General features: G+C 41.6%; 10 protein-coding genes across 15 annotated transcripts; 5 read left to right on the forward strand and 5 right to left on the reverse strand.

The window, feature by feature from the left end:
* Positions 1 to 1,890: 1,890 nt before the first annotated feature.
* Positions 1,891 to 25,005, reverse strand: cemip2 (cell migration inducing hyaluronidase 2). Of its 2 annotated transcripts, none has more exons than XM_047592127.1 (24): positions 24,764 to 25,005; positions 20,985 to 21,324; positions 20,755 to 20,895; positions 20,053 to 20,620; positions 17,186 to 17,355; positions 16,638 to 16,829; positions 14,958 to 15,127; positions 13,461 to 13,673; positions 12,012 to 12,217; positions 11,252 to 11,321; positions 10,595 to 10,723; positions 9,770 to 9,858; positions 8,442 to 8,573; positions 7,947 to 7,982; positions 7,635 to 7,790; positions 6,728 to 6,905; positions 5,801 to 6,016; positions 5,501 to 5,712; positions 5,133 to 5,315; positions 4,763 to 4,982; positions 4,577 to 4,678; positions 4,342 to 4,487; positions 3,761 to 3,867; positions 1,891 to 3,662 (listed from the first exon to the last, which is right to left on the reverse strand). In XM_047592127.1, the coding sequence occupies exons 2-24, from the start codon at positions 21,304 to 21,306 to the stop codon at positions 3,463 to 3,465; spliced, it is 4,158 nt and encodes a 1,385-aa protein (XP_047448083.1). In that variant the 5' UTR covers positions 21,307 to 21,324; positions 24,764 to 25,005; the 3' UTR covers positions 1,891 to 3,462. The 2 variants fall into 2 exon arrangements, with proteins under 2 accessions (XP_047448083.1, XP_047448084.1); XM_047592128.1 differs by having other exon boundaries at positions 24,760 to 25,005.
* Positions 25,006 to 26,982: 1,977 nt separating this feature from the next.
* abhd17b (abhydrolase domain containing 17B, depalmitoylase) lies at positions 26,983 to 43,651 on the reverse strand. The gene is made up of 4 exons (XM_047592340.1): positions 43,150 to 43,651; positions 38,671 to 39,147; positions 29,772 to 29,951; positions 26,983 to 29,472 (listed from the first exon to the last, which is right to left on the reverse strand). Exons 2-4 carry the CDS (start codon positions 39,135 to 39,137, stop codon positions 29,253 to 29,255), a joined length of 867 nt encoding a protein of 288 aa, XP_047448296.1. The 5' UTR covers positions 39,138 to 39,147; positions 43,150 to 43,651; the 3' UTR covers positions 26,983 to 29,252.
* Positions 43,652 to 44,052: 401 nt separating this feature from the next.
* On the forward strand, positions 44,053 to 47,685 carry c8h9orf85 (chromosome 8 C9orf85 homolog). Its single transcript, XM_047592341.1, has 4 exons — positions 44,053 to 44,256; positions 44,487 to 44,593; positions 44,800 to 44,913; positions 47,304 to 47,685. The coding sequence occupies exons 1-4, from the start codon at positions 44,155 to 44,157 to the stop codon at positions 47,551 to 47,553; spliced, it is 573 nt and encodes a 190-aa protein (XP_047448297.1). The 5' UTR covers positions 44,053 to 44,154; the 3' UTR covers positions 47,554 to 47,685.
* A 6,062-nt stretch (positions 47,686 to 53,747) lies between these two features.
* On the forward strand, positions 53,748 to 60,474 carry gda (guanine deaminase). The gene is made up of 14 exons (XM_047592583.1): positions 53,748 to 53,914; positions 54,493 to 54,581; positions 54,775 to 54,946; positions 55,146 to 55,233; positions 57,150 to 57,255; positions 57,827 to 57,854; positions 57,978 to 58,085; positions 58,298 to 58,405; positions 58,524 to 58,621; positions 58,907 to 58,974; positions 59,232 to 59,378; positions 59,617 to 59,735; positions 59,822 to 59,849; positions 59,942 to 60,474. The coding sequence occupies exons 1-14, from the start codon at positions 53,786 to 53,788 to the stop codon at positions 60,010 to 60,012; spliced, it is 1,359 nt and encodes a 452-aa protein (XP_047448539.1). The 5' UTR covers positions 53,748 to 53,785; the 3' UTR covers positions 60,013 to 60,474.
* Positions 60,475 to 61,960: 1,486 nt separating this feature from the next.
* si:ch211-214j8.12 (uncharacterized protein LOC100000539 homolog) lies at positions 61,961 to 71,089 on the forward strand. Of its 3 annotated transcripts, none has more exons than XM_047592581.1 (5): positions 61,961 to 62,356; positions 66,084 to 66,362; positions 67,638 to 67,804; positions 67,988 to 69,210; positions 69,839 to 71,089. In XM_047592581.1, exons 2-5 carry the CDS (start codon positions 66,113 to 66,115, stop codon positions 70,224 to 70,226), a joined length of 2,028 nt encoding a protein of 675 aa, XP_047448537.1. In that variant the 5' UTR covers positions 61,961 to 62,356; positions 66,084 to 66,112; the 3' UTR covers positions 70,227 to 71,089. The 3 variants fall into 3 exon arrangements, with proteins under 3 accessions (XP_047448537.1, XP_047448536.1, XP_047448538.1); XM_047592580.1 differs by lacking the exon at positions 61,961 to 62,356 and adding an exon at positions 65,380 to 65,669; XM_047592582.1 differs by lacking the exon at positions 61,961 to 62,356 and adding an exon at positions 65,534 to 65,598.
* Positions 71,090 to 71,536: 447 nt separating this feature from the next.
* On the forward strand, positions 71,537 to 77,992 carry entpd4 (ectonucleoside triphosphate diphosphohydrolase 4). 2 transcript variants are annotated; one of them, XM_047592755.1, is made up of 13 exons: positions 71,537 to 71,665; positions 72,060 to 72,160; positions 72,253 to 72,450; positions 72,537 to 72,742; positions 72,962 to 73,112; positions 73,264 to 73,367; positions 73,929 to 73,988; positions 74,110 to 74,273; positions 74,861 to 75,027; positions 75,106 to 75,430; positions 75,842 to 75,927; positions 76,046 to 76,207; positions 76,794 to 77,992. In XM_047592755.1, exons 2-13 carry the CDS (start codon positions 72,153 to 72,155, stop codon positions 77,026 to 77,028), a joined length of 1,866 nt encoding a protein of 621 aa, XP_047448711.1. In that variant the 5' UTR covers positions 71,537 to 71,665; positions 72,060 to 72,152; the 3' UTR covers positions 77,029 to 77,992. The 2 variants fall into 2 exon arrangements, with proteins under 2 accessions (XP_047448711.1, XP_047448712.1); XM_047592756.1 differs by having other exon boundaries at positions 74,110 to 74,249.
* A 2,329-nt stretch (positions 77,993 to 80,321) lies between these two features.
* On the forward strand, positions 80,322 to 87,748 carry slc25a37 (solute carrier family 25 member 37). Its single transcript, XM_047592506.1, has 4 exons — positions 80,322 to 80,633; positions 83,746 to 83,974; positions 84,262 to 84,318; positions 84,932 to 87,748. Exons 1-4 carry the CDS (start codon positions 80,436 to 80,438, stop codon positions 85,459 to 85,461), a joined length of 1,014 nt encoding a protein of 337 aa, XP_047448462.1. The 5' UTR covers positions 80,322 to 80,435; the 3' UTR covers positions 85,462 to 87,748.
* A 6,539-nt stretch (positions 87,749 to 94,287) lies between these two features.
* On the reverse strand, positions 94,288 to 95,484 carry nkx3-1 (NK3 homeobox 1). Its single transcript, XM_047592374.1, has 2 exons — positions 95,153 to 95,484; positions 94,288 to 94,916 (listed from the first exon to the last, which is right to left on the reverse strand). Exons 1-2 carry the CDS (start codon positions 95,343 to 95,345, stop codon positions 94,516 to 94,518), a joined length of 594 nt encoding a protein of 197 aa, XP_047448330.1. The 5' UTR covers positions 95,346 to 95,484; the 3' UTR covers positions 94,288 to 94,515.
* A 4,312-nt stretch (positions 95,485 to 99,796) lies between these two features.
* On the reverse strand, positions 99,797 to 101,521 carry nkx2.7 (NK2 transcription factor related 7). Its single transcript, XM_047592548.1, has 2 exons — positions 101,120 to 101,521; positions 99,797 to 100,513 (listed from the first exon to the last, which is right to left on the reverse strand). Exons 1-2 carry the CDS (start codon positions 101,364 to 101,366, stop codon positions 99,957 to 99,959), a joined length of 804 nt encoding a protein of 267 aa, XP_047448504.1. The 5' UTR covers positions 101,367 to 101,521; the 3' UTR covers positions 99,797 to 99,956.
* A 10,013-nt stretch (positions 101,522 to 111,534) lies between these two features.
* On the reverse strand, positions 111,535 to 119,229 carry stc1 (stanniocalcin 1). 2 transcript variants are annotated; one of them, XM_047590892.1, is made up of 4 exons: positions 118,757 to 119,229; positions 116,895 to 117,034; positions 116,558 to 116,769; positions 111,535 to 116,032 (listed from the first exon to the last, which is right to left on the reverse strand). In XM_047590892.1, exons 1-4 carry the CDS (start codon positions 118,935 to 118,937, stop codon positions 115,732 to 115,734), a joined length of 834 nt encoding a protein of 277 aa, XP_047446848.1. In that variant the 5' UTR covers positions 118,938 to 119,229; the 3' UTR covers positions 111,535 to 115,731. The 2 variants fall into 2 exon arrangements, with proteins under 2 accessions (XP_047446848.1, XP_047446847.1); XM_047590891.1 differs by having other exon boundaries at positions 116,895 to 117,037.
* Positions 119,230 to 121,450: the final 2,221 nt, after the last annotated feature.

The following is a 121,450-nucleotide window of genomic DNA, read 5'->3' on the forward strand; positions in this document are numbered from 1 at the left end:
AGTTACAGCACCGTGCAAGCCTCGAGAAGAGACTGACGGTCATATCCAGTCTGCTCGAGAACACGGTAAACAAGACACCCTTTTAAGGGAACACGATCAATATGCCATCCATCCATTATCCATCACTAAAGCGTTTACACTGCAAATCAGTCGCTCTGCAAATTGATTTTATAGTGATTATTAACAAGTGGTTGACAAGCTGAAAGGCAAAGATCCACTCACATTTTGAGTTTTATCCCCCTTCTCCGTGCATTTTGTTCTAAATTACACAATCTAAAGGCAGACACAGTTAACCCTGTCAACCTAAAAACTATTTTTATTTCCCTCTTCATCGGCACATGCGTTCTGCCTTACAGGGCACACTTGTCTCTGCTTCTGTTTTGTTCACAATTTCATGTTATTGGAATTTTTCTATCATTCTTTTTTTCTTTATTCAGACTAGAAACAAATCCAACAATAAGAGACGTGTTGAAACTACAATACAAACACAGATAACAATAACTGATGTGTCACAGTGTAGAAGAGCACGTGTTGCCGTTGCCATACTCTTCCCTTGAAAACAAAATACAGTGCAACACTAAAGGCAGGCGCCCACACTTCAGCAGACACGAGCCTCTAGTGTCATATTTTTAGCCGTGGCATTTCTCTAAATGTATTTGCACAGTTCAAAAGACTGAGTATTGCATAATTAAAACTCAGAATGCTCAGTTCGTCCACACGACACGGGAACATAGTCATCAAAGGACTGAAAAAATAAAAGACACAAATGTCACCCCATGCAAAGCTTTTGAAATGCGTTTCGGCGATGTTGGATCTGACGGAAACATCCTCTCTGTCTGCACCGATGCCAGCGCCTCAGTGTAAAAGTTCAAATTAGTCTAAATCAACCTAAAAGGGAATAGGGTTGTGCAGTGAGGAAAGAAGACTAAGAGCAAACCCACCACTGTGTGTGTGTGTGTGTGTATATGTTTTTAATTTAATGGCAGATGCCTGGGTGTCAGAGCGAGCTGTCGTCCTCATGTGCATCGTTTTGCCTGCAAACTGTGTCACTCCAATCTGTCCTTTCTAATTTCTGGTATGGTGGGAAGTGTGTGTGGGAGCAGTCAGTCTTCTTATGGACGAGTCTATTCGCTGTCTGAGCCGTATGGTGGACCAGGTGCTCTGTCAGGACTGCACTGCATTTCTTTAGGCTGTGAGTTTTCATATCCCTTTTCCTGCCAACAATGCAAATAAGCACATGCAGAAGCAACCGCTGTAATCTCAATACTGGACTGCTGAATTCATAAACTTTTATTTGCCCAGTGAACTTGAATATCATGTTTTGCCTTAAGCACAACCTGCTGACTTTAGTCTCCTCTTGTGGATTAAGGATGCAAAAGTTTCCTACCCAACTCATCCATAATGCATTATACACAATAAAAGCAGCTACATGGTTTTATGTTTTTTTGTTTTTTTTTTTATAACCAAACACCTAATATATAAGATGGAGCTCTGATCTCCAGAGGTTCATTAAAACTCAATTAGGCAATTTCAAGTCAAAGCTACTGATGGTAGTGTATTAAAAGCTACCAGAGCTGAGAAAGAGATCCTCTCAATATTACCGAAACACACACACACACACACACACACACACACACACAATTTACTGCGCTGGCTTAATTTAAGCATGTCAGATACAAAAAATATATTTCTGCTAAAATTAATTTGAGAGACGGTATCAAGAATTGCTCAAAAACACTAGGCTACCCCCAAGTGGTGAAGTCGTCGCATTGATGCAGATGACAAACACGGAATAAGAGGAGCCATTTGGATTTTTTTTTAAGCTCGTAACAAACAGGAGAAGACGTCCTCAAGCTGCTGCTGCTGCTGCAAGCAAACGACGAAATGGGATTTTACCACAAAGCATAGATGTTTATTTAATTGGCAATTTCATAACAAACGCTGCATCCGAATGTTGGAAAGGATTATTTTTTTCTAATGATTTATCAGTTAAGAAAACACAGCAAATACATACATTATTGACAACCTGTTTTCCACTGCATGTACAGTTTTTAAGTTCTTATTTACACTTCTAACAAAAAAAACAAACACGTGAGGAACTCTGTGCATTCAAATTATCTCTTGAACAAAAGGCAAAGGGATTGCTATGTGTTTCTCTTTCTTCTGCTCTTTTTAACAGTAGAGTGGTTAAAAGGCAACAAGGTCATTTTATCCCTCCATCTCATACGTTCGGTCATCAGCTCACACAGTCACAAATAGGTAGGCATACTGCTCAGTGGGGGAGCCCTGCTCACATCCATACACCCAGTCAAAGATTATATAGTTTCAGCATAAAGCTGGGCACACCTTACAGCTGGTGTACGATCTGTATGCACTTGAGGCTCACTAATATACAGTCCGGATACAAATTCTAAAAAGGCATCCTGTAATTTATACCAGCATACTATTTTGGCAATAATGCACCTAGAATAAAAAAAAAAAAAAAAAAGTCAGGAATCAGTCAGGAAGTCAGGAATGAGGCAGACGAAAGGTAAAACATTCAACTCTGTTTGAGAAAATAAACAAAAAAAGAAGTAATATATATATATATATATATATTTGTGCTGCACATGTGGCCAGCAGTGGAGAGATCATCACGCTGAAAAGATAAATAAAGATCCAGTAAGTCCATAAAGGAATCCATAAAAAGGTGCTTAAAGTCTTTTTAAGTTGAACAGCTGCACGATGATCAGAGGAGGTTTTCCAGTCAAAGATTTTAGTAAAGAATACGATGCAGTAACTTCTCTATTTAATGGCATCTTGTATGTTAGAATGTAAATACTAAAATGAATATGGCTTGTTATGATTAGGCTTAAGATAAAGATATTCTGTAACACCTAATGTACTGGTTTTGATTTACTGGAGTAGATTTTCATTTTTGGCTTAAGTTCATTTTCAGATGAAATGGAATTTGCTTTGATAATTTCCTTTTGTTTCGGAGCACATCTAATCCATTCCAAACGTGGTCTAATTTCAGGAACAATGTAATTTATTTCAGTAATTCCATTGAGGCCTTTGTATAGCTTAGGCTCTGTTTTCATTTAATTTACTCCACACTAAACAATGAGCTTGGTAGGTTGATGTTTTGGATTTGGATTTTTTCTGTTGGTCAAAGAACTTGTCTTGTTGCTCGTCTGTAAAGCTCCATTTGTTGACTTTGGCAGATAAGGCAAGTTGTGTCTCTAAAAGGAAAGTGCATTGACTTTGCGGCCCTAAGGCAAACTGACACATACACACGCGCACACACAAACAAAATCACAAAAATATTCACCCCGTTCATAATAAAATACCATCGGTAAACATCCTTGTCATTGGTAATAAATTAAAGGTTCAGCAGTTCACATTCATCAGCTGACTGTGTGTTTGTGTATCTGTGTGCAAGAGAGTTCTGGGTAGATACGTTAGAAGAGTTCACATTAGTCGCTATTGTCGTCCTGTGGCTTTTTTGAGGAGCTCCAGGTCTTTGCGCGTTTGAGTTGCAGGTGGCAAACAGCCGTACTCCTCCAAAGCCAGGGGCACGTAACGCTCCTGCAGCCCCAGGAAGTCGTCCCCGTGCCCGACTTGTAGTGAAACCCATGAAGGAGGTGAAGAACCACCCTGGAACCCCCAAAGTGCCAGACTCTCTGTGGTGAGACGCAGCAACGAGAGTGCGTGAGGAAAAAAAAAGAGACTTAACATAGAGTTACCAGACAAAGAAAGAAAAGGGAAACAGGTCACTAACCTTTATTGGTCAGATCAGCAGCTTTGGCTACACCTAAGGAGACCAGGTATGGTGCCAGACCAACCAGGCCTTCTGACTGACCCCGTGTCGCCAAGAGCACGATTGACCTGGAGGAACAAACAGGTCTGTAGATTAAGCAAGAATTATGCTGTACTATACAGTAGGGTTGTTATAAAAATAATTCAATAACTAAATAATGAACTAAAATGAAATAAAACAGGGACATATCTATGTCCATGTGAGGGTGGACTCCTGGTGTCTCATATAATGTGCATGCTAGTGGTGCATGAGGTTTAATCCAAGAAATTGATGTTTTTTGCTAAATATGTCGTGCTTGCAAATGCTTCACAATAAAAGCACTGTAATGAAATGCATGGTCTCAGATTATCAAAATTCATTTATTTAAAATGGTTACAGTCACAGCAGCAAATCAAAGCAAGGTATTGTACTACAGATAACTATTATTATTATTATGATAAAGAGACAATTAGAAATAAACACAAGCCTGCTTCAAATAAAGACCTGTTACTCACTGTGGTTGAGTTCAAATTAAAGCTCTGGGCTCAGTTTGTTTATCTCACCTCTTTGGTATTCCTGTTTTGAGGTACTGTTCCATCTTGGCATCCACTTTGGCAAATGAGGTTTTCTTGGAGACTTTTCCAGAACAGGCGTCCACAGAGACAATTAAAAACCCAGGTTGCGATAAGGACATGGTCACCCCATTCACCTGGTGGATGACAGGAAAAAAAAAAAGGTTGAAGTTTTAATTATACATCCAAATGTTTGTATTTCTTTCCTGCAGCCTCATACACTCACAGTGATAAAGGATGCGGCGTCTTTTCTCTGCTCCTCTTTGACACTGAGAGACTTGACTTGGGTCTGAAGATAGGAGGTCCACGGCTCACTGGAAAAAACAAGCTGAGACAGAACACGCTGATCAACAATGGCAGCTTGTGATTAAAGTGGCTAACCTGAGGTCACTTAAAACGTAGCGAGACGAACCTGTTGAGCACCACAGTCTTTGCAGGGCTGTTTGTTCAAAGCCGGCATAGGCACCACTGCAGAAGGAGTCTTGGCGTATTTGGGGTAGGCTTTGGCTGTACAGTTACAGGTCTGTTTGGAGGATGTAGTGGCCGTGACCTTCACTCTTTCGCAGCCTTTTACTGAACAGTAGCTATGACCATCACGGCCATGACGGGCCCGAAGGTAAAGCCACAGTAAGCTGAGAGAAATACACTGTCAGACACTTGGGAGTAATTAAATCCTCAAATCATGTTTCAGGTTAAGATGGTACATTCAAGTCCAGGAGTGTTTATCAGAGGGTCAGAAGAGAAACAACTGGAAAGTGAATATTGGACTTTTGATCGCTCACCCAGAAGTTTTATCAAAGAAGTACTTCCTGTCCATTGGTTTATTCTCCAGCTGCACGAGAGACGACACGGTGCCGTAGTCTGTGATGTCATCGAAGGTGTTGCTTTGCCTGTTGTTGATGTCAGCGATGATCTGAAATGTGGTATCCGATGGGTAGCAGAGTCCCACCAACACCCAGTCGTCTCTGAATGAGAGAAAGTGAAGGAAATTAAACTACTTCATTTGGGACTACAAAATAAAAACTTTTCTACATCCTGGTTTCTTAAAATGATCAGTATATGATAATATAATACATGAAAAGCGCTTAAATGGACACAATTTCATTAAACTTATCCCATGACGCGCATACTGCTGATTCTTGTTACTCACTTGTCAAAGTTAATGAGAGAGAGGACGACTTCTCTGGGCGCCGGTCCACTCCAGTGCAGAGTGTAGCTCTTGCTCATCATCAGGATGGGCTGGTACTGCTGAGACTGCGCCCCCTGGCTGTTAATCCCTCTCAGCACCAGAGGAGCGGCAGGGTATTCGTCTCTGCTGATGGATAAACTGAGGCTAGAAGCTCCCTGAGTTTGCACGTAAACCTGAATGGAAACAGGACGTCGTGGCGGGTCAGGGAGAGTGTACAGAAGCACAGCGCGACAATGAGGTGCTGACCCTGATGTGCGGTACCTGAGAGTAGCGGCCGCTGCAGGTCACCCCATTCCACTCGGCCATTTTCACACAGCTGGGATGCTGGATCAGGTAATTGTCTGCTCGGCCAACGTAGGTGTCTCTGTAACCCGTCACTGACCCGTCCACATCGTGAAAGATGGAATTTTTGTCACCGTCCAGGTCGTTCTCTTCAAACCACTGTCCAGGACGACCAAAGAATGCTCGCAGACCCATCTGAGGACATAGCGTTTATAACATGTAAATGACAACATATATGCATCTATGCAATGTTATCATGATCTATAAATTACAGGACATGCTTCAGTTGAACCTCCAATTTCACCTGCAGATGCTCAGTAATTACTTTTGATCGGTGTAATGTAGCTATTTGCTCTGGCCCATTTCTAGCATGATAATCTCAGTCATCATTGAAATGGAAATATAAAATAGAGCCTGGCATGTCACACACAGAAGCCTTTTTCATCTCTGATGGTTGCCGTCTTTCCTTTTATGAATGTTTGGTCTATAATTGTGACATTACTCAAGCGATTAAAGCTGAATAGTGCCGTATTTAGACGGTGCGCTGTTCTATACCACCACCAGGGGGCAGTAGTGATTTACAATATATCTCCAGAGGACTCCCTGACAAGGGGTTCCTGTCCCTTTTCTTTTCCTGTCTTTCTCAAACAACTCCCAGTTCTAATTTAGGATGAACTCTGATCTGATCTAATCAGTATGGTCACTGGCAGACCAAAGGAATGGTACACTGGGTCAAAGTAGAGATGGAAAAATAAAAGCACATGGAGACCCACCGCCTGGGTATCAACAGGCTGCATATTGCATTGCATCTTAATTCACTTCCGAAAACATTACACAATGCACATATATTTACAAAGCGTTCAACTGTCAAATGCGCTAATGGTCTGTCAAATGAAGTTGACTCACAGTGGAGTGGAAGCTGAGCTGGGACAGGTTGTTTCGTGGGGTGAGCTGCCAGGTGTTCTTCAAGTTGAATCCCACGGCGCTGGTGTAACGCTCTGGGGTAGGGATGAATCCACGGAACGTACTCTGTGTGAGCCGCACAGGACCATCATAGATCTGGAAACCTCGGATTGGGAACGTCCTACGGTGGATTTAGAGAAGCATAGTATAAGTGATGATTAAGTGAAAACTGAGTGAAAGCACCATCGTTTTCCTTGGCAAGAGACAACACATGTCAGCGGCTTTGGCGGTAACCACAATGACGACAGAGAAGCAGGCCATGCCAGATGTCACCGTGCGGTCAGAAAGCCCGTAAAATTGTTGTAAAGTTGTAACGCGGTGGCCACGAACTAAAAAAAGGCAGCATTGTGCCAGTATGCTCTTGTATAACAAATCTAAACTGACTCAGCCTCAGGATTTCCGACAGAGTCTCACTTGGTTTTAAATCACGGGAGTACTTGAAAACATCCTTGCAATGTAAAAAAAAGTCAAATTTAAGACTGGTCATCAAACATCTGTCTAGTGTTAAAGGGCACACCAAGTAGAGAAAGTGATGAAACAGCAGGGAGCTCCATCCGAACGGAACCAAATTCTGCTTTCTTGCTCTTCCAGTATTTTGTAAATCGCCTAAAATATCACTAGAGGGAAGTCAGTCAAAACAGAACTTCCTTTCAGACTTACAGACGTTGTCCTACAGCTAAAAGTGGCTGTAGCTGCCTCATCTATCCATCTGTTCAACTGTGTTCCTTGTTTGTTTTGCCAGCATATTTCCTTTTTGGCACCTTCTCCAACTCATTCCACTACGAGTCCTGAGAAAACTCAATCGGATTTAGACTTTTCCCCTCAACGCCTCACACGTGATCCCTCTCACCTGTTTCTAGGCAGTGTCCTCGTCTTTCCATCCACCCCTCCGACGCCCCAGTATTTATTCTGTCCTCCATTAGTTCCTCTGTTTCGGCTCTCACCCACAAACAGGGACTGTGTCACCTCCTGGCTGGATCCTTCATCTTTAGGGTAGCTGCCATCACTGGAGAATAAAAAGTGCATTATATCATGTACAGATTGCAGACACGTGTATGATAATTTCAGCCTTTTTAGGGGTGATGCAGCAGCAGCAGCAGTATCAAGTATTCACAAATGGTTTCTGGCAAATCTCTTGCAAGAGGAGAAAATATGCGCATACCTGGCAAAGGACAATCCCACTCCATTATCAGCAAATCTGTTGAGAGAAAAATGAATGTCTGTTAACGAACAGTTCTGTACAGACAATCCTATACAAATGAAATACGCAGAGTGGATTCTGTGACTGAGCCAGGATTCAGAAAATAAATAGAAAAGATAAGAAATGACCTAAATACCTATTTAATAGACCATGTGATAGTGATATATTACATCAGATAAGTCAAAAAACTTTAAACTGCAAATCCGACGTTGTTGTTGAATAGAAAATCGAGAGGGAGAAAAATAAGGATTCATTACGAACAGCAGATGCTGTCACCACAAAGATTTGCGCTGGGAGTTAAATTATATTTTCAGCACAAACGATCATCCTAGTTTATGCTACGATGACACCATTCTTTGACTTTAATCAGAAACCTCTGGCCCTCTGCTCTCTTAAAGACTACGAGTTGGCTGCCAGGATGACGCAAACTGAATCACAGTCTGCGATCCGTCTCACCCAGAGTTCTGGATGACTATGTCTCCCCCTCGGATCCAAGCGCCCAAGTCGTTGTTCTTGAAGGAGATCAGGGTGTCGATAACTGCCGCCACCCGAGGGCGACTCGGGTCAGCATCCTGGTGTGGTCGGAATCTGAAAGCGCACACACACACATACGTGAATTCACACACATTTCTACTGCTGCTGTACGTGCGACTTTCCATTTATGGCTTATGGAAGTTTTCATTCTTGCACCGCTGCAACCTATTTTCCCTCCTAATATCTCAGCTCATGTGTTCCTTGAGTTGGTCACATGCACAAAGTAACACGAGCGTACTGATTAGGTTGCAAATATTAAATCACTATGCTATAAATCGGTAAATCTCCATCGTCAGACTCCGCGCTCGCTGCCTCCCACACTGCCTCCTGAGAGTAGCATTATTGGAAAAGATATAACACTATTACTGAAAATACAAAAGGTTTTATGCCGCTTGGGAACATGAGTGTTCTACGAAATGCTTTTAGCCAACCCCCCTTTATATTATGAAATGTGACTTGCCCAACATTGATACCGCAGCTTGAAAGCAACCAAATTTCCTTTTAGCGTATAGGCGGCAACTATTGCTATTAGTTGTGAAAATACCTTGTTAGGGACCAACGTGCTTCACAAGTGTGAAGAGTTAGACAAAACTTCTGTGAATCACTTCATAACTGTCTAATATCTAACTCTACTACAGTTTCTTGCCATGACACAACACAATTCTCCTTCTCTCATGCACTTTCACACATTTTGCCGTTTAAAACCCTTCCTCTCATACCTCTGCACACACGCATACACCCACAGACATACACAGAGAGCAGCCAGCAGTCTCAGTGGACGCACAGGATTTTTTCCATCTAGCTGAGGGCTCTATTTGGGTTGGGAGCTGCAGACTGGAAACTCTATCTGCGAAGCCTTGTTTTCTCTGTCAACACAAACTTGACAGACCCTCCACAAAAACGCAGCAACACGCTCTTAAGCCATCTATCTATCCCTATCAATGGCCACATCCTAGTGGCTACACGACACGGAGCTATAAATAACTTCATTCATACCCAGTTATTGGCAGTGGCATTAAACAAATACATTAGTAAACCACAAATACCTTCATATTTACACATGTAGCGCGACGCATATGATAAACCCACCATAGGCCCTTTAACTGTTCACAGTTTTACACTTTACAGGTTTATACGTTTGGTTCATTATTAATTAATAAACAGTCACGGCTAACAAATAAAGATTGGAACAATATTTATTAATGACTGTGTACTACTAAAAATGTAAAATGAGCTGCACACATACGCACCTGGCACTGTTGTCTAGACAAAGGTATTCCCGAGGGTCAGCGGCGCTGGCATTGGTTGTCTTCACACCTTTATCAATGAACAGCCCCGCCTAGGAAAATGAATGTAAAACCAAAATAAATTCAGACTACAGTAAAAGATGAATGCAGGGGCATAAGTCTACTTCTGCTGGACTTGTATAAACAGGTCTACTTGTATATTTTATAGTGTGGTGCCTGAGGCAGTCATAAATGCGCTGAATATAAATTTATGAACTCAGGGCTGTTCGGGCTAATGTGGGAAGACGAATCAGAATGTGAATAATTCATGGAGACGGTGTATATACATGACACCTTCCTATACATTATATTATTTAGTTTATACATTTAAAATCCGAACTGTAAAACAAATAAAAGGAAAATGTTATATGTCAAGCTATGTGTGTTTGTTTATGTGTCTTATGTGTATGGAAAACCTGTGCTCTGAGTTGGTCTTGTGGTATAAGCGAGGTATAGTCTTAAACCTCGGGGCTCCGTCCACCATGAGACAAAGACCTTACAGTTCACCTGCCCGACTTCTGTCATTACATAACAGAGCACCATTGTAGGACCAGCTCACACGCCAGGGTGAGAGTGTCTGCATGTGCCTCTATTTAAGCCTTTTTTGGAGGGAACCAAGTGAGGAAGCAGAGAATTAAACGTATTTATTTACAAATTATACTTGTTTCCCACGTTTCTGTAAAAAACACAGAGGCTGAAGGAGACGGCACAGAGTGATCCGGTTCCACGTGCTATATCATAACGTACACTGAAAAGAGAGCACGTGCTGCCAAGCAATACTGATGATACCTTAAAGTTGGAGTGAACACGGTTGTTGTAAAAAATCCCCAGAGGAGTGAGCTCCGCTTTGGTCTCTGGTACCAGCCCGTGAGAGTCTCCAGTGGAAGAGCTGTGGAACACAAACCATATGCCAGCATCCTGAAAGAAGAGCAGAGAAATAAACAAGACAAATAGTATGAACAAACAACAAACAGCATATCATCTACGCTTTTATGGGGCCAGTGTGGAGGTGGTGGTTGTAGGCCATGATGTCGTACTGTTGTCATGCTGGTCTTGGAGCAAAAACAAACCAGATGCTGGAGTTTATTTGAGATTGTTGGCTTATTAAAGATTGCACCAGATACAATCAGACAACAGGGATCATGCAGATATCCGGAACACTACATAACCTTCCTCTGGGGACCTCCGCGTTGTTTGTGCCGAACTAAAACGCAAGGCGTCTCGCTGTGTTATTGCATCCCTCTATCAAAAACTAAAGCCGGTAAAATCACATTTTATTGATGGATCACTTCATTATGAGCCTGGAAATCTTTCTTTATTATGTAACGTTCAGACAACAGTGAAGCCGCTAAAGCTCCTCATACACAAGAGTTAATATATCAATAAGGGGCTCTTGTTTGTGGCGACTCTCATTTGTGTTTTCTTATAAAATTCCAGTGTTATTACCTGAGAACCAGCAGCTGCATTGCTGATGAAGTTGTTGTTGGGATTGGCAATCCAGAAGGTCGAGACTGCCCTGGAAAACAAACCCACCACGCACGCACACACACACACACAAACAAAAAGATACACAGAAAAATATGTTAAAAAGGCAGTGCAGACTGTCACATCAGGAACTTTGATTAACAGGGAAGAGAGCAAAGAATATTGGGATCCCCCTAAATTCCTACAATAATCCACCATCCTAACATAAACACAGTTGTGCCAACACACACACACACACACACACACACACACACACACACACACACACACACACACACACACACACACACACACACACACACACTCCTGGAAACAGTCCTTGCTGCTTCGCTTACAGAGGCACTTTTCTCTCTCATGGTATGACATAAAAACATCCCATAGAAAGAGGAGAGGTTGTTATTTCACGGATAAAGCCAGTCTGACAATATCTCTCTCACACACAGACACAGACCATCTGTTTTCTCTTAAACGATGTCTACGTTATCTCAAGCGGTTTCTCACGCTGACTCCAGTGTCAGCGACGTACCCTGACATGGACACATTTACAAGTGGAAATCACCATTTCCCTTCTTAAATGTCAGGATTAAAGCCACACGCTTGATAGCCGTTAACTAGAACTCAGGGTTTCAGCACTACATGTGTAATGACCTCCTTGTGTGTATCACTTTACCAACCATAAATCTAAAGGTAAACATACAAAGACATGACACTCCTCTCTTACTTGCACTCTGTACTGGGTGAGGGGGTGTAGCCCTTGTGAACTTTGTCCTTGAGGCTGGTGCACATGGTCTCGTTGCGATCGGTGGGCAGCAGAGTCCCAGGTCGGGTCAGCAGGCCGAGGTTGTGGTAGAAAGTGTTGCGCTGCTCGATGCCATCCTCGAGGAAAAAACAGTGGCCCAGTGTGTCATATCCTACAGTGTCCTTCACCTGGGTCAAAGGAAGTACAAAATAATCAGAGCCTCACAGATGTGTACCCACTCTGCCGGCCTGTCCAGTGACACATCGCACGTATCTGTCTAGACTGATGTCAAATTTACCCTTTTGAACTATGACGCCATGGTAAAGTTGGCCCTTTGGATACAAAATGCAAATAGGCATTTTGTGTGAAATGTTGTTATGATAAACATGAATTCTTGAGTTTTGTGAGATAGCCGTGACATTTGACCACCGATTTATAATGAGTCCATCTTAGTGTCCAAGAGGAACAATAAAAAATATATCTGGAGGAAATTCCTTTAAGGTATTGCTGAGATTTGTCCTTCACAAAAATGGGATGTGCGTACGTACAGACAGACAACCAGAAACATAATGACGCTGTTAAGAGCACAAAGGGACTGCAGCTTGGCATGAGAAAGAAAAATAAAATTAGTACTGTATCCTATTTACAGCCCTTCCCTTTTATGGAAAATGCAGTTTTCACCCAAGTATGCAAAAGAATCCCAGTAAACAAAAGGGCTAGAGCATTTTTTTCTTGGCAGCATAAATTCCCCACAGGAATACACAGTACGTTCCAACAGATAGATGTGCCTGCCCTCTAAAGTGCTTAAAATTCCTGAATGAATCCCCTTCTAAGAACATTTTTTATCATGAGAAAAAGACGGTCTAAAGAGAGCTACTGAAGAAGATAAACCCAAAAAATTCACACGGGGTCATAGAGCCGGTAGGAAAAAGGAAAAACCTATCCTATCAGGAAATTTGAACTAAATTTCCTCTGCGCAGTTAGGAAGAATGCTTTGGTCCTAAGGAAACAGGAACAAACATATCACAATTTTACGTCAATAAAGGGCATCAACCACACAGAATCCCAATGACACAAAGTCAACCACGCCCCACACAGACAGGGTTTTACCAAACACACTTGAGATGAACTAATCGTGTTTTGTTTTGTTTTTTTACTTGACCAATAAATACAGAGAAGACAAATAACACTTGGAAAAATTATGTAAAGGAGAAAGACAGGACAGGAAACATTGCCAAACGTGATTTAAGGACAAATGGGAGGAAGAAACAGAAAGAAGGAAACAAGCAATTACAGTAATCTGGTGATAGGAGCTGCAAATGACGAGTGTTCAGACAAACAGCCAGTATCACATGGTCCTCATTAGTGTCCACATCTGCCGTTCCTACTTCCTCACATACATAGACATAGACACACACACACTTTACTAACCAGCAGACCGTTGGTGGCATGAACAGTGAGACAGCGGGAGAAGGAGTGGTGTATGGAGAGTCCGTCCACATAGGCGGGCTCCTGGTAGCCTCCCTTCTGATCAACGTCCCCGCACATGTGAAAGTGGACGGGGTAGCTGCCTAGCACTCCCTGCTGACCCATGTTCTTCAGCTCCACGTGGGACAGATGCACAGACGTGAAGTTGCTCAAGATCTGAAAACGACGGAAGACGCGAATTCAAGATTAACTGCAAAAAACACCAACGTCAGGTAGAGAAGCACACGTTTCAAATTATAACATTACAAACATGAATGGCCACAAATAACCTGCAATGTTATGTTTCTGCGTTAACTGATGCGGAGACTCCATCCATTAGGTGGAGCACCTCCCCAGAAATGTAACTACACGCTGCGGTGACACAGACCGCTAAAGAACTGGTGAATTTAACTGAGAAGGTTTGGAGATACACGCATTTGTATGACTTGTGTTACAGTCGCCATCGTTGAAAGCGAAACAGGAAATAGAAACAAAAATGAACCCGAGCGGCAAAAAAGACACAGCGCCGTCTAGTGTTAGGATGGCGTTGTTACAGACTGATGAGCGCACAAGAAGAAATGTCTCACACTGGCATAGACCCCGTGCGTTGGTAACCGCAGTACTATAAATTCACTGTAACTCAACGCAAATATGCTGTACAATGCTCTCTAGGAGGTCTTTTTGTGGGTATGGCATAATCCGCGGGGTCTGGTTTCTGTTAAGGGGGTATTGGCCAATCCTTTCAGTGAACTCAAACACACTCAAATACACACTGACCAGCTGCTTTGCTCCCCGTCTGACTCGTACACGCACGCACACTCTTTCTACAGTAAGCATGGAAAATACTTGCCGACATATGGGTGAGTTCTTGCAAGCATTTGCAACACAACAAACTCACAAGACTGTCAAAGGCTTTGCACGTAGATGGGGTTTTAAAAGGCGCATTGTGTAATAGAAGTGGAAGTGATTTTGTTGGAGACACGCTTGATTTCATATGGTAAACAAAGACAAAGAAAAATGTTGTTTAGCACACGGGGGGCAAATTACATCGAGTCCCAGGAATGTTATTGTGTATTTGCCAACACTGAATGGTATTCAGCCGTTGTTTCCAAAATTACAGAGAACTCCGTGAAGACAGAGACCAATGTAGGTCAGGGGGGACATGATGCTCCAGTTATTGCTGAGTATGAATATAATCTGTCTTCAGTATTTGGTCAGGATCACAGGAAGTGTCAAAATTAAAACTTGAATGCAGAGGCAGAAGAGGGGGGGGGGGTAGTTTAAACTAGTTTAGTATAAACTAAATTAGAAACAAGAATGATGTCTCTAAATATAGAATCCATTCACACTTCTCAGTGTGGAAACTACCAAACTAATAACCACACACAGCGACCTTTAATGAGTCATTAAAGTGATGAAGAAAAATACAAATATAGACATAAAGTGCAGTCTGAACAAGACCTTGATGTGGCCTCCATACGTGTCGTGGCTGAAGAACTGGCACATGTTGTTTCCGTAGCAGGAACTTTCCATTTCCCCATAGATGAGGATGTTTCTGGAGAGCAGAGCCACCTCAGCACGCATGTCGACTCCATCTATGATCTCTCCAACATGGTTATACTGAGGCTTCCCTGAGAAACACACACAACACAACGCAACACAGGTAGATTATTGCTCGAATGCTTAAATAAACTGACATTATTAAGGATTAATCGGCTGGAAGAATGGACAAAACCAGGAAAGGGCGTAAGAAATGATTTTGTGCAGCAGTAACCTTTCTGAGGTGGCACGTGTCATCCTGAAACACAATGAAATAGCAGCTTAAAAGAATCAGGTTGTGAGATAAACGGAGAGAGTTTGTTTCTTATGCTATGGTGGCACGCATGCCACTGTTAACCACGGGAACAGTAACCGTAGCAACCAACCTCACACCACACACCTGAAACCAGCCCAGACACTTTAAATTAAAATCAATCAAGTGCATAAGAAGCTAAATAATCAGTTCTTCAAAGATGCAGAACGTGCGCTTGCCCACTAGGTGCCAGTGATAATGTTTAGCAGTACAGCTCAGCCTTTCCTCAAAGCAGGAAAACAAACACTGATAAACTCCAAAAACTAACACAGGCTGCTCCCCAGGAAGGGAGTTGTTGTTCATTAATAGAAGAGGATTGACGTCAGGAAAAAAAAACAGGAAGAATAAAGATCGGAGGATGTGAAACAAAGGTAATCTAAACCACGCAAGCCCTGTGGTTATTGTAAAAAGAAGTTAATAAAACTAATAAATAAAAAATAAAACACGGCCTGGCAATTTTTTCTTAGCCTCCTTCAGCAATTTTACATCAGAACAGCTGAAAAGCAAATGGGATCCCTCCACACACATGGAATAATGTATTGCATCTGCTAATCCTATTTATTGACTATATTAAAGTGTAAGATCTTCTTTTTGGTCTTCTGCTTTCTTTGGTACAGCATGACTCACTTCTCAGAACCGACACCCACATTTTCTTCCTTTAATACTTAGTCAACAATATCTAAGAATCTGAAGCTCAAACAAAGTAGGATGAGTAATTCAGAATAATCCCCTTACGAATCTGACATCACACTTCGATTTTCCTTCGAAATTCTATGTAGGGAAAATAAGTTAATCCGTTTAAGAGAAGAGAAGAAAAGATTATCTGTCGAGTGATTCAGGTGTGCAGCAGATCCAGAGTTTAATTCATTTGGAAAGGATCTGCAGCATCAAAAGTTACTTTCCTTCCCTCTGCAGCAAATAAATGTCTTGAAGCTGGCTTCGGCCTCAGAGCATCATCTAGAGAGGGAATATTTGTACTTGTGGAAGCACTCTCCGTGTCAAATGCAGACATGCCATTAGGAGAATTTCAACAATTGTTGCGTAAGATGTTTCAGACTATTGTTTGCGTTTCCACCCTTTCCTGAAATGAGCATTGTTCAGATATTACAACTCTGTTGTCATCATCCTCCATGACATGAACACACACCAGCATCGATAAAAGGAAATGGGGACGTTAAACGAGCCGACCGCAGGCTCTCATAGGACACTGACGCAGCTAAAGGGACTTTTAATTTGCAGCTGAAGAAACCAAATCCTCTATATTCACATCACGGTCGCCTCTCTCTCACCTTGTATCCTGACCTGTCTGCTGGTACAGTGAGGGCAGGGCAGCAGGGTGAACTCTTCAGCCTGGTGCATGGAGTAGTCCGTGCTGGCGACTACAATTTCGTCCCCCGGTTTCCAGGTTTGCTGCACTTCGTCCTGCAGGTTTAACACCACCTGATCCACGGCGTCCACCTGGAAGCCCGAGACGGGGAAGCCTAGGAGGTACAGCAGAGTATTTAACAAGAGGCAGAGTCTGACATGACAGAAGTAAATCCAAATGTTGAATTATCGTCTTAAAATGTGTGTCACACACTTTTTTTTTTAGGAATAAAGGATAAGGAAAATATCCAATACTGTCGGTTGGTATGTTTGACATTTGTTTTTCATAATTATTCATTGTTAGAATAAACGCAACTGAATGTGGATTATCAGAATAACAAGCAACTAATTTAAACGAGTGATTGAAATTCATCTTTGAGAGAATATTAACTCTCCAGTATCCACATCTCCTATATCATTTTTAAATGTTTTAATGGTTTACGAACTGACTCCATCGTGAGGCGTTTCTCACCGGTCGTCCACTCGCTGTAGGCAGTGACTGAGAAGCCCACTCCGTCCACGGTAGTGAAGTTGCGCCTGGCCACAGCCCTCCCTCCGGTGTCGTGGTTTTCGTGTTCTCTCACGTCCTCCGAGCACGAGGCGTTACCACCGCCCACCACGGACACCAAGGCCCACGCCTGTCTGTAGGGACCAGAGGGATGAAAAGAAAAGTGGGAGATGAAGTCGTGAGTTTTACATTCATATCAAAAGAACAAGACGTCCCAATAATGAAAAGGACCGGGGGTAGGACTCATTGCAATAATGCGAGCTGGGGGAGATGGAAGCACCAAGTTTACATAACATCTTGTGGATGAATTAAGCATTTCAGTGCTGGAGAGTCTCTGTATATATACCAGAATGCATAGAGTGAAGTGAATGAGGTATGGCTCAAGCAGGATAGAGGTGAAAGAGGAGAAGGCAAATGAATATCAAGTAAATCAATGAAAGATAGAAAACTAAAGGAAATGCATCGAGATTCCAGGGAGGCTGTTCACACGGCTCAGAGGAATAATGGGTTGTACCTGACACATCCCAAAAACATTTTCATCTTTTATTCCGTGTCCTCCCTCCCCCATTGAAAACGCTTATAAACCAGAAATGTCAAGAAAATGTTATTTAAACGAGTTTGAAACGTTTAAATAAATAGAAACTGCAATCATTTCAGCTGAGAGGGTGTGGACGGCGAATGGGAGTGGGCCGCGCTGTTAAGGACGTATGATTTAAAACCAGACATTGTGAATGTCAGTCGTAGATATTTTAAATGTCACGCCCTACGGTCCTTAAGAATGATTTGTATCAACTGCAAGAGTCCAAACAAGCTTGAAGATTACTGTTCTCATCTATAGCACAACCACAACAAAGTTACCACAGTTTTCAAGCAATTAGCAGTGAATGGAATCATATCTGGGTAGGCACTTGTATGCACTAGAGAAGTGATCTAATTTCCACTGAGGCATTGCTGGGACTATTCCACATACAGTAAACTATCCTAAAATAAACTCTCCAGTTCTCTTACATCATATATTGTGATGGATCTACAGCACACACCATGACCAAGTTAGTAAAGCCTTAAAAATCATTTCCAAAATGACTCTTTTGTGTTTACCTGTAAAACCTCTTTGAACATTATCAGCGGTTTGTGATGGTGTCAACTCCAGCATGTCTCTGTGTACAATCTGCCTCCTTTCGCTAGCACAAAAATAATCTAAACACATCTTTTTGCTCTCATGAGAGACCATGTGCCACGTAAGTGTGCACCCCGTTGATACAAAAACAGGATCCATCTGGGGACACACTGCGCAGGGTCATTACAACACCAGCGGTCGTCCTGCTGCGGAACAAAATCAAGGAAGGCCCCCTTTTCTGTCTCCGGGCTGTCGACGTGCCTGCCTGACTCGAACAGAGATGAGCCCAACCGTGACAGTCACACAAAGGAAACAGGAGAGAGTGGTTGTTTCACTTTTTGTTTTTGCCACATCCGCGATTTGATCACACTTTAACAGCCTCATTGTTCGACCGGAACAGCGAATGTGTGGAGGCTGAAGGTGAAATCGCCACGGGGCCGCGTGTTTACTCTTGTGTAAATGCTCTCCTGAGAGACGATGATTAAAGACAGAGGAGGTCAACAGGCACGAGCCAGGATGCAGTGGCATGTATGTGACAGGAAGGATGGTTGACGCCTATGAAATCAAACGGTGGAAACTCAAACGTATGTGGGGTTGCGTTTGAGATCACAAGGCGTGAAATGTTCTGACACAAGAATAAAATATGCTGCACAATTCGCACGACTCAACAACGTAACCTGCCGTTCCTCCGCCACACACATATATTACGATGTAAACTAATCGAAACCATTGTGCTCAGTCATCCGTGTCTCATGTCCCAACTATTTCAGCCTAAAATCCCTCGGCCTGTCATAGTGTGACTTTAACAAGATATTAAACTGTCTCATAAATTCCTTCCACAGTAAGAAAATCCACACGGAGCTAAGATAGAAACAAACGGTAAAAAGACAACCTTAACTTTGAGGTACAAACACACACACAAGCACCTCTGTACGTGCACAGAAGGCGATCGTCTGATCCGTTTGAGGCCGCTGAGGCTGCGAGGAGATTTGTTTGGAAACATCTGCGCTGCCTTGGCATCCATCACCACAGACGAAACATGACACTGGGGAATCTAGCACAGCGCTCGGCTTCTCAGCCTGCTTAAGATCCAGCCAGGCCAAGCCGCAGATAATGACTGAACTTAGACTTAAGAGTGTTTGAGTGACAATAAGAAAAGATGCTACATAAAATCAAAACCCGCTTCTCCCATTTTTGTGCGCTTCAGTTTTAGCACTCGTCCGCTGAGTAGGAACGGACCCGCTTACGCTGCACATTTCTGGCGTCTGTCATTTTAAAGGGAATAAGAACTTTCCTCAACATCATCATCATTTTACACAAATCCTGGAAACTGTGACCGTAACCCCGTTATCCTGTACGCGTTTCCTTTTCTGCTAGAACACACGCAGAAAACACGAGGGAACAGGAAGTCAAATTAATAGAAACGTTTCAGGACGACGTCCCACGTGATAAGGATTGGGAAAATTTTACAAGGGAGGCTGGAACAGATGTATTGAGGCTTCAAAGGTGAGAGAGTACACTTTAACAAAAACACATTAACCTTCTTAATCAGTCCCAGGAGACCGAGAGTAAACAAGGCAATTCCAGACCCTTGTACTTAACAGCGCACCATGGAGAACCAATACAAACTCTCTAAGAGCACATAATTACATACACAAGCACATAAATACCTGGTTTTCAAGGCATCTTACAGTCATGAGGCAGCAGTGTTTACCTGTATTTGAGATCATGAACGAATCTGCTGCCGAGTATCTCCTCAATGGCCTTCTTGGTTTCCTCCAACAGACTTTTGACGGCGGAGTCTCCCACAGCCAGCGTGACGATGCGTCCAGCCGGGAGGGAGCGAAGCAGCTGGGTGAGTCGGCGACTGTCGTTGCGGGAGTCGTGCGTGTCGTAGCGTTCAGACAGCAGCACGGCGGCCGTGTCCTGGTCCACCACGCGCAGGTTGATGCCCCGGCTGAAGTTCTTCTGGAAGACGTGGCCCCCCGAGGCCAGGCCGGAGGCCGGGATGCTCCGGGTCAGAAAAGACCAGGAAAGCCTCTCAGTGCCGTGGAGCTCCAGAGTCCCACCGCGTTTGACGGCGATGAACTTGCGGCCCAGGCCGCGGACATCGGGGACAGCCTTGCTGTCAGAGCGGCCCATGAGGGCGATCGTGGCACGAGAGCGGTAGCGGCATTTGGGCGAGCCGATGTGAAAGGCTCCGCCGTCTTCTATGAGGATGTGGTGAGTTCTCAAGGTTATGTTTTTGGTGCCTTCAGCGTTGTCTGCAAAGACTACTCGACCTGCGACAAGTCAGAGGAAAAAAAACTGTTTACTGTTCGTTGTGTCCTTCATAAAGACCAAAAACTGAACTTGAACTTCTAATTAAGTTAGTTCAGTGTCAATACATGACAGATGTAGTGCAAAATGTTCTTACCTCCTGACTGAATGATAAGTGAATGTAACGTAGCAGAAGCATCCAATCTAAACAAGTTACCCCTCCTGACAAACACGGCCTTATCTGGTTGGTGACCTGGTTTCCAGCTACTAAGAGACAGGTCGTGGTCCGGACAATTCTCTGTAAACACGAACAGTTATTACCTACAAATACACAGGAAGCGCACAAAGAAATAATAAGAGATAGCATCGGTGATATCCAACACCCACCATCTAGTTCCTGCCCACTTTTGAGACTAAACACAAGGATCAGCGTGAGGAGGAAAGCCCCCGCCGACACCCCACAGCAGATGATGGTGTTCTTCCTCTGAGCGAGTCCCCTGCGCTGGTTCTCCTCTGAACAGTTGAACGTGGTTTGCTGCTCCGGCCGCGGTCCGTGAGGTTTGATCGGCGGAGGTGGCGGAGCTTTGGCAGGCGGCGGCGAGCGGACCGGAGCCACCCGCCCGGGAACGTAGCCCGGACACCTCGGATGGGTGTTGTGGGGCGGAGCCACAAAGACGGGGAAGCGGCTGGGGCCATCACTCGTCGGCATGGTACACGTGTCTGCTACCTGAAGGAGAAAGGCAGGGATGGAGAGTGAGAATACTGTGGATTCTTGTGATGGTTACATGTGGCCGTCAGGTAGCGACCGTCTTAGTCTGTAAATCTGATGACTTTCACAGCAGTGCTGTCGGACTGTTGTTTGTCTCTTGTTGTTTCTGGTCAGTAAAAACATTTCAACCACACAGAGTTTAAATATTTGCGTGTTGTCACACAGAGAAACTCGGCTGTGTCGAAGGGATGAAACGAAGGAGCCTTTGAAAAGACGCCAGACTGAAGAGGTTTAAGAGGAAGAAGAAGGAGACACTAAAAAAGAGCACATAAAACTACATGTAAAAACAGTAGGAGGCAAAGGAAGCCATGGTGCTGATTATTGGGAAACAGGGAAATATTTCAACTCCTGGAAGGAGGTTTGAGGGGGGAAAAAACTACTATTAGTCTATTCCTCCAACTTATCCCCTGGATGGTTTGAACTGGACCGTGGTGATGAATGTTGCGGAGTGACACTGGTTGCCCTAGTCCAAGTTAACAAAAGAGGTCGTGAATAATGGATCGCAACATTCCTCAGACTCTGCTGCCACAGCCAAAACAGATGGCACCAATTACAGTAGGGAAGGAGGAGAGGACTCAAACTCCGGGAGCTTTAACTCCTTTTATTTCACACAGACGCAGAAAAGTAGCACAAAGAGAACTGAAGCCATGGACACACACACACGCACGCACAGCTGTGTTTCACTTGTACATTGGCTTACATTCATTTCCTGCTAACAAACCTTAACCCGGACACTGACAGAGTTATCACTAAAATTAAAAAGTTTTGAAGAGGTGTGTCCCGGTGCGACGGTATTAATTCAATTATGTTCCCCAACGTAAGAACGACACACAAACACGCGGAAAGGTCAAACAGACACACCTGCACTCAGTGGTGTAGGAAATGACAGTGCAGAAAAAAAATGCTTCAACTGCACATTTCTTGGACACAAACACCCGCAGCACCACGGTAATGACACCACAGCTTTCTCCCCGTTCGTTTCAGACCAGACCTCACTCAACGAAAGCTGACCATATGACCCAAAGAATGTCTATTTTTAAATAGCAGTTGTAGCGGCTCAGTCAGGCCCTGAAAAACTAGACTTTTTCTGTGTCGCTGCTTCACCCACAAATCTTTGGACAGTACGAGCAAACCAACGAAACCACGCACACATAACAACCATTGTCTTGCCAAGACAATCAGTCGACATTTTAGCCAAGGGCCACAACAAACCTCTTCAGCTCATAAACAAAGCGACGTACAATCAACAACTGTTGGACGAGGATTCAGTCATCCATAGAGGCCACTAAATACAACATGGCGTAACATCAGCTGGTTCGCCCACTTCAGCTTGAGTTGTGCCACTGCTTTCTCAAGTGCTTAGCTGATGAATCTCCATCTAAACTTTAAACGGACTCCCATCAAGGAAAGCTATCTGATTACACTGTGTCGTAGATGCTCTGTGGTGCGTCCTTAAAACCCGACCTCAGGCTATGTTTTTATTCACATTCCTTGACCTTTACAAGGGTCAAATTGCTACTAACTAACGTGTCAGAAAGCACGTAAAATGTTGTGGACGCCTCCGGGCTACACTCATTCTTCTTCAAACTGCACCAATCACAGGGCTGCGCCGCTCCTCGCGGAGCTGATGCATTTCCAATTAACCAGGGACTCCCTCCCTCGCTCTCATATTTTCCCGATTTCCCGAGCTTCTGAATATCAAACAGATGTGAAGGAAACCCTGGAGTCAAAGCGGGGCAGACCATCACACATTCCTCGGCCGTACGATCACCCTTTGCTTTGGCAGCGTAACAAACAGTAAGCTGCGCGTTCCCATTATTAGCGAACTCAAAGTCGACCCTTCTTACACAACGCGGGCCGCGGTGGACTCCTCTACATTTATCTGACATGTGTAGTTACTTGACTGACGTTTATATCCTGATGAAGACACAATGTGCTGTACAGTATACACCTATCAGCCACAACATTATGTCCACCTGTCGGTTACGTCCCCACGTTTTCTGCCAAAAAAAGGTTTGACTTGGCGAGGTTTGGATCCCACCAGACCTCTGAAGGTGCGCTGTGGTATGTGGCACCAAGACGTCAGCGGCAGATCCTTTGAGTCCTGTAAGGTGCAATGTGGGCCCTCCATGGATCCAGCTCGTCTGGATCGTCGTCCAGCATGGTTTCCTGAATCATTTTTGCTTTGAGGCCACAGTCACCGGGAAATACCGTTACCACGGAAGGGTGTCGTGGTTGGCAACCATGCTTAGGTTTTGATGCTCATGTGGCCATTGTAAGACGCTTTCGGCCCTGACTGCTCTGCTTACAAAACAAACAGTGACGCAATGACACCTTTCTATCAGAGCCAGCGTTGAATTGTTCAGCTATTTCAGTTCAAGCAGCCCGTCTGTTGGATTCGGACCACATGAGCCAGCGTTCACTCCCCTACTCGCATCAAGCCTTGGCCCTCTATGAGCCTGATGCCGACAGCAAACACTGCAGACCAGTAACACATCACAAGAGCTCTGACCCAGTTGTGTAGCGATCACAATATGGCCCTTGTAAAAGCCAATTCAGATTCTGGCACTTGCACATTCCTCCTGACACATTTAACGATGAAGGCATCGTGCTGCTGCTTCCATTTTATTCTCTGATGCTCTGAGTCACGTATTAATTGGGGCGTATTTATTCCACTTTTATGTTATCCGTCCAGTTGTCTTGTTTTTGTGTTGTAATAGAGAGAAGCCAAACTGAATTTCATTGCGCTTTGTGTAGTGACGACTGGTTTTATTCACCTCACCTGTCATGACTGAAAGTTGTTTAAAACTATCTACTTCAGTCTGCTATTGTTTACATGTTAATACATTAGTGGGACGATATTAAACCATGAATAAAAATACAGGATTTTAACTTATATGAAATATAAGCACTTACACCTCAATAGAAAACCAAGCCACCACATTAACATTAATGTGAGTACTCGGTCCACACTAAGTAATACTGAGGTTAAAGAATGTGTGTTAAATGCAAGGAGCTGATTATTTATGGGTTTGTTTTGGCCACTGTCCACACCACAAATCTTAAGACCTTTTTAAGACTTGCACATGTCATCACAAAACAGGAACCTACAGAGGAAGCGAGTGACGGATAAGTTTAGAAATATTACAAAAGGTTTTGGTTCCAGTCTGTTTTCTTCGTCTCTCTCTCTCAAATTAAATTATGGCCGTAGCGACGCGGCGCGTAGCTACAACTTTTACACGCTACCTGAGACAGTAGTTGTCCACTTTGACAAACTAGCCAACTTGACTAAATTGTCGCAAAAGAACAGATGGGGGGTTCGCCCGGTGAGAGCCCACGTCCAGCCCCACGGACACGGACACAATGAGACCGGGGTGGACGGTGAGGTCTTACCTACCCTTGGTCGGACCGTCCTGCTCCTGCTCCTCCTCCTCTCTGTCCATCCGCTCTCTGCCGACACTGAGATAAAATCGCTGAACCAGCGGCGGTGAGACGAATGAATTAAGTCCTCGCCCTGGATAGTTTGCCGTATTCGTGTGGCTTTTTATACACCTTTTCTTCACATGGTGCTTTTTTTTTTGGGCTGGTAGGCTGTCGTTCGTCCGGTGGTCAGCCCCTCCGATCCCACTGCGAGCTCCGGCGCATGCGCGGTTCGGAAACGTGCCGATGCGTTCAGCAATATCGGAAATGGCGGCTTTAATGTGCGCCCTCGAGGAAGTTCCCCTAAATGTATCTACACGGCGGAAAACAAACAAACGAAAAAAACGTTCCTCTCTCTCTTGTACATAATATACAGATTAAAAATCTGAATGAACAAATGCAAAGGGGAAAAAACAAGGTAAAGACAGATACAAAATAGACATACTGACAAAATATAGTAAATAAATAAAACAAAACCAGCCTATAAGTGCTACCACTCTCCAGTATTGTAGTGAGAAATAAATGTTGGATATCTCATGTCTGCAACTTCTTGGGGGGAAGGAAGATGATTTTTTGTGCTGTTTTCACTATCCTCTGCAGAGTCATTTCCTCTGCTGCTGTGCAGCCTGTGTACCAGACTGTGAGTCCATTTGTCAGTGTGCTTACGGTGACTGTGTGGTAAAAGGCCACCATCACTGCTCCACGACCTGCAGAAAGTGAAGGTCTGCAATGTCTTTTTAACTACAGCAGTTGTGTTTACTGTCCATGAAGGTGTGATTTATGGCTTTGTGTGATTTCTTGGAGATACAGAAGCTGCAGCACTTGTGTGTGCGCTCATCCTCACAATCAATGTTTTACTTTCTTATTGCTAATGTTGTCGTTGGTACAAACAGTGGTGGGTGATTTAAGTATGTAACTGATTTGAATTCTCTTTATGTCCATTTCTGAAGCTGAAGTGACCTTGAGCAAGGCACCTAACTTCTAAACTGCTCTCTTTCTACAGCTTTGTGCCACTCCTCCAAGTGGACTGATTAAATGCTTCTTCTTGTCGTTTTTGTTTTTAACCAGACACAAATCCTTTTAAATACTTACACTTCAAACAAATGCAAAAGCTATAATAGAATGTAAGATGTGAGGAACTCAGAATTAACTTAGATGATCATTAGTTAGTATGAATGGATGGACTCTGGTAATATTTTGACAATATTTTACGGTTGCAAGAAATATGAGGAGTTAGTACCGTCTCAATCCTGACCTAATCAAATCATAAACTGAAGAGACTACATAACTCAAAACATCTTGGGAAAAACAGTGTAGTACTGTGGTAGTGGTAGTATTGAATTATATTTGTTTTGCCCTGCTGCAGAGGCAGACAGGAATAGCATTCCTTCAATACTGTATACTGTCAAGCTACCACTCTATGTCCAACCTAAACCATTTCAACGTGATACAAATTTCTTCCTGAAGACTTGAGAAATGAACGTGTCTCCGAGCAGTCCCTGAAGGGGTCACGGGAGCGCTAATTATTACGGGAGGAGGGGCTTAAACCCAGAGCCGAGAGTAAAAAACATACGGCTCTGTTAAAACCTGAGACACAGCGCCGCCTGCTGGCTCGAAGACAGAGGGAAAGAGATTTAGGTTTCAAAATTATCGATGATAAAATATTAAAACTTTGATATTATAACAAACAACTACTTTATCCGATGAGTAGGGGGATATCCTGGTGACATTCCCCTCTCCTCTAATCTTCCTTCTTGACTCTTTGACCCCTCGTTTTTATCAAGTTTGCATGTTTTCCTTTCTGTTAAGTCTGCTTTGAAATATTATATCCTCAATTCGACCTGGGCAAAGGACCCAGCTGTGCGCCTTAGGGACTAAAGAACACACTGTGCAGAACAAAGTAATCTCTACTGTATCTTTTAATAACAGACAACGCAGTATTATTATACCAGATAAACCCTTTAAACGTTACCCACCTCTGACCAACGACGATATTTGATGAAAGGCTTTTGTTTGAATTTCATTACACTGCACAGAGGGTTGATTACGAGCCCATCCCCGGTGGGATCTTATAATTTCACGTCATGTAAATGAGTCCCAGACTCGATTTACAAAATTAAACTCCAGTCTGTTTTCATTTATTTCTTATACAAAAAGCTTTCCTTCAAAAAAAAGTCAAAATCCCAGTCACAAAGATCGTTTCTCAAATACCATTTTATTTTCTCTATCCATGTTAGAATTACTATTATAATGTTAACACACAGAAGTTCCTTCTGTTCTAAAATAAGCTGTACAAAATTAATCTAGTCAAGTCAGAGATGACCCTTGTCGAAGATGACCAGCACAGAGGACGTCTGTCAGGTCAGAAAGACGGCCCAACGTGGTTGAATCGTTGTCACATCAAGAGTTAGAGAAGGAGGACCACAGTCAATAGATGACAAAATGCTTGAGAAAGAAAAGTATAAACATGTCCAGTACAAATATTATTTACAAAGTAAAAATAAAGAATGAGACAAATGAGTTGTGAAAAATAACAACGGTTGTTGATCCCGATGTAAATCTTGGTCAAAAACTCCAACCACTAAATTATTCCTCTCCACCTGTGGCCAACCACACCTGAAGGTTCACAGTAGCACCCATTGGTTTATTGGTTAATTGTGACGTTTTCTTCAGGCTAAAGAACAGCACAGGTATAAATGGAAAAAATACCCATAAGAAAAAAAAAACAAAAAAAAAAACAAAACGATTTATTGAGATTCCTTCTGTAGTTCTGTGTTTGTTGTACAGGCCAAAGACAGACAGAGAAGACAGCCATGCAGTAGCACTTTGACATTTGCGTTTCAGGGCTGCGACAACAGCTAATGGAGTCGCCAGTGGCCCACTCAGCATTGAAAGGGCAAATTAACAGAGAACAGTGGGTTCAGAAACGTCGTGCAGACAGGAAGATAACGTAAGGACATGAAACATTCTGTCCACGATCAAGGCCTTAAACGCGTGAGCTGCTCACACCCTGACCCAGGACAGGTGTTGTGAGTCGTGTAAATGCTTGAATGGCTTATCATTTATTTATTTATTTATTTATTAATTAAACTAAATTTACTGAACTGAAAATGAATGGACACCAGCTGCGGTCATCAAGTTCACCGCTCATCCTGTTTGGCATTAGTGGTTCAATAAGTGATCACAGCGTTGGCTGTTCGCTGCTGTCACACTTGTTACATTTTTAGCATTAAAAAAAAAAAAAAAGATACATAAAAACAAAAATATAGAATAATCTGATCCAGGTACATCTGTTGTAACTACTCCTTACATTATTTAACTCGATGTCTCCAGAGCCACTTGGCCTCATGATCGTTAGTATCTACGTGAATACTTCAGAAGGGGTCAGATGTTTTGTTGATAGAAGCACTTAATCTTTCTGAGAACACCAAGTTCTGCAACTGCACCGGAGCGATACTGGTCTTACGACAACAACACTTCAAGTTAGAGCAGTGGAAATGTTTTCAGAAGACGGTGCGAGGAAATAACTCACACGTTATTGGTCAACAACCTACGGCCTCGTCCTCTTCGGTGGCTACACACAGAAAGCTGCTGCAAGCGAAGCCACATTCAGACTGCAACTTCAAACTGTACCACATTACAGAGAGGTGGAGGACTTAATACAGCTAGCACAGCTTTAGAGATGTCTGTAGATTCGTAAAAGTACACTTTTACAGTCTCTGTACTAAATAGTTCTCTACTAAATGTTTGGCAACACTGGCACAGCTAGGTAATATGTCAGTTTCTCTTGTACAGTTCTTCATTGACAGGTGATACGTGCAAATATTATATAGAATACGTAAAAAATATAATAATAAACAGTACTCCAAAAAAAAAAAAAATTAATAATAATCATGGTGACTGCAGTGTGTAGGACCAGACGTGACTTCAGAGTCAGGCAGCGTTCAACTGGTCCAGACTAGTTCATATAGAAAGGCTGTTTGTCAAGACCTCAAAGTGATCAAGAGCTGAACTTGAGGTTAAAAAAAAACAACAAACAAAAAAAAAACCGTCATTCTCAAAAAGGCAGCAAAAATGTGACGCGCGCACACATTCACACATACATCGCATGTACACATGGTATGTTGACGTGTCCTCTTTCGTTCACACGCAATGTGCAAATTTCAACATGATAAAATAAATCTTTTTTAAAAAAAAAAAAACAAAACAAACAAAAAAAAAACGATGGGTACTTCTAAGTTCACAGCTGCAGCGTGTGGAGTGGAAGGTAAGGGCGGCTCCGAGGGAGAGAGGTGCTCCATCGTGAGAAGTCAGCCACTATAAAGTCAGCACTACACAGACGGACACCACTTCTACCTGCATTACTTCACACACACACAGAAAAAAACGACGGTGAGGTTGTGTCCGTCGTTCGGCCCCTCCTGCTTTCTTCTCTTTTTCCCTCTCCGCCCTCATTTCCAGCTCCTCTACAAGTTGACCAGCTCATGCGCGACAAACTGTTTGAGCCTCTCCAGGTACTGTCCGTAGAGCTCCACGTCGTTGTGTCCGGCCCCCTCCACCCAGAGTGGCTCCACGGGGCGCTGGCAGCGCTCGTACAGCGCGAGGCCGTGGGAGAAGTCGATGACCTCGTCCTCGGTGCCGTGGATCACAAGTACTGGTGACGTTACCTTGGAAATCTTGTCAATGCTAAGGAGAGAAAAACAAAAAAATAAAAATAAAGGAAAAGAAAAATAAGATGTTAATTTGACTGATAATAAGACTGACCACCAGAGGGAGCTATTTGAAATCTTTTCATACACTTCTTAATTTATTTGCCTCCATCAATTCCACATTTGTAGAAGTTTTATTTGTATTTTTCCAGATGTGAACTCAAGTCATCCATTATATGCGCTCTTTTATTTAAACTGCACAATGACAGCTGTGTACCTTTCAGTTCCTGATACATTTAGCCTGCCATCTGCGCAGGCAAAGTGCCCTCTACTCACTTTGGGAAAGCATCGAAGCAGTAGGTCTTCTTGGTGTCGGGGAAGGCCACTCTCATGCCAGAGGTGAGCGGGGAATGGAGGACGACCGCAGCGCTTTCGTAGCGAGAAGCCAGGTCCACGGAGGGCACCGTGCCGATGCTCTGACCGTACACGATCACGTTCTCCGGGCGAATGCCATACCTACGAGAGGGACACAATACAGAAATGGGTTATTGACACACCAAGCAGCTGGACATGTGTAAATAAATTCTGCACGGTCAACCAAACGCTGGCAGGCCTCCAGTTAGGCCTTTAGCCAATTATGAAAAGCAGCTTCGCTGGCAAAATGGAAAATGTTTAGCGTTGGAATCCACTAGTTAGCATTAAAGCTAATTTTCTTCAAGTGCTTTTTACGCTCTCGCTGCCAATTAGTCTCCCATCGCTCTCTCGTTTCCCCCCCATGCTGCTCCATAGGCAAACACGCACCTGTGCACGCTAACTGAGACTTACTAAACTCTGTTATCAGTGACTTAGTGATTACAGGGCCCCCCCTGAAACAGGCGCTCAGATGTGACACAGCCGTGGTTCACTGAATCCGGCTTTCTCCTGCTCATGGAGGCAGCAGAGCGGAGACGAACGCCGCTGTAGTCCTGTGACTCAGAGGGGAGGGGGAACGAGAGCGAGAGAGACAGGAAATGGAGCAAAAGAGAGACACCGACGCTGGTTTGAGGTTGAGGGAGAAACAGGCCGAGAGGGAAAGAAGACATTCCACAGCTGATTACGGAGAACGTGACCCACTCCAGCAGCAGTCAGCTGACGACCTGAGACCTACTGTGAGAACACTGCATCACTGTCTCTGCCGCTGCGCTGCCGCCGGATAAAGCGGAGATATCAGGCCCGGCCGCTCTGACAAAATCTCTGCTCTACTCTATTATTAAAATTAGCAAGTCTAACATTACGGGCTCAACGTTGCCTTGATGAACGCGCAAAGTCTGGCACATTTAAAGTGTTCTGCTGTGTATTTACAGCCTTTGCTAAGAAACAAACTTCGATGCGGGCTCGTCGGATAAAGACTTGAGTGCAGGCACTTCAGACGAAACTTGAAACTGTACAAACACACACACACAGTCTAGCTTCCAGACAGCCATTAGCAGGAATACAGAAACTGTTTACTGTTAGTGTGTCAGCTGGTCTTCACGCAGTATAAATAGGGGTGAAAACACTGGCACTAGAAGATGTTACCTCTGGACACTACAGGACTTTTAACTCATTCCTGGCTGGATATAATATAACGTGCTGCCATAAAGGAGGGTCACTGCTATGGGGTGGGGTGGGGAGGGCTGGTCTGACACATGTTTAAGCAGCTTTCACATCGATGTGGAAGAGGCTTTACTAACATCCACATGAATGAATGCCAGGTCCAAAAGGTTTCCCAGCAGAGTCGTCACAAGATGGTCAACCTCTCCCGTCAGTGGTTTTAATGTTGTGGCTGATCAGTGTCCATTACATAATCGAATATCCGTTTTAAGGAGGAGAACCCGACATCAAGCTTGTTTACAAATACTACAAAAATGACTCTGCCCTCCTGGTGCGACTGGTTCTAAAGAGCTGCCTCCCTATTCGCAAATAAATGGCACCATGCGTCCACTGTCCATCCTGTTTGATGCCATTACATAATTTTCATCTGAAAATAAAAAGACGTAAAAGTGGAAAAAGCTTTTGGAAGTTTTTTTTTTTTCCTCAGAATCTCACCCGGGGTATCAAGGTTTTGATCACAAGAAAACAATGTTATCATCACCGAGGGCAAAAAATTCAACTCAACGCTGACCCACTGTCCTGATGGAGAGAAAACATTTAAGAGTCGGACTTTTATCTGATTCAGCGTTAACTAAAAGTAACAACTGGAAGGAAACTGACATAGAATCGTTAAGTTAAGCTCATGAACAGCTGTGTCGAGAGGAAGGTAATAACAGAGGTTGCGTCCGAGGAAGTCAAACATAGATCTGAGAGGCAGTTGCCACTCCTATTAAGAAAATATCCAGGAGAGACGTGGAGGCGAGTTACATCAGAGGCAAAACCTCGACCGTTCAGCTTAGACAACCAGGCACGAGCACAAAAGCTAATGAGACGGACGGAGTCAAACAAAGTGACGAGGTTCAAAGGGCACACAGAAGGCCTTTCTCACTTTACATCTATATCTTATTTGAACATTCAAATACAGGCGTGTGTCTCGAATGAATAAGCTGTAGACCTGCTGATCGTCATCATTCGGGAGAGGACGGCTCTCAACCCAGTTTGTGGCCCTTCCTAAATTTTCTGGTTTTCCAAACGAGCCACTTCCCCTCATGCGGCGGCGGAGCCTATGTGCCAGCTGGCTGTAGCATTCATGGTGTGTTCAAGTGCAATTTTTTGGTCCAGACGCAGGCGACGTGAGGCGATCTCAAAGTCGACCTCCTTCGCCTGTAATTGTTTAATATTCTGCGGCGAGTCTCTCCCCCACACGACTCCAGTATTTGCTGAGCAGACAAACATTAATCATAGCTCCACGTCACTGCAGGTCACAGTTTACCATGATGGAACATTTTTTTTTTTATTAGTGTGGCTGTCAAATAAAACCTTATCCAATGTTTATCTATGCTTATCTCCTTGTGTTTACACATATGTATGCTCTTTGCCGTATCAGGCCACTAACACCAGGCCAGTAAACGACACAACAATGTAAAGTTTCTACAATGTGAATAAAGAGGGAGAAGAGGGACGACCGTTATAAACCAGAGCCGTTCACAAACTTTCACACTTTACATCTTCACATTAATAACCAGCGTTGTTACAATGGGAGTGAGTGTGAGGGAGTCCTTCACTCGAGGACACACAATGAATAATTCAAGGTTTGAATCTGTGACCTTCCACTTGCAAGGTCACTTTAAACGTTCATCCTGCTACGTTGGCACCGATAGATGGACGGCTGCTGCGCACAGGGAAGCGGGGAAATGACTGGGCGCAGAGCTGCAGCTGCGTTTGTGTTCAAACGTCACCACGTCAGGCTCTGACCGACCCGGCTCCACGTAAGATGCAGCCCCCCTCGGGCCAGTCGACGGCAGCCTGCAATTTACTCCATTGCATTTCAGCTTGAATAGACCTCAACAGGGTGAAGCCAGCCTTGCTCCTCGGTCACACCCCTCCTCCCCTCCCCCTCCCTCCCCCTAGACCTTCATCAATTTAGTCTCCTGACACAAATCTGATCCATTATGCATCACATCCTCCCTCGTTCCCCCATTGTGTCCGACGCTCCCTCTCGGCTGCCCACCTCTTGCTCCCCGAAGACCAAAAAATGCTCTCATACCACAGCAGTCGCTATGACTACTAAATATGCTCAGGGCTTCCTGAACATATGTACAGGCGTTTTTAACAGATTAGAGTGCCATCTGCACTTACAGCGGGAGGATTCCTTCCCCGAGATGTTCAATGATCCGTTATTTCCCTCGGAAACACTCCGTTGAATAGTCGCCTCCTATAGTGCATGTTGAAATATGTACTCTGTAAAGTGAATATCAGGATGTAATGATTATTGAGCCAAGCCACCGCTGAAAGGAAGGCTAAACAATCATATTCCACAGCCTGAACTTCCATGTTGGAGTATCCAACCCCCTCCACTACTCTATGTCAGAGAAGACGGAGATCATCTTGATTTGGATCAATAAGGCAATTGACCAGGAAGTGCGTTTTCCCCCCGGTTTGTTTTTATTGGCCACAGTGTGGGAAGGCCTCGTTGCAGATCGGTTGCTAAGCTACCACTCAATATTAGACTAGCAGGATTGACTGCTGGCACGCCTCCACCTCTGAGGGAAAAAGAAAACGATACAGTGCCATTTTGTATTGGAAAGCACACACACACACACACACAGACACACACACACAGGGTCAAAGAGATGAAGTGGATTGGCGGCTTTCGTCAGCTTGGCCACTCTTTACGCAATAAACTGCACTGCTTTTGCTCAACCTTGATTTCTTCTGAAGTGTTACAACTAGCAGTGAACTTGGCACGCTCTTCCAATGTGTGCAATCCTTAGTGGAGGGCGTGCGGGTGCCGCTGACGCACACAATCGCTGCATCATCCGATCCACTCCCTGCTCAGGTGAAGGGAGTGCCTCAGCCACGGTGAACAGCTGAACAAAAGGACACAGTGTGCGCTGGTGTCCGTGACCGTCAGCGAAGTGACAGGTGGTTGCTCTCGGTCGTATGACTGGAGTAAAAGTGAAAGCAGCCTACACAAGCCTGTCGACGCGCAAGGGGAATTTGCAGGATGCAGGAGAAGAAAGCTAAACAAAAGCAGAAAAAACAAGCTGCGAGAGAGATAGTGACACGAGAGGCGCTTTCTTCTTCGGGCTGAGTATCTGATGCAACATGAGAGACGTCCACGGGGCTGTAGATGTAGGCAGCCGGCTAATGTGAGGCCATGGAGACGGGCCTTTTGATGTGATAAACACAATCTAGTTGATTCATGTTGAGCGGGGTCAATAGGCTGAGTTGTACTCTCTTTCAATCACGCAGGCAGTCAATTACGAATCTGGCACAGCCCTCAAACAATCAGACACTAACACGGTCTAAAGGAACAATTATATAAGATACCAGAGGACTTATTCACGCAAAGCTTCAACACTAAAACGTCGTCTGCGTACAAAAGTGGACACACGCCACCATCCTTTTATTCTGTATGTGGAAGATGTCATAGCTGCAGTGAATGACTGAAAGAAGAAGTGTTTTTATTAAGTTCATATACAGTGAACCCTTTTTTAACAGTGCATTTTACAGTGTATTGTGTTCTATTAAAACACAGATTAATACACCAATACACAAGGCTCGTGCGTACATTTTAAAGTTTAAATGAAGTCTCTAGGTGATAGTATGCCTGAGCAGTAGACCTTTAAAAAACTGTGTTTTTTTCATTTTCCCATTGAAAACGAATGGGACTTACATCAAGAAAAAATCGTATTTCGAAAAGAAAAGTAATAGCACTCCGATCCCGATCAAACCGCACGTTTTGATATATAACTCGTCAGTTAAGGGACGAAAAAAGGGAGGAAGATGAAAAATAAAAATAATTAAACATAATAAGAAACACGCGGGATAACAACAACAAAAGAAAAATAAAGCTGACTACTTCCCAGATTTCGTCTATCGCAGGTTCTTTGTGGAACGTAACTCGAAAGAACTGCAGGCGAACTTACAGAGACGTCCTCTAGTGAATCATGCAGCTCCGTCCATCTACAGTTTATTCGCTCGAGATCGTCTTGTTGTTCAGACATCATTTGTATATAATGTTTGAATGTTCAGATGAAGATGAAACAACGAGCCATCTGTGCGCTCTTTAAACTTTATTGTTTTGTTTACTTCCGTCAGACAGACAGTCACGGAGATCTGATTCCACCACTGATTCAACAATGAGGGGAGGCGCGTCACGGCCCCAACGCTAGACATTAACAAGTGATCCGTGTCTGGACACGTTAACTGGTGAATCCATATGTTAACGTACTTCATTATCAGGAATACGATAAGTCAGACAAAATGGTTCTCAGACAGGAACTGCGACACCGCAATGCTGTAAACACGCAATTATCACGAGGCCCATAGTCATAATAAGAAATGTCAGTTCACTCTTGTTGCTAACTCAAGAAGGCCTGGCTAGTAGCAATAACGTTAAATGCCATACAAGAGCATTACGTCTTGTAACCTAGGATACAAAATGTTTGTTGACACGTCAGCCGCGCCCTCCTCGATGACTGCCATATTGAGACCTGAGATACCAAGCATGCACTTTATTACCAGGTATAAATGTAAAAAAAACAGATAGGTCAGGTAGAGATTATATGTGAATGACAGAGGTAAATGGGTCATTAGACTTCTCTCTTAGCACACTGTTCTAAGATCAAGCCTCGTTCAGGCTTCATTACTAAAGTTCAAGTGAGAAAACACTGTAGCACAGTTTAAACGACTGTGGTTCCTGTCACATCATTTATATGCACGAGACACTGACCACAAATGCAGAATGCTAATCTCACGACCTGTTTCTATACTGGCGCGTAATCTACAGAGACCCTTTATTAGGTAGTGTGTAAAGCTGTAGGTTACTGAGACGGGGTTATTATAATTGTGTGAACACAGACGGAAAGAACAAGCATTCAGTCGTGTAACTGTGGGAGTACGAGACTAGTAACCATGTGACTCCAGAGCATGGGACACACTGTACAGTAAACACACACGCTGAGGCTTCAGACTATTTCCTCGTTCCTCAAAGTTAATCGTTTTGTATTTTGATGAGTTCGTCCACATATTATTACAGTTACTGGTAAAAAAACAACTGCGTCTCTACAGCGAAGAGGTCACGACATGCAAATGTTCACCTTAACTTTATAACCGAGCTTGCATGGAAAAAATAGGCCACAGAAAGGATTTGCATCTGTCTTCATGTTCGCCGTTAACACTACTCTATCACAGGCACATGACCAGAAATCATTTGTTCTGCTCACATGAAACAAAAATTTCAAGGATAATTTCTGAAGTGGTCACGACTATGTAACGGAGCAGAGGATTCCTAAAAGCTGGAAAAAAAAAAAACACAAGGAGGACAAAAGGAGCCTTGTGTCTTTTGTGCGGCGCCGTGGTAAAAAGAATCGAAGAAAGATCAAAACCGACAGTGTTGCTGTAGCTTCCTCAATCAAAAAAAAAGGCTTCAAAACTAAACCAAGAGACTGGACCCGACTGCACACACACAGACCACCAGAATAGCAGGTTCTTCTTGTGTGAAGAACATTTATCATCAGGTTTCCTGTTTAACTCGTCTGTTTCCTTGCGTCAAGCTCCTTATTTACAGAAGCCCAGTCGTTCTATTCTGCGAAATTGCAGGGAGAGATTTACGGCTAAAGTCAGCGGCTTTCATTTAGTTCAAAAAGTCATTCATCAGCATTCATTATTCACCTGCGCTGGACCAGCCCTTTAACCTGAGGACAGACACACACACATCAGCAGGGACACGGGCGATTGTTCCCTTTGAGCTGATGTACTTAGCTGTGGCTCTTCCCTTCCAGCTCCCATCTGCTCTCTTAATAATTTGTCTGTCCTCCAGCAGGAAGTATACAAACACAGGCTGGATGAACTTTTATTTTCCCGTCACCCTCAAACATGATGGACAAATTATATGATAGAAACTTGTGTTTATCTTTGTGAAGAGGTCCCATTCACATAATGCATTCCTCAGCCTCATACCCTGATCTAACTGTAATCTAAGGCCTTAACAATGTTAAACCCTCGAACGTCTCCACGGCATTAGTATTCCATTAAAACTGGCCCACACAACCTAATAAAAACAAGAGCGCGCACACACACCAGCACTGCACACTCCACCTCCTTCAGATCCTGTTCTCCCAGAACAGGTGCGTGTGGACGTGAGCTTTATTGTTTATGCACCATGAGCACTTATCTCGTGTGTTACGCACGGAGCTGCAACCAGGATTTATTTGCCTTTTTAATTAATCAGCTGTAGGAGTTGCCAATTAATTGTCTGTCCACTGGAACACGGATGACTCAATAAGTTATTTATTGAGTCACCCGCGTTCCGCGCCGTTTGTGGGGCTGGAACACGGACTCTCCTCGCAAACCATCCCCGACAGATGCAGCCTGGCATCTACGGTGTTACGCAGGACAAAAGGAGGAGATGACGAGAGGGTCGAAGACAATAAGCAGACGTCCTTAACGCGGACGGAAGGAAGTGGGGGACGTGAGGTTGTATAAGTTTACTAATAGACCCCGCTTACATGTAGAAAGGCCTCATTGTTGAGACTGAAGCTGAGCACAGACCGTATAGAAGGTACAGATACAGCTCTATATGGTCGACAAGCGTTCAGAACAGCAGTAAACATCATTAAGTGGATGTTTTGTTCAGCACAGGGAGAAAATGTTAAAAGAGGAGATACTGTGCACACTTTTAAAGGGATTTGTCGGCCTATTTTTGTTAGCATATAAGAATTAAACCAATCAATAATCAATAGACGCTTAATAAATGAATAAAATAATACATAAGTTTATTCATAGCCTGCAGAGCAAAAAAGAGCCTACGCACGCCTACATGAGGCAGACCAGTCTAATCACACAGACCACGCTCTTCATCATCGCCCACAGGAACATCTTGTCATCCCTACTAAACCATTCCTCGTCATCTCCACCCATGGTTTTTAATCACAGTCGAGTCCAACCCGGCTCCTTCAGTGCTCTCCATCTTCACGCTCAGTTTCTGTGATTCCCCCTCATATCTCACATTTCCCATTTCCATCTACACCAGCTGTTTTCCCTTTCTGCTTTTATCACAGCGATGCCCATTCCATTTAGCACAATCGGGCATAATTGACATTCGCGGAGTAACAAAGCCGAGACATTTTGTCGTTGTTGCTATTGACAGTATTATTTCTCACCAGCATTAAAAAGGCAGTAAGCCAAAACATGAGCAGGGAGTCGCTATTAATATGACTATTTCCTCGGTGTTTACACAGCCGACAGTTTAATTTACGACTTGCAGTACAGTATTGAGGGTAGAGTTCGTATCCTGTGCTGCGTGGGGAGGGTTTGACTATTTTTGCCTCCATATTCATATCACTTTGTCACTTCTCCTTCCCCCTGAGATCTGGTTTGTGACACAGTTTACTGCAGTCTCTTCATCTGTTCATCTACGTACTGAGTCACTATCCAATGGTTCATTATAGTGTATGCTCATAAGTCTCAGTCTCATCAGTCGTCTCTTGTGCCGTTTCCACTCCTTAACAGACGAATTATATGATCTGCACCCTATCCAAATATCACTGTATCGATCGGTTCTAATCGATTACTTTATCCATACGCTCACACATCCATTATCAGCATCTCTCCTTACCGTGATCGCAGCGCATGCCAGGCGGCGTCGACGTCAGCATACAGGTTCTTCTCCGAGGGCTTCCCCGAACTGGCCCCGTAACCCGAGTAGTCGTACGAGAAGACGTTGCAGTTGATGCGTGAGCCCAGGCCAATGTAGAAGCTGCTCATCTGGCCCAGGTCCACGGCGTTCCCGTGGGAGAACAGCAGAGTGTAGCGGGCGTTGGGCGAGCAGCGGACGAACATGCAGGCGATGCGGTTCCCTCTCGAGGTGCGGGTCATGAAGCACTCGATGGCTTCCTTCTCGCGGGCCGTGTACTGCCAGTCGGCGCGCTCGGAGAGATGCAGCGTCCACCGGCTGCCGCTCTCGTCGCACATGAGGCTGTAGGTCGGCTCGGGGGGCAGGAAGGCCAGCTTGGAGGCGATCTTGCTGGGGCACGGCGGACAGCAGAACAGGCAACATAGCTCGCTGATGGACAAGTGGTTCATCCTCAAAACGCTGCAACCGAGAGGGCGAGAACAGTAAAAACAGAAGTGAGTTATGCAAAACAACTGACAGATATTCGTTCGTCAAAGAAGAGCGTGTGTGTGCTCTTACAAACAACTGACACTAATTTCTCAACGAATCCCCTGCAGATTGATCACAAGGAAAAGACCACAGAGCCCCTGACCGACGTTCTCTCTATAAACTGCTGACTTTTAGTGGGAAAGAAGGATGTAAAGCCAGGCTGCTGTCATTTTTAAAAAGAAAACTGACCCTGGTTGAGTGGTTGTTGTCCGTCCGCCTCGAGGCTCCACAATCACTCAGCATCGACCTAAAAGGCTTTCTTGTTTCACCTTGCACCTGGACCCCTGCTTAAGGCCTAAGGCTACCTCCTGGATTTTTCAGGAGCTTTAAAAGGCCACCAGCCAGCCCTGGAGATGTCAGCAAGGCTTATTGTGGGGGCACATAAGCTGGTCGGTGAAAATGCCTCCCTTCTGAAGTCATTCTCAATTTTTTCCATTAGGGCGGTAGAGGAGTCCCAAACTGTGACTCCTTTCAGCAGCACGTCAGAAACAACTTGAATGTGGGTTTACATGTTGTGAACTGCATTTCCAATAAAAAGGTGCACGACGCGTGATTTCAATGACGCAATATTTCAATGTTGCAATTACATCCTCGTATCACAAACATTTTTTTACATACCGTATATATAATCCTAATGCTACAGCTGTGTCGAGCTGAAGCCGTGCCAAAGATTCTTGGTTAAATCAAGGTCTGGATTTTCATTCCTAGACGTTACCATAGTTTCTCACATACTTTCTCCCAAAGCCACAATTCTCTGGCACCTTTTTTGTGGCATGCTGGCAACTTAGATTCCAGTCTCTACAACCCTACAAGTAAGAATATGCCAACCTAATACTCACTGCTGGTCAAAGTCTGGACAAAAATCACCGCACAGGACGTCAAGTAAAAAATGATTTCATCCAGGTGAAGGATATTCATAACCACTCCACTAGAGGCAGTTCAACTGATTTTGTTCCCCCCAAGTTCAAGAGTAATTTGAGAAAGGAAAGTTTTTCGTACGTGGCAGTAACTTTATGGAATAGATGGCTGGAAAATCCTAAAACCATTTGCAGCTTGATTGGTTTCAAGTTGGCACTTAAGATGTTTTTTTTTTTTTTTTTTTTACAGCAGGACATCTAATCTGATGATGCTTCTTTACTTATTTTTATTCATTTCTTCACTGTTAATGCAGAGAAACCTTGTCGAGTGTCACTGTATGACTGTCTTTCATTAATGTATCTGTTATTCCAGCCTTGTTAGATCTGCTGTCCTGACCTCCCCCCTCCTCCCCCCCAAGGACCACAGTGGAAAATAAGCCTCCGGGATTTATTGTGCTATCCTGAATTTTTCTTTTTTTCTTCTTCTACTCTTTGCACTTATGCTCTGACAGAGCTGGCGTCATTTGAAATTGACAAATAAATCAAATCAAAAGTAACGGAGAGATGTGACATGGGAAAGATCAAATGAACATCAAACTATTATCGGCAACTAAGGTCGACTGTGGCGTCACATTATGTCGCATATACATACATATACATATACATTCTGCACCTGCATGAAAGGAAATAACTCTCCCTAGATCAGGGGTGTCAAACCTATGGCCTGCGGGCCAAAACCGCCCTGTCAGAGGATCTTATGAAGCCCCCCACATGAATTTGCAGGGTGCAAAATGCAGAAATTACATAGAGGACTACTGGTATTTGGGAAGAGTCATTAGGTATACAAAATGTCCTATGTTCAAAATGGTTCCTGAACGCACCACAGTCTTGTGTTGTAAATGGTATGGACAGGTGTCAATCTGCTCCATTGGCCAATTAGTGATGTTCAAGTTAACCTACTGGGTTTCCAGGTGAGCGGGTCGAGAGGAGAGAGACGGAGCGAGAGACAAAGTCACCGCAAATTCTAACTGATGTTAAACCGTGACCACAATGCTTACCGCTGCTAGCGCCTCATGCTAGCAGTATGAGAGACTTGAGCCTGGGAAACACTTAGGCCTATTGACCCAAGCTACTGAGAACCTACTGGAAGGAGTGCATTTCCAACATATATCCCGCATCCCAGGAACTATGAGCACTGTTAAGGCATTGTAACCGGATTCAAATGAGCTCAAATGGAAATTTTGATTTTACACAAGATGGCCTCAATAATGTAAATAAAAATCTAAATCTGATGTACTGAATGTTTACTGTATACACTCTGTGGGTCTCTGCGCTTATTTTCGTAGCAGCCTAATGAGCAGCACAGTTTATAAATGAATATTTCTGAATGAAGTTGTCATCTTTATTGTCTTTATCGTTGGTTAGCACATGCCTAAATATATCTCAAGCTGAATTTAAAAGCCGATGGCTAAATAAGAGTCACTGAATGGGTGTAGGATAGATTAGCCGACTATCAAAATAGTCGTTAGTTGCAGTCCTACTCTAGCATAGCTGTACATGATGCTAACCAGGTCTCTCTGCACCCTAGAAAGAGTCAAGAGTCAACCTGCTTTTCCTAAATTGTCCACTGTTTTGGTAAGAGTAAGGGAGAGAGCACAACATCCAGAACTAAATAACAGACAGCAATAAAATCGCACTTTATTTTTTTGTAAAGAAATTCCAGGTTGTTCATAAAATGTTTTGTAAAAGGATATGTTGATAAATGTAAACATTTCCATAATGTTCTTGTACTTCTTTGCACTAAAACAAAGGGAAACTTTTAGAACTGACTTTAAATGGCGTTATACAGGTCAGGTCAAATTTGGGCTGGATGTGACACACTGCCCCAGACAATTGTAGACATCCTACCTTTGTGAAACAATGTATTTATTGGGATGTTTAGATTAGATAAAGATATAAACTGCGAACAGCCTTCCGTGTGCTGTCTGGACTTTGTCTTTGCCAGTCGTAGAGATCATCATCAACTCAATCTGCCCCTGATTCAACGTGCTGAATCAGCGGTGGGACCAGGCCCAACTTGGGGCACAGATGCTCACGGATGGGCCAACACAAGTAGACGGCAGGCTGTTGGCCCGGTGTGTGACAGCCCTGGGGCGGACGGGCAGCATGTGTCGAGAATCCGTATTTCGGTTCAATTTTATTCACCTGGCTCTTGTTTTAAAAAATAGTCAAATTGACTCAAGAAGCTTCCGAGAAGGACAGTAGCCAGAACAGGAGTGAAACCTGTCAACAACCTGTCTTCACGTCACGCGTGAGAAGTTATTTTAAGCACAAGGCAGAAAAGGAGCAAAAACCACGAAACACAAGCGGTGCAAGTGTTTTGAAAGGTGGCGGCGACACTGGAAACTTCAAAACCACAAATTTGATTAAATGCTTGCAGAGGCATCATGGGAAGAAGGTGCAACCAAGAAAATGATACCTTCTTGGATCTGCATCGGCTGATAACAAGTTTTATTCCAGTAAAACTAAGAACAATGAAACACCAACACAACAAATGCCTTATATCCATGTCATCAACAACACTGATGACTTGCCACTTGCTTCTTAATTGAAACCATTGCCAGTACTCTTCCTGAACACTTATTTTTATTAAGTTACACTTAGCAGATTTAAAGTCATTTTCAGTTGTGTACATTTGTCTATATTTCGTTCTGAAGCACATTCAATCTTACGGTGGATTAGTTGGCAGGTGATTGTAACTCAATTTTCTGTGTGCCACTTAAGTGTACCCGAGTGATTTCGAGTGAATACACTTTAAAGCCACTTGTTATTAATGAATGCTACTTCTTGTGAGATGTAGTGACACGCCAAATGAGCACGTAGCCCATTTAATTCCCATATTCCCTCAAATAGTTCACAATCCCCCGGGCACAGAGACACACAATAGAGCTCTGTGGCTATTTACCGTAAAATGGTGGTGTTTGTGTGGATTTAATTCCCAGTGGACCCAGTCCCCCAGTAAAACACGTTTGTTTCTTATTAAATCTTAGCAGAAAAAAAAAGATCACATCATTACCTGGAAGGCTTGTTTTGTTTTCCTGCTTTAGAGGTGACAGTAGTGGACCAAGGCTGGTGTTGTCTTCTCACTGAGCCAACTAACTTATCTTATCCTCGACGGCAGGAGGTGGATGAGGTTATCCTTGGCCGAGATTATCCTCTGTTCCGTGTCTTGTTTGTCACAGCGAGAGTGTATATCCTCCCTGGCACCACAGCTCTGAGTTACTAGCTATAGCAGCAGCTTCGTCCTCCGGGTCCAGGCAGCCTCTTCAACTGTCGCTTCCTTTTTTTTTTTTTTTTTTGTCCCCTCGGTTTTCTCAACACATGGTCCTGAATGACAACGACATCGATTCTTTCAAAACAACCAAGGCTATGCAGCTCAATTGCGACATCTGTAGATGCGATAAGGGTCTCAAATTAGCGACGGTCCTGTTCGTAGTGGTTCGCTTAACAATTCACAGCAGTGTCTCTTGCCTCCGAAACATCCCCGCTTTCCTTCACTTTGCTTGTTATCTTGGCTTGTTGGGGGAAGGAGGGGCGTTGATTGACAGCTTTGTGGACCAATGGCGAAGGGATTCACGAAACGAGTCCACCAATAGCACAAGGCGTGGCTGGTTGTGGGCGTTGCTTCACGGTCCTGCAGAGTGTCGGGCCGAGGGTTTGATTGACATCTAATCTAACCAGTCAGAGACTACTATGGGAAGGTATAACCAATCAGTTACGATAGGGGCGTTTCTGACGCGATAGTAGGTGACGTCATTGACGATGACTATTTTGTTAATTGTAATTGTGAAATAAGACAGAATTTGACCAATTGAAAAATAATTTTGATTTCTTTCTAAAACACATTTGATTTATTATTGATAGATTTTAACTACCTTTAAGAAAAGTGAATGGGCTCGTGTTTTGACCTCAGTGACGTTTCTCGACGTGCGTCTACAACTTCCGGGTTAGCGCTCACGCCCGTCCGTGGCATGCTTCCTGAAAATCTTCAAAACGTGTGTAATTAAAACAGCTAAATAAGATGAGTTCTCAGAAAGGCAATGTATCTCGCTCAAGATCCCAGAAGCATAAAAACACCATTGCCTTCAAGAACGACAAATACGGAGCGACTGCACAAGTGAAGGTGTGTTTAAGTTACATATATAATTTTAAACTAGCTGCTCTTAAAAGTTCTTTGGTTTTGTGTATTGTTATTAAGTCAGTACAAATAAAATGTGTATGAAAATACTTTTGCGTTTATATTTCTTGCGTTTCTTGTTGTTGTTATTTTATTTCGTGAAAGCCATGTCATTACCTTGTTATTATAAGAAGATAACATTTTCCATGTAACTGCCTATGTCATTTTAATTGTAGAAGGCAAATTCAAAGGTCCACGATGGGCTCTGTCAGCGCTGTAAAGAAGTACTTGAGTGGAAAGTCAAGTACAATAAATACAAGTCTCTAACGCAGCCCAAAAAATGGTGAGTACACTTAGACTCTGCCGACCATATTTTTTACTACAGTTTGGTGTTTTTCACTCGTTTATATTTAGTTTTTATGTTCATTGTTATTATTTAGTTTTGTATTGATGTTATCCATCAGTGTTCCACTGTCCCAGGATCAGTAAGCATGCACCTTGTTGTTGTCAAATTTGACCAAATAGCCTTTTTGTTGTTTGTTTTTACAGCGTCAAGTGTTTTCAGAAGACAGTAAAAGATGCGTATCACATCATCTGTAAGCCCTGTTCCCTTCAGCTAGAGATTTGCTGCAAGTGTGGGAAGAAAGAGGACATCGTTATTCCGTGAGTAGAGAACCTGTGTTCTGTCTGTTTATCACTTGTACATTTCCTGCGACTGAATAAGAAAATCTGTCTTTAACAGATAAAGACAACAGTTAAATATTTAACACAGTTTTTATGTCCACATTAGTGGCAGAGATTCTGAGAAGCCACATGTTCCCTATGTCTGTATGATGCATATGAATTACATGACAGGGCGCATGTCAGCTCATTAGGTACACTTGTGAAAACAAATTACTTATACCACAAGAGCCCTGCACTAAGTCCCCGTTCATGAAAGTTATAATGTTCAGTTAATATGGAAACTGTGTAAGAAAAGTGGTAAGTCACTTGTATGATCATTGTGGTGGATGTAAAATGGTGGATAATTTTTTTGGAGTTGTAAACAAATGTTGAAGAGGTATTTTGAACAGATGATAAAAATTAAAACCTGCTATGTTTGAGTGTATTTGTTTTTGCTAGTGTACCTAATGAGCTGACGACTGAGTGTTGTCTTTTGTATCCCTCACAATGACATGCTATAAAGTTCTACTGCGAGTCTGCCATCTTGTGGACACTGCGATGTAATACCAGGCTCCATGTTGTAGGGGACTCAAATTGTTAAACATTTAAGTCTAATAACTGCACTCGTTGAAAGGGCACCACCTAAGGGCAAAGCTGTATCTTGTAAGAATTAATCAATTAATATCGGATCAATATTAATTATTAGTAAATATTTAGTCTCATCATGTCTGGAGAGTAAGTTCTCCCAATCAGTGATCAGTTCCAACTCAGAATAACTCGCGGACCACGACTTAAGTGAAGTGTCGGATTTATTCAACAACAATACTAATGAGTGAAACAATGAATTATGATCAAAATGATGGAATAATTATATGATTATATTATATAAAACACACCATAATGAATGAATGAATTTGATGATAACGGGAAGAGGTTAGAAAAAATGGAGAATGCAAAAGAAATGATTAATTGACTGAAACCAACAAGAGTCTTGCCGGTTCTTCTCGATACAATAGAGTCTCTTTCAAAAAACACTTGCCAGTTATGTTGAAAATATCTGAAGGCCAATAGAAAGGCAAACTGTCGCCGGTTGGAAAAATTGGTGATTTCCAACTTGGGAGTTGTGAATTTGTGTTTAGAGCAAAAATAAAATTAATGAGTCCTTTGAGGACTTCACGCAAGCAACAAAAAAAATAACATAAGCAAAACTCGAGCTGAAAAGATGACATAGACAAAACCTACACGGAACACAAAAACAAATGAAAATGAATCGAACAGAAAATGACAAAAGAAGTAAAGAAGAACCAAAAACAACTAAACTTTTCCCGGAGGGGTGCCGTTTAATAACCAGAACTCGCCTCAAGGTAATTTGCATACCGACGCTCCCGTCTATCTAACTAAAGGGAATTAAAAAAAAATAAATAAATAACGGAGAGTTTCGATCCACTTCCTGTTACGGCAAATTACAGTTTTGAATAATTCACCTAAAACAAACATTTAATTATTGTTAGCGTTAATCAGTAGGCCTATACATGATAGCATTACTACAAGAAAACTATGTCCTACATCAGTTTCGAGGACTTCCTAACTTATATCTTGACTTTTTAACAAAAAGTTAATAAATTAAATAAAAAGGAAAGAGAAACATGATTAATTTGCAAATTGCTAACCTCTAGATGGTAGTAGAAGCGTGGTTCTACCACAAACTGGATGTCTGACAACCTTCATGGATATTTCTGACCAATGTTTAATTTCCTCATGAATTGGTCTAGAGAATTGGGACAAGGACTGAAACTAACCATTTTAAGAGACTATTACAATGACGTAAACCTAAACACTGAATTGTCAGTACAGCATGGACATCATAGTTACTCACACTTCGTAGATTGAGAAAGCGAGTTCAGAGAGATCACACGTAAAGACTGTTCCTTTTTATGGTCCTGCTGATGCTATGTCGCTCCAGGTGGTCCCAGGTCCTGAGAAGTCTCTTTCGTATCTGTGGAGGAGAACAGTACTATCCACGTTGCTTACGTCCCAAGAAGTTAATTCATGTTCTGAATTCATGTTCTCCCTCTAAATGAGCGATTAATTGTTCTTTAAACCCCTGGAAAGCATCCAAGGTGACATTTTTACCGCCGTGGTTTGGGTTCATCAGTTAGGGCGGGCTATAAGTGTGAGAGGCCCCAAACATCCTTTCTGATTGCTGTGAGAAACATCGGTCTCTGCTACGATGCTAATGTAGCAACTTACTGCATATTAGGTTCAGTCTGTACGCACGCAAATTTCCCTTGTTTTTTCATCAGTTAAATTATGGTGAGTTTTTTTTTTTAAATTTAAATGCATTTAAATGTTGAAATGTTCTAAATATGTATTTTTTTCATACCGCGTAGAGTCAACTCACATCTGGACAATAAAGAAGAAGAAGAAGGAGACGAGGAAGGACAGAGAAAAAAAGGCAGTAGACGAGGGAAGAAAGACGTGGGTGACTTGGACAGTGATGATGATGATTATGATGACGATGACTTCGACGGCCTTGAAGACGAGGAAGATGAAGAATTGGACAATGACTCAAGACTAAAAAAGACACAGAACAAGCCTGCTGCTCTCCCAGATGTGTCTTTAGTTGATATTAAAGATTAAAGAAGATGAGAGCCGGACCAAGGCTCTGAGATGATTTCTGATTCTTTTTACTTTTTTTTTAATTTGAGTTGTCTTTACCCAAAGAACTGTATATCTATTAAACGATGCCATAAATGACTCGTGGAAAAAAAAGTCTGCCATGAACTTCTATGTTTCACAGTTACAATCAGTTATTAGCTAAAACTAAATCAAACTCAACATCCCTGCCATAAATTAGTTTTAGAGAAGTGCTGATTTAACTGAATGGTCCTAATGGAGCCTGTAGTTTGTGGCGGTGAACTCTATTCAATAAGCTGAGATATGTTTCTAATATTTTATCAATTTATGTTGAGGAGTGTTGGCTAAATATTAGAAACGCTTCTCCGTATTTAAAGAAAAAAAAACCTTCATGGTGCTCGGTGACATTTGTTGGATTATTAAATCCATCAATAGATATAACAAAACATTTAAATGCTGTTCCTCACACTTAACTTTAGAGCCTTTTAAAAATCTTGCTGAGTGTATTTTGTCTCGGTGTATGGTAGCTATAACCCCTGGAGATTTTTGCAGGGGTTACAAACGGTTATCAGACTTGACAGACAGTTTATCAGAAATCCTGAGGCAAACCATTATGTGGAAACACTTCAGTTCCTATTTTTCTATTATATATATATATATGCCTCTCCTTACCGACCTAAAGTCACCCAGACGTAATGCCTACTCCCATGGTCAGTGTCATCAAAACTGAATGTGTCATTTATCATGTGGCATGATGTATTCCAAAGAATGTGGCAACATTTGTACCAGTAATTCCTCATTGGATTATGAATCATTGTGAAAGATGTGGTCGCTGAACTCATTAAGTCAGTTTTTAGATGGTATCTGTTTGACGTCCTCACGCATTCTTCTTATACACTCGTGACCGAACGCTAAATGTCCATACCTTACTTTGATTGATGAGCCTTTTCCGAGCTAATCTGGTCTAGTACAACTGCAACATCCTAAGTGTTGTGATAATGGAGTTGTTTTTAATCTTTTGCCCACAATGACTGTTGTCCTGATAAATGATCACATATTACACATCGGTTACCATAGTGCCAATCAAATACTGCATGTTGCTTGTCTACATGTTTTCTGTCTGTAGTGATACAGTGTCAAACAGATGTTATACTGTTAGTTGCTGGGACTGTTGGTTGTACATGCATATCTATCTGGAAAAATGTTAAGTAAATGTACTTTATTCATATAGCACTTTACAACAACCCACAGGTGAACCAAAGTGCTTTACAAGACATCAAACAAGGATTAAAGAAACACGTATTATCTTCGTGTTTAAATAAGGGTTTTCCATTTCTAGCTGTGATTCATGTTAAGCACATTGAAATTAATCAAAGAAACAATGATTGAAAGAACAAGAGAAGTTTGATTTATACATTTAATTTTTAACCATTATTCTGTAACTTGGACCCTCGTTCGGCTGTTATGCTGTAACACATTTTTGCTCCATTACTTCCAAGGCAGATATATTAAGCTAAAACTCGGTAACATGAATTATTATGACGTTTTTTTTTCTCTTTCCCCTCATTAGTATCCTGTAATTAGTAATGACCACACCGTTAAGATGCCTGTTGTTAGCTTCTTGCTCACAAACCAGACTTGAATGAACTACAAATAAAAGAGGAACGAGTTACCCACAGTATTACATACGTAAATGTACAGAGATGCCATGCTGTGACATTTGAGGGACCGTACAGAATGTCCTGTTTTCACCGTATCTAAATAGATTTAGTTCTCCTTGTGTCATTTTAAGGGTGACAAGGTTGCCTAGGGATGAAAAAATCTGTGAACATAATAACAGGGTTCACACACAGTAAAATCAACATCCAAATTAACACTGTAAGAGTTGATTTTAATACTTTCAAAGTGTCTATATGGGTCCATACCTCAGAGCGGTGATTTAACACCTTTTCGAGTGTTGGTACCTTTACACCAAGTTAGTGTAAATTTGACTCTTCTTGTAGTTAAATTTAACACACTGCCTAACACCAACCAGTGCTAGTTTTTCTAACACTCTTATGTAGTGTTAGAAATTAACTCTCTCAGAGGACTATTTCTTAACTACACAAGTGTTACCCCCATAACACTTAAAAGGTGTCAATATAATCCTTATATAATCCTACAAAAAATTACTAAAATAAAAAGGTAGTCATGTTTGGCAGATCAAAAACATTTATTTTCAAACTTGCACCACAAATATTAGGTCTGCGGGTCATGGGACCAAATTTTAAACTATGTATGAAGTCGGATCGATAAGAGTCATTAACAGATGTGTTCTCTGGCTATAACTCACCAGTCAGGCATAACTTTATGACCACTGATAGGTAACGTGAATAACATTGACCATCTTGCGGCAATACAATGTTCTGTTGGGAAACATTCATGTGGATGTTACTTCCCACCTAGAGCAGTTACCACACACCGCAGAACACCCTCACAAGGCCCACATCCTTTCCCTGATGAGCCACAACTGTTATGGAGACACAAAGGAGAACTACACAATATTAGGTCATAATGTCATGCCTGATAATGACAGTGGCTTCCCCACACATGTGATTATTTCCCGAAGACAACTCAATTTCATTGACAAAAATATGAATATTTAAAAGGGTTTTATTTTGTTTAGGGGGCGGCCGAGCGGCTCGGTGGTTCAGCACTGATGCCTAAAAGCAACAAGGGCCCTTCTGGTGGAGTTTGCATGTTCTCCCTGTGTCTGCGTGGGTTTTCACCGGGTACTCCGGTTCCCTCCCCCCTCCAAAGACATGCTCGTTAGGTCAGGCTAAACCTGGTGACCCTAAAATTGATCTTAGGTGTGAGTGTGAGTGCGCATGGTTGTTTGTCTCTGTGTTGGCCCTGCGATGAGCTGGCAACCTGTCCAGGGTGTGCCTCGCCTCTCGCCCGATGACTGCAGTCACGCCATCTGCGCTTCGGCGAGGCACGGTCGCGCTATCTACACTTGAAAATCGAGTGCCCGTCTACATCGCATCGGACGGTAAAGCGTTTGAGCGGCTTTATGGTGCATTCAAGTGCATCCCGTAAACTCGGAAGTCTATATTTTTCTTCTTATTTTCATTTGTTGAAATACATATATCAGTCATTACTTTATTGTTATTTTACTACATTCTATTTAATGATTAAAACTAAGTGACAGAACATAATTATTGAAGCATATTCAGAATCCAACTCATTTCTGCATAGTCAGATTTGAAAACTTAATTAAGAAAAGAATCAAATTGTTTTCCGCATACTCTACAGCTACCACTGTGGTGATTTTCAATTTATTTCACTGCATCACTTTCTGAAAATGTGATGTTGAATTCTTATCCAATGAATGATGTATATTGGCAGATTAAAAAAATTATTAAAAAAACAAAACAAATTGTTTTCTGCAAACTCCACCAGATTCTTGTTCTACACATCCCCAGCTACCACTGTGGTGATTGTCAACTTAATTCACTGCATCATTTTCAAATAAACTCGTGTTGAAATTGTGCTCCATGAATGATGTATATGGGCAGATTAAAAAAATTATTAAAAAAACAAAACTAATTGTTTTCTGCAAACTTCATCAGATTCTTCTTCTACACGTCCCCAGCTACCACTGTGGTGATTTTCAACTTAATTCACTGCATCATTTTCAAATAAACTCGTGTTGAAATCATACCCAATGAATGATGTATATGGGCAGATTAAAAAAATTATTAAAAAAAACAAAACAAATTGTTTTCTGCAAACTCCACCAGATTCTTGTTCTACATGCAACCAGCTACCACTGTAGTGATTTTCAACGTATTTCACTGCATCACTTTCTGATAATGTGATGTTGAATTCATATCCAATGAGTGATGTATATGGGCAGATTAAAAAAATATTTAAAAAAAATAAACTAATTGTTTTCTGCAAAGTCAACCAGATTCGTGTTCTACATGGCCCCAGCTACCACTGTGGTGATTTTCAACTTAATTCACTGCATCATTTTCAAATAAACTTGTGTTGAAATAGGCTCCATGAATGATGTATATGAGCAGATTAAAAAATGAATAATAAAAAAAAAATCAAATTGTTTTCTGCAAACTCCACCAGATTCTTCTTCTACACGTCCCCAGCTACCACTGTAGTGATTTTCAACTTAATTCACTGCATCATTTTCAAATAAACTCGTGTTGAAATCATACCCAATGAATGATGTATATGGGCAGATTAAAAAAAATAATTAAAAAAACAAAACAAATTGTTTTCTGCAAACTCCACCAGATTCGTGTTCTACACATCCCCAGCTACCACTGTAGTGATTTTCAACATAATTCACTGCATCATTTTCAAGTAAACTCGTGTTGAAATTGGCTACATGAATAATGTATATGGGCAGATTAAAAAAATGAAAAAAAATTAAAACAAATCAAATTGTTTTCTGCAGACTCCACCAGATTCTTGTTCTACACATCCCCAGCTACCACTGTGGTGATTTTCAACATAATTCACTGCATCATTTTCTGAAAATGTGATGTTGAATTCATACCTAATGAATGATGTATATGGGCAGATTAAAAAAAAATTTATAAATAAATAAATAAATCAAATTGTTGAAAATTTGTTGGTAGCTGGGGACGTGGAGAACAAGAATCTGGTGGAGTTTGCAGAAAACTATTAGTTTATTTTTTTTAATAATTTTTTTAATCTGCCCATATACATCATTCATTGGGTATGATTTCAACACCAGTTTATCTGAAAATGATGCAGTGAAATATGTTGAAAATCTCTACAGTGGTAGCTGGGGACGTGTAGAAGAAGAATCTGGTGGAGTTTGCAGAAAACAATTTGATTTGTTTTTTTCATTATTTTTCTAATCTGCCCATATACATCATTCATTGGGTATGATTTCAACACGAGTTTATCTGAAAATGATGCAGTGAAATATGTTGAAAATCTCTATAGTGGTAGCTGGGGACGTGTAGAAGAAGAATCTGGTGGAGGTTGCAGAAAACAATTTGATTCGTTTTTTTAATTATTTTTTTAATCTGCTCATATACATCATTCATGGAGCATACTTTCAACACAAGTTTACTTGAAAGTTATGCAGTGAATTAAGTTGAAAATCACCACAGTGGTAGCTGGGGATGTGTAGAACCAGAATCTGGTGGAGTTTGCAGAAAACAATTTGTTTTGTTTTTTTAATTATTTTTTTAATCTGCCAATATACATCATTCATTGGATAAGAATTCAACATCACATTTTAAGAAAGTGATGCAGTGAAATAAATTGAAAATCACCACAGTGGTAGCTGTAGAGTATGCGGAAAACAATTTGATTCTTTTCTTAATTAAGTTTTCAAATCTGACTATGCAGAAATGAGTTGGATTCTGAATATGCTTCAATAATTATGTTCTGTCACTTAGTTTTAATCATTAAATAGAATGTAGTAAAATAACAACAAAGTAATGACTGATATATGTATTTCAACAAGTGAAAATAAGAAGAAAAATATAGACTTCCGAGTTTGCGGGATGCACTTGAATGCACCATTAAACCGCTGAAACGCTGTACCGTCCGATGCGATGTAGACGGGCACTCGATTTTCAAGTGTAGATAGCGCGACCGTGCCTCGCCGAAGCGCAGATGGCGTGACTGCAGTGCCCGATGACAGCTGGAATAGGCTGTGTATTTAAGCGGTATGGAAGATGAGATGTTTTGTTTAGGTGGAAAATGAGACGACAGAAATTATTTATTGACGGAGTGTTACGTTTGATTCAAATAAACAGAAACTTTAAATTTGCCCGTCAAAATTGCTTGGTCTGTCCTTGTAATGGCACTGTATTATTATCTCCATGACACCCACATAAACAGGTACAGACCAGGACACCAGCGCACATTCATAGCATAACCTATTCTATAGTAGGCAAATATGATCACTGTGGCTGTGGTGAGTTACACATACACTCAGGACGCAACTGCAGTTAATCCGAAATAAAGCTGGAAAATGTTTCTTTCAGATGGCACACTCAGACCTATGCTCAGTGAATTGGTTGCTATAAAATAAGGGTTTAATTCCAACCGGACACACACATTCTCTCCTCTCATTGGCTGGTTGAGTCGCCGTCGAGTTCGTCCTGGTGGGTGGTGTCCCGAGTCAGCTCAGGACAAAACTCCTGTGCCGCTTCAGATCTCAGACTGTTCGACTGTGGCTGAACTTGACGCAATGGCCAACTCTGACGGGACCTGCGCCGCAGTTGCGCACGTCTACAGGGGAACTTTTGTCCACTCGACCCAGCAAACGCCGCTGGAGATACTGGAAGATGCGCTCCTGGGAGTGGACGCGCAGGGAAAGGTTGGTCAGATTTTAGTACCGTTTCAAATCATTTTAAAACACTTATCTTTAATTTCGAAAAGCCGGAGAGCTCAATCCTAAAACATGCTTCCCTATACGCCTTGCTGGTTGTACCTCCTCTTAAGGTTTGCGTAAAAGAAGGTAAAATGTGCCATTGTTTGGAGTAAAAGACGCGCATGATTTCCAAACAAAGTATGAGCAAATCTGCTATAATATGACACCTATTGTCTCCTCCGATGAGCTGCTGTTGAGAAAGGTCACAGTTGTTGACAGTCTTAACTTGAAATGTCAATGTTTCAGCAAAGAAGATAAACAGGTGTACTGTCAATCAAAAAAACAAGATGAAAACTGTAAATGAAAAATATGCTGCCGTGCCTGCAGTGCATTGTAACATCCACGAGTCTGTTACTGCGTTATTGCACAGTAGTGGTGCAGCAGAATATTACAATATATTTGCCTTGTTACAGAACAAAAACTGAAATAAATAAACACGAATGCACATGGTAACACTTTATTGTCACTGACCGTTTTTATACAAGTGACTCTCACCTGATATCATTCTGATTGCTTTCCATCAGATTGCTTTCCTTGCAGAAGGCAAGGACTTAGAAAAGCTGGCACAGCTCTTCGGATTCAGTCCATCTGCAGTGGATCAACTGAAACAACAGTAAGAATATATAAATGAATTACTTAAGATGCAGAATTTCTTGGGGTGGAATGGTTTCAATAAGTCAGAGAGTAACACCGACCAGTTAGTCTACGGGTGATATTTGTTAAACATAAACGTGCACTATTAAAGTTTAGCAAAAAAATAACTTTCAGATGTTGTGAGTGACTTTCATTGTTTCATTGCACTGTAGTGAGTTCTTCATGCCAGGAATGGTTGACACTCACATCCATGCAGCCCAGTACAGCTACTGCGGCACAGCTCTAGACATGCCCTTACTGCAGTGGCTTGATACCTACACCTTTCCTGTGGAGTCACGCTTCAAGGACTTGAAGTTTGCCAAAAATGTCTACACTCATGTGGTGGTGAGTTTGCCGGCATCATGAAACAATGATTAAAAAAATAAAATTTTAAAAATTGCATTGGGACCAACTGAGAATGTGGACAATTCAGTGATGCTGCCTATAATTTGAGTAGGGTGTAAAGAGACCAGTGGCGTAACAGCCCCTAGAAAAGTGTTTGAATGTATCCATAAGCCTGTAATTTGATCCCTGCGACTGACAGAAAAGGACCCTGAGAAACGGAACAACCACTGCGTGTTACTTCGCCACCATACATACAGATGCCTCTCTGCTGTTGGGAAAGATTGCAAGTAAGGAGTCCTACACGCAAACACACACATTAAGGCCTAGAGGATCATTTTGAAGCATTTGTATGCATTTTTCTTAAAGGACTGAAGTCAGAGGCTTGCATGATTTAAAGCTCCTCTACCAGTACAGGTTGTCATATTGTGAAATTAACCAACAGCATAAAATAATCACCAGAGCAGTATGTGTTTGTAGCTTCTGAAATCTGGCAAGTAGATGTAACTGAAGGCTGTGTTTCTACTGATAAAACATAATTGAATAAGGAATGGTAATATAACTTTGTTTTACACAATCACATCTGAGGTTCACAGTAAAACAACATAAAAAGACTGTCCCTATATTCACATCTGTCTTAACTGTCTGTTATGACAGTAGTGATTATGACTGACTGTTGTGAAGAACACAGTGAAGTCTATCCCAGTCATTTCTTATTCTCTCCACTCGGTCGACATGTGTTTCCTAAACCCTGTAAAAACAGAATGGCCCTTCAAACCTTTACGCTTTGTCCTTATCATCTCAGTGTCACGTTATGTAATGTAGAGCACACACTCATAAATGTGTAATGATACCCGCATACTGAATTGAACGATGGCTTTCGCTGCCCTGCAGTTGTTTTCTGTAATCAGGGTCACTGAACCCTCAACTTTGTCCTGTGCTGAGCAGCTGTTCCTTTTTGCAGAGGAGCGTGATTAACGTAGGCATACACGTGTGTCTGTATGTGTGCTTATCTGTAACGCATATATTTAACGTTGCGCTTCGTGTATTAATTTGTTTGGTAGTGCTGGATAAGTGAAATAAACATGAAATCCAATGTTGCCTATGTATTTGATCAGGGGAGGAGCTTTTTCAAACACACACACCAACAGATTAGAGCAGATCTTTATTACTATACTCAGCGAGAGCTCGTCCCCTGTCACCCCTCTCCTTCAAAGCTGACATCTGATATGGAATTTCTTTAAACACAACCAGTAAACAAGTCACTTTGGCTGAATCACATTCTTCACTGTAGATGCTGACTTGGCCAAACAGGGAAAGAATAAGTCAAGCAAATTTTATTAAAACAAAACTCAAAAACTAATGTCACTGTGGACATTTGTTGAATGCTGTGGTCAAAGTGTGTGGATGATTACTTGTTTTTTAGTTCTTGAATGGAGCTAGTTCTCTGCGCTATACATCGTAGGCCATGAAAGAGAGACGGCAGGCACAAGTGATGTTAAACAAGCACAGTCTAAACACACACAAGGCTTAAAGAGACTTCCATACATCTCTAACCAAAGGGCACGTTGTGACTAGCTATTCAGACGTTGTGATTGACATTACATTTCTGGCTATTTATTAGAGTATCACTAATTGTGGGAGAATCAGGGACACCATCCAGGTTAATCTGAACAAATGCCTCAAGTTACAGGTGGTTGTTAACAGACTTATTGTAGTCAGGAACGATTCAAGTGGACACCACCCATAAACGTTCCTCGTAAAAAAAACAAACAAACAAAAAACAATTCTCCTCACCAGTCATTTTAAACTGAAGAGGCTGCTTGAATGAGTGTTTAGATATCTTCAAGAAACCTCAAACAAGTACACTTCCATTAGTTTTAGCTTTGGTTTTGGATACAACATTACACGCATTCAATTTATTTCACTATTCATTTCTTGTCCTGCTTAAGCCATTTGAGTCTTCCTATTCCCCCTTTGTTTCAAGCACCTCTACAGCTGTATGTAATGTGGGCACTCGTAAGCCTGAGGTCTTATAGTGAGACGTGCAAAGGCAAAACCCAACACAGCTTATTGGTGACATAATGTTGATGGTGACGAGATGTTGACTCATTCTCCTTTGAAGCAGACATATTTCCAAATGCACTTTGTCATAGGAGTTTTTCATGGAATTGTGTTCATTTCTGTTTCCTCGTTTTTCTTGCAGATGAGTTTGGACAACGTGCCTTGGTGGGCAAGGTGTGTATGGACAGGAATGATGCTGTGGAACATTACAAAGAGCACTTTGACGAGTCCCATGAGGAAACGTGTCGGTGGGTATTAACTGTATGAGACAGATCTGTATAGGAGATCTAATGTGTTGACAGGCCTTTCTTCTAGCTTCAAGCTTGCCTGACACCACAGCGCACGCTCAGGAGGCCCATGTCCATCCTCTGATGAGTCACAACTTTTTTTAGAGACACAAGGGAGACCTACACAATATTAGGACCCTGATCATAATGTTATTCCTGTTCGGTATGAACAGTATATATTTTAAAGCTACTGTATCTGCCACTTATTTTCCATACAGCAGCCAAACGTATCACGAGCAGTTAGGACGTAAACAAAAGGATGCATGTGTGAGATACTCTTAAGGGAATTTGATGTCCTAATGATGAGCAGCATAACTCTCCGGAGTTCAATTATTGTGTTGGCAAGCTTGTGGCCTTTTAAAATCCCACTGTGTCTGATTCTGAAGGAACAAAATAACATACTTTGAAACATCTCTATACCTACCTGTAGATGTACGCTAAATAAAAGTTTCAGTTGTAAAGCTTTGGGGTATTTTTCAATTTGCAAATGCGGCCTTCTTAATTTTACCATTGTTCTTCTGTTCCCTTTAAGATTCATCAAAGAGCTCTTGAACAAAAAGGTAAGATTGTACCAAACAAAACAATTCACAGATGTAAGCAAAAAAATATATATATTAACGTCCATTTTTTAATTGTGCATTTTGCTTGTGTTTGCTTGTTTGTGGTGGCGTGGGTCATGTCAGTACCCACTAGTGAAGCCAGTGGTGACTCCCCGCTTTGCTCCATCCTGCACAGAAGCCTTGCTTAGTCGGTTGGGAGCTATTGCAAAGAATAACAACCTGCATATTCAGGTGAGTTCATCATGGCAACCAAACCAGGGCAAACCACAGGAGACCTAATGTTGGGGCTGTGGGTGTTTTGGACAAAAGAATGAATGCAGACGTGCAAGTGCCATTTCTACCTGTCGTTACTCAAAGCACTTTACGGTCACAGCCACACAGCTCGGTGTCTTGTCCCTGTAGTTAAATGTTTGAAATGTGTGGTTTTTTTTTTATTTATCCAGAGTCATATCAGTGAAAACATCGAGGAAGTGCAGCTCGTGAAGGCGCTGTTTCCCGAATCCAAGTCTTACACGGACGTCTATCACAAAAACAACCTGCTCACTGACAAGGTGAGTACATAGACACGTAGTCCCCGACTGCATGCAGTCCAGTCAGTACGATAACAAAAAAGTAAAGAAAAATATGTACAAATGCTGACATTTGATCGCTTATGGTGATAATTCGCAGACAGTAATGGCCCATGGCTGCCACCTCACTGATGAAGAGCTGGATCTGTTCAGAGAGACTGGGGCCTCTGTGTCTCACTGTCCCAATTCCAACTTTTCGTGAGTGTCTAATAGATTCTCAGAATTATACGTGACCAAATGCCTCCAGCAAATGTCCATAAAGATAAGACTCTGCATAATATACCAGTTTAAATAGATCATTACAAAGATATGTGACATTGTATTCGTTGTTCCACTGGGTCACGCAGTGTACGAGGCATTTAAATTTAGACCAGATAAGATGATGTCTTAAACCATCCTGAACTGATCCAGTAACTGTTCCTATTGTATCTGTCATTGGTCGCTCTGTTTGTGCATTAATCACCCTTCCCTTTGTTTGCTCAGGTTGTGCAGTGGAATTTTAAATGTCAGCAATGTCCTGAAACATAAAGTGAAGTTGGGGCTGGGAACAGGTGAATAATTTTAAGTGCTGCCACACCGCTTTTTCCCAAATTTGTACTCTACACAGAGAAGTATTAAAATCATGTTTACATATTTGTCTGTGCTCTAGAAACTCCTTGCTTTTATATGTATTTTTATGTATTAGCGCACAAGCCTTCTGCAGCTATGACAATGTTTACCAGGACTGTTTTCGTTTCATTTTGGTCTTGCAGAACATGAGCGTTTTACTGAGTGCGGCTTTTTTCTTTAATTGACTCTGCTCCAATAGATGTGGCGGGGGGGTATTCTGCTTCCATGCTTGATGCTGTGAGGAGAGCTCTGGACGCGTCCAAAGTCTTGAACATCCAGAACCCGAAAAACAAAGCACTCACCTTTGAGGAAGTGTTCAGATTGGCCACACTAGGAGGCAGCCAAGGTAAATCTGAAAAACACTCTGTGTGAAGATGTTGAAGTGAAAAGACCACATGTTCAGACCCTTTGTTAGTCTTCAGGCATCCTGGCCCCCTCCAAGTCACTTTGTTTTAGAGTGCTGCAGTGGAAATGCTTGATTCAGTACACAAACTGTGTCTATGAGATATTTTCAGTGGTGACTAATTGCAATTTCAGAGCGTGGTGACTTCAACAGTCTGTTTAATGACATCTTTTGTCCGTAGCCTTGTCCCTGGACAACCAAACAGGCAATTTTGAAGTTGGCAAAGACTTTGATGCCCTGAGAGTGAATGTAGCTGCTCCTGACGGACCCATTGACCTGATCCAAAATGAGGGGCCAAAGGTTGGTAGTGGGGCACTTAGACAAAAATCAGTAAATCAGAGCTCTAATTTCAGTGTCACTCAAAGTCATGTTCTCTTGAATTTCAGGCTCTTTTGGAGAAGTTCTTGAATTTGGGTGAGTATCAGTTTTTTCTTTTTTGTCAAAGCATTTCAGACGCTAACGTCGCCACATACTTTATTTTACTCTTTCACTTGTCCTTTTTTCAGGGGACGACCGCAACATAGTAGAGGTGTTCGTGGCCGGGAAGAAGGTGGTGCCACTCCCAACAGCAGAGTAGAGTGCCTTCCAAAGATCTCTGATCCTGCAAACCAAATGGATATCTGAAAAAAAGAACAAATGCAGCTCAGTTTTTTTTTTTTTTTTTTTTTCAAATGTAAATCCCTTGTGGCTGTGTGACCTGGTTAACTGCGCAGCTGCAGTTAAATAAGAAAGAAACCAGTCATCAAGGGAAGCATTTGAAATCTAGAAGATACAACAGTGAGGGTCAGACAAGACTGAGGTCAGCTGAGCTTGAGTTCAGTCTGTAGCAAGATAATTTGGGGACTTTTAAAAAGGGAATAAAGAACTTATTAAATGCTGTGAAATGCCTTTTCCAGATATGTGTAGCCAAAAGTTTGCCAGTATTTTTTTGTTTTTGCCTTCTTCTCGCACCCCAGCTTTTACTGATTAACAAGCCATATTTTATCTCTTCTTCAGATTTTTGTTTTTGTTTGTTTAATAAAGCAGGGTTCGGACTGTGGCTCAGTAGGTGAAGCGGATTATCCATGAACCAGAGTTAGCAGACCAATCATTAGCACATGGACCTCATGTGCTAATGATTGCTCATGTCTTGCACAAGTGTCCTAGTGCAAGACACTGAACCCCAACAAGCTGTAAAGCACTTTGAGCATTGTTACACAGAAAAGCGCTAGACAAATACAAAGACAAGGGAATTTATATTTCTTAATTAATAATAATAAGACATTTTATTTATATAGTGCTCAAGACACTTTAGCAGCAGAGAAGGCTCTGTCCCCCCAGGTTAATTGCTTGGTTTTGGGTGGGGCCAGGAGGTGGGCAGAGGATTGTAGGCTGAAAAATCTTGAAAATGATTCTATGTTTAACAGGAAGCCAGTTGAGATGATGGAGGATGGGGGTGATGTAGTCACGGGAACGAGTGTAGATGAGGAGGCAGGCGGAAGAGTTTTGAAAGATTTGGAGTTTGTTTAGAAGTTTGGACTTACAAAGACTTAAATACTGGTGTTATAACGATGTAGTGTGTTAAATGTGCTATTTTCATTGGATATTGATTCTTAAACATGACCAAAAAAACATATCAACATACAGTATTACCTGATACTGGTGACATGAGGCTGCTCACTCTGGCCTCAAATGCCTCAGGGCCTCAATGCCAAGCTATACTTGATAATCTACAGTCGTTTGATGGGTCAGTTTTCTTTTTTCGCGTGTAGCTACAAAATGCTTTGTGACCTAAAGAGTGACTTGAGATATAATTGTAACTCTGCAGTTTCTCACGGTACACTCCATCTAAATGCAGACAATCAGGTGTGGGCAACTGCTGAAAGTAACTAATAAACTAACTATCTAACTTAGTTACTTTTAAAATCAAGTAATCAGTAAAGTAACTAAGCCACTTTTTAAAGGAGTAATCGGTAATAACTAATCAGATTACTTTTTCAAGGTAACTGTGGCAACACTGGTAGTTTTCTTTTCAATGTGGGAAAATGGATTCATAGCACAGAAATGATCTAGTTACACTTGCTGAATTAACTCAAATTACGCATCCTTAATAGATTCAGGCCAAAGTGGCATCAATGCCTTAACATGAGATTTTAATTTTTAGTTACAGTTCAGTTGTTTTTACTCCTGAGATGTTTGACTTTAGGGAAAGTACAAATGAATGGTGTGTTTATGTTTGAATTAAATACTTGAATTGTTAGAGAAAAGAAGGAAAATCACACTCTTTATTGAATGTGTACACAGCTAATCATAATTTACAACAAATCAAATTATAACAATGAAGGATTTTATATGCTAATATTGTGCTCTTTGTACTAATTTAAAATTGATCTCATGGGAGACTTAAATAAAGAATTCCACAGAATCTCTTGTGAAATGATTAATGACTTTTTTTTTAATCCATCAGTGATAATAACTCAGGTGTCACACCCACCTCTGTGGAACCTGGTCATTGTTAATTATACCTGTTTTTATGGGCAATTCCTGTTTCCTGTCGTCATATCCCCCCTTGTGATTGCTAGCTCCACCCTCTTGTGTCTCACCTGTGCTTCATTACTCCCCTTTTATTGAACTCTGTGCTACCTTTACACTTGGCCAGTTATTCTTTGTACTTGTGTCGGACAAATTCCAGCCTGTTCCAAGTGTGTTTACTGGCTCCTATTGGACTTGTTAGGAAAGCATTATTTGGCGTTGTGGTTTTTGAGACTTGTGGAGGAGCTGCTGGTGGTGTTTGGGTTCGTCTTGGCTTCGGACGGAGTTCGGCCACGGCTGCAGGAACGACCACAGCGATTCGTGTGTATTTCAGGAACAGCTGGAGGGATGAGGCAGCGGAGCATAGGATCAGCTGATCACCGCATGGCGCCCAGCTCACGGATGCCGAGGTATGAGTAGTGCTACACAAGAATGGCCATAAACTTGTGTGCACACAATGAGAGGGGCATAAAACCAATGCATTGGTAGCTAAACGACTGGCTGTGTTTGTTGCTGTGAACTGTGGAGTGTCTGATCAACCACTAAGTGCGTAAACGGCGTCGGATGTAACCCTGGAAACCGGAGGCGGAATTGAAGGAACTTTACTATCTCAGAAACGGAAGGTTAAAATGACTGAAAAGACGCTTGTTGATAAATTGTCAGGGTTGCAAACTGAACGAAAGGCTAAGTTGAATAAAGCGGCCAATATACGAGACTCAATGAAAGATCTCATCTCCAATGGTGATAAGACAATGGTTCGTGATGCTTTGAATGAATTAAGGGTGCTGTGAGATGATGCAAAATCAGTGCATGGGCAGCTGTTGGGTTTAATGCCATGTGATGAAAAAGGAAAAACACGAGATATGGTTTAAAGCGAAATTGCTGTCTTTAAATGAATGTATTCATGTTGCAGAAATGTGGGTTTCAAACGCTGAAGGCAATTCACAAGTAAAATGTTGGTGTTGCAAACAATGAAGGTAATCCAAGTAAAAACGGGGGTGTTGGTCTCAGTCAAACGGGCGATGTCACAAACAATGAAAACAATGCACATGCAACTGAGGCTGCTGTGGATAACATTAGCCCAAATTATAGCATTTCCAATGTGGGAAGCAAACACTAGTAAAAGGAGTAAATGTGGAAGCTGATTGTTGATAGGGACCAACACTGCCTCAGCAATGGAACCTTAAGCGGTCATCGACAGTCACAGGAATGGGCTGTATGCTATTAGAACTGTGTTGGGATGGACAGTCAATGGTCCACCGAATGGAAGCAGTGGAGCTTTTGAGACAGTTTCCCTCTGCGACAGTGAACGGGATCTCTGTGAGTAAGTTTTGCTGACCAGTCAGTACATGCATCAGTCAGTCAGAGTAACTCATCCTTTCTAAAAAATCAACACGCTGCAACTCTCATCTTGCGACATAACCACACATTATCCACCCTGAGAAAAAAAAATATTGGATTTCACAAGCTGATTCAGCAGTAAAGAAGGTAATATCTGACTGTTGCACTTGCAGACACTTCACTGTAAGACCAGGCGAACAGAAGACGGCAGACCAATTAAAGTGAAAAGAGGGAGAAGCATGTGTAAGCGCTATGCAGTGATTTTTACCTGTTTTTCAAGCCGAGCAGTCCACCTGGAAATGGCAACCTCATTAGACACTGGTTTGAGATGATTTATGAGCAGAAGAGCCCAAGTTATTCACATGCTGTCTGACAATTTTTTTTTGGATGCGATAGAGAATTGTGTGAGGCTATTGGCAAGTTGAATCACAGTAAGATACAGGGAGCACTGCGTCATCAGGGTATCAAGGGGAGTTTCAATACACCAGCAGCGTCCAATTATGGTGGTGTTCAGGAGCCTTGTCGCTGGGGACACATCATAGTAGTCCTCCTCCTTGAGGCCCCTGGTTGCTTTGTAAAGTGCTGGAAACCTTTCCTAATAAGAATGGGTTTGTGCAATCTGTTTGTCTCAAAACAAAATGCAGTATCATGGAAAGACCTGTGTCTAAGCAGTGCCTGCTGATGGCAGCCTGTGATGTTTAATTGAGTGTATGTGTGTCCAAACGTCAATTGAGAACATTTGGCTCCTGTTGTTTGTTTATGTGAATTGTTATTGCACACAATTAACAATTAAGGGCTGATGTGTAGGAGCCAAATTGTTAATTTTTTGTTTGTAGGTAACAATATCTTTAGCCCTCTGGCTCGCTGTCTATATAATCAGGTGGGTTAACTGGCACAGGTGCACACACTGAGGAAGCCATACGGTTTTTGAGCGTGCCAAAGAATACAATGTAAACTTTGAACACTTTTGCTTTTTTTGTGTGTATGTTGGTGCGCTTACACCGATAGTGCGCCGATAGTGACAAGGAATTCACTATACTGTTCCTTGTAACTTTATGGACTTTGTCTTTGCCTGTTTAGAGACTTTCAATCCACCACCTGTGTCTTGAGTTGTGCGTTTGAGTTCTCCTCCACCAGTACCTAGTTACCTTGGTTAACACCTCCTGTAATGGACACCACCTGGACCGGACAGTTCAGATGGCAGAACAGAGACACAACAATGACTATTGTCATATCCTACTGACAACACTTCAAGACACTGACAGAGCCACTAGAAGGCAACATATACTCATCTCTGGTCCAGTGTGTGGTATCTATGGAGATCTGTCAGCAGAAATGGAATACAGTAGTCCTAATTTCAATTAATTTAGTCTATAATAATAATCAGCTGTAACTGAGAATTGGAGTTCTTTCAATGGCTTGGAAGGAGCCTCCCATACCTACATGGTATTCATTGAAGTGAATAATCCACACACTGCACAAGTTTTTTTTTTTGTTTTGTTTTGTTTTGTTTTTTTGTTTTTTTTTATTGAAAAATATATTAGTGGAGAAACGCAGGAAGCAATGAGATGAAGAAAGAGAGTGGGGGTGACATCCAGACATTTAAAGTCTGCTGTACTTGTGTTTAAGTCATTGACCGTATATACTAAGGTTTAAGTGTATCTTGTCTAACTTCCTGTTTAGATATAGCTAAAGCTTTTATTTTGAAACGTATTTTTTGTTGTTCCTGTGTATTTAACCAAGATTAGTATATTAAGATTTATGTCCTAAATTAGATAAGAAGTGCAGAAGAACTAATGTTATTTTTCAAGTTTACGTCGATTATTTGTAGGTCAGTCGGATAAAAACACGTATCCTTCAAAATCAACTTTTATCACCATTATTATTATATTAAGAATTTTTGTTTTTAATTTAACCTTTTTTTATTATTTTATTTTATTTTATTTCAAATCCAAACGTGACACCCGATTTAAACCTCCCCGAACACAGCATGAATTCAGCCCCATAGATATACGATTCAGGCAATGGAGGATTTTACTCTCTAAATTTAGTCTTGCAGGAATAGATGAGTCGCTTAGACTGTGAACTGCCGCTTCTGTGTTGAAACTGTCACTATGTATGGACCGATTTCGTTAAAATTAGGGGGGAAACCCACAGCCTGGGTGTCAGGGTAATCCTTGGTTTATCTGTGGCGTTGTTGAGAGGAAGTACTCCTTAAAGGCGAAACTCAGGGGTAAATATCTCCTGGGCCAGTTAGGTTACGATCAGGAAGTGTTGCTGAAGATGACGTACGCTGGAGCTGGGGCTGCAAGTACACACTTTCATTTTCTTTACTTCTTACTTTTCGCGTACCAGACAGCTTGTAACGCACCCGTCGGACAGGTATTTTAACACCGTCTTCTCTTTGTCGTTGTTGGCAAACTACTGTATTCTTTGACGTAACCTAAAACCGAGGGTAACTTTACATTGCGTCTCAACACACTCGCCCAGAACACCCGGCCATTGTTGGAGGCAGGATTTTATTTGTAATTCCCGTTGTCAATACAAAGATCTCATTTTTGTATGAACATAAAAGTAAATGTAAATGTGTGTGCATGCAGTTTTATTTAGACTTAATCCCCAATCACAGCGCACCACTGATAAGCCCACAATCTTTTTTATGACTGGTAACCTTTTAAAACAAAGCATCTCATTTTGGTGCTTCCATTATTTTTGCATGTAATTACTAGCTGCATCCAAAAAAGTGCTGCAAAGTGTTTTTCCTTGTTGATTTAATTATTTATTTCTTTATTTCAGCACTGAAAGTCCCCAGCTGACATCCAGCCATGCCTCTGTATCGGGCTGTGAGTAAAGGTGGTGCGGCGAAGCCTCAACCCGGCCGCAAGGGAGCAAGGAGTAGGGATTTGAAGGGGAACCGCTGCAAGACAGATGAAGACTGCTCTGTCCTTTCACTGACCCGGCTGTGCATCCTAAGCCTCGCTGACAACATGAAGGAGGTGTGGGTGAAAGATTATGCTGAGAAATACCTGGATCATTATGTGTTCAGACACATCATGGGGCCTTTCACATTGCTGCGTAAGTTTGGGAGGGATTGGTTAACACAACACAAAATGTTAATAGTAGTTTTTAAAGCAGTGAAGTGCCTGCACCCAATTTGCTTTTTTCATTTTGAAGCAGCAGCATAGAGTTCTGATTGTTCACAGTCAGTGGTCATCCTTTGTCTCCGTCATGTGAATGTGAGATGTGAACTGATCAGCCATAGCATTATACCCACCTGCCTAATATTCTGTAGGTCCCCTTTCTGCTGTCAAAACAGACCTGACCTGTGGAGGCATGCAGTCCACTGGTATTTGCTAACAAGATTTTAGCAACAAATGCTTTATGTCCTGCAAGTTGAATTGTGAAGACAGTGAGCTTGTTGTAGTATTGTTGAAGTTATTCCTGAACCACTTTTGTTTTGGGTCAGGGTGCGTTATCATGTTAAAACGGGCCACAGCCATCAGGAATATAAAGGGTTGCGCCCGCTTACCTGTGTCCTGGTGCCATGTGTTCCCCACATAAGTGATGCACATATACCTAGCCATCCATGTGAAAACGTGGTCCTTCAGACCCAGCCCCCTCCTTCCATTATCCCGTCGTCCATTTCTGATCCCACATAATGCAACAAACTGTGATGCACTGTGGGTTCTGACACTTTTCTGTGAGAACCAGCATCAACTTTGTCAGTGGTTTAAGCTACATTAGCACGTGTATTGAATCAGGCCACAAAGGCCAGCCATGTGGCCACATAGCCACAGATTTCTTTCTGCTTCTAACAGATCACCTTTCAGTACAAAATGTTAGTGTGAGTGTAATATATCGCACTCACTGATTGCCTTAACGAGATAATCAATATTGTTCACTTCAACTGTCCTTGGTCGTAATGTTATGGCTGATGTGTGTTTAAAGCAGTATACTGATTTACTGTATTAGCAAAATACCTGCAATATAAATGGAAAACAAATGTCTGTGAGGCATAAGTGACAAATAAATTAATATTCTGAATAAATAGAACAAAACATTAAATCTGAAGTTAGGCAGGACACTCGAGGATAAAAAAAGTACTAGGTCAATAACATCAGATCTTTATTTGCAGAGGAGATTAAGTTATTTGTGGATCTATTTGGTCCAGCTTTTCGCGTTTTTGCATTAAATTCGAAGCTGCTGTAGGTTCTTCTTCAGGGTCGGATAGATGGAAATATGTGAAACCTGGCTGCTGGACGCCAGTGAAATCCACACACTGGTCCTTTTAAGCAGTTTACAGATGATCGAATCTTGTTCAGATATCTCCATGTCTGATTCTTCATCTAGCGGGAGATCTTGTCGAGGAGCTAATGAGGCTGCTATCCACCAGACAGCAGTTATCCCGGGCAGCCCTGCACCTCCTGCTGGTCCCTCAGCTCCGAAGTCTGTCTCTGGAAATGTGTCCTGGTTTGGTCACCTCTGCCCTCTGTTTCCACATCGCTGCACGTTGCCAGGTTTGACCAAGAGCCACAATATTCATATCTCAATACCGTATGCCATATTCACAGTTTTTCTTTTGTTTATTGCCATATTCCTTTCTGTGTTTGAGGTAATGAGAGTTATAAATAAAAAGGCTTTTACTTGGATTGACATCCTTAGTACATTTCATGTTTGTTTTTTTTTCCTTTTTGTCTCAGGGTCTGTGGAGTCTGGACCTGTCCGGAGCCCAGCAGCTGTCTTCAAAGGTCCTTTCTCAAACTCTCCACAGTCTGCCAGCTCTGCGCTCGCTCTCTGTGGCTGGCATGCCTTGTGACAGAGATACAATCAGAACAGTCGTCCAGTGCTGCCCTCTGTTGCGACACCTAGACGTATCTCGCTGCCATTTGCTTAGCCCAGCTGCACTGCTTGGTCTTGGAGGTGGGGTTTTCTTCTCACCCACTGCCGGTCCGTCTACCTCATCTTCTCACTTCACCTCCGCTTCTCAGTCTTCTGCTTCATCATCCTGCTCTGACATGTCATCCTCCTCCTTTCCTCCAACCCTTGCCCCTCTTCCCCTCTGTAGTCTGCTGGCTTTGGATATTGGGTTTGGGGAGGAGGAGGATGATCATGTGGCAGCAGCGGCCTACCTCCTTCTCTCCCTGCCTCGTCTAGAAAGAGTGGCAATTGAGGGCCTTGCACAGGCCTCCTCTCTTATTGATCGCAGAGAGTTCAGCCGAGCAGATAGGTTTACTAAAAGGGAAGGTATTCCCAGCCTGGAGGACGTGTGGCGAGAGAGGAGGCATGAGCATACCTGGAGGGGGAAGAGTGAAACAGCAGGAGCAGGTAAAGAAGACGTGGATGAAGATGAGGAGGAGAGGATGTTCTTGGATGGGTATGACAGTGAGAGTGAGGGAAATGCTAGTAGAGATGAACAGCCGTCTTGCTCTCAGAACCAATCAGATGAAAGTAACAGTGTTGTTTCGCAGTCTGGCCTGACCCTGAGGCTGAGGGATGTCGAAGGAGTAGCTTGTGAGTCTCTGGAGAGTTTAGGTCGTTTATGTCCAGGCATCATCTCCATATCTGTGAACTTTGACAATTATGAAGGAAATGGAGAAAGACATGCGATGCATTCATTTGCTGCAGCCCTCAGGACCTGGTCAGGCCAGCTACGGAGCCTCACAGTACACTACCCAGGCCACCTGGACTCTCTGCTTCCTGCTATGCTGGTTGCAGGCTCCTCCCTGACCTCTCTCACCCTGGAAGGGGTTAGAACCAACCCCTACACCCCACTACTGGAGGTGATCAGGGCCTGTCCCAAACTCAGAGTCCTGTTCATATCTGCTGAGCCTCCCTTCACGACAGAGCAAGGAAGGAATCTCGAGGAATTGAGGGGCGACGTGGACCTTCCGCACCTGCCAAACCTCTGCTCTCTCACACTCAAGTAAGGCTTGTGTTATAAGTTTCAGTTATGAGGTTAAGATACACACAGTCTGGAATTAAGCATGACTGGCCTGGTCCGGGAGGTTATAGAAAACAGAAATCAGTGATATTTAATATTGTTAATACAACACTAAAGGGATTCTGGGGAATAAAAATATTAGAACATTACACTTTTATCAGAAATTTATCTTCCATGACATAACATTCCCATGATAATCCCCATTGTAGTAATACTATTGTACTGTTCAAACATTTGCTTTCCATTTTAGACTGTTTATGTGAACTAGTCTAATATTTGACTTTTTCTTTTTAACAGAATCCAAGTAAGTCAATACTTATCAGAATCAGTTCATCTTGGTGTTTGTTGCATCACAGTAACTTTTTGTAGTACTGCGTTTTGTTATTTTTGGCAACACCTATTGTAGGATAAATGCACACAACAGTAGTTTACTGCAGTTGTTTTATTTACACCCTACACTGAAATCTGTTCTACAGGTTACACATGAGAAAATTTAAAACATGTTTGAAAGCCTGTTATACGTAGGTGGCAGCAGATAAAAGACTAACATGACAAGCTGTTCCATTAATGCTCTTTATCGTCCTTGTGTCTCTCTCACAATTGTCTAAAGGTTCTCCTTTGAGCCATCTCTAAGGATGCCTGTCCTATCCTGGAATTCCCTGAAGAGGGTGATCAAGTGTCTCCTGGCTGGTTCCCCTTTACTGGAGAAGCTCTCACTCGTCTCCCTGCCGTGCAATCTGAACAGCGTTCTACGAGACTTGCTGCCCATAGCCAGCTCTTTTCGTTTTGTGGGTGCCCAGTGCTTAAATCCCATGCCTCTCGGGCAGCTACAGCATGTTAATCTGTCACGTACTGATGTGAATATGATAACTGCGCAACGTATCCTGCGGTGGTGCAAGAAACTCACACATCTAGATATGAGTCACTGCTGGCATGTCAAGGAGGTCGAGTGGCGCCGCATCAAGGATTCCAGTAATGTCCACATTGTCTGGGAGTAGTGAAGGCATAGCCACCTTCTAAAACAAGAGCTCATGTTAACTGTGTATTTGTTTTGCACAGAACTACACTGCCCTTTGAGATTCCTTTTCTGCACTGGCAGAATGCAATATGTTGTTAGTATTTGTAAGATCCAAAAAGTAGGAGTTATTTCAGTTGTGCATGAGATACATATCAAATGAAATAATCTGTATTATGTTATATATATAAATCTTTTTATACTATAAATCTTTTGAGAGGTGATATAATATGCCACATGGAACTTGTGTACATCTTTTTTTTACAAGATAATTAAATTCATTATTAATTGTAAGTATATACATCTATTTCCATTACTAATGGATATTTAAGTAATTTGCAATGACTAAGGGCTAAAACAATGTGTTTCCTCAGCATTGTGTCCAAAGCAGTGGATGCCATTCATAAAAAAACAATCATAATAAGAGTGTGAAGTAAACCGATTGAATGTAATTGGATTGGATTCCATCCATGTGCAAATGACTCTTGTGAGAAAATGTTTGGAAAAAAAAACAAGGCAAATGTGGATGTGGCACAATTTCATGGTGTTAGTATGTAAATCTCATGTGAATTTCCATGTGAAACTGATGTTTAACATTTGAAACTCAGGAAATTACATGTGGAAGCCTTAATGATCCAAGTACAAGTGCAAGGCCTATGAGATTATGTTTAAAATCCATGTGAAATCCCTATATAATGTACAAGTGAAATATGTATGTTTTATCTAGCGAGACTGAAAATAATGTTGTTTATATAAAGCTTTTACATGGAAAAAGTAGCAATTCCCCTGTACTTACCAAAGGCTGTTTCTATGTTTCTCCAGAATAAACAAATATTACAAAAGGAATTCAGTGTTTATTTGCAAGGATGTAGTGCAAATATCAAAGGATCAAAATGCGCGAGAAGTCCAAATGAATTTAAGCTAACAAACTGAGTGTCTAGTTTGCAAATACGCAAATTAAATCTATTAAATAAACTGTCCTTTAGAAGGATGGAAATACCCCTCAATATCAAATGTCAGTATTAATGCACACTACACCACTAAATCACCCCTTAAATCAACCCATAGAAGTGATATTAACAGGGTGCACGGTGGCCAACAATCATATTGGTACCTTTGCAGGCGTTGACCTTTTACTTCATCTGATCCATTTCCGTGAGTTGGGTGGCAGTAGTGATCTCAACGTGGCAATAATACCGAGTTAAATGTAATAGAAGAAGTGTTTTGAGACGGCCGATAATAACCGGGATAGGCGGGGTCTAAAAATCAAACACACTGTGACGTGGTCACGACCACCACGTCACACACCGGAACCGCTGGAACTGTGCTACTAACGTCAACGTCAGTTAGCCAGCGGTTAGCATATGGCTACTCAGACATATCGTTTCATCCAAAACAAGAGAGATTTTTACTTTTTTGTTGGTACGTACTGAATCCGTTACATGTCAAGAACACATGAGACTGCACTGTTGACACTGACGATGTGTAAGAATATGTAAAATTTGCGTCTTTTAGCTCGGTCCGCCAACCAAATGTGATCGCCACTCTACTCTGACATCTGGAAACGCCGAATATTTACTGCTGCCTGCTTTATTTTTAACGACAGTGCTCCTCCGCATAGTAGTAGTTTGACTTGTGTGCGCGTAATGTTTTAAATAGCCTACTTAAAAACAGTGCATTAGCATCGATATATGTAACTGCTGCGAGCAGTGAGGTGTCTGGTGTGACGATGGGCCTTTCTAACACAAGAGCAGAGAGGAATCCTTGCAGATGTCAAATGAATAACCTTCAAACTGACTGTGTTTCCTCCCAAAAGATCATGGTAATAATTGAGGAAGGCACGAAGGAGCAATGGAACAAGCCAAACCTCCCTTTTACGCACACTGACAAGTAGAAGACAATCTGCACCATGGGAAGGTTGGTTAGGTCTAGTTGTGCCCCCATACCTTTTATACATTTGTGGGATTTGAGGCACAGTTTTCTAAGGCCATCCTCTCTTTTGTTGACAGGATTAGCTTCTCGTGCCTTTTCCCAGCCTCGTGGCATTTCAGCCTGTCACCCCAGCTCCTTCCTCGGCTGCTAGTACCTTCTCCCAGACAGCTGCTCTTCATCAGCCTGGTAGTCTGCTTCATAGGACTACTCTACCTGCTGCTTGTCGCTGGAAAGGGGCATGCCAGCTGGATCAGAAAGGAAAATCACTTCCACAGGTACTGTAAACTGAAGTGCTACCGTTCAAGTGCGACTCCGCTCATGCTCACACGCTCATGCTTGCATTTCTTTGTTTCTCGAAAAGGCACTTAGCGAGGGTCACTGATGTCGATGTGACAGATACTAGCAATCCCAACCTGAACTATGGCCTGGTGGTGGACTGTGGTAGCAGCGGCTCCAGGGTATTTGTGTATTGCTGGCCCCGGCACAACGGGAATCCCCACGAACTGCTGGACATCCGGCAAATGAGAGATCAACACCGCAAGCCAGTGGTTATGAAGATCAAGCCAGGTACGTTTCCCATGCCTGACATCTCAATAATCAAACCCCCTTTAAAGGAGAGGATGCTGCATTTCAACAATTTCTACTCTTTATTTGAAGACTCGTCAATGACTGAAGCTTAATGTTGGAAGGTGGCACAAAATATTGCCAGCTTTTTGTCTATTGTTCACTCACTTTGCTTGCAAACTGTAAAATAATATCTTTGGTTTTCATGTGTTTTCATTGTAGGTATCTCTGAACTGGCGAAAACACCTGAGAAAGCCAGTGATTATATATACCCACTGCTGAGCTTTGCCGCCCAGCACATTCCCAAATATAAGCACCAGGAAACACCTTTGTACATTCTGTGTACAGCTGGAATGAGGATCCTACCAGAAAGGTAAAGTTGGCCCGAATAAAAAATGATCAGACCGCAGATTGCTTGACTGCACGTAATGTTCAGACCTCAGATGTAAACAACACTGCAATCAAGCTGTTCTTAAAAATCAAACTATGTGGCTTTTTTTGTGTGTGTGTTTGTTTAATCTCAGTCAACAAGAAGCAATTCTAGAGGACCTGCGCACGGACATCCCAGTCCACTTCAATTTTCTCTTTTCTGACTCCCACGTGGAAGTGATTTCCGGAAAACAAGAAGGTAAATGAATTGAAAGCATAAGAATTTAAATTGATGATGACGATCACAGTAATCATCTAAAATATGTGTTAATGCCTTTAGTAAAGGGTGTGACTGTGCTGTAAAACATTCATTACAATGGAACAGCTTTCAATCACCAGAAACATTCGTCATAGACAGTAAGGCTTGTTCACCCCAAGGGCACAACACCTAGACAAAAGCAGAAGAATGTAGTTTATACGGGAATGTACAGACTTGTACAATGAGGAAACTCCGCATCACGTAGCTCTTGCACCTGAACTACCAGTGAAGTCATATAGCTTGGAGAGGAGTAAAGAAGCCACCTGTGTCAAAGCTGAAAACCCCTCTCTGAGCAGAAGAGGCGCACTGAAAGATTAATAATCATCTCTCGTTGCCTTGGTAACTCTCCTATATATTTCCCTCCGCTAATGTTTCTGAATGAAACATCTGCAGCCCACTGAGTAACATCTTTTGTTGTCCTCTCCCCGTAGAACGTCTAAGAATCTCACAACATTAACAGAAAACCAGTGTAGTTAATAATATTGTTTTAATTTCTTTTAGGTGTCTATGCATGGATTGGAATAAACTTCGTCCTTGGAAGGTTTAACCACGTGCACGATGGTAAGGACATGTTGCATGTCAACTAATCCAATGAGATCTTCGGGGAACGCGCCTTTCTAGTAATTCTGTAATCACATGATGCGACTTCACTGCCTAACTCTCCCCACCTCTCTGGTGTCAGTCAAACAGGACGGGGAAGCTGTGGTGGAGGTTCATGTTCCAGGCAGCGATCAGCAGGAGGCGCTGATGAGGAAAAGGACGGCTGGCGTCCTGGACATGGGCGGCGTCTCCACGCAGATTGCGTACGAAGTGCCCAAAACTGTAAGCTTTGCTTCTCCACAGCAGGTTATTATCCACAACCAATTCTGTTTTTGTGCTGTCCTTGTTTTTTTGTCACTCACCCTTTGCTCTTTTCCCTCCTTCCAAACTCTGTCATTCCCTGGTTAAACCTGTATGCACCATTTTTGTCCCGTGGAGACGATCTGCTCTCCATGCATCACTATTGAAGGCGTACTGTAAGCCTTCTGCATGACTCCATAGCAGGATTCAGGACTGGGAACATTCAATCATTTATATAGAGTCCATCAAATGCAGTGGTAGTTTTCCATGTCATGAATTTTTGATTGTGCTATAGTTATTTATCTACATCGGTGGACTTTGTATACACTGCTTGTCCTTTGCTCTCATTGCTTTCACTTCACACCACACAATGTTCAGTTATTAATGTATTACTATTATTAATTCCAACAGTTGTCTAATTAGATTCTTATGAGTTTCTCATGAAGTTCTTAGATACTTTAGAGATATATATGTTTAGCTTTTTGTCCTACATGGCCTCAAACATTAGTGACCTGCTGTAATCAGTAATATAGCAAATGTGTAAATGTATAAGGTGTTATCATTTCTCAGACTGATTTGTGTTTGCTCCTTAGGAGGAAGTTGCCAAGAACTTACTGGCAGAGTTTAACTTAGGGTGTGATGCACATCGCACAGAACACGTTTATCGTGTTTACGTGTCCACCTTCCTGGGTTTCGGAGGAAATGCAGCGCGCCAAAGATACGAGGAAAGCCTCATCAGAAACACTGCCACTCGAAACAAGTGAGATCCGCAGACTGCTGTTGACCCATTTTCTTGTAAATGTTTCTGAACACTGACCCACATGACTGATTTATTCAGGCTCCTAGGTCATCATGTGGGTGAGACAGCAGAGTCTCCCCTCCTGGACCCTTGTCTGCCCAGTGACCTGCAGGATAAGATCGGTGGGTCCACACAGAAACTTTATCTGAGGGGCACGGGAGACTTTGACCAGTGCAGGCAAATTCTCCAGCCGTTCCTCAACCGCACCAATGAGACCCAAACCTCTCTCAGCGGTATCTACCAGCCCGCAATCGACTACAGCAACAGTCAGTTCTATGGCTTCTCTGAGTTCTACTACTGCACGGAGGACGTGTTGCGCATGGGTGGGGATTATAATGCTTCGAAATACGCCCAGGCTGCCAAGGTAACTGCTGCATGTAAAAGTGACGTCTATCTGACATAAATCATTTCTAAAAACGTTCCTACTGGTGCGCAAGCGTGAAGCGTGTTTTTTAGTGTTGAAGCGCAGTAGCTTTGCTTTGAAGTATAATAGTATTTAATTTATGACACCATTTATACTATGAATACATTTTAAACTTGAGTTTTGTTAACATGATGCTACTGTAGATGGCTGTTAGCTTTAGAGGGTGTTACTAAGCATGGCACCTCCATCGCTGTTGGTGTGTTTGAATGGGTGACTGAGAGGAAAAAAGATGTAGACTGCCAATGGCATCAGTGGTACTAGAACAAGGGGCAACAGACATGTTTTTGTATTGATGTAATATCTCTTGAAACTCTCCTGATTTAACATAATTCTGTCATTTAACGTTAACAGAGCTACTGCGCCACCCAGTGGAAGACTCTGAGGGAGCGCTTTGACTCTGGCCTGTATGCCTCCCATGCAGACCTTCACAGACTGAAGTGAGTCATGCAGGATTATTATCAAACCATATATACTGAACTTACATTCGGGCACATTCCAAAAAATACCTGTCTGTTACATGAATGTTTACCAGTGTCTTTATTTTTATTTCTGCAGATATCAGTGTTTTAAATCGGCGTGGATGTATGAAGTATTGCATTCAGGCTTCTCTTTCCCAACCAATTATAAAAATCTAAAGACTGCACTGTTGGTCTATGATAAGGAGGTCCAATGGACTCTTGGAGCTATACTTTACAGAACACGGTTTCTGCCTTTGAGGTAAGAAATTCCTCCAACATGTCGTCCCTTCTCTGTTGATTGTTAAATAATTCATTAATCAAGCCTTAGGCAATGTTACCTGGTGAAAAACAACCTAGTAAATTAAGAGTTTTTTATTTTTATTTTGCACTTTTTGCATTTTCCAAGAAAGAATAGGGATTGTTTCTCGCAGAGACAGTGCCCCTTTACTCCATATTTAGCAGCAGGAGGGAAATTAAACCTGAGGAATGTCACTGGACTTCAACTGTAAAAACGAAACTCTGTCAACGGCTCCAATAAATGACAATAAAAGAATAGATAGAGAGACTAAGTAGCCATTCAACCCCACTATCTTTATAACTTCCTAGTCTAGTACTCCTAACAGGGTGAATTTACAACTGAAAGTAACTTTGGCCGTGTTAAGAAAGAGGAGGCAGGCTTTATTCAGGATAAGATTGCAGTCTGGCAGGTTTGAGCCTAATGAGATGTTGCTCAAATTTCAATTCCACACAGCAATTGCCCAGCACAGCACTTTTTTTTAATACCCATTATCTTGTTGTACAGAACTGGTCTGATAGATTGTTTTGGGTTTTTTTTCCCCTTTCAGGGACATCCAACAGGAAAGTCTGAAAGGAACTCACTCTCACTGGCGGCACAGCTTCTCCTTTGTCAACAACCACTACTTATTCCTGGCTTGTTTCTTCATTGTGCTGTTGTCCATTATGCTGTACTTACTGCGACTCCGCCGCATTCATCGGCGCGCAACACAGCGCTGCAGCCCCTCCTCCGTGCCATGGCTGGAAGAGGGCCTTGGCTCGCCAGCACTCCCCATCAACCTCTAAACTTTGTAGAGCGTAAAGTCTGGACGGCATGTCTGATTTTTCCAAAGCTAATCTTTACTCATTTTCACTCTGAGGCCATCTGCTTTTTCAGCGAAGGCTGATCTCTGCTGAGTGTTGAGAGATGGTACTGAGATCTGGACAAATCTCCAGGCTTACCTGAGACAATGTTTGATTTTAAGTTTTCTTTTTTTCTTTTTTTTTTCCTTCTCTGCCACATACTCCTGTCGATTTCAAATGGCAGCTGTCTCCAATTGTCTTTTTTTTCTCTGAAAAAGACAAACATTATGGTACTTTTCTCTTCAGGTAATGTATTCCGCACATTCAACAAATACACTATGATGGCTTTTTTATTTTATTTTTTTTATTTATGAGTGGATATTTGCCTTTCTTTATGCCTTTTTATATATGCATGATCACATTTCTTTTTGTTGCTGCGTGATGGAATGAGCACTCTACCGAAACCTCAAATGAAATATGAGTTTTGATCAGAGCACTTTGCAATGCAGTTGAGAAGCATGTTCCAGCTGGAATGGACTTTTGTGTGTGTGTGTGTCTGTGTGTCTGGGGTTTTTTGTTTTGTTTTGTTTGTTTTTTTTCCAAACTGTTCAGTCTCATATTTATGTTGCAAGACAAGTAGCCTTTTATAGCTATATTAGTGCAATACGTGTCTTTTCACTGTTGGGAAATCCTCCAAAACCTGTCTGCCTTTTTAATTTTTGCTCGACTTTCAATCTCTCTTTAATGCCCTGCTGAAATTCTTGTGTTGGCTTATCTGACTGCAAAGTTGGATACCACTGCATATATTTACGTAGGGCTTCATTTTCAGAAGCTGTCATATCACTGCTGTGTGTGAATTGCTAGGATGAGCCCCATTATTTATATGAAAATGGTCTAATGGAATGTTTTCACACATTAATGTGAAATAAATGTGACATTGCAATTCAGTAATAAAGGTTTTATTGTATACGTGTCTGTTTATTCCATGAAGAAGAGATTAGACTAAATAAATAGAATGTGTTCGAACTGAGTAACTTTGAAAACTGATTTGTTTCCATAATGTGGACACCAACGACATAAATGCATATAGCTGCTAATGACCACATGACTTGAGCGCAGGGGTTGTGGACAGGTCAGCATCAGGAGGGAAGTGTGTCTTGAGCTCTGCCTGTCTTTGTTTTTCTTGTGGATCTTATCCAAAGCAAAGCTGCTGGTAATGGATATGGAACACGTGGATGACCGTGTGAAAATCATCAACTGTGGAATTAAACTCTTAAATTTAGAGAAAAGTCTCCAATAAGGCTTCACCTAAAACTCAGTTTTTGCTGTATTGCTGAGAATATTTAAAATAACCGAAGCATCATTCCAGTCAAACAGCCACGGGTCCTGCTGTCAGAGGGAAATGCTAATAGTTAGGTGGTATTTGTAGCCTTGAGTCATAGCAGTTGACACTTGGATTGAAAGATACATTCATGTCTACGTGTTCACTCCATTTTCTCCGATCTCTTTCGGCCTTTACGTTGAACTCTTCTGTTATCAGTCTTTTATTTTTGCAGCAAAACTTTCTAATAGAGTCTTAAATCATTTCCTGAATTCAACTCTCGGCTTCAACTCGGGAACATCTTGTAGTAGGAAGAAGGAAGCTGAGAGTTTATCATTGGAAGAGCAGGCATGTAATCACCACCACACAATGTCAATCCTTTTAAGGCAAAAACAAACATGTCTAAGTGATCCCAGGCTTTCTTGTGGCAGCAACACACAGCAAGGAGCTTGTAAACACTGGGATATTATGTGTGATAATGTGTTTGAGGTGATTTGTCCACAAAAAGAACAGGATTATATCTTTAGCCTTGCGTATGGCATCAGAGACAGTACTACTCATCCAGTCTTCAGCTCAAACTGTACTTCTCTACTGAACACCAGGAACGACACTGGTTGAACAAGTGGTTCTTTAAGATGTCAACATAATGCTGAGTCATTTATATGTCAGAGGGCTTCACTGGCGCACCCACAGGGTCACTGCAGTGTGCCGTCTGTGTGAAGCTTGTGTTTCAGCTAATGGTGGATGGCAAGGGATAGCTTACTTCAGCCATTGCTGTTAGTATACTGTAAACAATACAATGCTTTTGCCAAAAAAGAAAAAATGTATATATATATTTAAATAACACCAACAAAGATTTCACAAATTGATAGAACAAAAAAAAAAAAACTAAAACCAAGGGAATTTGTGGAATGTCTGTATGTTTCAGACACAAAAACAAGTTAAACATAATAAAAATTATTTAAAAAATAGTTTTATCTTGTTAAGATGGTTGATTTACAAGAGGCTCCTTGAACTATCACTAGGTTCACTTTAAGCAGAGCTGCAGAAGAGGGGGGTTTGCGTGAGGTCACTTTATTGAACAAAATCCTTAAATCCACTTTAATACTACTTAAAATATAATATATAAACATTATGTTGCTGTATTATTAACTGCATTACCCTGACAATTTTAGGCACATATTTGTTTTTGTTTGTTTGAAATAGTATTCCATAATAATACTCCATTTTATTAATACAAACCTGAAAAAAAAAGCATGAGAAATGTTGATACTATTTGTGTGTAATTATATTTTGAATACTGTGGGCCAGGGGGTTCAAACTCATTTAAGTTAGGAGTACACATAAAGCTCAATTTGATCTCAAGGACAACCTATAAGGAAGGACAACTTCATTTTTGTTTATTTGGTTTTGTTTTGTTTGGTTATATATTTTAGTGCTTAGAAGAACAGGTCAAGTAGAAAACTTCTCAGGAAAAATAAGTACAATTTTGGCACATTGCTGTCTGCCGTCTAGTCTCATCTGGGTCTCAGTTGTTGTGTTGTGTCCACCGCTATGTAATTTTCGCCCTTTGCCAGACTGGACCCTCTGGCGGGCCGCATGTCTGATACCTGTGGTATTTTAATATTAATTTATTTTTCCCTTTTTCTGATACAGCCATGATCAGTGTGACGAAACCACATCCTTAAAACAGAGTAAAGATCTACAGTAATAATGGGCATATGTTGGGTGATAGGGCGACCACGCCTGCTTATCTGCTAAGGCAGGGCTGAGCGATTACACTTTTGTCAAACCCATTCAAAAACTCCGGGAGAGACCGAGTGCGAGAGACGGTACAGCGGAGGTGTCAGAGAGATCTAGCATGGGAACTTCTCATTGGCTGCCTCAAACCAAGAGCTCGCTCCGTTGTTAAATATCTGCAACGCGATTGGTCACTCTTCAATAAAGCCACGCCTCCGTGTGCGGACGTCACCCGGGCGCTGGAACTCACCAAAGTAGTGACGATGATGATGTTGTGGTTGTCCATGCCGCCGATACCCCTGTGAGAGGTATCTCGTGCGGGAGACGCCGTGGGGGGAGCTCACCACGCATGGAGCTGAGCTCGGAGCGTGCGGTGGCCACGCTGGAGATGTCGCAGACGAAAAGCAAAGACGACGAGGAACCGTCAGGCACTGACGGGGACTACGAGAGCTTGCCACCTCATGTCTCAGTGACGACCCACATGACAGCAGGCGCCGTGGCTGGCATACTGGAGCACACGGTGATGTACCCCGTGGACTCTGTCAAGGTAACGCGGATAGCTTAGCGGCTCGCCGCTCTTGTTTTTTGCCACCACGGCTCATTCATTAGCACCGGAGCTAAGTGTACACACGGCGTGCTGCTAACGAAGGTTAGCTGGAACATCTCATCCTCAGTTAGCCTCCGAGTTAGCCGCTTGCTACAAGTACACCCAACTAACTGGTTAAAGGTTAAAGCGAGCAGCAGAAAACGTGTCCTTGTGGTAAAATGCCACATTTTGTCTGATCCGAGCACGCAGAGACCGTTTTAGTGTTTTTCCTCCACTTCTTTCTCGGTGTCAACTTTGCTAACATAGCAACCACACTTCACTCCCACTGTAACCTTAATTTACCAAAGGCACCCATTACCAAGGTTACCACACTTGTTTTTTTAGGTTCCGGGACTTTTTCCCCACTGAAACATATCTGTATGTAATCAGCCTTTGTCAGGACTAATATAAAAGTGGATGAGTCATGTAGTGTTTCAGTAAATACAGATCAAGTACGTGGCTTGGCTGTTAATAGTTGTCAAACTGCATTACTAAAGTGGATGTATGAACTTCTTCCATGCTTCTGTAGATACCTGGACTGTTCCTCGAAAGTTAAATGTGGAGCAATAGGAAGTCATTGTTTCCAAAACTCAAGATTATTGATCAAATTCATGCCATTTGTCTAAATTGTCACAATCTCTTTGGTCATGTGACAAAATTGGTTTTACCAGATCACACATTGTCATTGCTGTCTGTAAGGACTAGTAGCATGTAATAGTCTAATACTTTAAACAGGAACAGAAGTGCAGTGTCGGAGAGCAAAACAGACAATGTCATGACAGGAAACAGTGATTTAGACGTGGTGTGTACAATAAAATAGAATAAAAAATAAATAAATAAGTAGTACTTTATAAATTATTAGTAATAGCGCTGTTTATCTGTTGGTTAATCATCGAAAAGGAAATGAACTTCCATTGCAGTATTTTTTAAAGCAAGTAAAAGTCTGCCTTTTCTCATATGTGGTGGTTTCCACGTATTTGTCTGTTTTGGTATCGTTGCAACCTGACAGTGTGCTCTCACAATTTGTTGACATTTTTTTTTGCAAAACAAGTATTTATTTTGATGGTAATGCAAAATAAGTATAATCTCAATGAATCCTTTGAATACACTAAAAGTTTCTGGACATCATTAAGACTAGAACAATGAAGGCCATATTTGATCTCAGGCCAACCTTGTGTCTTTTTGTGTGTAAATAAAGGACCACGCTTCTAACAAGGTGAATCAAAACTTAAGTCAAGTTACAAACCAAGAGCAATTTTTCTTAGGTTTGTGCAAAATCAAACCAGTGATGACCGGTAAAATTAACACTTTAAAAATATATTATTAGCTTGTTAAATTTAGCCCGTGTCTGGAAAATGAGTGTCACACTCTTGGTATGAGCGTGAACTTTGCCCCCTCAATCTCCTCTCTCTTCTGCTCCGCTATTGTTTCCTAACAATGCGCCGTTGTTTAGATAATTTGGCATGCGACAGATGACATCATTAACATGATCCGAAAAAAAAAAAAGTGATTAGATCCTCTTTGCCTCAGTGTCATAGCCTTGACATATTTCCACACTGACCCGTGGGCCTCTGTTACCCAAACCGCTGTTGCCATTTCCTCTTGAAGTTTCAAAGTTTTCACAAGCACCTTCCAGCTGGAGATGAGGTGTCCATCATTTAATTTTACCAGTGCATTCTTGTTTGCACAATTTTGAAATTTTACTGCGTCTAAACTGACGAAAGCATAAATCGCGTTTCCCTTTATTCTCGTCTCTTTTGACTACTTGCACACATCAAACACAATGCCTTATTTCTAGTTAAAGATACTCAATTAGGAAGGTGTAATTCACTCATATCACATCAGTCCCAACATGTAATTAGCCGAATTTGTCAATGTTATTTGTTTGATTTGAATTTCATCTGAAACTGTAACAATCCTCTTACTGGATGTACTGAGCTGGAACTCAGGGAGTAGCCGATGTTAACGCTAGGAGGGGTATCTTATCTGCTTTCCACACATTTAGAATCGGCCTCAGGCAGTAAAGGGCGTGCATATGCAGCTGCTCTTCTGTAATGCAGATTAGTAAACGGCAACAGAAACAAAACTGACAAAGCTACATAAAAAAAAAATAAGATAGGACACTGTGTGATGTAATCGATAAGGCCGTTTCTTTTAAGCGTCTGTAAATGACTGCCCTGGTTATTTGAACTTCTTCTTTACTTTGTACTACTTTTATCACTTTAGTTGACTGACAGTGATGTTGAAATCTTGTATGGCATTTACATTGAGGTTTTTCTTTAATTTAAAGGACAGTTAATCAGTAAAAAAAATACTTATGAAAAAATGTGGTTATGAAAGATTAACTTTCATTTGGTGATCATTGTCATGAAGTTTGACCTCAGACCTCAGGCCTCATCATCAGAAAGTTACTATTATGACTGACCTCTACACTTACAACTGTGTGTTGGCCACTTTTACTGAACATCTCTACAGAGAAAATTGAATTTTAAAGTTTTTTTTTCTTCAGTCTTATTTTAATTCCATTAGGTGTGGTTATAATATTCATAGGAATCCCTCTGTCTTGTACCGAGGCATTTGCAGTGCATAAATCCAGTCACACAAACGTAAACTGTGCTGCCAGGTTTTGTGTGCCCCGTGTTCCCAAATCTGTATCCAACGGAAATGTAATTGATATTTTATTGTCAAACCAAAGGAAGGAAACCCAGGGGAACATGCTGAGGAAGATAGACTTGGCCTATCTCTTGAGCCAGCCCCAGATCCCCAAATAAAAACATGCTTTGTGTTGTCCCGATAACTTGGCATGGTGGAGTATAACAAAGAGCTACCACAGCCTCCCACACCAGCCTGGGAGAGACACACATCACTCAGACAAGACCTCGATACTGCAAAGAGCACTTAATGTCAAAACAGGATGACAGCATTACAGGGAGCAATGCATCAAGAAATCATGATTTGTCCTGCACTGGGTGCTTTAAACCCACTCAGTCACACTCCTGCATTAATGTCGAGCCCTGTAACTGAAACTAAAAAATACCAAACAAATAATGAACGATGCCTTTATTTCTTTCAGACGAGGATGCAGAGCCTGCAGCCGGACCCAAATGCTCAGTACCGGGGCGTGTATGAGGCTCTGAAAAGGATCATCCGGACAGAGGGATTCTTCAGACCCCTTAGGGGCCTTAACATCACCATGATGGGAGCAGGGCCGGCCCACGCGCTCTACTTCGCCTGCTACGAACGGCTGAAGCGCTCGCTGAGCGACGTCATTCAGAGTGGAGGCAACAGCCATTTAGCCAATGGTATGAGTTCACATTTTTCAGAGCAAATCGCTTGAATGTCAACTAATTATCCAGTAAGCTTAGCAAGCATGGCCAGAGGGAGCGGAGTTAGCATAAGTCATGTTGGAGCCATATCCTGTTTACAATGGCGCGGACAAATATCTGTCCAGAACATGAACGCTCCAAACATGGTGCCTTTGTAAAGCAGAGGGTTTTTTTTAGCATAGCCCGTATTATCACTCTGTAATCTGTAAAACTGATTGTAAGCACACATTTTAGACTCAATAAGAGCTATTTCTCTTTGACAGGTGTGGCTGGGAGCGTGGCCACCGTTCTTCACGATGCAGTGATGAATCCAGCTGAAGGTAAGAAAAACATTTCTAGGAAATTAAATCCTTGTCCTTCAGATATAACCTAGATATATATATCACCAATTATATCGTTTCCTTTCCAAAAATCAAAGAAAGTAGCAGAAAGTAGGTTTAACGGTTTTATTTCTTTGCTTTATTGTCCAAAAACATTAGTGTGCCAATGTGTGCATTAAATGGATATTAATTCACAGCTGAAAATATCCTGCAGCTACTAAGCTATTTGCTTCTGTTTTAATAAAGTTTGCTTAACAAAAAAAAGAAAAAAAGAATGGTGTACAACTGTTTTGGAAACTAACATCATCCAGCATCAGCATCATTCAGAAAACCTTTCCTCCACTCCAGTCTTCTCTTTTTTTGTTTTTCATGGATCACATACCATCAGATGTAATTAATTATTAATTATAATCTGGTTTTCATTTAAAACTTCATTAAAACGTTATATATATATATATTTTTTTTTAATAATAATAATAGACTTGTCTTTTAAAACCCTGCCTCTTGTGTTACTATTTGATATATTTTTGTCTTTATTTCAAACTATAAACTTGTATTGCACATATATAATACAACATGCTAACACGGTGCCCGGTTTCCTTCCACCGCTCAGTGGTCAAGCAGAGGATGCAAATGTATAATTCTCCATACCGAGGACTTTGGGACTGTGTTCGCACGGTGACGCACACCGAAGGCATCGGAGCCTTCTACCGCAGCTACAGCACACAACTGACCATGAACATCCCCTTCCAGGCCGTTCACTTCATCACCTACGAACTGATGCAGGAGCAGTTAAACCCCCACAGACACTACCACCCCGGCAGCCACATAGTGTCGGGAGCAATAGCGGGAGCCGTTTCCGCCGCAATAACTACTCCACTTGATGTTTGTAAAACGCTGCTCAACACACAAGAGAATGTAGCGCTCAACTCGGTGAACGTCAGCGGCCACTTATCAGGAATGGCCAATGCCTTCAGGACTGTGTACCGGCTCGGTGGTCCGGGAGCTTTCTTCAAAGGGGTCCAAGCTCGGGTCATTTACCAGATGCCCTCCACTGCCATTGCCTGGTCGGTGTATGAGTTCTTCAAGTACTTCCTGACAAAGCAGCAGGTGGAACAAGAGGCAGGACCTCGGCAGCTGTAATGCAAAGCGGCAGGCTGACGGAAGAAGGCTCCAACTTGAATGTGTGTGAGCTCAGTGTGTTTTCCCATGAGCTGTTTGAGGAAATAACACAAGATTTTCTCTCACAAGGAAGTCACTGTGGTGGGGGCGTGGCAAAGACTGCCACTCCTCATAGTTTTCTTCGGTAAGACGGCGTGCTTGAGTTAAGATGATGTTGCACAACCGCGATATGCAACAGAGACGACGGATTCCCGTACAAGAGTTTTATCTTTTTTCTTCCGACACTCCACAGACACACCAACCACCAATCTCCAAACTCTCCAGCTTGTACAGTACATGTGGTAAACACATGATTAACTTGTTTATGTTTCTTAATATTGGAGCTTTTTTTATTTATTTTCTTAGCTCTGTGAAGCTTGCATTTTATGAATGCGGAAGAAACACACGGCTGTTTGTTTTAGTGCATTGTGTGTTTATGAAAAACCATTGCCACACATTTTTTTATTTCCACTCCTCCGCAGACCGGTCCGTTGTGTTTTCCAAGTGCCTCGAGAATACTAAACACTTCTTTATCTCGTTTTGCTCTGCTCTCGACACAGGAGATATTTCCACATTTTACGTGTGTTATTGTGTCTTTCATATCTGAACATTCTCAACAAGTGTCTGCCTAAATTTTCCATTTTTTTTATTTTTTAATAATGCTTTTGAAGTTTTCCTCCCGTCTGAGAGACCCTCTGTCTCTCTCAGTATCAAAGTGTGTCGGCTGTAATGGTCCAGTGATTTGCCTTGTTAAAAGCGCAGTACTACAATGAATCACGCACAATAATAGTCTAACATAAATAAATAACCATAGCTGTTGCAGAAGCCGGGCAGCTTGTTTGAATGTATTCAAACCTGAAAACATATTTTGACCGTGGCTATTTCTGAGGAACCTCTTGAAGCAGGTCCACATGTGGACCACGTAAGGCTGTTACGTGGGACGACGACAGCGTCTCAACCCTTGTGTGCGTTTGTACTTGTGTGACGTTTGCTTTGTTCATGTGTGGAAACTGACCTTCAAAATAAGAGGTCGGTTGTATATAAACTACAAAATATATGTTTGACTGAACGTTAACAAGCAATTTTCTGGGGTCTAAAATCTCACACTCCCGACTCTTTTTTTTATTTTGAACAGCTTTGATGATGTTGGGCACACTTTGTTACCACAAGGCCAGTAAAAACCAAATCAGCCGTTAGGCAGGCAATGCTACTTCTTGTATTTCCACTTATCCTGTTGTATTTAGACACTTCCTGTGTGCTCACTGCTCTCTCCAGCCTATTGTCTATCTTGGATTCAGCCATCCAGACGTTTGGCCAGATATTAATGTAATCCCGAAAGCAGACAGATTTATTTGTTTTTAGTAAGCGTTTTGTCTTACTTTGGAAAACTTTGCGAGAGCCCAGTAGTCCCATTAACCCTTTAGTAACTGATTCCTCATGCTCATACAGTTGGGTTCATACTAAGAAACCAAAGACATGCATCATAGGCTATGCATCCTGCTTTTTATCTGCTTGCTGTGAATTATCATTCCACCTTTTTAGTCTCGTTTAACTGCCTAATAACTTGAAATCTTCAGAATCTCTCGGAAGGTCGATGATCTCTGCATTTGTTTTTTTTAGCTCAGTGGTGTCCTGGGCGGAAGCATTTAAGAGTGGAAATTGTACATTAACTATTTTTCAGTAAGGTTGGAAAATTGCATCGTGACTTAATTCTTAGCTTGCTGTTTATACTGAATAGTAGTTGCACATGCAATATTAATTTCATATTTAGATGCTTTTGTCATCTTGAATATAAAAGTGGCTTCATTAGCATAGATACACTCAGCTTTATTTATGTGTAGCCACAGTTCAGTTAGTCTGCTGCACACATTGTGTTTGTTTTGTTTTTTTAGTGTAGATCTTCTGATTTTAAGTTAATCATAATGAACCAGATTAAAATGAAGCCCATCATGATAGGATTTTAAATGACTGCATTACACTCGCTGTCGACACTCCACAGTTACTCTGAGGTATCGATTCACAAAAGCGTGTCATTGTAGTAGTGTCGTAAATATAACTTCAGATAAACGCTTACATTTTAAAATGGAAATATTTTCATGCTATTGACGCACAAATGATTAAAATGGGAGTTGGTGTGATTTTTGCTCTGCACCATCTCCAGAACAGGAATACTTGGAAGTTTGACAATGCAAATATTTAATGATTGTGATAATGCTGCTACAGTATGTAACACTGGAGCTGAAATTAAAAAAAAAAAGCAAATGCGAAATGCTGTGTATTTTGTTTCTGCACTAAATCACCATGTACGTCCTTTCATTTAGATGATGGGGCGGATGTTTGATCTTATATTTTCAGGTTCACAAAAAAAAAAACACCATGAGTTCCTCTTTTAAGTGCTACAACTCTATACTTTAACAACAAAACAAGACAACACTGTAGTTAATTTTGTGAACACTGTTCCTGGTTTATTATGAACGTGTTGGGATGACTCTTAGCGATGAGTCAAAGCCTTAACGGGAATGATTCAGATAAAAATTCCCCAAACCAAAACTAAACTTTATAACTAAATATGCAACAAGTAGTTCCGACCAAGCAACTGATTCGTCAATAAGGAATTTGGAACGTGCTCAAATCAGCATTACAGCACGACTGACTCATCACTAAAAATATTAAGTCTGTGGCAGCATTGTATCCATCTCCATGGCGGATCAGATCAGAGTTGGAGCGGTAAAGTTCGAGACCGCGTTAAAACATGAACATCAGCTCAGAGTTCACTCATCTGGTACTAGAAAATCACTTCTGTTGCTAGGTCGTTACTAAGGTTCGGATTATTTGCTGTAGTGGTGAACTAGGTTCCATTACACATAGGAGTCTCCTGATGTGACTGACTGTGCTCCAGTTATTAGTCAGAACCCATTTATTTCCATGGAAACGGGAAGCACACTCACAAAAAAATAAAAATTTTGAGAGAAAAATGTCCATCAACATGAAAATATGTTTAATTATACGTTTATTTTGTTGGTAATTGTTGCATAATCGTAATATTACCCTCTAGGGTGTGCTTTGCCGTAATTGTTGACCGAGGCGCGTGCTCAAATGACGTTAAAGCACACCCTCTCTGGTGATAGACTATTGCTTAAATAGAACTGAGAAAGTAATTGAAATATGCATGAATCAACTCTTTCCTTTGTACACATGTTGCAGGAGTTGCATATCTCCACTAGGGTGCGGTAGAGTATCAGATTCAGCTCGATGGATGCATTGACCCATTCCCAGAAGTAGAAATGACTTCAGAAATGAAAACGTCTCTAATGCCGTACTCAGATACAGGATGATACTGTAATCAGTGCAGCACTTCCTATTTTTGACTGAAAATATATCAACTTTTCGACTGAAAATATTTCAACTTGTTGATACAGTTCCAGGAAATACTTTTTCTGTTTTTAAACAATTTAAAACAATTCAATTTAAAACAACAACAACAAAAAAACATTACTTGTGTTTAAAAAAAAAGACATTAATACATTGAATTTCAGCTGCAGTTTGGCAGACTTCTTGAAATAATATTTTTTTTTATGAATTTCGAGTTTCGCACTTTCTTTGTTTATACTGCACAAATAATAGAAATGCATAAAATCGCAACACTAAAGCCTACATCTCAAAAGGTGTCAAAGACCTTGGCCAGCTCTCAGCAACTGAATTTAAAGCAGCTCTTCTTTACTTCAGAAAAAAACATGGATACCTAGTTACAACTTCCGAGTGTCCTAGAAGTTTACATTTAAATCAAAAGGCAAATGTAAGCAAAGCAAAATGATAAACAAAAGAGCGGTGGCTGTTGCAGGCCTATTCAGATGTGCTTTGATCCACACCTTCACAGGTGTGGCTGATTAAGACACTCAAACCAATGCAAAACCAGTGACTTTGGGAACTTATATGTAATCTGCACATGTCTGTCAAAGAGCCTCGCAAAAAAGGATTGATTAGTGGCTAATTCTCAACCTCTAAAATGGAGAAGGACAGGCAATAGTCCAGCCAAGCCTTTTCTAAATGAATGAGACAAAACTCCACTCACGTAAGGGCATGCCAGCCAAGTTGGCAGCCCATCAATGCTAGGACAGACGGCGTGTCCACACCAGTAGACGTGTGTGGTCACAAGCAGCCCAGACCAGGTCTAAAATGACCCTCAACACATGTTGGATGTGTTCACGCCTGTACTAGTGTGTACTGTCACCTGCAGTCGTAACCACTTAGGACGCGTGTTAATGCCAGGCCTGAACAGGACCACGATGGTGAAACAAGATAGCAAAACAAAAACGGAGCCAGTTATATTACGAGGAATCCAAAGTAGCAAACATAAGAAAACTGGAAGTCTAAAGCTGCCTTGTGAAGAGACCAGTGGGCTAGAAGTGACATAACACTGCTAACATGAGCTAATTGTGAAATGTATCATCTACATCATTTTTTAAAAACATGATATTGTTGATAATTTAACTTACAGTCATATAAGAATTTTTCTCTTGTATCTCTGTGTCCAGCACATAATACAAGTATCCAGTCTGACCTAACAACTGATCTGATTTTTTTTTTTTTTTTTTTTTTTTTCCCCCCTGCAATACAGACAGTGCAGAGCTTTATTCCAAACCAACATGCCTCAGGACACGTACACTGATGCTGTAACCCTGAAGTGTTTAGTTTTCGCCCTCGTCCAGGAGCAGGTTGTTTATCTGAACCACACAATGCATGCCCATGTCTTCCGTCCTTGTCTTATTTTTCTGTAATCACTTTAATCTGCAGTAAACTGGCCCACTACTTTATATCTTTAACTCAAAGATAAAAATGCTGGAAAATTACTCCTCTCCCCATCTCATTCTCTCCACGTCTCTCACACATAAATACACACGGGCGCACAATCAACGTTAACCATCGCATGAGTTGGATGCTGTAGTGTATCTGCTGATGGGAGAAGAAAGGCAGCTGCTCTGCCGAGTCCGTAACATGAGGGATCCAGTTACACTATCCAAGGAAGTTTATGAGTGTTCCCATGGGAAGATCAGGGCTCTTTTAAGCCTCCTTATCAACTCTGACAAATTTGTCAGACAGTCATGCCGTATTGGAACACTGACAAAGGCTGTCTTTGTGGTCAGGGTTGGTTTTCTCCTCATCTGTTAAGGAGATCTGCTTGTTTTCCAAAGCATTGTTGGCCACCATGAAGAGAACGACGACGGCTCCGCTGCCACGTTTTTCACGGCACGTTAAGATCTGACCAGTGAGATCTCTTCAAATAAGATAAACTGTCAGACCTTCGTAATTTGAACGTAGGTGGGTTTTGGTTATAACATAACATTCAGAAAATATAGAGAAAGGAATGAGGCACAAAAGTGCCCCATCAACGCTTTTCATCGGTTACTTGTCAAATCCAGTTCATCCAGGTGGCCAACAGACAGTTTTGCAGACACTCCCCAAACCTGAAAAACGGAGTAGAGGGAAGCGAGACAAGAGGATGTTGTTTTTAAGTCTTCTGGGTTTTTGCAAATCAATGTACCATGTCTCTTTGAGTCTGCGGAAGTGCAGGCATCACAATGGCGCGCACAATAATCAGAGCTCTCCTAACCTTCAGCTTCACCCTTCAACAAACCCCTTTATCAGATAAGCGTGTTCATATACAGCCTGAGACGCTGAGAGATACAGTCAGATTTTCAATGCCGTCAAAACAGATTTTATCTGCCCTCTTCATGTCTAATTACCTGTTTACTCTGAGGGCCTGCTGCTGAATAGTGAATGGTACAGTCACCGGCGCTGTTGATAAGAACTCACTTTAGTTTGAGGAAATCATTAAGAATCCAGATTCATGTTTGATGTCGCTTCTGTCGCCGGCGTCTACGTGTGTGTGTTTTCTAAGCTGACATTGTAAATGAGATGAGGTAATTTAGCTTCACGTATTGTGATAGAAATGATGAAATCTGCCCACATACGGATTTAAAAAAAAACAAAAAAAAAAACACCAGATGACTGAACAACTCTTAAACGCAGGGATAAAAATAAAAATAATAATAATAATAACTCTTTGGGTACTTGTTGCTCTGGTCCATGTGAGGGTGCTTCACAAAGTCAAACAGGTTAGTGGCATGAGAGCTCTCCAATCTCCCCTTATCACCACCATCAGTCCTCTGCTCACACTTTGGTTATGTTACAAACATGCCCTCCTTAAATACGTGAAGTCCTAAATCCTGCGTGCCATCTTATCAGTGCTGTCAGCCACCGTGCTGAGTCCGCCCAGCTCACCAGCCTGCATGAAGCAACTTTATACTCACTACTTGGGTCACACTGCTGGTACTCAGCTTATTTAAATATTTAGTTATTATTATGAAGTTATTTTACACCCCCATGACCTTATGATTGCTCAAAGAGGCTTACTTGGTTGTCGTGAAGATTTGTATGACTAAATTAAGTGAAGTGTCACATTTAGAAGGATCAATGATTGAAGAATATATTGAATATTTCAAAAAGGAAACAGAAACTCAGATATTCCTTTCACAAACTTGACTCTTCACAGTGATATTAATATATTTTAATGCAGAAATGTTCCCAGGGAAACGGCCAATGACAGCCTGATGCAGTTCAGGATCTGGTAAGTATATTTTAGTTATTATCTGGTATGCCTACACGGTAAATTAAACATTTGATCAAAAAAATGTGTCTTAACTTGTTTGGTTAAATAATTTCCTTTAAGAAAATGTTAGAAATGCTAAATTAATTTGAGAATACAAGTTCAGTTAACAACTTGAAAGTGTGTGGTCAACTTAACAGCAAAAATTAACAATGATCTGACTACAAAAAGATAACACTTACATCAATATCAATTATATTAGCCACAGTTATTAGCACAGTCCACCAGTTTTCTCATGTTCGGTTTAGTCCTCTGTATATAGTGGGATAGAAAAACAAAAAGAGCCTGAATATGTACTACATTGATAAGTGCTGCAACCATAGTCCTTTAGATGAAAACAAAGTGATAAAATTACTGGAACTTAATGAAAGACGACCATTAACCAAGTAACAGATTGTACAGTGAAATGTCCTTTTTCATTTTATCCACGTGTTATTTAACCCAAACTCAAGTCCAAACCAAAGAAATTAATGTTTAATCCTGTTCTAATTCCCTCGTTCTGCAGGGTGAAACCAGGTACTCCTTAAATCCAGTAACCTTCATCGTCTTTGGGCTCTTATATGATCATGGAAGGAACTGATATCAGGTATCAACTCAGAAACAATCCATGAAGAAAAAGATTTCAAGCAAACTCAGAGGATCTGTCTGGAAAATAGAGACGAGTTTAGGTGCGTTAGCTGTAGGCGGACACAGCATAATGTAATGTCAACCCTGGAAGTCCTAATTCAGACTTTCTTTGCACATTTCATTTTTAGTTTGATTTCCAAAACATGACTGTGTTTCGTCACTAGTTCCACCTGAAGTTATGGGCTGTTGAGGTTCTGGGACGGTGAATTCCTCCAAGTGATACTCTTACTCAAATACTATTTCATTTGTGTTTTAAGGTGCTAAGTTGCAGCTCAATATTAAAAAATAGGGCATCTGTGACTTACCTGGTGAGGGCAACATACAGATGGGACTCCACGTGACGATAAAAGCAGACGACATGCTACACTGAAACCATGGATAATATCAATAGGGACAACAACTTACATTCCTTTTGTATCTATGTCCTCAGGGCAGCTTGAGGACATTGAACGCCTGAAAGGATGAATAAGCGAGTGGAGTAAACACTGGCCCATTCTGGCAGAAGGTCTGCATTTTGAGCTTAAGACTAAACTCATCTTCTTATGTATGTACACACAAATTAAGATGGCACAAGACAGTGGATGGAGGCAGGAAGCCCAGCAATGAACTGATTTATTCTATCAGTGTCCCACATTAAAAACCAAGAAAAAAAAAGTGTTTAAATGCTTCCCGTCTTAACTGCCTCCATTACCTTATACTCTGTATTATCTTAACCGTTCGTGTCCCACTGTAGATATCGTCTGACCAAACTGGTTCTGTTACATCTACTATACTATGCTATCGCCACTGCACTCATGAGGTGAACCATGTGACGGCATCACAGCTTCATGCACCAGTGACCCTAGCAAAACCCATATCTTCAGCTTGGACTTGGTGTTCCATACCACGCTATTTGTCTTTAATTTAAGCAGAGATGCCCGTTAACCAGCCTTACAACTTGTTTCTAAGCTCTAAATTCCAGTATTAAATTGTTTGTCTTTCTCACTTCTTGTTTTTTCTTTTTTTTTTGTGATTTGCCTTTTGACTCCTACATCTTCATGCTTTTTACTGCTTCAGTCATCCAGTTTATACACCTTATTTATGATTTAATTTCCACATTAAACTAAATTCCCTATCAGTCTCACATTAGAAATTGCATCTTTTATTTTCTTCTTACATTTGCTTTCTGTATGACATCATATGAAAAAAGTTGAAGAGTAGTTTATCTCCATGTGATCAGCTCAGTGGCTCTTTGGAGGAATTAGGTCTCATTCTTCTGCCCTCATTGACAACCTCATCTCTATCTCGCCACAGTCTTATCGTCTTGGAGTTTAACTTCATGCAAATACTTTAAATATTTCCAGTATATGACACTTAAATAGTGACCTAGTTTCGGCAGCTATTATTCCAGGCTAATTAAATCCAAGTTAGGTTGGATATATTGTCATTAACAACCTGAGCAATGTCCCGTAAGGTAAATGTGATAAGCGCGCAGTTGAGCTTTGATCGAACGTTTTCCAAAAACAACCCATAGCTTTAAATAAAATGGAACAACATTAATTTATTAATGAATGAATCAACAATGCTACATCTCAATTCAGTTTTATGTGTTGCTGTGATCCCAGATCACGTCCATACATCACGTTTAACAGGCAGACTGACAACACACAGGCACTGGATTAAAACCACAACAGATCAACTTTGATAGAGAGCACAGAAACCTAATTTTCAGACTGCTTTATTTATTAAGTCATAACTCAGTTTCACCAAAACACAGGGCCCCAGGGGCCGCTGTAGTCCCACGGGTAGGGCCTGTATCTGTAGGCTTTGCAGAAAGATGTAATTAGCGACGATCTGATCAGATCCTCTCTCAGGCTCAGTCCGTCTGCTTTATACGCGTCCTTGCAGAACTCGGACGTCTGCTGCTTTCGTTTTGTTTTGTACCTTCTGTTCTGAAACCAGATTTTCACCTGGGTCTCGGTTAGTCTTAAGGTGCTGGCCAGGTGAGCCCTCTCGGGGGCGGACAGGTATTTCTGGTGATTAAATTTCTTCTCCAGTTCGAGCACTTGCAGATGGGTGAAAGCCGCCCTTGAGCGCTTCTGTTTCCCATGGGAGGAAAAACTTCTGGACTCTGAGGAGCTGGGACAGGATGTGTCCAGGGACTCTGTGAAGTAGACAAAGCAGATGTGATGAAGTCATTAAACGGGTATAATGTGGCGTAGCCTGCGTGTGAGTCTGGTGGTCCATGAGGTTTCATCAGTGTGAGGTGATCAGTCACAGCTATGAATGAATGATAGTCTCCAAATTCAATTTTTACACTAAAAAGCTACTTTTTGTTGTAAATTCTCACTCATAATTATTCTCACTAAATATTTTTCCTTAAAATTTGAAGAACCTCACCTGTCTGCGCCCCAAACGTCGTCTCCTGAGGGCAGAGTTGTGGCGACAACTCCTCAGATTCCTCTTTCCACTGTGAACATCGCTCCTTCTTCTGCGAGCAGCACTTGCCATTAAATCCTGTGCTCTCCTTAATGGACAGGATGTCCTCAATGAGGAAGGAAGTCACAGGTTTGACTGCACCAGACATGTCCATTCAGTTAAATCCAAAAACCTCAGGCCTCTCAGAGCCGGAGAGCCGCAGCGGGTGACGTGGTGGAAGCAGTGTGTCTCCTCTCACTCTCACGCTGTCTGAATTTATACAAGAGACGGGCGGGTTCACCCAGACAGCTCCGACAAGTGGGAGGAGGCGGCCTGACTTTGGTAAACTATTATCTACTTCTGACACTTTCATTTGTTTGTCTAGCCAGATCAACTTGATGGGAATCTTTGAGAGATCGGACAATAGTATTGAATGAGAAACAAATTGGCAAATTACTTTTACTGTTACACATTTTTCTTTGTAAATCTCGCTGAATGGCACAGTTTACGTGCTTAATATGTGCAGATTTTTTTTCAATGAATTCTTTTGAGAGACAATAAGTGACACAGTGAGAGACGGGAAACACCCAACTGCCAGTCTATGAAGCACATCTTTATAAAATTAATGCAGTTTCATGGAATCATTTTACAACTTTTTTTTGTTGTTGTTTTACATCATTGGTGCTACTGAAGTGTATGTTATACAGAGAGGTGCCTAACATTTGAACTATCCTGTACAGCAAATTAAATTTTTAGAAACTGTTTCCTGTATAAACAAATACATTGGGTGTAACCAGATTATATATTGTCTCATATTTACATTCCTGGAAGAGGTAGTTCAGAAAATGTACAAAAGTAGGTTATGAAGTAGTATCTTACAGACAAACGATGTGTGTTTCAAATAGAAGATTACATTTCTACTGGTGAATCAATACTAGATATCCTGAAAACAGAAATATTCTTAGTGTATATGGTATCATAGCAGTTAAATGGATTTGTGTCTTAATCTTCTTCCCTCCATCGGCTCAGTGCAGGGAGAAAGCTCTGTCTGCGGTGGCAGGGAGGGAGAGTGGGGGTCAGAGTGGGTGGTCATACCTCCTGGAGCACTAATGAGTTGGACACATTTAGGCCGGCTCCTGAATGGACACAGTCATTGTTCTGTGTGGCTGTTTATTTGTTGTTCTCTGCGGTTCGGCCTGACCTTTCTCCACCGGCTGAGATGTTTACTAGCGATGTCTTCGCTGCTCTGGGGATTTCATGCTTCATTTGGAAATGCGCAAATGTAGGTATGATAAACACGACCCTCTCTGCGCCCCCTGATCCCGCCGACTCCTCCGGTTTTCCACGCCCGTGTCACAGTGATCGCTGCTTACATGGTGGCTGCTTTAATGTGACGAAACTGCAACAAATGCAACTTCCAGGACGGTCTTTGTACTTTAAAGTCAAATATACAGTGTGCATAAATGCTGTATATGTTGACTTAAAGTTAGCGTGTTCCGTCCTGTGTTGTGGAGCATTATTTATAAAAGCCATCTGTTTTAAATCCGCTGAGATCCCTCTTTAGCATTACATGCTGTCTTGTCAACACAGTGTTAAGATCATCAGTTTGATACCTTGAGCTCTTAGTCTGCGACTGTCTGGCTGCTAAAGTATGTTGAACTGTAAGCACAGAAAGACTTCATGCCTGCGCCTAGACCAAACACATCTTTTTCTCTTCCTTTATTTTGCAACGGCTCCCAGATTCCCCTGAAAATTGCATGCATCACTTCAAAAACATGCTTTTTACCGCAACGAAACACAAACCTCGTGTACTCAGTGTGATGACATGTGCATAAACAAAGTAAGCAGTGAGCATGTTTGCCTCTGTTGCGCCTCTGTCGGCCAAATCATGCTTTTTGAAAGGCCGTCTTAAGGCTCCACCAATGCTGTCATCTCCTGCTCTTGTTCTGTGATAACCCACATGACTGCCGTTAGTTGAAATCTGTCACATTTCCTCTGTATTTGTTGGGTCAGACGCATTCGTAGCCGTGCATCAGAGGCGACATGGTAGCTCTGACCTTTTACCCAGGGAAGACATTTGTCTTTCACAGCACAAACTATGCGGTGACAGTGTTTTTCTTTGAGCCGCTGAAAGTTGTTGTGCCGTCGCGGTTTCGTTGTGTGGGATGACGAGTAGTGAGTGTTTGTTGTAGCTGTAGTTTTGTCAGACCTCATTCCTGTTATCGGCTCTCCATCACAGTTGTTTTATTCTGTATCCGCACCTGGCTGATTGCATAAGGCCATGCTGCATTGAGAGTTTTATGACATAACGAATATGTCACGAACGGGTCAATTTGAGGTTGGCGCACAGACATCCATGCATTTACTCTGTGGACGGCTTCACCAAATTCATCTCAGCAGAACTTGCATTTTGTGATTTTGAACAAATGCTCTGTGGGAATAAAAGTGTGTTGTGTTTCATATATCCAGCTGCAGACAGTGTGCCTACCTTATTATAGGAGTGTTTTACCATGTGAAAGTGATGGTAAACTTCCACTAGAGGGAGCTTTAAAGTCACCCATCAACTCCAGGCTGTATATAAAAGAGTAGCCACTTCCAACAGCTCCATGATCTATTTATACCAACAGATTATCTTAAACAGAGTCTCATCCCACATCATCGATTTATATGTTTTGTCTTCCCTTAGCACGTAGCTACGTAACCGACCTCGTCTTAAGCTGATTTATTTTTAGTGTGGACAGAAAGACAGTGAGACTCCTGGACTTATGAATCATCTCAACAGCAATCATAAACACCAGATTATCAGCGTAGGCTATTACAAAGCCAGAGATCTGTCTTTTCTAAAGCTGGCACAGCATGACTAAAAAACTTGAGTAAGGCATCATGGGTCTTTCACTGGTGGCCAGACTCACGTCATCCTCCTTTTAAACTGACCCTCATAGTGTAATCAAGCTCCTTTATTTTGAAAAAGATTCTTTCACTCATGCATCATCTCTGTCTTTCTTAAACAAGCGAGGCAAAACATAACTATTGCACAAAGCACATATATTGTATCTAAAAATACAAACTTGGCAGTAACCAATGAGATCTTTTTTAGTATTATTATTATATTTGGTCATAAATAGACATTGTCTGGTTGTAAACTGAATGCAACTATTTAATTTATCAACTTGTCTAATCTTAATATTTTGACATAACCAAGTATCTTTTAGAATCTCAATAAAGTCGATAGAACAGAATGAGGTGGAGGGGTTGACCCATTTGGGGGTTACTAAATTTAATGATTCAAATACAGTAGATATACAAATGTTGAATGAGAAATTAAGATCTAACAGTGACAGCATAATTAAATTTAAAAAAGAAAAGTAGCAGGTAGTTAGATAAGAAAAACAAAAAAACTATTTGAAATATAATAAAACTTTTTTACAGTCAGTGTACCAGGCTGGTACACTGTGAAAAACAAAGTGAAAAATCAAAGTTAAGTAGGCCACAAGAAAGACTAACTAAAAGAAGTGAGTCTAGTTCAGATGATTGATAGAAATGATTGATTTAGAGTGGAAGTGTCAGATAGAATCAATGACTTTGTAAGACCACTCAATATTCACATAACTGCTGCATCCTGCAACCCCCTTTCCTCCGACAAAAACACACACACACACACACACACACACACACACACACACACACACACACACACACACACACACACACATGCATATTATCTGATCTCCTGGTCTCCTCTCAGTCTAGATTCCTCCTTATCTGTACAGATATGCTCATTCAGCGCCTCTCTACTCCAAGAGATGTTCCTTCTCCTCGGGCCACAAAGTGCATTGAAACACTGAAATACTTGGGCAATAAATCTATGTATGTCTAACCCATTCATTAATCGATCTACTTACTTTTCAACTATCTAGTCGGCCCTCTGTTTTATTTTATTTTTTATTTATTTATTTTTTATATTTATTTTATTTATTTTTTTTTAACCAAACTGATGTGATCATTCAGTACTTTTGCCGTGTTGAGTTTTTGATTTCATTCCCGTGTGCTGCGCATCACTGAGTGACAGGTCGGACTGGAACTGTTTCCCGTTTGATTGAAAGTTTGGAGAGAGAAAAAAAAAGTTAAAGAGCCACTCTGTCTGCAGGTTTGTTTACCAAGCAAAGCTCGGGGACAGGACAAGCTCTCCAGTCTTATCAGCGGATTTGTCAATGGGACAATAATGAGCTGAGTTTGATAGAGCAGCGCTGTCGGGTCAGATGTCACTTCATCCATTAGCCTTTTGATGGTTCCCTTTGATAAAGTGCACAGGCGACAGCCCCACAACCAGCTAGTCGAGGGTTTCTAATCAGGTATGTTTTGTATTTTAATTAAGTGGGACATTCCACATTTCAGATTTTGTCAGATTTAATATGATTTAATGAGGTAAAGGAGAGTTTTGCAAGTTTCAGTAAGTTTGACATTTAAGTTTAACGTTTTTTGTTTGTTTGTGTTTTTATCTTTAAGGCTAAAAAATTAAAACAATAAATATAGCTGTCAAAGGAAAGAAAATAGACAAAAGATTTATTGGATTTTAGAAAGAAAAGGACAGTATTTTTTGGAGACATATTTACATTTTTAGCCTATTACATTTCTTTAATATTAACTGAAATTAGCCATCCAAAATAATAATAAAAATACTTTAAGAGTTTGAGCCCATTAACCGATCTTTCAAGAAAAGAATATTGGCACCAGATAGCGTCCCATGCAAAGTTTACCATCACCATTCGACAGTCTATTCCTGTAATCACCAGCCTCTTACTCCCTGTAAAGAAGGCTGAAACTGTCCGTGGCTGAAAGGCCCCTCAGCGTTCCCGGTTAAATCAACCAACTGATTATTGGACATCTGTGAGGGAGTCATACTCGCTGAATGTGAGACATAATTGCATCCGTACAGGCTGCTGTTTCCATAACCAAACACGGGGTTATAATGTCCGAGTGTCACATTATAAGGGGCTGAATGGGAACCTGCGTCGCACAGCCTCCCGTCCCTCACCAGCACCGGCACCGCCACCCTCCTGGGCGCAGGTGGATAGCCCGCCAGCTCCAGAGACTTGTCCTGCCTCTGACGCTTACATTTGTACCTCCTGTTCTGAAACCAGATTTTAACCTGGGTGGAGGAGAGTTTGAGCATGAGGGCCAGGTGCTCTCTCTCCGGGGCGGACAGGTAGCGCTGCTGCCTGAAGCGTCTCTCCAGCTCGGACACCTGGGACTGAGAGAAGAGGACCCGGGGCTTCCTGCGCACCCTGGGTCTGCTTTTGGCGTCTGTGTCGCGGTCTGGTGAGCTGTCAAGGCCGCAGATCTCTGCACACATCGGGGAGAAAAAAAAGTGAAATGCAAACAAAGTTATTTAAACTCTTTGAAAAAGCTTTACACGTTATTTTATTCGCATAGATCTTAAAGTCAACATTTTCTAGACGACAGTGTTTGAACATAAAGATGAACGAAATACTTAATTTACATAAATTTGTTTGAGGTGGAAGAAATAAAGTTCATTATAATAATAATAATAATTTTTACAAAACACCCAAGATTACATAAATCCAAAACACTTGAGCAGAATTAAAGTTTTATCTTTTGTTAATGCGCCAAAACAGGCCACACCGTCAGACACCTTTCTCACTCTCATAAACGGGTGACTAAATGTGGATGTTTTGGTAGCTAAATATTGTACATTTTAGCTACGTTAGCGAAGTTGAATCCTGCTTCAGCTTGTCAGTACTATTTTTTTTTTTATTTTCCAAGCGGCGAGATGTAAAAGAAATTGAAATAGTGGCAGATCGAAGGCCGCATATCATCCAACACGCGTCCAAGTTCCACTCTGTGGAGCGGCCTTAACTCACGTAAACATCCACCAGTGTATGAAAAGAAGCTTATCTGACTGCGATGTACATCACTGCATCATCTCACCCTGCTCGTGTATCTCCCCTTCTCCTTCTAAATTGTGAGTATCCAGCTTCCCCCGTGCTGCGGAGACGCACGGCTCAGGCTGGCAGTCGTAGAAGTCACAGTTTCGGGGCGCAGCGTGCACTTGTTGATGGTGCATCGGCACAACCTGGTCAGTCATCAAAAAATCATTTTCATAGTCATGCTGGTGCTCGATTCTCAAAATGTCCTTCACGGAAAAGGGCGTCGAGGTCGTTGAACTGGGATGCATCCCCGCGGTTTTAGTCGCCTGCGAGTTTGGATCCTTTTTACGCACGGTGCTGGAGCAGCTGCTGATGCTGCCGGATGGGTCTCTTAACTGACTGATGAGTGAAAGCCCAAGGAGATTGCAATCAGTCAAGGGTCCAGCTAATGAGCAAGGTTGACATATATCTGCTCCTCTCTGAAATAGTACTGACCAACACCCATTCAGGCTGCGCGTACAGCTCCTTTTCTTCTCACCTTACAGGAACACCTCTCATCATATCCACCCTTCTCTCGGCGTGAGAAGGTTTCATTGAGATGGTTAATTAAGAAATAAAAACGTAGATTTAATTGACCAAAGCAACTGAAGCTTAAGCCAAACCATTTCTTAATGTCAAGTTGTATTTGTATCCATGGCAGAAACATTTGTTATTTAAGTTGCTCTTTAGACATTACAAAAAAACTTTCTAATTAAACTACATAGTTAAAGGTTAATTATTGAAGATGTTAAATTATGTTCGACATTAATAAGTGAAATTATCCCGGAGTAATTAAGCTGTTTAAAATGGGGTAATTTATTCATTGTCTACCCAAAAACCACGCTCCTAAGAGCCACGTCACTTAACCAGCAAGCAGGTCCTCGGGGGGCTGAGTGATCTCGGCTGATGTTGAACAGCTTTACCATCAACATTGTTTTCCAGCCGTTATTAGTGTTCTCAGGCCACAACAAACAGTAACATTACACCTTATGTTGTGGAAGTGGAGAGGCAGCGGCGCCAGCCTGCAATGCTTGACTGAGGCTGAGACGCGCTTCCACGCAGACAGGAACACGGACAGACGCGACCTGTCCCACTACAGGAGATATATGGAGGGCACTTACTGGTCTGGGCGGCTTTTCAAGCTGTTATTGAATTAGTCTAAACCGCCCTTCGTTATGGTAAGAAAGTGTGAATGATTAACGAGAGTAACTTTGGATATGTGCACCAATCTCAAATCTGCAAAAAAAGTTTAATCTGTTTTCACATGGAATTAGAGAGGAGCTATCGAGGCCGTTTACTCTGATGTGCAAAGGCCAAATTTCCCAGTCTAACTAAAGTAACACAACAGTCTTAAACATCCACGTAGTCCAATCCAGAGAGAAGACGTCATTAATGTGTCAGTGAATCACAGTTGGACACTATATAGTCTTTAGCTTTAGATTTTTTAGACAAGTTTAAGTCCCACTTCTGTCTTCTCAGAAATCATTTAGACTATGCATGACCATGGTGACATGCTGTGTGTGTAGAAACCGGCTAAGTTTATTAGAGGTCTCTGTTTCTGAGATTTAACTTAAAGGTCCATTGTGTTGCATTAAGTGGCACCCAGCAACCAACCGAAAACAGCTTCCTCACCTCTCTTTTACAAATGTGTCAGACACAGCCATGACATCTTAAAGTGAAAAAGTCCCCCCGTGGAACGTTTGCTTTGTCTGTTCTGTTTTCTGGAACATAAACATTTGGTTTTTGCTATAGATCCTTCACACTGAACATTTAGTGGCCTGATCGAGGCCGAAGGCCTGAGGTCCAGAGAACCGCATATGCCGCTCAAGTAGCTGTTTCAATTTCCTAATCACAAACCTTTCGGGATCTATTGTGTTGTTGTGGTTTGTCTGTCTAAGGGGAGCTTACAGTCTCCTGGAGTGAGCAGTTGTGATGAGTGCCACTGTGTGTTATCTGACTATTTTATCTGATGTGGCTTTCAAGATTCAAAGGGAAAATATTTTTAATTTGGCAAATTTCTGTTTGTGCAACCAGCTACATTTACTATTAACTGGTGTGCTCTTGTCTCTCACTATTTTCTACTACTTGCCCCACAACCGCTCAAAAAAACAACATTATCTCCAAATTGCACAGCTGACCCTCATTGCAGTTAAGCTGCCGTTTCCTCAATACAGCCTTGTTTTTCATGATGGGATTTTAATGGTGAATTTTCAATTAATTTTATTGCCACAAATTGCCACACCATGAAAAAACTAGCAAAAGTGGAATTTTCCTGTCTCGTTTTCGGATCACCGCATTAAGAGGCTTTGAGAGATTAGAGAGATTTTAGTGGAATAATAAAAGGCAGCAAAGTGGAAGATTAAGTAACTGATACATCAAGTGAAAACGCATGCAGCTGACAAGTCTGACTGCAGCTGGCTGGGGCTTCTGTGGCTCAAGACAATACAAACACTGTCCAAATTACTGTTTGGGAAAAGTTAGAACCAGTTCGTATCAAAGTTAAAGTAATTCAAAAAAACAAGCAAATCCACAGCTTGGCCTCTCTCAAGACTTTTGGGGAAACCTCAGCGGAGGCACACAGAGTTATTTAGTTTAAGAATTAAATAATTCTGAATCTTTCATGAAATATTCAGTATATTAGTTTGTGTTTTATTATTATGTCACTCATATTCTGTAGTAAGAGAAAAGCAAATCTAGTCATTAATGAACACAATTCAAATAGGTTTGACTTAAAGAATAAAAGAATAATTTTCAAATACTTATTAAATTTTAGTGGCTTTTCTAAAGATGGGGGGGGCAGTGGCATTGGCTAAGACCTTACTCCTCCTAGCAACACATCCCAATTTGCTATCATGCCAGTCGAGATGTGTAATCCCATTAATGAATTCTGGTTCTGCCTCAGGGTCTGGTTGTAGCCAGTAAACCTCCGAGGGGAGGCCCCCAGGAGGGAAACGTTTTCAGATATTAAGTTCAAAAGTTAATGGCAATAGTGGTCTGCTCTCTCCCTGTAAAGTATGAAATATGGTAGTAAAACACGCAATAAGACCTTCTACTGGGACCAAAGCCTTTGATTGATTTATTTTATGCCATATTGTTTTATTTGGTATAAAGTTACAGGTGCTTTGGCTGCTGTCTGGATCTGTTCTTTTCACCACAGTTTTAAAAGACCACAAAACCCAATGCCAGATTCGTAACCACCTATATTCAGTGAAACAAACTGACAAACCAAGAAACCTGAACTTCAAAAGCAGACAGTGAAAAAACTCAACTGTCAATTCTCTGACACCTTGGGGATTTCAGGGTGTCCGGTTTGATGAGTAAATTACTTAATTGCTGCAGCAGTTTTCGACGAGGGCTCGGAGCAATGCTCCCTCCGAGTCTCTGTGTCCACTGTTGCTTAAAATCAAAGCCTTTCCCACTGATTCCACCATATGTGCCCTCTCTGTAACACAAGAAGTACAGTTTACCACAACTACCCCTAATTCATCATACAGCAAAATAGGAGGCTGATAGCAGCTGAAAGACGACATAGAATTGGCTTACGCCGCCTGAAACTGAACCCAACCTTCCTGTGGCCTATATGCAACTGAAGATGCTCATCAAAATGTTATGTGACACTGACATTTCCTTTCAGGTAAAGAGACTCGTCTAGTCATGAGATATGGGAGCGTTTTCTTACAGTCTGCTCTGTGGGTTAAAAAGAAACGCACTGAAGCTGAAGGATGCTACTCTAGGCAGCAGGGTGCGCCAGTGGTTAGAAATGATAAAACTGTTTAAAATGTTGACCCTAGTTATTGTCACTCTTGATGTGAAAGTAGGTTTTTATGACTATAGACGAGACTATATAGGGTTATAGTAGGTGTAGTTATCATGGTAAAAGCAGTTATTCTTCGTGTCTACATATATACTCACTTTTTCCAGTTTATTATGTAATCTAGTGAAAACAAATTCTTTCTAATATAACAATGCTGCACCCAGTATTAACTTTGTGAAGGTCGTGGTATTAAGTTGTTTCCTTTTAAGTAACTCAGAGAGATGTTTATTTAACTGCGTTTTATGTTTGGACATGATCGCAGTGAGGACAAAAACAGCCATTGTTTGCAAAGTATAACTGGCTGTGGTATAACAGAGTGATTGGTACTGTACATTTGTTTTGAAATGTTTGGACTGCTTTTGACCCTAAATAAATACAACAGAGCAATTTTTGTCCTAATAGTTTTTGGGCGTTTAATCTTCTACTAGAAGGCAATTAACAGTTATTTTTACACCTCTGGAAAGAAATCACAAACCCTTTTCCCGGCTAAAATTCCCATTAATCACTTAAAGCATTTACTAATATTGGTAAATTATATATTTATTTTTAAATTATACCTAGTATTACCTGCACCAGCCACCAAACTCTTCATCAAAATGCTTCATCTCTCGTTCTTCTACAGTGTAACTGTAACTTCCTCCCTTGGTCTGTAATATCTCTGATCAAAGGTTAAATAAGAAGATATCACGTACATGTGTGGCCATATTCTGTACAAAACTGTAGGAGGTTCAAGACTCTGGCAGGACTGGTAACAAATGGAACAACTTTATTAGACCAACACATTGCGTTCATCAGGGTCATCCTGTCAAAACTGTTTACAATTGATCAAGTATTTCCTTCAGTGCATGTTTCAGTCAGTGTTTCAGATTATATTAACATTTTACCCCCAAGTCATCATTATTATGGACTGGTTCATGCTTCCTAGTAAAGATGCACTGGTGTAACGGAGCACACCATCTGCAAGTCTTTAGTATGTTTGTGTTTTATAACAGAAAGTTTTGCTTGTTCTTGAAAAACTGATATAAACAAAAATGATGAATGAAGAATTGGACCAGATCTCCGAAACTGTAGAACAACAAGCACAGTGACTCTTTTGAAACAGCCATTTAAATCTGACATGACAGACTACTGCATCACAGTGCAGGCTTTGTGTGGAGTGCTTGTGGTTTTCTCTTTTCACATGAAATTACGGTTTGTTAGCAGAAGCCTTGTTTCCTGTATGAAGAAATCGGCGCAGCCTGCTCCTCGGCCACTAGGTGTCTCTGTTAGACTTTATTAATTCCAAATGTGTTTATCCACACTTGATGATCAGCAAGTGGGAGAATATCCTTTATTTATTCTAATATTTATTGTGTTATTGTCCATTTGACACTTGCATTACAGAGCATATTAGTGCAAATCCACTTTTGCGTTGGCTTCAGTGTCTGTATGACTGGGCGCTTCCTTTCGTGTACGGTATCTTAATATCATCATGTCCATTGTCTTTTTTCTTGAGATCTTCTTGGGAAGTTTTCTTTGGACAATCGTGCCTGTGAATTTCTTATCTGTTGGTCAGTCTTGGGCGTGTTTCTTTGTGTAGTCTTGACAGTTCCGCCCGTTTTCACAGAAAGGCAAGAAAGGTGCAACTTACTTACAAATGAAGCCACATATTTTCTCTTCTTCTCATATCTCCTCTAAAAAAAATAAAAAGAAGAAGGGCGTGGAGCATGATTTCACTCATATCGGTTAAACCTGCATATGGTTTCCAACGTTCAGTGTGAGATCCGTTAAAATAGCCAGGTTCTGCAAGAGGAAGCAACATTTGAGAGTGGTCGAGAGCGTTTCAAACTGCACTCGTGATGGGACTGAATCTGGGGCTCGGTTGGCAGACGCTCGGTGCATAAACTGTGCAAATAGGGGAGAAAATGGATGGCGACAAAACGAGCTGAACGTAACATCTATATTTTCGGTGTAACTGAGTGAAGGTTAGGTTTTATATACTGAGCGTGTTCAGAACCTCAAACTGCATTGCATTTCCAAGAGCAATGCTCTGAGTGAGATGCTTTGGCAGAAATGGAAAAAGCTCTGTTTCATCTCTTCCCCCCGCCACTCCAGCTCTTTCTTCAGTCAAATTTGATCTAATTTTCTTTCCCGTCCTTGGGTATTTCCCCACAGAAATGAAGGGATAGTGATTGCTGGGTAAGATTGGAGTGGATCTAATCTTCCACTGCTCTCAGTCATACTCCATTTCACTGCACATCTAATTTGTCACACTGCTGATGAATATGCCACAAGTTTCATGGGAAAGAGAAGGACATAATGAATATAAAACACACTGGGAGAGGGGAGAAGTAATTGCCGTACCGCACTAACCGCATTGCATTGTTCTTTTGTCCGATCAAATTGCTCACACTATGCATGCACTATGGATAGACTGCTTTCCTCCCTCAGAATTTGATCAAGAGGTTAAAACAATAGTGGTTTTGTTGCTTATCTCTTTATTGAAAACTCTACCTCCGTTTGTGATCACTGACTTCAGTCAGGGTCACTCTGTTTGCTCAAAGAGGCCGTGCAGCACCCTGTAATGCCGTGCAAATGAGTGCACTCCCGCAGATCTGCCCGGAAGAAATGCATGCATTCACTGCTTGTATTCGTGCAACGCTATAAGCATTGCAGGCAGATGTATTTTACAGACGTGCAGGGGCAGGAGGTTTACACAATTCAAAGCAGAAGGTCCTTTAACACTGTGTCTGCTGGCCCTGCCTCGCTACCAGATTTAAAAAGCAGCAATGTTGCATAAAAAAAACACAAGCAGATGGTATGAATTGCATCTGCATAATGATATTCTAATTTCGTCATTATTCATTATTACTCCGGTTGTGATTGTCAGCGTTGTGATACACTCGGCAGCAATCCAAGCAACAGGCAACAAAGTGAATAGGCAGGGTCAGAGATCTGTTCAAATGTTTCCTGGCAACAAGATTTTTTTTGTGTGTGTGTTGAAAGCAGTAATTCCATCCCAATTGCTTTTAAAAGTTGCCCGCTGCATAATTGCTGCTATGCAAGTGGGCAGAAAGAGTGAGAGGCAGATTTTTTTCAAATGGACCGTGTGGAAAAAAATTCAACAGTGTCGTGCTCCGTCCGTCCTGCTTGATGAGTTGAGAGTGAATGTCTCTTTAAAGAAGGAGATGATAGAATCTGTGTGCAGAGCTGCTGCATCACCTATCCATGAGACTGGAGAGCGGCTGATGAGAAAGCCCTTCAGGACTCTTCTCTAAATAGGCATGAAATTATATCTCCCTCTGACTGAGATTAGCGTCCACGCCGCCTCTTGCGTTCTGCCCCCTCTTTTCCTCGGGCTCTCGAGCCAAACAGGCACTTTGCAGTTTCAGCTCGTTTGCGCGGAAGTTTAAGAAAGTTCATTTTCATCAGGAGGTGTCCTTCAGCTTCCTTCGCGATGATTCCTGCAAGATTTGTCACGCATGCTGAGGCTATATGCGCTAAAGCGTAGCAATGTTATGTTACAATGATTTGCGCTTAATAGAGAATCTATCTTGTCACGCACTGGAAAGAATGTGATATCCCGCTAGTTACAGAATAAGCAACACAGTACTTACACAATGTTCATTTTTTGGGTATCATTCCTTCAAGGCTAGCAGTGAGTATACAATAAAATGTGTAGAAAAAGTAAGGCTGTAGATTTGAACTCACTCATGTGACAAGAAATAACAAAAATCTACTGGCTGCTATTAAGGTGGTGCCCTAAATGAGAGGCCTCCATATAATGCACATTGTTTGACATGGAAGCAGAGCTGAGAGCTATATGATCAGAATCTGACGGATACCTATAGAGGCAGTAAAGATCAGCAATTTCACAGGACATATATCTGAAGGGGAATCTTTGCTCTTAGCATAGGCGAACTGGCACCGTCGCAGATGAATCCTAGCAAGGCAGGGCCGGCGTCAGAGAAGCACTTCGATGGCTAAAGGAGCTCAGGCTGGAAGAGGAAGGTGGTGCCATAATGGCTCGCCACATTGAGGACAAGCATATCGTGAGCAGAGATGAAATAAAGCCAGGCGGTCTACTTGATTCCTCTGCTGCTCTCACATGACGCACTCGTCTCACAGCACACATATCCAGTGCACCTTTCTCTTTATGGCAGCACATTTTAGGTGGCTCTAATCAATGTTTTTATATTAACAGTGTATCAAGTGACAATGCGTGATGTGAAAGAGGTGGCTTGTACTGATGTACCTACAGATAATCGTCAATCTGACCCTAGGTTTGCCTGCAGCTGCAGAACGATATGACTTCTTCAGTTCAGGTCGGTAACCTTGAATGTTTTCAGTTTCAAAACATCTCTGGAGCCGGAGGAGACCAAAACAGAGACAAAAGAAGGGTGAACATATGGACTAAAGTCACATTTGATTGTCCGCTGCTTTCTGCAGTTGATCACTAGAGTATATTCCAGATACAGTTCCCACCCTAAATGTCTCTCGAGTGAAACAAACCTCACAATATTGCTAGTGTGTGGACGGAGAAAGCTCTTCTATTCTCCCTCTATTTGCAAAAAGAAATGTCAACAACACTGGCGCTCCACCTGGGTTCACCTCATCCTTTGAACCTGCTGTTGAATTTGGTAATCAGTGTTGCTGGAGGGTAAATGACAAATTATCGCACCAGAAGCTTAAAATTATTGTATTTTGAGGGAAATTATCAATTTGACGTTGCTCAGGACCGAAACATCACCACAGGCCGTGCATAGTATAGCTTATATATTGCAGTTTTATCTTTAAATAATGTAACAGAACTGTTTGTCTTTGCTAATAGCAAACGTACTGAGAGGGTCAAATGATCGTACTTGGAATTTGCTGGACGTCTGAGTCTGTTCCCTAAATTCACTGATTCATATGTGCTAAAATGTAAGCTTCACATATGCAGCTCTTTGGAAGGTGGAACCAAATGTCTTTCAATTTTTTCATTATGGGATTTTTGAAATTATTGACCATACAGAGGGTGATATTATCGTACAAATACGATAATTATCATGCGTCTGGCAGCACTGTTGGCAATAGACTTGTTTTCTCATCCTGTTTCTTTGCTCATCGTTGAAATTAGTTCAACTTGGTACCCACTCACTCCACGTTAAAGGTTGCTAAAGGTTTTCCGCCTGTCATCGCTACAAGTTAAACTTCATTCCCGGCCGTGGTCTCTTGTCTGTTCCTGTATACACGCCCCTTTTAAGCAGTCAGAAACAATGTTCCAAATATAAACGTATATATATGTTTTGCTGCCTTTTCAGCTGTCGTCTAGCTCAACCTTCACTTGCTGCTGTCAATACAGTTGTTTATGTAGCATTCGATGTGCAGTTTAATTCAAACCTCGGCTCCTGTATTCACAAATAGGCACCACATTCCCACATGGTTAATTCATTATATTTATCATATACTGTCCCAGTCCCCAGTGTGGCAGGCTTGATTTTTAATTTTCTGGATGTCTGAGTCTATTCCCCATATTCACTGGTTCATATGTGCTAAAATGTAAGCTCCACAGACAGATGCAGCTCTTTGGAAGGTGGCACCAAATATTTTAGATGATTGCAATCTTTTCATTTTTTATTTTTTTTTGTTCATGTAGCTCAGGAAATTAGAAACGCTAATAGCCCCGGATATTATTGTGGAGTCATGGGTGACACATTTATTGTAGATTATGGGGTGTATTGGAAGTGGAGGTGATGGAGGCAATTTACCAAATTAGCAAATTCACCAAGTGTTTCAGAAAACACGCTTCATGTCTGTCACACAACAGTACTCCAGCACCTTGATGAATAATCATTTCGTACTTCTGCCTTAATGAGTTTTGGAGATTTTCATGAGAACTTTTATGCAACTTCACCTGCTACTAAAATGCATGGAGGAGGAAAAGAAACTGCAGAAAGGTCAAGACTCCAGCAGCACTTGTAGTAAATGAACTTTATTAGACTGATGCTTTTCAGCTTGTGGCCTTCATCATGGTCATCAAGAAATACACTGCAAGGGACAATTTAAATAATGTAAAGAATGCACCACTTTAAATAGAAACAACCAATCATGTACATGCATTTATTTTTATTTAAACTCTTTTGCACACACACTTTTATGTGCCTCATTTATACTATTTTTATCTTGCTTATATATCTTAGCTTCACTATTAACCTCTACTGGGCATTCTTCCCTTTGACTCTCTGGTCCAATGACAGGTCAGAAACCAAGTGTCAATATACCCAGTCTACACTTTTAGGCGTTCCCTGGCCTGTATATATATGTATGTGGAGGTGTGTGATTGGTCGGCCTGATGTCACATGACCTAGCTCACGTTGCAGGTGCCCTTTTGGCTTATATGTACTGTATATGTGTTTGTACATTATTGATTTACAACGAATGCTGCTGGAGTCTTGACCTTTCTACGTATGCACATGTTCCCAAACATCATTTTAAGTCAGGGCATAAATCCATCTTCAGAACTGGAAACCTTTTTTTTTTTTTTTTTATCAGCTCCCATCCATTAAATTACACGTTGTGCAGTTTGCAGATAGATAAACAGAAGTCATTAAGTCGCAGGCATTTTTCTGGTGAATGCAAAGCAACAAATTTCATACCATATGCCAGATATGATAAATATTTTATTTCTGTTCAGCAAAAGACACACAACTGATGCATCTGTATCTTTCATGACTTTTCAGTACAGAGAAAAAACCCAAACATATACACAGTATGGGCATATATGTATATGGGTATATTTTAAAGTGCAAGTGATTCACAAGGGTCAATCATGCGTTACATACGTAGCATCTGTATCAGGATCTTCAGTAATCTCCTAAAATCTGCGATAACTTTTTGAATCTGATAGTAAAATAACTGTCACTTATATATGAATACAAAATAAACTTTACTAGTCACCAAAGCTTTTAGATTTTGTTTAAGCACAACAACATTTATCGATCTATTTCAAGTCTTGAGAGGAAAGAGTACCATGAAGTGCCAGAAGAGAGGGAGATTTTTTTTCTTCTTTTTTTGTCTCTAGTATTGACAGTAACAGTTTCACAAAACTCACCATGGGTCCATTTAACAATACCACCATACAGTACCACCTTAAGCCCCCTACACTTGAATTAAAAATCTAAAACAGAAAGAAATCGAAATTACTCTTTTTCCCCTAATAGCCTTCATCGGTCATCTAACGTGGGCATGTCCTTGTTGAAAGAGACATTCAGTATACAGGTACATTCTCTATAAATTCCATTTCATGAGACTTCGTGAGGAAACAGTCAATTTGCCCTTGCCAAATATCTTTGACACGAGGAATGTTTGTAGAAAATAAATATGAAACATGGCTGGGTGTTTTAAAATGTAAATGTGGACCAATGCTGAGTTCACTGTGTGTTGACAGATCAAAGCGACCACAGCAGAGAGGCATCCGCACAGCATCATACAGGGTAGCAGTAACTTAGCAGCAGCTGTTGGGGTTTGGATTTACCCATGGACAACAGAGATACAGACATATGTATCAATAGTACATGAAGAAGCCCTGACCCTTCAGGATGCGAAATATTCAAACTCATCTCCATTCACGGGGTGAATAAAATATGCCTCAGTTGCACATGTACTCAATGTTTCAATGCCCTTTATAGTGGTTAAGATGCAAAGTGCATATTTAACATAAAATATAAGCTAGGATATACTACAGTGTGACTATAGCTCTTGACTTCCCAAGTGATTCCTTCAGCTGTCGCTTCGCACCGCGTGACGCAAAAGAAATGATCGTCTTCACAGAACAAAAGGAATGCTAGTTTACAAAAAACACAGAAACGGAAAGCATCATAGCGGAGCAATGCCTTCACACTGAGTCTCGTATGAGTTCACACGCGCTGCTGCTTCAATCACACAGCATTGGCTGGCACTGAATGAAATGAAGGTCAATTTCTGTGTTGCTGTAAATCCTTTGTGTGGGATTATTGCATAGTTTGGAATTCTTAACATAGCTATTAAATAGACACTGAAAAATAAAACATCTCCTCTGTGCTTCAATATACAAATTCACCTTTTTTCAGACAGGAGTGGGTTCGGTTCCTTTCAAGAAGTCAAAGAAAGAAAAGAAAATCAGGCAATAGCTACTAACTGATTTATAAATTAATTTTGCGACCAAATCGCATGGTTAGAATTCTTAATCAAGGGTATTTTCAGAATTGTTTTGTTTTCTAGTGAACTGAACCCGACCCTGCTTCAAAGTTAACTTCTATATTGCATTTTAAATGTGAACAGATATCTATAATGTATTCTAGCTAACTAAGTCATTGATTATCTTACTGACGTTTATGGTGCCAAACCACCATCTATCCACTGCATACGGATCAAAGCAAACACCAGCATTAAGACCCTTCATAGTGACTACGCTTCTATATCAAATATGTGTCTTTACACACACCGGTAGGTTTTGGTCTGTAAAATACCAGTGCAATCTTAAGCGGCTTGACCCAAGAACTAAGAACCTCTAGTCTCGTTTTCACCGCAGTTACCAGAGTCTACGTTACCACGACATTAAAAGTCTGTGATCAGTTGATAGTACTTTTCAGACGTGCAGGAACTTTGGGACGTATAATGCAGAGCGTTTCTGATTGGTCGGGCGCTCCCAACATTTCATCTCGTCCTCAGTCTCTGCAGTTGTATGCGTGTAAAATTGTGTTTGCTTTTTTTGGGTGTAGAATTTTGTCTATATTACATTTGTTTATTTGACTCTATGGTTGCTATCAATGCAGTAAATTAAGAGGAACCCAAACACAGCTGTACTCTCTTACACGGTTACTACTGTTGCATTGTTGTCGAGTCTCCCTCATGTCTGTCAATCAGATAAAGTAGTTTAACTGTTGTTGTTTAGTCCTTTGCATTACTGCCACCTACTGGACTGGAGTGGAACACATTGTTGTATAGTTGCATGAAATATAACAGCTTTTTAGAAATGCAGCCAATGGCAAGAACCTTTAAGTCCCTTGAAGAAAGGTTCCTGGAACTAATAGTTTAGGGTACTTGTGATGGGAATATGACTTTATTAGTTTCTTAATATTCTGGTTACTTTTATGGTCATATTTCATATATTGCTTGTATTCATATTTCATGTAGGAGAAGTGATCGTGTACAAGCCGTCCCTGACAGGATACATAATGCAGGTGTTTGTTTCGCTGTCTTTAAACCTGTTCAATCATCAGAAATGCACACAAACCCTCAGCACTGCACATGCGCAACTGCCAGCTGCAGCGACAACCTTTTTTAAACCAGAAAGTGTGTCAAAACTAGGCTAATGTTTTGTTGTGGTCCCTTGTAACACCCATAAAGTATATTCACCTGACCTGAATGACCAACCTTGTTCCCCTATGGCCAGCACAGAGTCATGACATGGGTCCCATTCAGTCACTCGGTGAGTGTCGCCTCACTCTTTTTTTTTTTCTTTTTTTTTGGCATAGAGCTCATGTTTAAATAGGAGCCATGACTGAACTGCTTTTTGTTAACATCTGTAAACTAATTAGAACTACAATAATGCATTAAAATAAAAAATAAAAAACATTAAATAATATAGTAGGAAAATAAATATCATTCCAACAAGGCTTATTTTAAATAGTCATTCTCTATCTTGACATTGGAAGCCAGTGTGTATGTCACGTGATTCACCTCAGAGAACGACGATCATCAGTCCAAGAAGATGGCTGCTCTCAGTCTCATCGGTGAACGTGCTAATCGACTACTGCACATACACGACTGCTTCGCACTGAGTTAAGACCATGGACACAGATCCAACTAAACACCACTCATGTAGAGCTCAACAGTCTTATGCATTGCAAGTGTCTGGATAAAAGATGCAAAAAGGACTTTCTCTGATAGACTTGGCCATGTCCTACACAATCCTTACAGTGTGTGCAGGATTAATGATTCGAAACATACATGACCAAGGCTACATATGCCAACAGAAAATAATAATAATAATAATTATAAGTGCTATAGCTATACAGAATTTTGGTATTTTCATGAATAGCATTCAGGGCAGTTTGAAGTTTTTTGGTCAGTTTAAGGTAACCTCTCAAAGGTTATCATGAAACCTCTGCAGACCTCACTCCGTATGAGCGCTCTCTTTTAGAGGGCTAGCTATGGCTGATAACTTGGTATACAGTACATTTAAGTGTTATGTCAGAAAAAACAAAACAAAAAAAAAAAACGCTATGAAACTCACTCCACATCTCATGCTCACAATTTGACCTATTTCGTTGCTGAAATATTAGATACATCTACCAATAATTTCCCGTCTCTAAAAACGAATCAATAATATTCCAACCACTGATTTCTATCCGTGTACAAATATCAGAATTATGAAATAGTGGTTTTATCTTTTACTGTACTGGCTTGTGCTCTAGAGGCGTGAACCACTATGGCTATTTTTTATTTTTTTTCTCATTTTTTTTGGCTTGGCATCAAAAGACTTCTTTAGGATTCATCTCTGCTGGAGGATGTGAAGAGGAGTGAACAGGACCATGTTGCACAAATGCAACAGCCACATGTTCAGCACTAACTGTGAGCGGACACGTTTGAGAACAAGTCCATGGAAGAGGGGTTCTCTTAAGCCTAAAGTGTAGGATATACAATATAACAACAATCAAACTGATATCAACTCTATGGGCGGTCCGGCATTCCCTAGAGGTGCATATTTCTGTAACTTCCAGTCTAGCAGAGGAATGGAGTTTTTCACCTTTAGGGAATAGAGGAGCTTTTGTGATGTTTTGTAGGAGTGTGTGGAGTTTTCTGAATCTGAGTGGAAGTTAGGAGCTGTCACTAGCAGAGCGTTTTTTGCCAAAATGACTGGCAGAGTCTCTGTTTCGCAGATTAGGCTGGATCTTGTACATATGGGGACCCATGGACCAGCGCCAGCTCCCACGGCCCTCCGCTCCAGTCGGGATGGCGGCAGCTGCAGCCGCAGCAGTGGATGGGCAGGGCTTGTTCTGCAGCAGCTGAATAAGCATGGTCATCTCTGGGCCCAGCCGCGACACCATGCTGGTCCTAACGCGATCCACCGTGTCCTCATCACAGTCCATCAGGCTCTGTAGCAGCTTACCATAAAACCTAGGACAACAAATCACTGCGGAATTAATTTTTACGTAGTAGAGAAACACTATAGTGGTATAGGATTTCTCTGTATTTTCACACATGCTGTATGGCCTCATGTCATCTATATGGGAGTAGCCATCCCGGCTCCAGTCACAGCAAAGCTTTTTGTGCTCCACCCTCCTATTATTTTGTATCCACCACCCAAAATGCAATCCTTCATGTATTACAACAACAATAGGAACCAAAACATCCAAACTTGATATTCCTGTTTGATTTTCTTTCATTGTATGAAAGAATGTATGAAGTAGATGGTAACCAAAACATAGAAATCAATACAAATGTTGTCAATACAACAGACGACTTCAGTAAATCCAGGCTGAAGGGGCATGTATTTGTATATTTGTGAAACGCATAGCTCTTGCCATTCAAAGCTACCTGCAGACACGTGTCAGCGTCTTATTGATCACTGCAGGAGCTTCTCGGCCTAAAGAGTTTAAATTCTGTAACGACAATAACTTGTGGAGTAGAGGAAGATCTCACCTATTGGGGAAGTGACTCGGGAGCTGTGCCACTTCACCAATAGCATCTGGGTTGGACCGGGCAACGGTGCAGATATCCAGCTTGCTGTAACACTCCTCTTGAACTTCTGATATCATTCTTTGGAAGGTGGAGCAGCGGCGGATGGTGGGGAATGCCTTTGAGGTGATGCCATTAGCAATGCATTTAAGGCTGTCCTTTACAAATGCTTTACCCTGCAGAAAAACAAAAACAAAGAAAAAACAGGGGTGCTTACACATTCTTGCCCTGAAAAGCCACACCCATGTAATCCTACACGGCTCACGAAGTGCACGACGAAAGTGAGAAATAAAGTGTGTACCTGAGTGTCAAATTTAGCAGCACTGTATAGGAAGGACTTGCAAATGTCATGCATGCCATCTGTGTCACAAGTTGAGTTTTCCAGGCAGGCGAAGGCTCCGCAGCCAACTTGGAGGGCACTGTTGAGACAGCGTGCCACATCTGCTGTGGGCACAGAGAATGAACCATCAGCAGGGGAGCCAACAGTGGCTTCACTGGGAATCACTGCACACTCACTGAGCTCATTACACAAGGGTTGCCAGGGTTTCAGCTAAAAAAAAATGCAGCGGACAAAGAGGTATTTTCATACTTTAGTGATTCACAAAAGACACACAGTCACTCGGGGCAAACAGTGACTTGACTAGAGATTGGACACCTTACAACTCTAAGAGGCTCAGACACTATTTGGCACTGTTGCACTTTTCTCTTGGCAGGGACTTGTATTCCACTGTTTGGTTCTTTTCAGCAGCACTTGGATGAACAGAAATACCAAAGAGTTTCCTGAAAATTGTTGGCGTGCCTGTAGACACACATAGACATCCACTTGTATCCGTTGCACACACACTGGAACATACCGCCACCAGTTATTTACATGAGCTCCAACTGTCAAACTGGATTTCAGGACTCCAAACCATATGAACTCATTCCGGTTAAATATCAAGATTTGCTCCCATTCACATCTACATAACGGAAACACATTTAGAAAATGCTGCCGTAATTATTTTAAGGTGTCACATGATGTGAGCAGTTAGCATGCCGACTAACCCACCGGTAACACCGTTCTCCATCTTTGCAAAAACCTTTCCAACAGCCACCCTGCAGCAGTATTCAGCCTTTTGATTTATGTGCCAAAAACCGATCTTGTCCATGAGGGACACAGCTCAAAGTCCGTGCAGTTGAAATTATACACCGAGGCAGAGCTATAAAACATAATCTGTAAATCAGTGTGTCCAGATAGTTGGCCTTACTTATTCTTCATCTGAGAATCCACTGAGATGGCAAGCAGCCTGACTCAAATCCTTTGTAATAACCATTAAGAAATGTCACAGAGGAGCCTAAGCCTACTTGGCAGCCTTTGAATCTGGGGCCCCATGTTGACCCGCACAGTAAGATAGAGTCTGCCTGCCATTGGGGACCAGAGATTGCCCTCAAAATACAGAGAGTGAGCTGCAAATCTTATGATGATGAAGCAATTCTTGCAGAATGGAATGAGCATCCCTGTTACCCACTGCCTTTTATCCCTGAGCCGTACCATTGTATGTACAGGAAAAGTCAAACATTTGAATGAAGCCATACAGGTCTGTGTTTTACAGTAGGATTTTGGCTCAGATTTATTTTTTTTTATTTTTTCCTCTTCAATAGATATAAATGACAACTAATAGGATTGCATTTTAACCCAAAGCCACAGCCCCAGTGACAAGCAGGTTAGCTTTTTTTTTTTTTTCTTCTGAGGATTGCTGAGGGAAAAGGTACCATTGTGTAACCTACTTCTTACTACTCCACAGGAAGCCTACACAGGAAACGTTATGTTTTATGCACTGAAACCCCCTAAAGTCCACTATAATGCAGCAGCCAAAGCCAAGAGAAAGAGACTAACAGCATGACACAGCCTGCACTCTCAGGTGTCAGCACCAAGCTCCATGCTCATCTGTTGCCGGCAGGACACCGGCAAAAACCACCGCGTTAATCCCGCAGCCTTCTCCGAGAATCAACGCGCTCGCTTAGACAGAAAAGGCTGCATAGGCCAAATAAAAATTGTGATTAAAAAAAACAACAACATCCACATAGTATGCGAGCAAATGCAAGGCTGTACATTCTATAAGGTGTGTAAAGAAAAAAGAGCAAGCAGTGCACTCTGAGATATGGAAACAGCGTGTTACTTACCAGGGCTATTGGCAGAAAAGCGTGCTCTCCTGGGCGAATATGACTCGTTTTGATCCAGTTCATATGCAGATGCATTCAGCACCATCAGGAGAAAAAGTGCGGTCCTCAAAGGCATCGTCCTCTCAATACAGATGACACAACTAAACGTAAAAAGACGGCTCCTGCTTTGTGTGTAATTCATAAGAATAACGCTCCAAAAGCTTCTGCTGCGCAAAAACAGAACAAATGTGGGCTATCACAAGCAATTTCTGCAAGCAGTTTCTCTACACTGGACTCCTCACTATCCTTTGGACTTGCATGACAGATAGCACCGATGTCAAGTCTGCACGGGTTTATATGGGAGCGCTGAATGAGTTCTGCGGTTGGACCAATCAGAACGCAGTATTCAGGACCGTGGTCCGGCTCTCTCCACTACTAATTGATAAAATGATTTAACAGCGGCCGGTCATGTAGCTGGACATCTGAGCTTTGACCATTATTTCGGGTAATCGCACAAAATGTTATTAAGCCGTTAAATAAATACTAAAGGTTCTACATAAGTGTCTATTTTCATTTATGTACTAGTTCCCCTTCAATTTTCTGCTTCACTCTGCATCACTGTAATATCCAACAGATATGTGGTCGTCCCTGACTATTTCACATCAGTCATGAGTCTTGGATTAATGAGTTGTCTTATTCTATAAATAATTAAAGTCGAATAAGAACAGAATATTATACATTTGAAGGTTTGTGTACACTGACTTAAAACCCTATAGCGTAAAGGTAAAAGTAAGGGGCTGTAACAAAATTATTGTTTGGAAAAACATGGGGAGTAATGTGGGGGTTAAAAAATATTGTTTTGAACTGACACAATTTTAATATGACGTATTATATGTGTGTATTGGCCAAACCTTTAACTCTGATAAAATAACTGACCAATATGAATAAAAAAAAGAATTTATGTAACTAACCTGTTTCTTCTAAAAGCTCTGTATCACACACAGGAAACTTATTTTACTAGCAAGGTGACGTTTGGGTGTGTTTGCTGAAGGCTGATTGGTGGAAAGGTTGGATTTCGACCAGAAAGGAAATAACCGCAGAAGAGGGCAACGTGAAGAGGGAGAAGCACATAAACAACACTGTCTTTGTGGTGTAATGAACCAACAACTCCATAAACACAAGCTAGAGTAGCCTACATTTCTGACCGGTCCCACATATTTTTTGACAATGTCACCAAGTGCCGGCGGAAAAGCTAGTGAGTTGTACCCATGAAACGTTAAAAAAAACAAACAAACGAAAAACGTTGTCATTGCAGAGTGGGTGAGTACCAAGTCGAACAAACCTCAACTTTGATGCGAGGTATCTGACGAGGTAACATTTACTGAGAGGAAACTCCATCCATTACTTTGGTACCTGTCACCGCATGGGGAGCATGGGGTGAACCCAGATAGAGCCGTATGGTCCTTGACTGTGTTTCAAACAGAGAGCTGTGACGGCAACAAAGAGCGAGCGAGCGTGCTAGCAATATTTTTGTGTTCTGCTTGTTTCACATGGAAACATTTTGAGGTGGAAAATATACACAAGAGAGTTACCTAGGCAACCAGAGCAAGAAATGTCCACCACAGACCAACTGTCGGCTACAAAGTGACGAGCAAATCACGTCATGTGTGGATGACCTGCTCACTTCCACTGTTGCCTAAAAACAGGAAAAGAAGCCATGTGACAGGCGTGTCCCGGGTGTACCTGACCTCATGTCCAGTGAGCTGCTAGCTGGGATAGGCTGCAGTAACCTGTGACCCCTAGAGGACAAGCGGTAAGAGATAACGAATGAATGAATGAATCAGGTGGTTAAAATGTTTATATTCCAATGAACCGGACTTCACTTTTCTTAAAAGGGAAAAAGGAAATCCAACCTTCTTCTTCCCAATAAATAATTTTCTCCAGTCCCTTACATCAGCAGATGCAAAGGGCTTGACCAGACAAATTTCACCAATCAATTGTTTAGTCAAATGTTGTGCGTACTTTGCCACACTCAAACAGCTTTGTCCAAATATCAACTGAGAACATTCAAATGGCAGGTCTTCTTTATCACTCCAACATTTTCCTGCACCATGCTCAATGATGACACCATTGTTGCTTTAGCTTAGGGAATCTACTCAACATGGAAATAGACTACCTGGGTTGTTGATATAAAGTGTGGATGACTGCTGTTGACTATTTCCCTCTTCCTAAAACTGCAAAGTGTTGGGTCCGCTAAGTTGCAGTAGCACGTGCCGACATAGAGAGGATGGTGTGTGGGACTCTGAGCTACCATTTATCAAGGAGGCCTCACGCCTCTTCACCCACTGCAACGCGCTTCCATTTCAGACAGAATCAGACACTGGGAAGCAGAAATGTCCTGTCGAGGATTCAGATGCGGATTTAGAGCAGAAACACGCTTCCCTTACTCACTCCCGACAATGTCTGAAGTCAAGAGTACCATCTTGTCGCATGTGTAGTTCATTAGTAGACGTCTCTGGGTGTCAAAGCTGTCACATTTAAGAAAGAGACTTCAAATATTTTTTCTGCACCTTCTGTCAAATAACTTTTCTTTGGCAATTCAGAGAGCGGAGCGCGCCCCTTCATGTCTGTCTGCTGTGTTGTGGTTGTCTTTGGCAGTCATTATACCATCACCATAATTTCTCTCAGAGCATTGTCAGGAGCTTGGCATGGTGT

The sequence above is a fragment of the Mugil cephalus genome, chromosome 8 (genome assembly GCF_022458985.1).
Source record: "Mugil cephalus isolate CIBA_MC_2020 chromosome 8, CIBA_Mcephalus_1.1, whole genome shotgun sequence".
In the NCBI taxonomy this organism is placed as follows: Eukaryota; Metazoa; Chordata; class Actinopteri; order Mugiliformes; family Mugilidae; genus Mugil; species Mugil cephalus.

Excerpts from the sequence above, each read along its gene's own strand:
- cemip2 (XM_047592127.1), bottom strand. The coding sequence starts at position 21,306 with ATGCCGACGAGTGATGGCCCCAGCCGCTTCCCCGTCTTTGTGGCTCCG. Across the intron at positions 13,674-14,957 it reads CGTATGGAGGCCACATCAAG|ATCTTGAGCAACTTCACGTC; the intron begins GTCTTGTTCAGA and ends CGTCGTTTTCAG. Across the intron at positions 3,868-4,341 it reads AAAACAGGAATACCAAAGAG|GTCAATCGTGCTCTTGGCGA; the intron begins GTGAGATAAACA and ends TTGTTCCTCCAG.
- abhd17b (XM_047592340.1), bottom strand. The coding sequence starts at position 39,137 with ATGAACCACTTGTCCATCAGCGAGCTATGTTGCCTGTTCTGCTGTCCG. Across the intron at positions 29,952-38,670 it reads TGGCATGCGCTGCGATCACG|GTATGGCATTCGCCCGGAGA; the intron begins GTAAGGAGAGAT and ends TCCCTCTCGTAG. Across the intron at positions 29,473-29,771 it reads TGCTTCGATGCTTTCCCAAA|CATTGACAAGATTTCCAAGG; the intron begins GTGAGTAGAGGG and ends TTCTCTCCTTAG.
- c8h9orf85 (XM_047592341.1), top strand. The coding sequence starts at position 44,155 with ATGAGTTCTCAGAAAGGCAATGTATCTCGCTCAAGATCCCAGAAGCAT. Across the intron at positions 44,257-44,486 it reads GAGCGACTGCACAAGTGAAG|AAGGCAAATTCAAAGGTCCA; the intron begins GTGTGTTTAAGT and ends TTTTAATTGTAG. Across the intron at positions 44,594-44,799 it reads CTAACGCAGCCCAAAAAATG|CGTCAAGTGTTTTCAGAAGA; the intron begins GTGAGTACACTT and ends TTGTTTTTACAG.
- gda (XM_047592583.1), top strand. The coding sequence starts at position 53,786 with ATGGCCAACTCTGACGGGACCTGCGCCGCAGTTGCGCACGTCTACAGG. Across the intron at positions 58,975-59,231 it reads GAAGTTGGGGCTGGGAACAG|ATGTGGCGGGGGGGTATTCT; the intron begins GTGAATAATTTT and ends CTGCTCCAATAG. Across the intron at positions 59,379-59,616 it reads CACACTAGGAGGCAGCCAAG|CCTTGTCCCTGGACAACCAA; the intron begins GTAAATCTGAAA and ends TTTTGTCCGTAG.
- si:ch211-214j8.12 (XM_047592581.1), top strand. The coding sequence starts at position 66,113 with ATGCCTCTGTATCGGGCTGTGAGTAAAGGTGGTGCGGCGAAGCCTCAA. Across the intron at positions 66,363-67,637 it reads GGGGCCTTTCACATTGCTGC|CGGGAGATCTTGTCGAGGAG; the intron begins GTAAGTTTGGGA and ends TTCTTCATCTAG. Across the intron at positions 69,211-69,838 it reads CTCTGCTCTCTCACACTCAA|GTTCTCCTTTGAGCCATCTC; the intron begins GTAAGGCTTGTG and ends AATTGTCTAAAG.
- entpd4 (XM_047592755.1), top strand. Across the intron at positions 72,451-72,536 it reads AAGGAAAATCACTTCCACAG|GCACTTAGCGAGGGTCACTG; the intron begins GTACTGTAAACT and ends TTTCTCGAAAAG. Across the intron at positions 74,274-74,860 it reads GCTTTGCTTCTCCACAGCAG|GAGGAAGTTGCCAAGAACTT; the intron begins GTTATTATCCAC and ends TTTGCTCCTTAG.
- slc25a37 (XM_047592506.1), top strand. The coding sequence starts at position 80,436 with ATGGAGCTGAGCTCGGAGCGTGCGGTGGCCACGCTGGAGATGTCGCAG. Across the intron at positions 80,634-83,745 it reads ACCCCGTGGACTCTGTCAAG|ACGAGGATGCAGAGCCTGCA; the intron begins GTAACGCGGATA and ends TATTTCTTTCAG. Across the intron at positions 84,319-84,931 it reads AGTGATGAATCCAGCTGAAG|TGGTCAAGCAGAGGATGCAA; the intron begins GTAAGAAAAACA and ends TCCACCGCTCAG.
- nkx3-1 (XM_047592374.1), bottom strand. The coding sequence starts at position 95,345 with ATGGACATGTCTGGTGCAGTCAAACCTGTGACTTCCTTCCTCATTGAG. Across the intron at positions 94,917-95,152 it reads GACGTTTGGGGCGCAGACAG|AGTCCCTGGACACATCCTGT; the intron begins GTGAGGTTCTTC and ends TCTACTTCACAG.
- nkx2.7 (XM_047592548.1), bottom strand. The coding sequence starts at position 101,366 with ATGCATCCCAGTTCAACGACCTCGACGCCCTTTTCCGTGAAGGACATT. Across the intron at positions 100,514-101,119 it reads AGGGGAGATACACGAGCAGG|AGATCTGCGGCCTTGACAGC; the intron begins GTGAGATGATGC and ends CGATGTGTGCAG.
- stc1 (XM_047590891.1), bottom strand. The coding sequence starts at position 118,937 with ATGAATTACACACAAAGCAGGAGCCGTCTTTTTACGTTTAGTTGTGTC. Across the intron at positions 116,770-116,894 it reads CTGCTAAATTTGACACTCAG|GGTAAAGCATTTGTAAAGGA; the intron begins GTACACACTTTA and ends GTTTTTCTGCAG. Across the intron at positions 116,033-116,557 it reads CCGAGTCACTTCCCCAATAG|GTTTTATGGTAAGCTGCTAC; the intron begins GTGAGATCTTCC and ends TTGTTGTCCTAG.